This window comes from Hermetia illucens, chromosome 4 (genome assembly GCF_905115235.1).
Source record: "Hermetia illucens chromosome 4, iHerIll2.2.curated.20191125, whole genome shotgun sequence".
NCBI classification, from domain to species: Eukaryota; Metazoa; Arthropoda; class Insecta; order Diptera; family Stratiomyidae; genus Hermetia; species Hermetia illucens.
The window spans coordinates 13,707,735-13,851,913 of record NC_051852.1 but is presented as its reverse complement, the minus strand read 5'-3'; the positions used below and the strand labels follow the sequence as shown (position 1 = coordinate 13,851,913).

The 144,179-nt window shown below is 40.5% G+C and overlaps 1 protein-coding gene across 2 annotated transcripts; it reads left to right on the top strand.

The window, feature by feature from the left end:
• Positions 1-30,400: 30,400 nt before the first annotated feature.
• LOC119653921 (protein TIS11) lies at positions 30,401-139,992 on the top strand. 2 transcript variants are annotated; one of them, XM_038059080.1, is made up of 4 exons: positions 127,659-128,594; positions 128,691-128,996; positions 129,076-129,722; positions 135,772-139,992. In XM_038059080.1, exons 2-4 carry the CDS (start codon positions 128,736-128,738, stop codon positions 136,730-136,732), a joined length of 1,869 nt encoding a protein of 622 aa, XP_037915008.1. In that variant the 5' UTR covers positions 127,659-128,594; positions 128,691-128,735; the 3' UTR covers positions 136,733-139,992. The 2 variants fall into 2 exon arrangements, with proteins under 2 accessions (XP_037915009.1, XP_037915008.1); XM_038059081.1 differs by lacking the exons at positions 127,659-128,594; positions 128,691-128,996 and adding an exon at positions 30,401-31,610.
• Positions 139,993-144,179: the final 4,187 nt, after the last annotated feature.

Below are 144,179 nucleotides of genomic sequence, written 5' to 3'. Positions count from 1 at the left end.
TGAAGGGTTTGCAGAAACCGCCAATTTTCTTCTACCCACTTCTGAGACCTGTTCTGCCGGGTGGAGTACTTTCAAGAGAGTCTGTATAGACTCAACTCTGGAGTTCGTGAAAGCACCATCCGGTTTTCTAAGAGAGTCTAACTTAAACGACTCATTCTTATTAAGGACTCTGCACAACCTGGAAGTCTCACTTTTATCTTCCAGTTCCTCACAGTATCCTCTAAAAGAGTCTCGTTTCGAACGTTTTATGAGCCTCTTATATTCACGCTGTGAGTTCCGGAATTTTAGCCAGTATTCATCTTTATTGATTTTGCAATCACGATTTAGAAGTCGTCTGGTTGATTTCCTGAGTCTCTGCAGTTCTAGGTTCCACCATGGAACCGTTTTATCACTTTGGCCTCGAGAAATACGACAAACCTCTTCAAAGCACTCTTTAGAGTTATTCAATTGATCTTCTATCGCCAAAGGAGTCCTTAGTCGCTTAGGGAGCTCAACTTTGTCGCCAAGGAATTCATTGAACCTCGTCCAATCCATTTTCCTAGGATTCCGTCTTTGTATTACAGGCTCTTCGTCTGTAATAGTTAATTCTAAGTAACGGTGATCTAAGAGTGAGACTTCAACTAGTACTCGCCAGTTTCCAATCTACTCTAACAACTTTGAAGTGCAGATTGTTAGGTCGATTACTACACTTCTTCTTGGCCCCACGAACGTAGAGACGCACCCTACGTTCGCGGTCATCAGACCAGCTGAAGTAATAAAATCAAACAGCTTGTCTCCTCTAGGATTGCATTTGCTGCTGCTCCAACAAATATGGTGAGCCCTCGCATCACAACCTATTAAAAGTTTAAGGCCACTTGATTCTGCATACACTACCAGATCCCTTAGTTCTTGCGTCGGCGGAGGGCACAAAGAATCATACGGTAAGTAGGCAGAGGCAACTATAACGTTTCTCCTCTTACCATTAACCTGGTATTGTAAGTTGACCTCAACAAGGCCCTGTGAACAAAATTGTCTCAGCATGGTTGCATCTAACAATTTTGACATCAGAACGCAGGCCCTCGGTCTCGAGGACCTTTCATCGAAGAAGATTCTGGTCCCCTTGACTGATCCAATACAGAGATTCTGTTAAAACGAACTCATGGCTCTTGAACCAGAAATATATAAGGACAGTCATGCAACTTTGCCAGCTTTGCCGCCAGTAGATAGGAAAAACTTTTGGCATGCTGCTGGTTGGTTTGACTAACTCTTATATTTGTAGCCATAAGTACAGTCTAATATGAAAACCACCGCTAACTGAAATGTCTGCTGCATTCAGTATGGATCTCACCGGGATTACCAGCTTGTCCTCACCTTCCACCGAAAGTTCCGCTTTTTTACGTCCGATTTCTCTGGATATCGCCACACTTGGTGGTGTAGTAACGTCCATCCTCTTTCACAAGAAACTTCGCCTTCGCAGTGCCTTCAGTTGTCGTCCTCGACAAGCCCTCCCAGGTTCCCGTAGTCCGGGCTGCATGGATCTATTTTCACATACCGGCGTTAGACCAGTTGCATCCACATTACCAGATTCCCTTTCTTCCGTTTTTCCGGGTACAGACGGAGGAGAAGTTTCTGACAAGCAAACCTGTAGTCCCTTCTCCTTTGCGGCTGAAGTCTCCTTCTGCCGGGACTTCCTCCCCCGTATTTTAGGAAAGTTAGGTAACAGTGTCACCGACCGACCGCCCGTAGTCAGATTTCCAGTTGCTCTCATTAAGGGAGTTGCTGTATTATCCTTTTTAGCTGACCGCGTCGTAGATACCGGGTGTAGGTTTTCCACTGAAGTGAAGAGCCTGTCTTCCACAAATTTCTCCGTGGGGGAACATGAATTAGATGAGGCCTCCAGAATCCGTGCCTCGGCCACGACCTGATTTCTCAGGCTCGCGGGTGTGGGATTTCTTACCACTTGGATTGGAGGGGTATCTCACGTATTGGATTATATCCATGCTAAGTACCAGGATGATCCAGTCGGATCTGGGAGGCTACCACTTGACCAGAACTGTGAACAGAGGCACACCCCAGGATGGCGCCATCTCACCGGTGCTCCGGTTAATAGTAGTGGACAAAATTTTAGGTACATTGGACAGCAGTGGAATGAAGGTGGTGGCCTATGCCGACGACTTGGTGATATTAGTATCAGGGATGTTTCTGTTCATTATGAGCGACATTATGGAAGGAGCGTTGCGAAAGGACTCAGCATAAACCCAACCAAAACGCAACTGATGGTATTGACCACCAAAAAAAGGATACCTGAATTCCATCTACCACGGATGAATGAACAAAGATTGGTTCTTTCCTCTAATGTGTGGGTGTAATCCCGGATCCTAATCAAAAAATCTAAGGGTCTCCGGCCGAGGATGGTTCCCTGGATGTACACCGCTGTAGTGCGTCCCATCCTAATGTACGGCTCTATTGTATGGTGGCAGGCTTTGAAGAAAAAATACAATAGAACAAAGCTTAATAGGATTCAAAGAACCGCGTGTGCAGGTGCTACTGGGGCTCTGCAGTCCTGCCCGGCAGATGCTCTCAATGTACTCCTGCATCTCCTCCCCCTATAGCTCCACATTAAATATGTTGCAGCGTGCAGTGCCGTCAGACTACGTGAGTCCGGATGCTGGGAACAACATCCTAGATGAAGTACCTCGGGAAATATGGGCATTCTCCAGGGAATATACCACACGCAAGCTGAACTTCACGAGAAACTTTGCTGTGGACTTTCCAGCCAGGGCAAAGTGGAAGACCGGTGGCGTGTTGTAAGGTTATGACTCAGTATTCTTTACCGACGGATCAAAGATGGCCTGGGGAGTCGGCGCGGAGTGTTTTCTCGAATATACACGGTGTGTCTAAGTCGTATGGTCTCCCAGGTTTCGCCAGTGTATTCCAGGCGGAAGTACTGACGATATTGGAAGTCTGTCGATGGCTGGAGGGTGATTTGAGCCCCAAGCGTAACATAGCCATTCTGACCGACAGCCAAGCGGCCATCAAGGCCTTGTACTGAGCGACGACATCTTCCCGACTTGTGGGGCAGTGAAGAGACGCGCTGAATCGTCTGGGCGTCACGCTCAAGCACACTCTCCTCTGGGTTCGCGGGCATAGGAACATAGAGGGAATGAGCGGGCTGACGGATTGGCCAAGTGAGGTTCTAATCTTGTCAGTCCTGTGGCAAATACAGTGGGTGTTCCGCTGCGCGCCCTACAATTCGCATTGCCGAAGCTGCGGAGAAGGAAGGGAAACCTTGATGTACTTTCTCTGTGATTGCCCAGCTCTAGCTAGATTCAGGCTACGGACACTGCTGCAGGGTGGAAGAGCTGCTTTTCTTTGTGAATACTACGGGATGGCTCTGAAGACCCGAGCCGGCTAGACTCTGCCTCCCTGCTCCCATAACAGCAGTCACGGTCTTGGGAGTTTGTGGCATCAAAACGGCGCACCACAACGCTAATTGGACTCCTCGAAGCGGCCACTGGTACCTAGCTCCCTACCTACCTTTTACAGGGCAGGGAGGACCGTCACTCAACACAATTTAAGCATTATCTGGCAACAGCTCCAGCCCAACTAACTTGATATACCGTGCTGATATTGCTGGTGGACAGTTTTGCTTTATTTACCGTTCGGTCTCTGTTTGCACAGATTTGTTCGACAGATTTTCAAAACAAGACCTCAAAGTCCAAAAGTAGTGAAGAGTATCTGAAAGGATTCAATCGTGTGTTCGTAAAAAGTGACAGCCAGGCTGACATTGAATGGACTTTATTAAGGATCCGTTGATGTGTCTAACTTCAACTCCTGGATGAAGACGTTAAACACCGAAAAAACGACAGTCTCTCCTGCTGTTTGAACAACTTCGCTTTTATGGTAAATACAATACTTCTCAGCTGGAAGGCCATCAAACCAATGTTTTGTCTATCGCTAATAAGATCTCGGCGGCCGCCCATAATCCAGATTGAAGATTACACAACACAATAATACATCAAACCCCTATGACAACCTCGACATAGCTGAGTGCAGTGTTTGATCTTGACGATGAGTTACTCAGCCCAATCGATCAGGTAAAAGTGACTAAGTTATTTATTAACTAGGTGCGACTTGGTCTTTGCGCTTCGTCCGTCCCAACTTGTTGACTTACCTTTAGGGGAATAAGGCAATATTTGCATCGTGATCAGCGATCTCGTACGAACCCATACAGGTACCGCGGTACTGATGTATGCTCTATGAAGGGGGCAAGTATGTAGAACAAAAAGACCTACCAAACTTAAATTACCAACGGTGATCGTGGCAAATTATATACACTGGACGTTTCCTTGTACGAGTATAATGCCTGCACGCTTCTTTCGCGAAACAACCAAGAGGAGACTTGCATGCAATGCTGTTTCTTCTTCTGTCTCATCTGTTGATGCCGAAGAGCTCCAGTGATCCAGCTTCACCACTTCTACGTTCTTATGACTCGTTTCTTGTTTTGATTAATCTTTTTTGTTTGTCTCCCGTCTTCAGAAAACTCACCTTTGGTTTACCTTGAAATTACCGGTTACAGCAGCGGCCACGACGACTACGACGATCCTCAAGAAATGATTTTATAATTTTTCTGGGTATTTCGATGATCTTTCGCCTCCAAACTGGTTTCCCTCTGTAGAAGTAGAAGTTTTGGATCTATGGCTATGAGCATATACTCGGATTTAGATGTGCTTTTGGTGGATCGATATATCGACGACTTACGGTGTTTTGCACGGCCATACTAGTCTCAATGCAAATACTGCTTTCTTGTTACGCTTTTCAAGCATGATCCACGTACTGAGGAGGCGATCGGATGATTTCATTTTATTGGGTTAGTATGGTGCCTTCTTGCAGCCAATTCAAATTGACTCGATCGGTCGCCTACTTCAAGGGTCTAATGAGAGTATCTTTTTTGGAAAAGTATCTTTTCCATTTGGAGCTCTCTTAAGACGAGTTAGGAAGTTCATCCACTATCGGAAGTTGTAGATGGGTTAGTTCCGCTCCATGGTTCACCAGGACATATCTCCTGAAGGGAGATCACCTATTTCCGATGGAAATAGTATTACCAAATAACACTTCACTTTGGACGAAATGATATTAGAAGGCCACATCATGTCATTACAACACAACTTTGGCATAAATTAGTCTTTCGGATGAAATCTGAATCCAGCCTCCTCTCAAGATGCAACAAAACCGAAAAAACCCAAGACATACCAACATGGTCCCTGATTGACTACGTACTTAATCATTTAATGTTACTTTCTTTCCCTGTCATAACATTTAATCAATGAATGCATGGATGCAAGATCGTGTTCAATTGGACGATTATGCAACATTTTTAGTTGTAACTTTTAATGGTGGCCAACACCAAAAGCAGTCAATTTGTGGGTTTTCTTTGCCGGCCAACCAGCAGCATCCACCGTGGACCACAGTAAGTAAAAGCATCACAGCGTACAACCGGTAAGACAACGAGGTCTCTTTTCGTTGGCTTTTGTTTTAATTCCTTGGCATCATTTTATCTTGCCCAAAACGAAAAAAAAAATTAAAATCATTGAGTCAAATCATAAACATCTTTTCTGATCACCGCAGGGAGCTTAATGCTCGTGGTCATTGCATGGGTGATATTAATACCAAGGCAGTAGGTAGGCGAACTGGGCTACATGTATCTTTTCATGTTCACTAAAGGTCCTTTTAGCTTTCGAGGGAAACGAGTAATAACATAAATCTGACCAGGCACGTAAAAAAGATGTAGTTCTGACCACGATCAAGACAATCTGGAGTTTTTTTCATAGCATTATAATCTGACACCTGCCGCTTCGACTTTTCATTTTTGCTTCGCATATCAATCATGGAGATGGGATACTGGAAAAAAATAGCAAACATGTTTGTTGATCGATGTCAAGATTCAACAACATTGTAAACTTCAATGTTGGGTACTCAGATTACTCCAGGAATTCGCCAGCCTAGCTGACTCTTTTATCTTTCACCTTAGCTCCCTGACATTTCGATTTTGGATTAACTCGCAGATGAGGAACTACAGCTCTGGATTAATTGGCAGTCATTGACATCTGCAGGAAAAATACGATATTGTGGCACAAACACATGAACCTGATAGTAAACAACTATAGGTAACACCCACTGAGAACCAAATCAAGCTTAAATCAGGACCAACCAAATTAGACGAAGCTAATGATAACTATCAACAGAATACCCTAGAAAGACTAACCCCGTGGCTCTTACATGATCCACGATAGATGATAGTGATCCAAAAGTTTATTCTCAATTAGTTTCGGAGCCTGCTCCGCATATGCTGTCAAATGAATCGCATAATAAGGTGGGCTCAAGCGTTCTATGCACTTTCACGTTAAAGACGGATGAATGAATAGATCTCATACCCCTCATACTGCAGCGTGTTGAGCAGTTGGTCAAGCCATTTTCATTTCCACCCAACTTACGAGAGTCTATCTACTTGCTGATCATTTTTAGGGGCAATCGTGTCTAGCGCTGAATAGGCTGCTACTATGACCTCAAGTAAGACCATTACCACGGTGGCCAGGCCAACCAACAGTCACTTCCAGGATCGAGACGGCAGACGGACTAGCGTTTTCCAGCTCGTAAATCAATGATGTTAAACTGGGCGTAGCGAGCACTAGGTGCAGTGCTCCTAACTGGAAACCGTCGGCGTCAAGGGTCCACCAAAAACAAGGGCCAACAAAAATGACGTCCATCAAAAGCCAGCGAAGGATACCCGACATTGTCGACGAGTGGGATGAAAAGGAAGGGTAGGTTAATGCATTTATGCACAGAGTGTTGGACTCCCCCAACAGTACGCCGTCAGACTATCACATAAACACCTCCCTGTCAACAAAATACCAGCCTGGAACCACTTAATACACTATTTCCGGCTAGCCCTCCTGCTCTCCCGATTTAGGAAGCCTTCAAGTCGAGAAAATCCTTTCACAAACGGGAGGGAAAAAAAGAAAATGAGATTTTAGTTCAGGTAACCCTATCCCATCCGACTTATCTGCCGGTCGAACTCAGCTTTTTCGCAACACGAAGAGTCCGAACATAATGCGTGCCAGCCTTCCTCAGCATCTCTTTAACAATGTTCTCTGGAGAACTCCCCTGTATCTGCATGAAACTGCTGATGAAAGCCACCCCAACTTTCATATGAGAAAAAGGTATATTCGGCAGTCGCCCACCACTCTATTGCGGAATATACAATGAGGAGATGGTGCCTTGTACAAGTAAAACTGAAAACCTTCATACCCACTTAGAAGTCCTGTCCGCTGATGCTTTAATTGGCTCAAAGAAGCTCATCTTCGAGTCGAAGACTAAATCCAGCTATTTAACGACTTGTTTCGACTCTATAGTTCATTCGCCGATCGATATGGGACGCAGGATCGGGATTCCCTTTTTGGTCAAAATAACTACTTCGGTTTTTTTTTCAGTACAAACCATGGGCAGTCATACCTCCGCTTAACCGTCGCATCAATATGCCAAGTCTGTTTTGCAACTGTTCAACAATGCATCCGAGAACAAGCGCCACAACATCGTCTGCATAACCACCAAGACGCAACTCTTCTGCCATGTCGAGTCTTAGCTGATTATCGTAGGTAACGTTCCAGAAGTCCGGCCCTAGGATGGATCCCTGTGTTAATCCCGAAGTGATCTCCATCCTCCTTTAGCCCTCTAGCCCCTCATAGAGCAGCGAACGGTCTTTCAAATAAACCCTCAATATCCACAAGAGATAGTTCGACACGTGGAATGACTTTTCTAATGTGCCTAACATATCTGTCCATCTTATGGAATTGAATGCATTTCTGACCTCTAGTGTTATGAGGGGCACTATCCGTCGAGATCGACGGCTCTGTGCATGACTCGATGAACCGCATCCACGAAGCAGCATCCACCTTGAATCTCCCTGTTCTCAACCCGAACTGAATCTACTCCTGATGAGCTCTTCGGGCACTTTCCCGGCCGTGTCTTATCCTTATCCTTTTTGCTGATTAGCGGGAGACAGCTTTTAGGGATATCGAATTGGTGGACTTCGGCGCAAAACCGGGATGTCTGGAGTTCCTTATTAAGGCAGGCCTAGACCGGATACCGGTTGTTGCGCCGTTGATGATGATGATTAGCGGGAGTCTCGCCAGATTCCAGCGACAGCCTTTCAGGCAAGTGTTGAACTCCCCGAGCAGCAGATCTGGCTGTGAGCGGAACACCACTTTGTAAACTTCCACCTGGATACCATCAGGAACTGTCGCCTTCTTGTTTTTCATAGTAAGAACTCGCTCTTCGAGGTCTTTTATTGGAACAAGGGGCCAGTCCTCGACTCTTTCCACGCTGTTGACATCAACCCGTACGGGATGTCTGAGGAACAATGCCTGTACAATGTATCAAGTTCATCACTCAAATTTACAATATTGTCAGCTGTAACGCTACCACCACCAAAACGCCCTCCAGCACGGCTCTGCTTGTTCGAAGACCTTCAACAAATTTCCCGATGTTTACCAGGTTGGTGCACGCCGTCAAGTAGCGTCAACCATTTCGAACGCGATGTACTGATGATCACTTGCCGAGAAGTTTTCTAGGACTCGGCACTCGCCCACCGATGGTGCCAGGGATTCCGACGATGAGGGATGCTTGCTTCGCAGCTTGGATCCAGTGTATTAAGCTACGATCCCGCCTACCAAGATTCGCCGCTCTTCGCCCGAAACAGCGTCCTCCAGAAAATCAAGCTGATGCTGAAAGTCCGGCATCGTCCCATTCCACGCCAGGTTAACAATAAAAAAACTTGATTCATAAACACCGAATCTACATAGACAAAGCCACTCCTTCGGCCTTGCACAAGAGTACGAAGTCGAACGCCCTTCCAAAAGCAGATGGCAGCGGAAACCGATAAGTCAAGATGCCCCGAAGATAGGAACAATCTTGCTTGCTGATTAGCACTAGATCAACTTGTACCACCGCAGCGAACTGTGCTAACAACTCATGAACGGTTGCACTCTGGTGCTTGTTAATTTTTAGGATGCGGATCATGCTAATCGCGCCCTAGCCATTTCTAGTTCCGCCCTAAACTTTTACAAAAAACAACTTCCGCTTTCAATTCATTCAATTTGCGGCATGCTGCCCTCCTCTCGGATTCCTTGAAATTTGCCGTATGTCCATGGTTCAGATATCAGAAACGCTTGGTGGGGGTTATCCACATTCGTACCCTGCATACTACCCATCCAATTTTTATTTTCCCGCTGTTAATGTCCCCGGCTGTTCTACTATTGGTCCTCGGTTTGTAGCCTCCTTTTCGACTCTAGCTAGTGCGGTCGACTGCACTTCAATGCAATTCTTACCCGAATCCACCTGATTAGGACTAGGAATTTTGGCTACGTTTTCTTTCCGGAACAAAGACACTGCAGAGTATTGAAGTTGCCGTCCCGGCATCGTCAGTCGTGCCGCTTTGTGAGGCTTCATCTTTATTTGGACATCCCGGAGTCACATCGGGAGTTTCAGCTCTCGCTGCCTCTTTCTTCTTCTTCCCCGAAGCGTAACATGCGCAGGCTGACGCTCCCTTCATCCCCTCTAAAAAATCTGTGCTAAAAAGAAGACTCCGTTACGGGAAATTACCTGTGCACTGGTGGACGACTGAAATCGCAAGTTTGATAAGGAGCTGCCTCAGACTTCGGCGTATTCAATTGACTTTGGCCGGCATCACAGCGGATGCCATCCGTTTGAATTACACGTTGGTGAGGCTGGACGAGGAAGCAGTCGGGCTTGTCTCCGACGTTCTCGAAGGGTGCTCTTATAGGCTGATGAAAAAGCAGCTGGTAAACGCATGGCAATTAGTGAGACGGCTAAATTTAACCGCTTACTGACATAGCCAACGCTGGGTGACCGTACGCCAAGCCAACTGCTGCGTGAGACAAAGCAGTTGGGTGCTGCTCAGCACAGAGCTGCTACAGTCTTTGTAATTGCAAAGGCTTCCGGAGACCGCACAGGCCATCCTGAAGTGTGCGAATTCGGGGTCTCTGGATATGATAGCCATCATTGCATACAAACTGCATGAGGTCCACGTGCGAACCTTGGACAACTTAGGCCATGTGGCTCAGTAGCATCAGATGGTGACAGCATTCGTCTCTGAGTTGGCCGTTGGTGCTTTGCGCTCAGGTAGAAGGACTAAATCAAGGTCTGGATCCGCCTCCCGAAATGGGCGATCGGTTAGCAGGTCGTCGGGACCTTTGGCAAGTACCGGAGCGTGCTGGTACCATCGTAAGTTCGCTGAAAGACTAAAAAATGCATCAGCCCCTGCAATTTCTCTCGAAACAAATCAGACTTGCCGAGAGTTCTGGCGACTGTTATCCGCAATGCAGTACCACGTCGCCTCACAATCTACGACCCCTTGAGCCGGCGCAACTACCTGGTCGATATAGGCGCTGAAGTTTCAGTTCTTCCCATATCCCGGCATAATAATTGATTATCGCAATCTTCGTCGTTCCGCATGTATGGCTACAGGCAGGTAGAATTGCGTTTAAGACTTTGACGAACATCAGTATATTCATTTTAGACTCGGATTTCCTGTGCCACTATGATGTGTGATGTGACTATGATCTTCAAAAATATCGCAACATCACTATCGAGCGTAGTCTCTCTGAGTTCGTTAAGCATGATGTTCAGCACCACGTCAACACTATTGGCTCCCCATTACCACCGCAGATGCTCGCATTTGCGTGGAAAGAATTCGAAAAACTTCTTGAGCAGGGTATTTGCGGACCCTCAGACAGTTGTTGGTCTTCGTCACTTCACATAATTCCTAAATCCAATGGCAAAAGAAGACCTTGTGGCAACTACAGAAGTCTGAATGCTCAGACCCCTCCAGACCGATAGTCCACCCCCTCATCCACGATTTTGTGGACAATCTGGCTAACTGCCGTGTTTTCTCAACCTTGGACTTAGTCAAGTATACAATCAGATCCTTGTAGCTCCCGAAAACATTCCAAAAACGGCAATATGCACACCTTTCAGACCCTTCGAATTCACTGAGATGACTTTTAGACTGTACAACGCGGTGCAAACCGTTGAGAAATTCATCCACTCTGCGCTGCGAAACCTCCACTTCTGCGTCGTATATTTTTATGATGTACTGGTCGCGTCTTCCTCTGCGTCCGAGCATTTAGAGCAACTCGAGTACATTTTTCAATGTCTCCTTGAGGCCGATCTAGTCGTTAACATTGAAAAGTGAAAATTTCCAAAATCGCAGATGACATTCCTCGGCTATTCCTACCACTGAAGGCATCCAACTGGACCCAGTCAAGGTGCAAGCTATTTCGAGCTTCCCGCTTCCGAAAACTGTTAAGGATCTCAGAAGGTTCCTGGACATATTAAACTTTTATTGTCGTTTCTTGCCCAAGGGGACCCATCATCAATCGATCCTTAACGCCTTCTTGTCTGGGTCGAAAACCGAAGACTCCCGTCTAATTGTGTTGTTCCCAAAGATTGTTCAGACATGTGAGACCACCAAGCAACAGCTAGTGGATGCCATACTTCTGGCATTCCCTCAGCAAGATGCACCCCTAGCCGTATTCGTAGGTGCCTCAGACACTGCCCTCGTTGCTGCTCTACACTAAAAAGTGAATCAAATCTGGCTCCCGTTGAGCTTCTTCTCCGAACAACTCAATCCCGCTCAACGGAACTACAGTACCTACAATCGTGAGCTACTGGCGGCGCGTACCTCACAATTAAATACTTCCGGTATTCCCTGGAAGGGAGGCCGTTCACATTATTCACGGACCATAAGCCACTCACATTTGCTTTAAAACAAAAGCCCGACAAAGCGTCCCCTCGCCAACTTCAGCACTTGAGCTTTACCGGCCAGTTCACTTCCGACATTCAGCATGTATCTGGAAAGGATAACGTGGTTGCTGACGCTTTGTCACGTGTTGCAGAACTCGAGATGCCCGCCGCCACCGATTTCCCGGCAATCGTCGAGGCGCAAAAGGACGAGGAAATTTTTCAGAGCTTGAAGGCCAACTCCAAATACACTTTCAGGGAGTTTCCCATCTTGGACTCAACATCCAGTTTATACTCCGAGATCCCAAAAAAGGGACCATGGCCATATATTCCGAACGATTTCCGAAAGAAACTATTTCACGTCGTTTACGATCTGGCGCACTCAGGCATTGGGACAATGCATCGGTTGGTCACTGCAGAATATTTCTGGCCGTCCATAAACAAGGACATTAATTCATGGATAAGACAGTGCATCGCATGCCAGAAATGCAAAACTACAAACCATGTGAGAAAAGAGGTGAGAGTGTTCCCTAGATCCAGCAAACGTTTCCACTCAATCCACCTCGACATCACTAGTCCTTTGCGAAACTCGCACGGTTTCAGGTATTGCCTCACAATCATCGATAGGTTCACGTGGGGGCCTGAGGCAATACCTCTGAAAGACATTATTGCACAATCCTCTGTCGAGAATGGATTCCCCGCGTTGGTGTGCCAGCAATTATGATCACCGACCAGGGAACGCAGTTTGAATCCTCATTTTTCTCAGAATTGGATAAACTCTTCGGCTTTAACTGTGGACAACCGTGTACCACGCGCAATCCAATGAGATGCTCGAATGGTGGCACAGGACACTTAAGGTCGCTTCAATGGCCCAAGACGACCCTTCTTGGTCGCAGGTCATGCCACTCGGTCTTCTTGACCTCCGAACAGCCATTTGAGAAGAAATTATTGCTTGTTCCCCCAGACCAACCATGCGAAAACCTTGACTGACGTGCCCAAGGATCTCGAATCCTGTATGCATATCTTAACTAAGACGAACACTCCCCGGAAACCGCAGCAGCCACAGGGGGAGAGAAGACTACTGCGAAATCTTTACGCGAGGCCCACATCATTATAGCCTCAACGTCGGGGCACGGTCAAACGGGTCTCCCTGACTCGACTGAAACCTTTCGTACAGCAAGAAGACGCCACCAGGGCGAGACGCTCGCAACGCGTTCGTTTTGACTTGCGGCAGCCGAGTTGAGGGAACCGCGCGTCTGATTCCTCGTTGAAAACCCCCCTTTGGTTTCAACTGGGGGTGGAGTGTTGCGGCGATGCGAGCAACTTGCTTGTCGCATGCACTCACGTGCAAATCGCGTTAGTCATGCCATCGAAAAACAATTTTTGACAAAAATTTTTGTTGTCAAAAATTGTTTTTCGCAGTCAGTTGGCGTTCGAGAAATTAAACAGAAGAAGAGAGGTCAGGTTAAACTGAGTAATGTAAACAGTCGCACTGTCGGCAAGTGGTGCTCCTTGTGATGCTAGACCAGAGAAACCCCTGCAATTAGACAACAATAATGGTGATGGCACGAATTATTCCGATGGGTCGCTACGCTGTTGAACTGAGGTCTATATATGTACCGCAAAGGACGCGAGGAAAATAAGGAAGCTGGCGCTTGAGATGAGAGAGCCCGGACTGTCTACGCATAACAGGGAGATGGAAAGGAATGGAAGGGGCAAGAGAACCGAGTGATAGATGGACGGCGCATCTTATCAGAGACATGTTCCCATGGTTCAATTGAAGGCTGCGTGAGGTTGAGAACTACCTAACCCAGCCCAGTCTTACCTGCACACAACTGGGAAATCACGGTTGCCCTACATCATTTATTGTAAGGATGTTCTGGATGATGTCTACTATATCTTACTCATCGGCAGTAGGCGGGAACGCAATCACCATTTCCTTTCGATGGAAGGGTGTCAAGAGTCTCCAGAACCATGATGCAGAGTTAGGACACGTAGAACAGAGTGGCACGCCCCTCTCATGGCATTCTTAAGGCGAAAAAGAGAGAGAAGGATATTAGAGATACTACGGTAGCCGAGGTTCCCTGAATAAACCTGACCTGAGGTAATGCGTCAAAAAGTTCCGGGTTCTAAAGAAGGGAGCATCATCAATGGATATATGGTGGGTTTTTATTATTTGTTCTCGGGGAAAACTGTTCCATCAATCTAGTTCCTACTAGCAATCAAAGTGTTAGTACCTCGGAAAGACCTGACTTCCAGGATACGACCCGAATCAAATGTGGGGACTTTTGCTTCACTAGGAGTTTCCAGATAACTTCTTCATATTTTGTGAAGTTAATTTATCAAAAATCTAGTGGCATTCTTCAACCATGAATGTTTTCTTTCCAGTATTTACGCTGGGGCTGCAAAATAAGGAATTTCTTCGTACGTAAACAAAAACATAAATGACTCATTACTACTGCCGCTGCAAGTATCTAAGATTCTAACTCGGAAAGATAGTTTGGACTCGGGGATTTCGGGTCCCCCATCTACGTTTTCTTGGAATCAACCGATTCCATTAGTTTGTCCCCGAAACTGATGCACACGATAAAACTGATACTTGATCTCTGCTGGTCGATATCTGTTACCTGTCCCCTTGATCGTTTTTTAAATTACCTAATAAAAGGGTTCGAATCTTCCTACAATTAAAATTAAATTGAATCCTGGGTAGATGTTGGCTGAGCTTGTCAAGACCGGAGCCCCGAAAACCGGTCCCAAATGCTTCCAAAAACATTTACGTAATGTGGGGCTCATAATCGTTTTCGGGGCCGCAACAGCCACAGAAAAAAAAAGAGGCACCAACTCTCGCATTTATTACCTGTGCCTGGTTGCCTCCAGGTATCATCACGGCTCACATATGTTTGTAAGCAAGTGTAAGTGATAAACATACTCGACCATACCTTCCTTCGTACAGATATGTAAGCATAAAAACGACGTATGTTGCCTTTCGGATCGTTAAGAAAACGCCAAGAGCTGAAATCTTGAAAAATATTTTCCTGGTCCCGCCGTGAGGATTTCGACAGACGATTACCCGAAAAGTGGAAAGCAAAAACAACACACGCCACTGAAAAAAGCAGAAATGCAGGGACTTGGAGCTTCCACTGGTATACCTGGTCTACAAATACTATGTATCTGCAGTGTAAGCTGTTTTCAGATTTTTTCGCGGACTCGGGGCGTAAAGATGTTTTTCTCGAGATGACCTTCAGACGCCTTTCGAGCCATCATCTCAGAGGGGAAAACCACCTATTCCGACCAGGAAGCTGAAGAGGAGTCTCGTGGGGAGCAGGAAAAAAAGAAACTTTTCATAATAATATTAACATGTACATATTTAATATTATTCTATGTAGAATATCTTGGAGGCGATTAGTATTCATTTAATCAGGTTCTGGCTGTTTCTCTCGTTCAGGTGCTTAAGCTGGAGTGCCATTGAATAATAATAGAAGTGGACGCCATCTTCCACTTAATGAATGCTAAGATTTTCCATAATTTCGTTTTCAAAACACATTTCGTTTTTTGCTGGTCTTTCTTGAGCGTTTACTTGATCGCTGTAGACGATCTTTAAGATATAAATTAGATTTGATGTAATTTATACGCAATAAAAGCAAGATTCGATAGACCCAATAAACACAGTCGCCAGAACTGACCGGTTGTTATCGGGATGCCGAGCGCTGAGAAAGGTCTCATTATGGCCATTATCGAATGGATCTTTCCACTGTTTTGTATCTCTCATTAAAAGATAGATTTTGAACAGCCACTATTGGATTTAGTCGGAAATGATTGGAACGGGTATCCACTCGGAAAGATCTTGGACCCTTAACGTCTTTTGGATTCAGGAAAGGTTCCGGCTCGTTAGGTAAGACATTTCTATAATCCACTCTTAATTCTGTGCAAAATACGGATGTAAACTAGCTTTCAATTCTAAGAAGGTCTTTATCCGAAGATACTTTCCAATTTTAATGGTCGGGGACGGCGTAATATGAGTCCAACAATCATTGGGTTGGGACGGCGTAATAACAACCCAATGGTCATTATCGTTTGGTTGAAACAAGAATGACTCAAAAATTCAGATAGCGAATATCTGATCTGAACTTTTATCCATTCAGATTTTACATTAGAGGGCGGTAGTTCGCTCGAAGTTACAGCGAAGGTAAGAGATTGACATGGCCCTCAAGCTACGACACTACCCTCTTTCCAGGGAGCGAAAATGATAGGGATGCAAGAGTGAAAGTGACTTTTTGCTTTTTCTGGGCTCTAGGGTAACCTCGGAGGGGGTTGTCACCGTCACTCGCAATCAGAGGAGTTGATGATTAGCAGTCCTGTTGGGATCTGGCGTAGGAGCTGAGGTGAAGCATTAAAGTAGGCATGTACTAGGTGACTCAGATTCACCGACTCATCCTTCCCATTGATGTCTAGTGGATAATATAGAGGCTTTTTGTGGGGAAGGTGGAAAACTTTTCAAAAACACTGATCTAGACATGCTACTAAAACCACCTCGAACCGTCCCTGCACCGACGAACCACCGTTAGGTAATACATCCTGGAGTGGAGTTAACCAACTTTAGCTAGGTTTCCTTGCCTGGCGTTTGTAACCGCTCCTTGCTCGTGTTTCGCTGTTTATCATGGATCGATGCATGCCTTTGACTGCATTCCAAACCTCCAGGCATGCTAGCATTCTCCCGACAAAATTTTCTGCTAATACCATTTCACCTAGAATTTCCTTTAGGTTTCTTCCACGAATCTCGGGCATTCCAGGAATAGATGCTCAGTTGGGACAATTAGGTCAAGCGTGCAATTTAAAGCTATAAATGTCCTGACGGTATCCTCTTTGACCCGTGAGAAGCGTTGTTAAATTTTAGGTAATCTCCCAATGCCGCCTCTCTAGACACCCCCAATGATACGGATTAACCTGTGTATCCAACAATCCTTCTTTGATAGATTGCTCTTTGATTTGCCGCCTGTTATTTGTAGATCTCTCGCTTTCGACTTTTTGACCTGCGATAAAAGGGAGTGACGTACGTCATCTCGTCTGCCAAATTCAGTCCACGAAATTCCCAAAACCACGAATACCACATCATCTGAGATGGCCCTAAAGGCGGTAGCGTTGTTCTTCCCTTAGTGCTATACTACCGTCCTACATGTGACATCATTCTTGCTAGAGCCATACTCGTGGTAGATACTTTTTCATAAATATACTCTGCATACTGCTCAAAACTGAGTTTTACATCTGTCGACTTGGAAGTAATGACATGACTGCGAATTCTAATGCGAGCGGAATTTCACTTACGGAGCTTGGTCATGCGGAGCACTTGGATCTTTTCCTCCCCAAATTTCAGTCCAACGCTCTCTAACCGGGTCTTAACACCACTGATGGCTTCGTATTTATACTTGTGACCTGCCCAAGAACCGCAAAGTTAAGGACATGATGTTTCACCGCAGTCGACCAATACAGCGCCCTTTAGGACACCCGCGGAGACAATGTACTGCTTAAGTCACGCCAAGGTTTTTGATGCTTGCCTTTAAGACGATCAAATGACTGACCGTCTCGGTGGCGCAAACCTTCACATCCCTTGCTACGGGAAGCAAGAGCATCTCGTTATACAACACGTTCCATTGCAGAGAGGCCAATACCGAGCCTTGTGGTAACCCCGCTGTGATGATGTATTCATTGATCCCGTCGTCCGTCCCGTACCAGAGAGCTTTGTCCGACAGATAGTTCTCGATTAACTTAGCCAAGTAACCAGGTGAATTAATTCTGGCCAATGACTCCTTAATACGGCCCCAGTTGGCATGTTTGAATCCATTTTTTTAGAACCACTGTCACCACGGCACAGCACTTATCAGAAAGCATTGCCTCTCGAGCCAAGTCACCACTCTTCCCACCGCGTCAACAGTAGAACGAGCTTTGCGGAACCCATATTGTTCATCCGCAAGACCATTTCTGTCTTCCACGATTGGGAGCAATCTATTGTAGATGGGCAACAAAACCAGTTTTTGCCTTTTCCATTATGGAGGAAATACGCCTTCCGCCATGCACACCTCGAAGGTATTTATGAACCAATCAGGTCTGGTCACCACCGCTAGCTTCAGTGCTTTCTAAACCTTGTCATCGCCGATCCTTTAGCGAACCTCCCGAACGTCCTCCTCGGTGACGCGAGGTATTACATCCACCTCGATTCGAGCCTCCGTTTGATACCTGCTCCCCGAATGACGAGGAAAGGACGTGGCTACCATTACATAAAAGCCGTGGACACCGAACTACTCCCCTGCAACTTTTCCACAACCACACTATAGGCCACTCCCCACAGGTTTATTTTGGCATCCGCATACAGTCGCCTAAAGTAATCTCTTTTACTCCAACGAATAGCCTCTTTGTTCTGCCACGCAACGTCCTATAACCACATCCGTGCTCCTCGTGATAGGGTCTCCCCTCGATCGCCAGTTTGGCTGTTTGTTTGCGAAATCTCGCCTCCGAGGCATACTAGCGTCGCATGCCTCGATCACACATCGCGTAATTCTCGATGCCATTTCAGTCGCCGTACCATTCAAGACCCGTCAGAGCTCCAGAGAACGTATCCTGCCCAAACGCCCTCGTTGTCCAGCCCGATATCCCTACTCGCTTTCTGCGAGAATTCAACTCGCCACTGGGCCCACCAGCGTCTTTAATAAAGATCTCCTGGTGTTCACTGTGAGTGTAATGATATACCAGGTGGTTCCGCTCGCCGATGCGGTGCCCACGTACGTGAGGTCGACGATAGCGCCCAGGCCTCTCTTTCTGAACGTAAATGAGTTCCCAACATTGGTAAGTACAACATCCAACTCTGCAAATGCTTCGAGCAGGATACGGCTTCTCTTGTTTGTTCTTCGACTACCCCAATCACAGGCCCAGGCATTGAAGTTACCCACTATGATTTTCGGGGTATGACTCCTTGCATCCGTACTGTGCACTTTTTGAGCTAAGAGGAGCGTAACAGCTGGACGTGAATCCCGCCCTACTTTGCTCTCACGAAACCAGCTTCCGGAAATTGCATTACTTCCTGAATTGTCTGCCCGTCGCACGCCCATATCGCTGCTTTACCGGTCTGATCCCTAGGGCAGGCACCACCACCGTAGTTGCGATAGGATTCGCAAATAATGGCAACGTCAATTCCCTTTTTTCGGATGATCTGTAGGAGGAGGTCTTGCGCCGCCTCACAGTTGTTGAGATTGATTTGAATCAATCTAATTTGGGCATCTGCTACTGCCTGTAATATGACGGTTATCGATGCCCTCCTTTCCTTCGCGCAACATGGATTTCGGGTCAGCTGTAGACTCCTTGGCGCTATGTCCGTCTCCACCGCACTTTCTGCACAGCTTTGATCTATCATGAGCGCTGGTGCATGATGTGGCTATGTGCCCAAGGTCGAAGCACCTGAAGCATCTCTTCATTTCCACTCGCTCTCTGAACCGACAGTTGATCCAACCTACCTTCACCTTGCCCGCCGCTGATATTTTAAACACTGTCTTTGCTGGCAGGCTGATAACTGCAGTCTACGTCCCCCCATAAGCCTTCCGCATCGATTTGACTGCCGACTCCTGTAAACCCGGAAGGTCGAACACCTTTTCCAATGCTGCGAGGACATCCTCCTTCGTTTGTACTCGATAGTTACCTCGTGCCGTCTGGCCCTGTTTAAAAAAGGATTTTTCCACCTGACCGAGGCAGTTCTCCGCTGATTTGTCATTAGACTTCCTTAGTTCCAGCATGAGATCTCCCTTCTGTGACCGCCTCATTCGGTTAACTCTGTTCCCTAGATCCCTAAGCTCTGGGTCCGACTTAACTTGCTTAAGGATATCGGCATAAGTTTCTTTCCTCTTTTTGGAAATGACGATCACTTCCGGCCGTATCTTCCTCCTCTCCTTCCTCTTCTTGAAGACAACCTGGTTCCATGTCTACGTGCCTCGCACTTCACGCAGGCATCAGAGCTACCGCGTTTTCTTTGACAGATTTGACTGTTTTCATTGCCTGTTCTGGTTTCTTTGAAGAAGGTTTCATACTTTTGGAGATATGTTCGGGTCCAAGTATATCACCCATCACGTCGCGGCCTCTTTTTTCAACGTTCTTGCCGAGTAACCTTTGCAGAAAAAGTGTCAACTGTGTTGCTTGGGTGACTTTCTTGCCTGGTTTACTCGCTCCTTTCTCCTCCTGGGCTCTGCCATACGCCGTTCTGATACCTCTGATCATAGCTGGTGGATGTTCTTCCAATTCTTTATGAATTCGCAAAGTTCCATTATCATCTCACCCAGGGCGGCAAATGCCGCTCCGGAGTAGTCGCTCGCTCACTAACATTCGTCACACCCATCATCTGGTATCAAAACCTTCGTCATTGTCTCACAAGCACTTCGTCCCTCAAGCGATCTCGCTCGACCAGGTGACGATCTAAGAAGCACCGAATTCGTTCTAAATAGATTCGGTACCGAATTCGGTGCCCCCTCCTGGATGCCTACATCCAAGGCAGTAGGGCTGTCGGTCGGTAGCCGGTTCGCTCCTTCCTAAAAATCGTTGGCGTTGAACTTTTCAAGCCCTCTATTGTTAGTGCTGGTATTTCGTTTATAGCATCCATTTGATTATTTGGGTATTTAACCCAAATTCAGGCACGGCCTTGCATTCACGGACCGTAGCCGTGGCAATTGCCAACATTTTTCCCCCCACGAGCCCCGTGCTCCATAGGAAGTCCTATCCCTCCAGCCATCCATTCTCCTCTTTAAACTCCCTGCCTACCATCAGCAGGCAGGTGCCGAAGGTTCCTTAGACCTTTAGGAATAGTTGAATCTGCACGTCTCCTGAGTTAGCTTAAAGTAATGTCCGTCCGTATCTCTCTCTGTCCGGCCTTTTAGTTGTACTAGCTCAGGTGTTTCCAATAGTTTAAGGAGTGCGGTTCAACCTTTTCAGGAATGTAGCAAAGTGGCGTGTTGGATTCCAGATCCCGCAGAAATCGTTGACCTCAACCGACAGCTACAATCTTATTCGGGTCGCTGAATCGCCCATGCGGAGAGAAACATGGACGCCCCCTTGACATGTACGCCCGTTGTCATACCAGATGCCCTTCAGCTTCTCCCGCGGTATCCCTAGTCGCTCTCACTAATCTTCTACTGTTCTGCGCCAAGGGCCTTTGGGGCAGCCCACTCCCCATCTTGGGAGAGTGGATTCCACTGCATGGCATAGCCAACAAAGCAATTGTCGCCCCTTCTTAATGTGCATAATTACGCGAATTCAAACACAATGGGATCTACCCTCTTACCCATTGTACTGTCCATGCCAATAGGGCACATCATAATTATCGAAGTAAGTACGATCTCAAACTAAGACTCACCTCAAAATTAAAGATCAAATCCAGGGTACGTGGACCTAAAGGTCATCTAGCTCGAAAACAGTGCTTTATGTATATGTCTTCTGTTCGTTTCAATGAGAAGTATAACGCATCCACAAAGTCTCTTCTCCCTTATTGCTACTTTTTCCCCCTTTTTGGAAGTGACATTCTTTTCCAGCTTCTGCTTCATAAGAAATGAATATCCATCCGTCCATCACATAACCAGGATTTAAACACCAAGATGAGTCAAGGATTTCAAACTTCTCTCACCAGGTCGCACATACGCTCAACGTCAATCCGATTATCATATCGCAGTTTATGGCGAATATAATGCACAACTAAGGTCAGCTGTTCAGTCACTCTGACGTATGTATTTTGGATATGACACCAAGATGTATTCTTAGTAAAATAAGTTCTATTTTCATCTCCAAGGTAAGCAAGTGAAAAATTGATTTCAATATGCTCTTTTCAACTAGAACGAACTGCATAGAATCTTCCTACGCGTCAAAATCACCATAAATATCATTTTAAACCAGTAACGCTTCCCAAAAATGCAAGCTTGCCTTTCAGGTGCTGCTTCACTAAGCTTGACTGAATATTGTTTCCGGTTACTACGCGTAACCTTGAGTATATAAGGGGAACTGATAACATCTACCGATTGACATGTACAGCCGCTAGCTTATTGCTGATACTAAACTCACCGTTCTTTTGTTTTCGCTTCGTTGTAATTTACATTATTTAAAACGTACAATTTACACCAACTCTCGTTTTCTTGGGTCAGGTCGCTTGCATGGCCCCATGATGACAATGCGGATGTGCTCGATCCCATAACAATCTTGGGCTGTCAATTTTGGTTCAGTATCTGAAACGCTTCCGTAAGTATTATGGATAATACCGTGCTAATTTTATAAAACATCTTTTACCCATATTTAAACAAATGTTCTTACTAGAAACGGGGACTTCCAAAACACCGCCACGATCCAGTTGCCAAACGCTTTTCAGCGCTTGCTAGAGTTGAAAATTGGACATTTCCCTAAAAGTCCAATCTGGTTGGCATCCATTGCGAAAAAAAAAACTGCAAACATCATTGTACTCGCATAGACGCAAGTGGCTTATCATCTCGTACACAACGCCTATACCCCCTTGCATCCGTAAACAATGCGCAAGAATCGACGCAACGAAACGAAAACAAAATTGATCACCGCATTGTAAAAAACATGGCACAAAGGCAGCCATGAACAACAACAAAGAGCCTGAAAGAAGCTGTTCTGAAATCTTAAAGAACATTGCGGCTTGGTCGCCAAGCAAAAAACATGAGAATTCACCGACGAAGATTCAACAGCATAACATGACACCCATACAGTGGTGATCGGCTTGAATAGCGATAGGGAATTAGTAAACGTTGTCTCGAAACAGAGTTGCTGCCTTAGATTTAGCTGAATTCAGTTCTGATGCAACTGTGTCGTGCGTAATTCGAAATAATTGCAGAAAATCATAGTTAAAAATACCAACAAATTTTATAGTACACAATGAGAGGCTTCCGGCTATTCACTTCTTCCGGTACATACTCTGGGTTAAAGCAAGGGAAAAGGGTTACCCCGACATTATTTAACATCGCTCTGGAATACATATTCCCAAGGATGCTGATGGGTCTAAATGGTACCGATCGAAAGAAACCGTGGGAAGCCTCCTGATTTTTTTCAGATTTTTCGGTTGAATAGTGTCTGAGAATGGGTCCGTTAAAGAAGTGACTTTCGACCTCCCGCACTCCCCACCTTTCTAACAAATGTCAAAAATAAGACCAGCTTCGGAAAGTACTAATCGAGACCTTTCATTGGATACCCCACATGACTATATTTGATAAAAAAAAAAATTATACCCCCTTTTGCATGTATGGAGACCCCACCCCCCCCTTAAATTCAATGTAGAATTATGGAACTCACTGTATACGTGAGCGTTTGCAGTTCTCACCTTTTGACCAAATTTGGTGCGAATCACTACAACCGACTCCAAGGAAGATGCATGCGACGGACAGACAGATAGACAGACCTGTGCGGGTTTGCTAGATCTCCCATCAGGCACGTCCCTTTGTGTGGATAAGGGAATGCTCGGCGGATACGTAGACAGAAATGGCTATGGGAAGGACACCCAGAACAAAAAACCAATATGGAAGAAGAAAGGAGAGAGACGGTGCAGGGTCGGCGACTTTTGGGAGTGGACTAGCAGGCTCCCGGCTGTCGATATTCCTCGACTGCAGTGCCTCGGTGGTGGATTCCTTGGTCACCGTTGCCTCGAATACTACAAGTAGTCTAGAGAAAGAGGCGTTTAAAAGGAGTACCTCGCCTCCGAGAACACCTGTTCAAAAAACATGGAAAGGTTCCCCACAAACTGGTCATTCATTAGCCCATAGTGGGGCGACTATACCTGGTTGGAACATTTCGCAGGACTCAATGTTTGATCTATTTAGGAGAAGTTCGACGATCCTGCAATCTCTTCCGAAATCAACCTTGATGAAGGAAGGAAATCAGGGAAACTCCCGGAAGTATCCAGTGGGAAAACCAAGTAGAGGAGCAATGTCAGAATGCAGACGAATCATCGTGTGCCTTAGTCGGAGGAAAAGTAGTAGAGTTGCCTGAATTTATAAAGGACAAACACAATGTGCACCAGGTCTTCAAAAACTTGATTCATACCATTCATATACTGTACAATAATGCCAAGGACGAAAAAAATGCCTCAAAAAAATCAAGCAGCTCAAGTGACATCCCCTCAAAATCTAAAGGGCGATAAGCTTGAAAAGAAGAGTAGAGAGGGCGCGAACGATTCTTTCGCATCCTCGCAGGACACGAAAATGCAAAAAGGCCTCTCACCGGCAAAGGGGAAGGCAAACAAAGTTACCAAAATCGTGGAAACTGCGGCGCCGCCTCCAATTGACCCAAGGGAGGTAAAGCTCCAAAAAGGAGCCGAGGAAGCATGGACCAAGGTTGGCGGAGAAAAATGCGACCCATAAAAGAAGATTGTGGCCCGAATTAATTATCATCTTCAAAAAAAAAGGTAATATGACTTACGCCGATATCCTCAGAAAGGTCAAATCCAATCCTAAGCTGATGATCCTTGGAGAAAACGTCAGCCGAATCAGACACTCCCGAAAAGAAGATTTGATACTGGAGCTGAAGAAGTCTCCGGGCAAAACGGTTGAAAATTTTCTCGGAAAGGTGGAGAAGTCTTTAGGAGAAAAAGCACAAGTACGGGCTAGAAAGCAGGAGATTGTTATACAATGTAGGGACTTTGATGAAATCACGACCAAAGAGGATATCCGCGACGCCTTTGAAGAACAATTCGAACTACTTGGTTGGCAAGATTCGGCAATCAGAGGACTGAGGACGGCATACGGAGGCACGCAAACGACAACTATAAGCTTACCAGCTGAAGCAGCGTTCAAACTGCTGTCGGCTGGTAAAGTAAAAATAGGTTGGGTCACTTGCCGACTCAGGGAACATTTGTTCCTCAAGCGCTGCTTAAATACCTGGAATTTCGACACATAACGGCGAAATGCACCGGTGACTGTGACAGGTCAAAAAGTTGCAAAAAATGTTGGGGAGAAGGTCATATGTTCAGGGAGTGCAAGGCTGGGCCTGAATGTAGACTCTGCAAGGGGAAAAAGGACGTCGACTGTCGACACGTTGCAGGCAGATGCCCACAGTTTAGTAGAGCCTTGAATGCAGTAAGGAAATGAGGTTGATACAAATCAACCTCAACCACTGCGAAGCAGCTCAAGGCCTTCCCTCGCAGACCATCTATGAGAAGGGAATCGAAGCTGCCATAATCAGAGAGCCTTATCGCAATAATAAGAGCGGCACCTGCACTGCAGATGTAACTGACAAGGCAGAAATCAAGCCATTCAAGAAGTGATGGAGTTTCCAGAAGTTGGATTCTTCAGGGCAAAAATAGTTGGTATCTACATATATAGTTGCTAAGCTCCACCAATCGCGATGATGACACGGATTGTCAGTGAGCATTATACTCATAGCGACCACCAGGCAATTTTCCTCCAGATCGAATATGGGCTATGCGGCAATGTGCGGAGCTGGAAACCACGGTTGGTCCGTGGAAAAGTTTGTGGGGGATGCATTCATAGAGATGCTATTGGGAGGCCACAATCCCGGTGGTGCGGCTATAGAAAACGTAGAGCAAATGATGGGACGGATAAAGAGAGCATGCAACGCTGCTATGCCGAAACGGCGGGTCCTCACAAAAAAACGCTCAAACTATTGGGGAATGAAGAGATCGCGGACTTGCGGGATCCATGTTTTCGTGCAAGAAGGAGCTACCAACGATCTAAAGGAAGGCCGGAAGGCGAGAAACGGCAAGTATATGTGAACTTTCGAGGTAGGCTTAAGCAGACTATACGGAGCATCAAGCGAGAATGCTTCAAGGAACTTTGCCCAGAGACAGACCAAAGTCCTTGGGGAACATCATACAAGGTGGTATGAAGGAGATGGGAGGGCGAACACCACAACTGACCTGCCCGCATGGTCTGCTCGATATTGTAGTGGCGTTCTTTCCCCCGGATAAAGGGAGCGCAAACAACACAAGCAACCATTGGACGTCTACACCATACCTGCCGTAACAGAGGAGGAACTTGCGAAAAATTTGCGGGAGAATTGGTAATAACAGAGCACCCAGTCTGGATGCTGTTTCCAATAGAGAGTTAAGACCAGACACGACTGGTTTATCAGCGTATTTGAAACATGCATGGTAGAAGGAGTTTTCCCCGACCGGTGGAAGAGGCAAAAACTAGTTTTGCTCCCGAAGCCAAATAAGCACCCAGGATACCCATCATCATACCGACCGATTTGCCTTTTCGACACGGCAGGAAAAATGCTCGAAAGGGTCATCTACAACAGACTGCTCCCTATTATCGAATATAAGGATGGACTATCGGAGCGACAATTTGGATTCCGCCAAGCCCACGCAACGATCGACGCCATAGACGTGGTTTTGAAGCTGGCTCGAGACGCGATGTCGTCTAAAAAATGCTGTACCGTGGTGACGTTGGACATAAAAAATGCGTTCAATTCCCCTTGCTGGGAATGGGTAAAAAGCTCACTGACTAAAACGGGTGTTCCTAGTTATTTGACTAAACTCCTCCACAGTTACCTTTCGGAGAGGACACTTTGGTACGACACGGATGAGGGATCCAAGCATTACACCGTCACCGCAGGAGTATCACAGGGCTTAGTGTTGGGTCCTCTCCTGTGGAACGTCATGTACAATGGGGTCCTTGTCCTTCCCGTGCCAAAGGAGGCCACCATAATCGGTTTCGCAGATGATCTAGCTATGGTTGTCGTCGCGAAACAACCTGAAGACGTTGAAATGGACGCTAACGAAACAATTAGCGCCATAAAAGCGTGGCTGGAGATGCTTCAGCTTGACCTTGCGAAACAAAAAATGGAGGCGGTCTTGATTACCAATCGTAGGAAGAGGAATACGGTTAATATTCGTGTTGGTGGTCACGTCATTACTTCGAAGCCGGTTATCAAATACCTAGGGGTGATGATTGACGCTAAAATCAATTTCAAGGGACATGTGGACTATGCCTGGGAGAAAGCGGCAAATACCAGCGTATCATTAGCGCGGATGATGCCTAACATTGCAGGTCCAAGGTACAGTCGGAGATTACTTTGCTGCACAATATTATAGGCGGCACCAGTTTGGGAGGAAGCACTAGCGTGTGAGAGTAATCGTAGGAGCGTAAATATGACTTACCGCTTCGTGGCGCTAAGGGTGTGCAGCGCCTTCAGAACAATATCAGGCGAGGCAGCGTGTGTTATTGCGGGAATGATCTATGATATTCTGGCTAGTAAAACACGCTGCCTGTACAAGACAAGGAAAATGAATCCTCCTGAAAAGGATGCAGAATACCGAAAAGCGGGAAGGCGAGAGTCGCTGGAGAAGTGGCAGAAACCGTGGGACGACTTGCAGAGGGATCGCTGGACCCACACCTTGATTCCTCGTATTGAGGAGTGGATCCAGCGACGACACGGCGAGATTAACTACCATCTGACGCAATTCCTGTCAGGACATGGTGGTTACAGGAAGTAACTGCACCAATTCAGGCTGGATGATTCTCCCTTGTGTCCTGAATGTGGTTGCACACTTGACGACCTGGAGCATGTTATTTTCCACTATCCACGATTTTTCTCAGAAAAGAGGAGTCTGAAAGACTCCCTGAAAACCAACCTAAGCCCGCAGAACATCGTCGGGGAGATGTTGAAGTCGGAGGGAAACTGGTGTGCGGTGAAGTGCGCAATAAAAAAAAAATACAAGAGGAACTTCGAAGAGCGGAGTGCGCAAGGAAGATGCGAAGAACGGAAGGTTTGGTCACTTAAGGGGGTCATCCCGTGTGAAGGCCGTTTTTTTTGCCTTTTTTTGAAAAATTATTTTGAAGGACTGGATAAAGATAGAAACGTGATTTTTTCACCATATGTTTACTGATACCTCTAGTATATGTGATAAATTTTTCAGCTTGATATCGTAGCTAGTTTTTGGAATACGTGTCAATTTATGCACCCATCTCCAAAAAAAGTGTTTTTCTGCTGCCACGCTGGAGGGCGCTGAAAATATTAAAAGGTAAATTTTTGGTGGGCTTTTGAACTTAATTTTTTGGATTTTGGTGTTTTTTTACGGCTTTTTTTTATGAATATAAAAAACGACCCGTCCAATTGCAATTATCCTAGTTTGCGGATCGTAGATATATGTATTAAAGAAGTCGTGAACATTTCAAAGAATTTGGTTGGATAGATTTTGAGCTATGGTGGCAGCCGATTTTCAAGATGCAGCTTCTTGAAAAACGCATTTGAAAATTTAAATGTGATTATCAAGTGTAAAATTTTAACTCACCATTAATCTGCTATACCTGGTCCATAGAGAGCACCCTCCGTTTCTTTAAAAAAAGTCTTGCAAGGCCGATTGTTGCTCTCTGGTTTCAATTCTGTCTCTTTTAGCGAGGTCAGTCTATCGTCGTTCGGACCGCCAAATTCGCGCTTCATTACGGCGGTCGGCATAAACCTGACATAGATGACCAACTTGACATCCCATTGTCACTAGGATTTTGAGAATGCCATTGAATCCTTCATTGAAAATAATTACAGCCAGAAAAGTGGCTATTTCTACGACCTTGGCCCCAGAATGAAGGTGTTTTGGAGCGAAAGTCCTTATCAATGCATTTAACGACTCATTGTCATTCTGGGTCTCTGCTCCTAAATATCTGTTCAAGAGATCATCTCGTGACAAATCTTCGTAGATTGGTTTGATGACTGTTTGAACTTCTTCAGTCAAAGGCCAAAGGCGCCTTCTCGTGGTGGGAACTATCCAGTTCTCCTTTGCACCAACTGTCCTCGCCTGCTGGACAATTTTGATGCTGAGGATTTTCGTCTGCAGAATATTTATGGAAGAAAGTTGCCCAAATTTCTTGCTTTAGTCCTTCTATCGAATTAACGTGTCGACGAATAGATAGCCCAAAAAATGTAGTGAGGTCGTTAATAACTTTATCAGTAAGTTTTCCAGCCCCTTTTCCACCAATGCCTTTGTGATTCTTCTTTGCATATCTAATCCGCGTTCCCATTCTTTTCTCGCCATGTCCTACGTATTCCTTTTTTACTACTACGTATATTTTATTATTCGCAGAAATTTGCAGAAATACCGGAGAAAACTCCAGCAAAATCCAATATACAATATACAAAACTTGTCGCAATTGGAACATCCATGTTCATGCATGCTAAAAGTTTCTTTGCTGATGTTGATGCGAAGCCCTTTTTCTTCTCTGATAAGTATCGATTCCCATGAAATACTTGTTTTTTAGTGCGAGCATGACGTTGAACGTTAAGGCGATCTCCCTTCGTACGATCCATTTAAAAAAATCACTGAACACATAAACAGCACAATATTTACAACAAAATATAACTGAGTATAGCTTGAAAGCCTTTCAGTGCTCACTCTAGACTGGATTATCCTTTTTATTCCAAACAGCAAATAAGTTTAGACAATTGATTGGGTTTCCATCTTTTTATATTTATACCTGAGTTCAAATTTATAAGGCTCAGGTAAAAAACTAACAGGTAAAAAAAGATTTGATGCTCTTTCTCATCGAGTACTCTAGCCGCGGCTGCAAACTCCTTACCTGTTTAACACTATAATTTCTGAACGACTCGGAACATCGGAAAATCCATTTGCTCACATATTCTCCACTATATACCACTACACTAGATACAATTCATGCAAAACAAAATCGATTTCTCCGACCGGACACACGGGATGACCCCCTTAAGAGGATGGGGATGCGGTCAACCCCATGATCGCATCTATCCAGAACAAACTGCAAAAGGAAGAAAAAGTCAGAAAAACGCGGTTATAAACCCAGCGGGTAGACGGAGGGAGACCTAGCTAAAGTAAGCTAACCCCGCTCCGTGATATAATACCTAAAGGTGGTTCTACGGGGTAAGGAGAGGAGTCGGGGATGGTTTTCGTGGGCAAAAATCCCACGCTCTGGTGTGTTCAGGGTAGAGTCTTTTGAAGATTTCCAAATAACCAAACAAAACCTTAAAGCATTGTATCAAATAAACTGGGAGCAACTGCAACTCTATATTGACTGCAAGATTTTGGAGATTACACCACATTTTTACCGTCAGTGACGGGATTATCTAAAACCCGAAAACTATGTACTCAACAGAACTAGAAATACGGGCTCGGGGTAAAAATTATAAGGAAAACCCGGTTCCTTGGGGAAATTATAAAGATCCCCATTCTTCTTTTTCTTTGGCCTTTGTCCCCTTCACATCCCCTTATAATTTTATTCATGTTTTGTTTGGGGGAATCCCCTTTTGCTAAATCTCTCGCGATGAGATCTGTCACTAAACCGTTAATCAATCCCATCATTCCCACAAATGGTACTTTTTTGTTTGTGATAAAATCCTGATTTTGCAAGCATATCCCTCCGCAATTCACCCTCGCTGGTCCACCAGAAAACACTACCAAACTCCCGTTCGGAAAATTACGTGAATTGAGTCGCAACCCTGGCGAGCGTTTTGAGGAAAAAGCCCAGCCAACCGCAACATGGAATCAGTCGATCGTTCACGCACACACGCAAGCGGGCCAAGTTGATTTCCCGAATAGCGGCGCGGGCAGTTTCGTTTTCATTTGCAGCGCTCCAGCGGCGGCGCGGATCATTTCAGTTTCAGTAGTGAAACAGGCGGCGTACGAAGCGCACGCGGTGTGGGAAAGCGAAGAACACAGAGCGACCAGAGAAAACCGTGAATTTACGTGAATTCATTTTGTGCTGACGAAAAATAGAGAAAAAATATAATTCGCAGTTCGTTGGGTTGCATTTCGGTTTCAGATTGTTTATTGCCTGTGATTCGTGGAACATATATGTGATCCGAGGGAGGCCCATTGAAGGGGATTGCGTGCGTCCGTTTTGACTTTTCCTCTTGGATTTTCTCGTAACGGAAAGAGCTCCGCGCACGGAAGTAGGCGGAAAGTAAAAGTGCAGATTCGCGTAGTTTTCCACACTCGATAGTGTGCAGCGGGAAAAGTTGCGTCTTCGCCTGCTTACCTGAATTGGTGTTTGCGCTGTGCTGTTCCGTGCGCTCAGGACAATCCGCGCCCTCGGCTCCGTCCAGGACCAGGACAGGCACGTGCTCTCCACGGAAGCGTATCTTGAATACTTTTTTTTTTTATTTATTTATAAATAATCCAAACGTGCGTAATCAGAGTATAACGGAAGGACTCGCGAAGAACAGTTTCAGTCCCTCTAACCCCCGTGCGAACTGTGTTGCCAGCTAGTCACTGCGTCGCGCCCGCCAAGACCCGGGATTACACACTTTGTCTTAGCAATCACTGAAAATTGGTTTTTTGAACGTGTTTCGTGATGAATTCAGATTTCAAAGGAATTCCATAAAGAAGCGCCAAAAAAATTAAGAAATATTGAAACATCCTCCGAGAGTGTAACCATAACGATTGGAAAAGAGTGTTTTCATGTGATATTTATTGTAGTCAACCGAAAGCCAGAAGGTAACCACCAGGAAATTCTGAGTGTGCCTTAGAAGTCCTTGGTCGCGTGTGAAGTGGATCGTCCAAAAGATCCTTTTTGTAAGATTTCCTTACGACCGGCATGCAAAACGGAAGAATTACGAGTTCTTGTCGCTGAGACGAAGGAAGTAACGTTTCTTCATAAAATTTTTTTTTTTTTGCGAAACCTCGTGTGCTGAAGTTGACAAAAATTCGAAATATTTCGAGTGTTTTTCTTCCTTTTTCCTGTAATTAATAAAATTTTATCAAAACGTATCGAACAACATTGACAAATCGAGCCGAGAAAATGTCTACCGCTATCATGCACGCATCGCTGTATGAATTCGGTGATTGTTATTTGAAGGTGAGTCCTTTTTTTCTATTTTTTATATTTTTAACCGTATAAGGTAGTTTTCTCCGTAATTAAATACACCACAATCCTTCATAGACCCCCTCTGCCTACCCCCATAGTATCCCTTGCAACAAGTTGTCCTTCACATACTTGTCCCCTTGATCACATGCTTCCATCATGTCCTCGTAGTATCCTTGATGGAAAGCATGAATAGCAGACCATCCCTTGTTAGGTTTTTATCGCCTGGCGTGTAGGGTGATGCGCAGAACACATGGCGGATTCAAAATGCGTTCCGTTACCTCTGAAATTGTACGAAAGTACGCATATGCAGGCTATTTTCAATGAATGGCGACAGGAAACACAATACAATGAGCCCCGGACTCTGTAGGCTTGTAGCCTGTTGCCTTTATTTTGTGTTGTTTTTCGTTATTAGAGGGTCTCCGGGTCTCATTTGTATGGAATTGAACGGTGCATTGTTTGTCGTTCGGGGAAGAGCAATGGAATGAGAAATTTCGATTGAACTCTGCGGTGAAGTTAAACTGTACAAAATGCACTTATAATTGGGAGTCTTGGGTAAATTACTTCGGTTGCGAACACTTGAATGATAAATGTCATCTGGAGATCGTCTAGTGAGACCAGAGAGAGCGATGGGGGCGTCAGGGTTCAATGGGGATTCTTGAATTGCTCTAAATCAGGTATTTCGCGCGCTCTCATTTCTTCATAAATTCTGGTATCAGTGTTCGCTGTCTTCCCATTTCAAAACAGTTTGGAGACAGCTTCCAGGATTTCGGGGTCCCGAAAAAACCCATCAATTATTCCCTTTTTATGAGAGACTCGAAAAATTAGAAGCTGCATATCAGCTTTTATCTTACTACAAAGGCAATCAGTGCTCCCCAGAACACAGATTTCATCAACTTCACTGTTATCTCCTTTGGTTAGGGTCGGAAGATAATCCAGACTCGGGGTGAAAAATTAAGCAGTTTGGAGAAAGCTTCCAGAATACGAGCCCCGGCAAAAATCCATCAATTACTCTATTTTTATGAGAGACTTCGAAATATTGGAAGCTGCATAGTAGCTTTCATCTCAATTTTTGGAAAAAATGGGTCCTCAGAGATCTTGACTTCTGATGGACCTCTTATTACAAAGGCACTGAGTGTTCCATAGAACACCGATTTCATCAACCTCACTATTATCTCCTTTGATTAGGGTCGAAAGATAACCCAGGTTCGGGGTAAAAAATTAAGCAGTTTGGAGACAGCTTCCAGGATTTCTGGGTCCCGACAACAACCCATCAATTATTCTCTTTTTCCGAGACATTTCGAAATATTAGAAGCTGCATATTAGCTTTCATCTCAGTTTTTTTTCTAATTTTTTTTGGAAAAAAAGGGTCCTCAGCGATCTTCACTTTTGATGGACCTCTTACTACAAAGGCACTGAGTGTTCCACAGAACACTGATTTCATCAACCTCACTATTACCTGTTTTGATTAGGCTCGAAAGATACCTCAGACTCGTCCTCTACTTTTAGCTTGATCAGCATCTTTTATCAGAAGAAAACATGTTGTTCCAAACTATCCTGACTTTTAAAGGTGCACAAACTTCTGGCATTTACCCAAGCTAAATGACATCTTTACAAGTCTACCATAAACAATACCACTAGAAGGGGCTTTTTGAAGTTAGTTAATTGGGTCTATTTGATCAGCAAACCAAAATAAGGCAGCATTTTTGTTTTGTGCTACCGCGTGACTTCTGTGATTGTTTGAACTCGGCTAAATCCGGCTCCTTTTCAACATTGGTAAATCCAAAATTTGGTCTGTTCGCTGCCTATTATCTGCAAAGAATTTCGCCAAATTGTGATTGTGATTTTCGTTGAAAATTTAGCTCAGAAAAATATTTCAGGATTTATGAAGGTGGTCTTTAAAAGCATCTAAGAAAAGTGGTTCTACATGTTACCGTAGAATCATTACTCACAATACGTCCTATTTGAGTCCTTGTTTCCTCATCAGGGTGTTCTCCCTTCTTGGCTGCACTTCATTGGGGCACGATAGTTGACTTCTACATGTGCTGTCGGGAAGTAACCGAAGTAATCGCTTCGCCCTGGGTTGTGGGTAAAATGGTTCAGATTGATGTAGCGCTTCTTAGCACGATTAGTTTTTCATCAGTCTTCCATAGGTTAATCTAACAAAAATAGACTGATGAGAACCTGATGGACTGACTGTTTAGAGTAGTGTAGAGTAGGTGTTACAAAAAGAAAATATAATCAGGACCGTTCTATTAAGCAAATGGGTACACTCGTTCTCGGCTTATGCTGCATGGAAAACATGACTGGAATATTTTTGAAAGTTGGTTCAGAAAAGCAAGCAATAACCGTGGTCTCCTCATATATTTCAAAAATCAAGCAAAATATCCAGAAATATTGTTTGACATTTTGGTCTCTGACCCAGGCGCGCAGTTTAATAAAGACGTCAACCATGAGGGTCGAGGGTCTTCCCTATTCCATTTTGTAGAGTTTCCTCACATTCACGTTGTATTATCCTCGTATTTATCGAATTATCTAATGCACTCCCTGGTGGGGTTGAAATGATGATCATGAACCTGAATCTATTCTTGATTTTCACGCTTTCTATCGTATGACATCGAAAACAAATTAATAGTTCTGTTAGCACTTACTTAGTCGATAGTTCTGTACAATCAGCATAGAATTTAGTAGCAATTAATTTTGAATCTCAGTTATGCTTTCGCGGATTTTCGCACTGGTAATTTCAGATATTTTTCTTATAATCGACTGACTTCTCAGATTGGAACCTAATGTCAAACTGGGGAGTAATAAGGGAGAAAAAAAGAGTTAGCTTGCCGCTTACAGTAGCCGCGAATGTTCAATGGCAACTAATGAATGGTCTGCCCTTTTCCATCCCCACTAGCCCATAGGGTAGGGCTGTTTTGATTTCTCGACGAAGCATCGCAAATATCTTAAGTGCCCTGGGACGGCTTTATTTTGCAGAAAACAATTTCTTTTAGGGGCATCCTAAGTTCACCAAAATCTTATCTCCTTTATCTTGAGGAGTGTATGTCGCCATGTGTACCCAAGGAAAACTTCCTTAGGTTCGAAACTCGGCCTTCCGGATGAAGAAAGTGGAGCCTCTGATAGTTGGTCAATGCCTGCATAGGACCTAGTCGCCAAACCAGGACATTTTCAGTGTATTTGAAGAAATTCGTGTCATGTCAGTGCAAGATATAGATAAATGTTGTCACATCGACTTCCATAGCAGCTTTAGACACAATTTGCTGAGCTGATGGTTAGGAGTCACACGTTTTGCATAATATCATAAACTATTCTCTTTTTCTTTCCTTCTTTCGAAAACAATGTAGGCTCTATGAACTGTATTTATCTCTAGTTTTTATTTTTTGGTATCAAGTAGTACGAGTGCCCAAAAATACACTAAGTCTAGTGCGAATTATCCAATGCACAATGCTAGTATTGAAAGGTAGCCACAGCAATGAGCTCTAATCCCAACGAGATTCAGGAGATTGTCAGATTTTCAACATCAGGTGGCTCAACTGAAGGAGTCCACTTTCCTGCTTCGCTCATCTGATACACGATCAGCATCAAACTGTCATGATTGACCAGACTCATAAATTTTAATCGAAAATTTAGAAAATATTTGTTAGTCCTTTACGTTTACGTGATTAGTTTTTTTGTCATTTGGACATAATTGACAGATGCCAAACTAATCGTTTAGTGGCAGCAGAGAGTGCCTTTTTCTCCCACCACTGGGCTAATGAGTATGCCTAGTAGAAATTGTCATGTAGAGAATCCTCTGGGTTACTAAATAGCGCCGGGAACCTTTGACAGTAAGGTCTTTCGACGATGTGTCAGTTGGTAGGGTCTAGGTGAGGCTCCATGGCCTTAAATTGTGTTAACTCTATATTGCTTAGCAGATGAACATTAGTCCTTATTTAGAAGCTGGTGTGATTAATGTCGCCCAAAAAAACAGTACTGCACGGCGAGGTCGCCAGTTGGGGTATTTTTTAATCTTTTTTTTTTTGTTGAAAAAATATAATTTTTTGGTCCAACACCAAGTCCATAAGTCCAATGGTCGGAAATGCCTCGAGAGCCATACTCGGTTAGTGACAGCAGACTCAGAATTTCTCATTATCACTTACTATCACTTCTGGGAACGAAATTGAAGAATGGGCCCTGGTTTGATGTGGGTAACATTCTCAATATATGTCAAAACGACGCTAGCGTTTATTGATTTCTGAATGGATTCTTTGAAGTGCCGCAAATGCTGGGGACTCACTGTCTACCGCGTTAAAGATGATTCTCTTTTGTTGACTTCACTTGAAGATGATACCGAATCATGGTTGACATAACATGAAATCCTGCTTTTCTCTTTTCCTAAATGTCAGTGAAACTATTTACATTAGACCAAAAGATGCAGTCTTAGGTACCGAACTAGATAGGTTTGCATTGACTGCAGTAGTCCTTCTGTCAAAAAAGCATTTTCGGTTAGCACCTAATGAGTTTCAAAAGTTATGAATACTGCAAACATGCGTTTCCAGCTCCATAGTTGACCATCACTACGGTACAATCATCTTATTTTCCTGTTCTCCACAATTTCATTTGTTTGTTTGTGTTTAGATTTTCCAAGCAGGATATCATCAGCCCATACCAAGTACGCCTTTTTGAATTATATTCCATTGAGGCTCACTTAGAACCTTTCTGTCACCTTTTTTGGTATGAACTTTTTAACACTGGAAAAAACTTCTGTATTTTAATGTTATCCTGTTCCTTCTGTCAGTTTTTTTTTCCAAGTTTGAATAAAATTCAAGGACAACTGTCGGTTTTGGATTCAGGGAGAACTATTCCTGTAGTGGCTTTTTTCCTGAAATTCTGATTTGGGTATAACAAAACCCATCCCGAAAAGAAGAGAGGTGGAGGGAAAATTAGATAGTTTTCCATTTTCCTGGAGACTGGGGGAAGTTTGCATAATTTTTCCGCCGGTTTTTTCCTCTATCTGGCAAAAACTAGATCGTGCTACCTATTTTGAACAAAAACCCTTGTGAAGCCAACATCGCTAGAGCGAAATTGTCATTTTCCCTCAAGGAAAAGGATGTGAGATCTTCAGCTAAACCTCTAACGAATCTTTAGCTGGTCTTGACTATCATCTTCCTCAGAAATCTAGTGCTCTGTATGTAAAGATTGTTGTGCCTATTCTGCGTGTCAAGGCATTGCATGCCGCCATTTTGATTTGAAGTTCATGAGATAAGTACTTGTCAGTTTTCTAAAGATGTCACATTCACTTTGCTGAGTTCTCCAACTACTGTGCCTTTCGCTAGGCGTCCATGCGGCAGGATGGATAGCTCTCGCTTCAACTGTTAGCCATATATTTTGTATAGGCCAACTGACGTCTATGGTAGGGCTCCGATTCATCCGCGCTATGGAGCTTCTCTTGCAGAATTGTCGGGAAACAAGTACAAATAACGTACATGACCTTATCTTCTAAAGGTTTTTCATGATCGCAATGAATATCAAAGTAATGTTTCCAAGTGGTCCCTCTTTCCCTATTTCTTAGGTGAATATGACACGGAATAAACTAAAATTCTTTCAATTTTATCCTTCTTAGAACCACAAGGAAACTATCAAAAACTTCTACGGGTCGAAACTAAAAGCTCTATAAACAACTCGTTTGTATGTTACAAGTCCCTTGTTGAACCAAAAGCAGAGCTTAACAATGCTATCTTGCTGGTGATGAATTTCGGGCCTTCCACTACACAGGCCTCGCATTATCCGTGATCTAAATCTAAGTCGAAGGGATCAATGGAAAACATCGAATTATCTAAAATTCATATTACGGAAGTTGGGTGGGAGTAGGTTAGTAAAGACAACAAACATTGAACGTTGACATCAGCTTCCATAAAACGCCTAAACTCTCGTGTGCATTCTGCAACTTCTCAACCTGATGGAAATGGTCACTCTTGGCTTATGGTGATCTCGTCTGAAGACTGATTGTCATTAGTGGTCATCTGTCTTTTCATACCTTCCAAAATATCCTCAAATCTTCACAGAGCCTATTTCCCTCCTTCTATCGTGCGAATCGCATATGACTAATTTCTAAAGTTAACGTTCTCTAATTTGATTGTTTTGGCCTCTGGAAAAACGTTACCACCCACGAATTGTTGAAGATTTCGATCAGAAAATCTCTGAGGGTCCGATTGTCCGATTTTTCGAGATCCTTTCCGTACGATATCCAAAAAAATCAATTTCAAAGGTGAAATATTTTCTAAAGTACTTGGAATTATCTAAAAAGGCTTCGAACTATCCACGAGTTTTCGACATTACTATTGGAGATTCAAGGGATCAAGAGAAAAGTTTGAATTATCCAAGTTAGAATGACCAAAGTTCGACTGTACTACATACCACGGGATATTTCATATTACGTCAAATGCGTTTAATGACTCCATACATCGTCAAAATTTGCTAGGGAATACAAAACACTGTCCTAAGCGAAGTCAAAGAAAGGTATTAGCGTCCATCCGTCTTCTGTTTGACAAACTCGACCGCCTGTTGTCAAACAGTTGCTTCAGAATCTTCAGATCTCCAACATTTTTCAAAGTAATATTCGATCGATTTTAGTAGGGCTCAGTTTTAATTCCAGAAGATTCGAAAAATGTCTGGTTTCACTTTGGAAATTCCTTCGAAGAAATTTGTCTTATTTAACATTTGTTTGGGGTGTCACCTAAAAATACCATTCACTTGGGTCGTCTCGACCTGTTCGCTATAAAACTCATGCAAAAACAAGGACGACCTCTGAATTCCTAATTACCTCATATTTTAAGAAATTCATTACCAGACCAAACTAAGCTCAAATTTTAGGTACCAAACTGTCAGATCGTCTGATTGATATTTGCAATTAATATTTGGTCGTAAAAATTATTGTTTTGTGTCTACAAATTACTTATCACCCTTTTCATAGGGAGGATATACAGGATAAGAAGTTTGAGGGCTGAGAAGCTCATTTTGGAAAGTGTCATTAAGAACCTTTCAGGGTGCAGGTTTATGAATTGCCTTGTATTCAATGAAATATGAACCCAGACAGGAGGTAAAAATTATTTTATGATCGCAATTAAAATATAAAGAGGAAATAACCATTTTTGCTTGTATGTGTTTGGAATTATCTAAAGAGAGGTCTTTTTCGGCTCTTTAACCGCATGGCAGTCTTTCCTAAATTTTTGCCAATTTTAATGTTGTCAAAAACAGATGAGAACATTGTCTTATATGACATTTGAGTTCCCAAAAAAAATTGGGAATGTGGTATGGATTTCTCAAGGGTTTCTTTTAATTTCTTAATCGGAAAGACTGTGAAATCTAGGTTTTCCTAGTTTAGACCGCATTTTTCAGCATTATAGTTTGACAGGATATGGTCCTAAAGTGTATTGATTGATGTTTGCAAAAACTTAGCTTGATTTTAAGAGTCGTTCGACTATTGGAGAGATGATGGATTCTAGGCTTTGCTAGTCCCCCCTAAACTTTTAAGCAACGCAACCTTCACTAAGTGTGATCTCAAAAAAGACATTCTTGAGAAGAACTCGAACTTTGGGTGATTGTACTTTTTTGTAGACTCAAGTATGATTGACTCAATTTTGTGATAAGATTAGGATTTGGACACTGAAGTTTAGTCGACTTATTTAAGTGAGCCGATCCTAGGTTACGCTGTCAGACGTCCTCGCCGAATGCAAGGCGGTTCAAGAAAGTCTTAGATTTCTCGGAAAATCATGGCGGACTATCAGGCCCAAGAACCAATATCCAAGGAATGTGGACATAATTACTATCTTCGTATCTAGATAACCAGTAGGTCATACGGAACGAATTATTTGCGTTTTGACGTCTGAGTTTGAGAGCCTGCGTAGTATTTTCGTAGATTGCTGACCACTTTTTGTATAAATGTCTGGCCCCTACCGACTTTTTTCAACAAAAGACTGCAATCTATCCGTCTAGCCACATGGAAAACATTCTAAACAACAAAAAGATCAAAGATCTATTCTCTCTTTGTGCAACCATACTATGTACGAGTATCTTCCACAAATCATGTACGGCCGACGGAGGTACAACATGGCCACAATACCTCATAATAAAGCCGCCTTTAACCTCCGCTTTGTGAACTTTTTCGTATGGTAAACTCGGAAATAATTTCAAAACTTTACCCCGTTTACTTACACATGCATAAATGTATGTATGTCAACAAACAATATTATCATCATCAATTGCGTGTACCTAAAGCCATTGCACTATGTTGCATGCGTGTTACACGAGGTGGAGCGGAGAGCATATTCTATTATTTAGTCGGCGTGGCATTTAAATTGTGAAAATTCCTCTGGTTGGTAACATAGATGGTCGTATCTAGATAGATACGTACCAACGTATATGGCTTCAATTACACTTTTCCTTTCCGTGGGCAGCTCCAGTTAGACCAGCTAGTTAGCGAGGTAGCGAGCTCTAGCCTAGCCTAGCTAAGCTGGCAATGCAATATATATTTACAAAGTGCAACTTGAACCCTCTTTCTCTTATTGTAACGTGGACTAATTGAATGGAAAACTCCATGCAACGGACCAGTATGTGTTCCTATAATGCCTTAATTGTTGTAAAGTGGGAAGAAAGGCATGAAAGATAAAGAAGTGGTTGGCTTTGCTTTGAATTGTTACAAGTTTTGCGAGATTTCAGTGGTGAGATAAAATGGTTTGATTTCCTGCTTTTGTCGTGTACGAGGAACTTTTACATTTGGTCCTCGAAGATAGAAGAGAATGTCCAGAAGTCCGAAAGATACTCCGGTTTGACAGCAAAGTTAATAAGGGTTGGGACCACCGCCAAAAATTGTACCATGGAGGCCGGGGACCTGTTTGATGTGTCAGGTTGCTGAAGACGATTTGTTGTAGGTCAATCTTGGTGAGAAAGCTTCCTGGTGAATGCAGTTATGGCAGAGATTACTTTGGATAACTAAAAGGAAGAGAAGATTGTTCTGAGGTGAATTGATAGCGGAAATGTCTTAAAGATGAGTCGTAAGACACCTCAAAATTTGGGTATACTATACTTGGTACACCTCTCTTGGCAAAGTTTAAGGTCCAGTCTAACTCTTCAATGCGGCTTTCATTGTGAAAGGTTGTAATGTTGATAAGGGTTCTCACCTTTGCCAAACCGCTTCCTAAGTTGAGGCCTGCATTCCTTCATTCCTTATTGTAAAAATTTGGACGTGGCTTGATTGACAGTTAAAAGTGGAAGGATGGGTTTGTGGTTCGCCGAAATCCAGGAGTTCCTTCACGTCAATCTTTTTTGGATGTTGGAGCGTGCAAAATGAGGTTCGAGGGGTTCTTCCACATTTACTACAAAAAGAATAAAAAGTGTTCCCTCAGGCGGTCTTCTCATCGACTTCTTGTCTCATCACAATTCCAGCAGCCACGCTGTTTAACGATGTCAACGCTGCTGACATTTGACTCCCGATCCATCAAAAGTTCAATCTCAAATTGAAAAATCAGTTCCTCCAAAAAGGACATGCCGAGAATATGATGTATTGGATAATCCACAAAGTTATCGGATTTTGTTTCCCATGATCCTTCAACAAACTTCATAATTTTTCAGGAGTAGAACCACCTCTGTTTCGAAGGGTCGGTATTTCCCTTCGAAAGAGAGGTGCATGCAGGCCTCATTGGAATCGGTTGTTTTACTATTAATTGTTTAGTAGTGTTCGGAAGGGACAAAGTTAGTCAAGTTTGATAGACGTTGTAAAATATCCCAGCCAAGCCTCAACAGTTTCTGGTAAGTGACCAAACGATTATTTATCTGGCGTTATGGCTTTGAAAAAAGGAGTCTTCACCATTGATGAATTCTGGAGGTGGGTGACCAAAAAGGGTGTATGCTCTAGCGTTGTAGCTTTGGAAAAAAGGCCTTCATCATTGAAAAGTCCTGGACCTGGGTGATCAAGCGAGTGTTTGATCTGGCGCTGTCGCCATGGAAAACAATGCCTATGCGATTGGCTAGTTCTGGACACATTTCTTTGATTTAATTATTTGTTCAGCTGGTGACAGTACTTCTTCTTCTTCTTCAGCCTTTGATCCGTTCACAAGCGGGGTCGGCTCGTCGTAAGCGGTTCCGCCATTTGGCCCTATCAAATGCCTGATTTGGATGCAATCTCGAGGTTTTTAAATTTCAATCCAGGGTGGGTAAGAGCTCGAAATGCACAAAGCTTATTAAATCCCACTAGACTGACAGCATAATCTGCTTCTGGTGAATGTTCACTTTTGACGTTGGTTAAGATTGTCCACTGCACTTGTTGCAAGACCATTTGCGTTCAATGTAATCGAAAACAGTAAATTTTTTACCGGCAGTGATCGTACGCTTCAAAAATAAGTCCTTTTCCTCGCGTTTAAGGGGGGGTTTGGGGAGTTATGAGGGGTACCGACTTTGAAAACGTGAGTTATGGCAAGAACGCTACACTAAACGTTCATAAGCGGGTTTTATGGGCTTAGCACACACTGAAGCATCGATGCTCGGTAAAGGAAAAAAATGTTGCTATCCTCCATGACGTCTAAAGAACCTTCTTGCTCCTGTCTACCACGAATCCTGCCTTTTTTAGTGTTTTTCTGCTACCGGCTCCTGTCTTGGCTTATCGTGCCTATTCATGAGTTTAAAAACGTTACCCACTCCCTTAAATCGCCATGAACGGTTGAGTTACCAATCTTCAGTACCTCTGCAATCATGTCGTGGAGTCGACCAATGGCTTTATTTCATCATCGTCAGCCTTCAGTGGCCTCCTTGAGCGAGGAAGTGGAATATCTTTCGCATGAAAATGACCAGTAGCAATTTCGGAAATTACTGTTGGCACCAAAGTTCTGTGAGAGCATCGTCACCATAACCTTAATGCAAGTTCCCATGAGCTTGCGTCTCACTCTTGCCCTTGTGCAAATAAAAAAAGCAAAAAAGCAATCCTTACGTGAACTTTTTGTATTAGACATATCTGGGGGAATATTTTAGACGTTCTGCTATTCTCTGTGCGCTTTTGTAGACCTCCAACACTATTCTTCACCGCCGAATTAGGTCCTTCAAGTTTAGAGTCGACGCTTCCTCGCGAAATCCAGGTTACAAAATTGCCTTTAAATCTCTCCGGGTCGTCCTACCCACAGACAGGCCAAAAGTGCCTGAAAAATTAATCCAATAGCTCCAACCGCATGTGTGCATTTTGACACAGTACCTCCCATACCGCAATCGAACTGCTGATGTATTCGACTATTGTTCGCTTTTTGTTCTTTGAGGGAACGAACAACGGAAGAAGTTAAGCTTAGCTAACTCCTCCTACAGCCTTTTCTGTGTTAGCGTGTCAATAAGCACTAGTGCAGCTTCACTAGGTAACGACTTGTGCGGATTATAGCACCGGAAGTATCTCTTCTTGCACCGCAGAACGCCTTTTTGTGGGGCGAACCCACTGGCCCTCCTTTCGTGTGACTGTTTTATCATTTTTTCACTATTCGATGACTGGGAGGTCCTCGATATGATGCGGGACATCCAGCTGGCCGGTTAGAAAAGTTGCTTCGTCGCGGATTGCGAACCAACGTACAGAGGCTAGTTTTCTATTGTCCAACTAAGTGGGTATTCCGTAGTAGGTAAGTGCCTAGCTTACCCGTTAAACAAGTTAGTGTAGCAAGGATAAAAGCTGGAGGAATGTTTCTCGGTGAACTATTCTGTCGAGTCCTCCAGGTTCTCTGTTGAGTCTGCAGCGAAAAGGGGAGCATGCAGGAAGTCCTCAGTCTGAAGATCGATGCCTGATTTATTCAACTGGAATGGTTGACAGATTGGTTGTTTCTACCAAAGTTTGGTCTGGTGATCGCTACGATTGTGGACTTCCTGATGCGTACAAGTCCTTATGTCGAAAGAGTCCCGTTCTATAACTAAGATTCGGCCGCCGGAACGATCTTTCATGGGGGGATAGAAGTTGTGTTTGTTTGAATTTGGGGTGGTTTGCAGCGTCGAGAGATTACTTACTGGGAACTGTTACCACGCAGTCAAACCCTAACAGTTGAGGAGTATTGTGTCCAGTTAGAAAGCCTCGGGTCAGAAAAATAGTCAATCCCTTGTGAACAGAGGTAACGTCATATTTCACCATGACAACGCTAGGCCTTACACTGCTGTATTAGCTTACAATTGTCGGACTCACGAAAATAAGAAACAAGTACATGTGGAGTTTTTGGGCATCCATACAGTATCTTTTTTATTCTTTTCCTATTTAGTATTCACTGAAATTGCTCCAGTTTCACTACCACGTTGGTTCTGCCTAAGTGATGAACCTAGACCAGCGAAATACCGCAAAGACGAACCGAAACATCCCTGGCAGATCAAGATTTGAACCCAAGGCAACGAGGTCGAGAGGCTAACCCTCAACGAACTCCGCCATTGCACCGCCAATTAACATATGACAAAACAACTTAAATTCCAAATGGGCTTTTAGGAAATGCATTTACGAAACTTAAACTGCAATAACAAATGCCACCGCATCTACCAATCTTGCCGTCCAATTAAAATCAAAGATGACTATCTTTCAAGCATTACCACGCGCCGACAAAAGCTAAACTATCCCATTTCGGACTGACAAACTTTTATTAGACTTAACTTAATGGAACAATCTTTTTATTGCACTTGTTTGGGTATATTTTTCTTTCTTCTCCGTTGTTTTTGGAGCCTAAATGTCAAATATAAATATTTTTATTCCATCAATGTCAACAAGAAACAAAAAAAAAATGTTAGGATTATTAATAGTTGGCGCATGCAAGAATTTCGAAGAAACTATAAAAAAAATTAACTCCATTAAGGCTTGTTGTAGTCCATTGTTGTTACGTGCTGATGATGCCTTTTCTTCAGTGAATCTTTTTTTTTTTTGATGATTTGCATAACTGAAACTATAATCCATATTGTCAGCGAATCTTTTGGATTTTATTAGTTTTTTTATTGTATCTTTTTTTTTTTAATCGTATCTTTTTTGTGGGAATGAATTAATATAAAATGCTAATGTCGCATTTCTGTTATATTTGCATAAATGTAAAATGAGAATACCGTCGCCTAGCTCCATGGTCCGGCTTGAAAGACAAGGATCTAGTGAACAAAAAAAAATCTATTTTTATATCAAACCACAAAATTTGCTATATATATTCGCAAGTTATGTGAAATTTAACCTGTTAGAACGTCCTCAAGTGGCTAGAAAAACTGCTGAATCAAGAAAAAAAGCCTTCCAGAGACATTTGATTTCGAGTCTCAAGAACCGGTTGGGTATGTTTCCAAGCAGTTTTTTGTAGATCTTCTAAGAAGTATACGACAATATGCCCCCTCATCGTCTAATGTTTCCGAGGATGGCTTGGAATCCATAGTCTGCGATCGCGCATGTGTTAGCCAAGCTATTCACTGCTATCCCGGATCATCTCAACACAGAAGCACCAGGAAAAAAGGTTCTTTCTTCCAATGGCCTTATGATGATCCCTTCTTTTTTTTCTGATACCCAACAACAATCCCTGGTGCTGCTCTGTACAGTAAACAGGTAAGGGATTTTATTTATTACCTCAAGGTAGGAGGAAATAGGTAAAAGATCTCTTTGCGCTGATAACCAGGAGGCAGGCTGCATCGATCTTTGGTCGCAAACCCAAGTCGCGGGGTACAACAATGTTTATCTGAACTGAACTCTATATAAATATTGTGCCCGGGCCTCGCGATACAAATCAGATTAAAATTACCGTCTGTGTATGTAACGCGGGAGTTCAATAGGCCGTATCTAAATTACAATCCCGGACATAGAATTTTCATTTCATTTGAACTGGATTGGTTGGTTATTTTCAAATGTTTAACGGTTTGGAGTTGCCGTTGTGATGAGATTTTTGGTTGGGAGAGCTTCGATTGCTGGAATTTTTTTGATTATTCCTCTAATCTAAGGGAGGCAGCGACAGCAGAGATGGTCGAGACGCCCTGGGTTCAAATCTCAGGGACAGTCATGACAGTCGGTCGTTCCTGGTAAGACAACATCTGCAAACGTTAAGCTTCCTTTTCATTCCTAAACTTAGGTCTACTAAGTAACTGGCATTACCCTTTCCACGTAGATTTACTGATCTTAATTGCCAATTCATGAATTAGGTCCTTTGTGCAACCAATGCGGCCGCTACTTGTAAAGCGCCAAGGGCTCTTGACAGCAGTTCTGCCCAGGTCGTTAGAGCTGCCATGAAAACTTTACGAAGAGGAGACTAGTCCTAGGGCATAACATCTGGTCACGCTTCCTTGCAACTCCTTTATCGATCCAAGGTAGGTTTGAACTATGATTGTCAACAGCTTCTGTCAATATCGGTTCAAGGTACGTTTGAAATAACATCTGGTCACATACCGAAAAATTCGCGTCCTTGCAACTCTTGTGAGTAGTCCAAGGTAGATTTGAAGGCTGATTGCCTACAGCATCTGTCAACATCAGTATGATATTCGTACATGATTCGAAGTTCATAATACTCCGGTTCCTTGGTGACAAAAAGCTGATTTAAGTGCTTTTCGGTGTCTTCATTTGAAGTAAAGGTTCTTCCGTCTAAACGAATAATAATCCAAAGATGGCTGATCTGAACAATATGGTAGCTTCAGCAGTACACCTGAGACACACAGTTATGAAAGTTTTTGGGTGCTACTAAACTCATATGAGATTTTGCATTTTCCTGACTCTGTAGTTTTCTGGTGGAATAGGTCATTCGATTCGTCCAGTAGATTGCAGTACACATCAGAAGTGATGCTTTGCTTCAAAAAGGGAACGTTTTCGTGACGTCGAGAAAGCAAACCGCCAACTTCTACCGCCGAGGTATTACTGTAAGGACTTGGGGAACCAAAATGTCAAGTTTTCAAATTAAACCAAAGCGTTTTATTTATCCATCATGAACAGTGGAATTTTGATAAATTTATTTTCGCAGTGTTTTCACGAGCTGTCAATCAGTGGTTTGCGTCAACCAACAACCGGACATCCAAAAATTTAAGATGAAGTTGTATTGATTAGATTTTTCCGCAAAGAGAATCATTCATAAGTACTTCGTCCCTGCTGACCAAACAATGAATGCCATGCGCTGCTTGACAGTTCTCAAATTCCGGCACCTTTGGTCACACGTGATCCATGCCGGAAAGTGGATGAAATGACACGTCAATATACTATAATATAAAGGCATCATTGTAAGCCAATTTTTTAGTTTTTGCAGCATCCCCTCTACTCTCTAGATCATCAGCTTCTGGTCAGGACTATTGAAGTGGTTTATTTATTTGGTTGCATATAAGCAACAGTAGCCCTTGCCATTCGGGCTTCAGTTACATTTTTGACAAGAGACAAGTGTTTGAAAGCAAATGTCCACTGTGTGCTTTCATATTCCTGAAGATATGGCTACCAACCTTGAGATATTCAGAAAGTTCATTTGTGAAAAAGATGCTACTTTTTTGGATACAAGTTTGCCAAAGAACTCTAGTAAAATAATGAGCTTGTGGTTTTTCTTTGCCGCTGCTTTAGAAGACTGACTTGGAGGGGGGAGTCCCTAGTGAAAATTATCCGAGGAACACAAATCCTAGGTCCGTGAACGGGCCAAAAATTGGGAGAGACGAGACTTCTAGGATTGTCTTCTCACTTAAGGGGGAAATACATAGTACATCTGCGTATTTGCCATTTAGTCGAGTTTATCCCTGCAACCCTTACCAAAGAAACTAGAGAAACGAAAGATACCTTAGTGTTTTTAGGGTGGCCAAGTAGAATGAAAGGTCCCTCAATTTTTTTGGGAGATTGGCGTTGAGGTAGCCTCAGATTTTTCGGGACATTTGTGTATTGCGTTTGATTCCAATGAGTTTAAGTGTTAAGCTTCCCATATACGATCCGGCCTGCCTGTCAGTTATCCCTGGACAGTCCGCAATAAACCGGGGTGGGCGAAACATGTGTGGAATCCGGCTGACTTGCCAGTTTATACTCTATAGGCGCTTCTAGAAAAAAGCCTTGCATTGATGGCTCAGATGCCCTAACCTACCACTTTGATAGGTGTGAACTAAGAACCCGGGATTTTATAGGGTGACAACCTAGTTTTAAAAAAGCGGACCCTATTAGCATTAGCATCAAAGCAACGTATTCCTATGTATTTCTATTCTGCTAATCCGTGCAGCCAGAAGAAGAAGGAAATAAAAATTGCGATGAACTCCTTAACTGGGACCTTCTGCTCGTTATCCGGCGAGGCGAAATTTGATTTGGTTTTTGGTCCTTATGTGCTCAAAGATGCCGACGAAGCAGAGCGGGCAACAGCTTTGTCTGTTGGGTCAACACCAAAATGGCCAAAGGGAAATCTCAATGGGGTGGCACCGGGGAACCCTGTAACTCATATCCAGTTATTTATTGTGGGTGTGGTAGGCGGATGTCTTGAGGCTCATACATCGGTTAACAGTAGTTCGGCACAAGGCTGTTGGAACTGTCTGCGAATTAGATAAGAAGACTTTTAGGCTATATGAATTGCTTTCATGTAGTCTATGAATAAGTTGCTCTTGTGCATGCAATACACCTATTGTTCCTTGGAGGACTTGTTTCGTCGGTTGAACGTAGACGGTGGGACTTCGACAAGCCTTGGATATTGCAACTGTGTAACCACCAATTCATGAACCGGTATCCAAGCCTTCCACAAGGACCTCTGGCCTTTTTTCTAGAAGAGAGTCCATCAGTTTACCATTGCGGCTAGGGAGTGCGCTTCGAATCCAACAACGTCCCTAGAGGAATTGAAAGGACGATTGCACCGGCTTAACAGCAGTGTAAAGTGAACACATACCTTAGGGTTAAGCAATGGTGCAGGCATGTTTTGATGTGTGCTCATTGGTGGTGTTGTGTGGTGTTAAATAAGTCAACCTGCTTGAGTAGCATCTCCGATGAGGGTCGCGTAAGGGCACAGTCTTCCATCGGGTTCGCCAAAAAAATTCCATCTTGTCGGAGACGGAAGTATCGCCGAAAGGCGAGAATACCTCAGACAAGTGCAGTAGACACAGGCTTACTGCGCATCCAATACTTGGCTCACGTCTTTCCTGCCTGTAAATTTTCTGTCAAAAGCCTCATATCTTTGTCGATTTGCAGTCAAATCTTTGCGTTTTGTACGTTTTTGTGACTTTGTGTTCGTTGCTGGACGCTTCGAGTATACTTCGTCGTCTAATTCGACCAAATCGGCCAGAAATCGTAAATTTATGTGTGGTTTTTCGGGTTGCACTTTTTGGTTGTCCTCAGTGTTTGAATGAAACTCTGTATGTTCTCCTATCCTGGTAGCCATCAGTCTTTTTGTTTGTCCCACGTAGACCTTGTCGTATTCTGCACAATCGGTTTTGTAGATCCCACTTTTCTCATACTTTTGCAGGCAATCTTTTTGGTGAACCCAGTTTTTGTCTTAGCTGTTGTTTCCTACTTGTGGGTATCGACACCAGATTGATTTTCTCCATTAATTTTTTTTTTGTGTTACGCGTTGCCTTTGAGTAGATGCAGGAAAATCTATTCCTGTCCTCTGGGTTTTCCTGCTGTAAGTTTAGATGCGTTAGTTCCCGCCCCTTAAGGTGCCTTTCTTTAGATGCTCCACTGTTTTTTTTATCCTAGCGGTACTGTGGATGTATAGCGAGACCGTGTACATTGGATGGATCATGGAGTTGAAGGGGGCTATTTTTTAACTACAAGAATGGCTAGAGGTTATTGGGATGGTTGCTCTGGTGTGAATGGTTTTTCTGTGGATGTCAAATTCCACCTTTCCGTCCCTGTTTATTATTTCGACACCCAAAAAAAGGCAGGTGTCTTTCTCGTATCCATTCTGAAGGTGAAGGTCTTTTTGTGGATGTTTCTGAGATTCACCAATACGGAGGTTGCAACTTGACCACGGAAAGGACATTGTCCACATATCTTACCCATAATAGAGAGATTATTTCCTCATTTTCCATCCTAGTTCATCTCTTCCTTCTCTTTTCCATTGTCTTCCATTTTTTTCATGAAGATGAGTAGTGCAGACAGGGGAGGGAGGGAAGGTGAACCTTCTTTCTCCAGGAGGTCCTCCTCCAGGTAGCAGAGTACTAGCGTCGTTTGCTATTTCCTTCAGTTTTTCTCGGATCCGTACAATGAGCTTTTCCTTGTCTTTCACCACGTATTTGCTTTTGAACTCCAAACTGCTTAGTTTCGAAACCAACCATTTCGCTAATTTCTGGATTTGACGAGTTTATTGCGGCAATTACCTTACTCATTTCATTTCCAAGTTTGTGCGTTTTACGCAGGCACCTGATCCTTAGAAGACAAGTGCTGTTGATAGGTTTCCAATGTCACCATTGACAAAACTAACCAGATGGTACAGAAACAACCAATTTTGTCTTATGTAAAGGTTTCAATGAGACTTCAAAATGTGACAATATATCCGGAAACAGGAATGAACCCCAAGCTTCTTGCAGCAACAGTTTCAGGATTAGATGAATTGGGCAGCTTGAGACTTTCCTAGGATTGTTTCTTTCTTTTGCGTCGCCTGGTGTTTCCAGCAGTTTGAAGCACGCATGTCTGAGCTTTTGGATGATATTCCAGGTCGGCGGCATTAGGCACACGATTTGGTGAAGTATATATAGGAAATGACAGTCCAAAACGTGGTGTTCGGAAAAGTTTGTGAACAGAAAAGCAGTAGAGGGTGGAGTTCTAGTTAGGCGATCGCTGTCTTAAGACGATGATTTGGGAGGAGGATTTGAAGGGGCATCAGTCTAATTTTTTTTTGGTCTTCAACAACAATTGTTTCTTCGATTCTTAGTCAGAAGATGGTCCTAATTGGTTTATTCTAGGAACTGTCAATATTCTCTCATACTTTACTGGCGATATTGTTTTCAGTTGTTTTATTGAAAGACAGAACATAATTTGTTAAAATCAAACAAAAAAGGACACACTTCAGCTGTATTCATTTTGAAATAAAAGTCCTACGAATCTTGTGATCGTTGAGGAAATTCGAAAACAGCTCCCATTCCTATCTCTTTCAAACAAGTTTAAGGTACATGCTCAGCTCAAAAAGGCTCAGGATGAACTCACCCCGACCTTGCGATGACTAAGTTAGGTGAACGTCAATCTTTGAATCTCGAACCCCAGTTGCGTCATGAGTGTTCATATTGTCATTGGGCATCTTCAGTTACTACAGCATTAAGTGTGGTGATAGGACTGAAGCGTAGTCTCATTTCAAATGGTCTTATGGGAAGAAGAAGCTGTGGTGATGCTCTACGCTCCACTAAGAAGTGAATAACAAAAGATATATCTTTATATTACCGCCCTTACTATGAAAACATTTTGCTGCTTAGCTCGTTAGTTGTCTTCAACATCAAAACTTAAATTTACGGCAACACCTCAAGACCACCTTCCATATATTACTCATCTACTTCATCCTTCATCCAATTCAGGCTTATACTATGAAATGTCACTCAATCCCCAAGATCATCAATTAACCACACACTCGCTCCATCCACAACTTGTACTTAAAAACTTACAATCTTCAACCATTCCATGTATCTATCTGAGTATCTTCCATTCCATTCTACCAATAAAAAAAAAATAAGATACTTCTTAAAACCTGAACCTTGTTACTACCATCCGCATCGATACTATCGTGACCGTCCATGGAAGCGGCCCCGCATTAAATTATTATTATTAATGAATTCAAAAGGAGATATGGCTTTTTGATTATACAACCAAAGACTCTTGAAATCTCAGAATAAAATCTTTTTCGGATGGAAAAGTGTATGGTGCTTGTGGCGACTAAATTTCAAGTCATTTTGGATTTGCTTCGTTGTTTTTTTGTATCTTTGTTTTTTTTGCGAGATAAATTTACATAAAATTCTATCCACGTAAAAGTGGTTTGGTAAGATTGTTAATGTCGTTGGATTTTTTATGCGATTATTATTTTTATTTTTTATATCTTCTCCTTCGTTACACTGAACCTCTCGGAATGATTTGTACATTTATTCTGTCTTTTTTTTAAATCCCAGTCCAAATGTCAATGGCGAATTGTGCTCGGCTTGAAAGATACTTTTTTTACTTTTAGTTTTTCTACAACTCCTTGAAGTATCTTATGGTATAGAATTTTTCCAATATGAATTTCAGTTACACTTTTTGAATGCTTGAAACATAAAAGGTGAATGCTTTTCAAAAGTTGTTTTCGAGAGCTTGGGCGAGACTGGTCCAGTCAAGATAATTCTAGTAGAAAAAGATAATTCAGTAGAATGAGATATTTATATTTATTTTTGTACAGAAAGAAAAATATCTTTCTCGAAAGGCATGAAAAGTTGCAATAAAAACAAGCTTGTTTTAAAATTCTAATGAATTTAAAGGAAAAATTAATGAATTCATAACGTCAAATTATTGGCTACTTGTCGAACCACGTTACGAGCCTTTTGTAGAAAAAAAACTCCAATAGAATCATGGACAAACTATAATGCATAATATTTATAGTACGATATTAATAAGATATCGTAAGATTCGACTGCATAACGATTAGCTTACTACGAATATCTTGGAATACTAATCAGAGTAAATTACTTGGCGCAATTAAAATCCAGGCGCTATATTGCGATCACGTAAACACGCTGAAATCAATTACAAAGTGAATTGGAAAAATAGAAAAATAACAAAAATAATATAAAAAAAAAAACGAAGAAAAAAAAATTAGAAATGAAAAAAGTTGCAGTTCCAGAAAGCAATGCGATTATTTTTAAACTTGTTTTTCTACCAAGAATAAATCGAAGGCATGCATTATTCAGTCATTTTGAATTTAAATATAAATTGATATAACATTCGATTCGATTTTCAAGTTATTGGTAATTAGGTGCGGATTTAAAGTTATGGTGAACGATTTAGTTGTTCTATTCAAAGAAGTTTTACTTGATTTCCATGAAAAGAGCTGGAGGCTACTATCAATCATGGACCATAAACTAGAGATTAAAATGTCTGCCAAAAGGATATAAGCAGCTTTCTTAATTAGACTATTTGGCTTGGAATGTTTAGTACTAATTCTACTCAGGCTACTTTCCTGAAAATTGTCCAGGCCCAGCTTCCTTTCCCTGCCCGTCCAGCCCTTAGCCAGACGGGCTGCCTAATTTTGATGTAGAAATCTTTCATAAAATAATTTGGCCTGACAACCGCTTAGGTTTTCTACCTTAGTTCATTCGATATTTAGGCCCTCTCATCCCAGAGATTAAGGAAAAATATTAAGAATATAGTCTGGCCTAAAAACCTTTGGATTTGGCAGATATTCTAAAAAAACTTTTAGGTTAATGAAGTTCCTTTACCTGAAATACTTAGTTTTTGCTTAAATTCCTTTCCAGCCATGCTAATCAGTTCTAAATTTTCAAAAATCATAAAATAATGACAAGGACTAGCCCTTGTTGTTAGGGATTCTTTTATAATTGGTATTTACATTATTATTTAGTGAAATTCATATAATGCAAAACAGGTAACGGCCGACTTGGTTAAACGTCACTCCCAGGTACCGAATCCTGGTTTCAGTCATGGATGTTTGTAGACTGATTTTGCCCACACTCTTTTTCTCGTTTTCTTCTGTTTAGAAACTCATTTCCTTCTTCACTATTTCTCTTCTCCCCTCTTGTAGGGTTAGTTCTCTTTGTTCCTTGGTCTCTTTTTGACACCCCTTAGGTGTTCCTAAGTTCCAAAAAGGACGTCCTCTAAAGGCTATCTTGCAGCTCAGCTTTTGAGGTCATTATCGTTGGCAAACTTTTCGCTCCATATTTAATTTGAAAAAAAAGAGGAGGGGGTTGGGGAGATGAAAAGCCATTGGCGCTTAATCTTTTATTTTTCTATACACTCACCTGCCAGGAAAAAGCGCTTTTTTTACCGAATTGGGGGTTTCTGAATTCCATCGTCACCAAATTTCTTTGGACGTCCTTAAAATCATTGGTGGCACGGACGCTTCCACTGTGGTGTCTTTATCAAATCGTGTTCCTCCAAGCATTTCTTTTAGTGGTCCAAAGAGATGGAAATCCCAAGCAGAAAAGTGCGGACCGTAGGAAGTTCCAACGTTCCCTAGCCAAAGGGGTCCAATTTTTGTTTCATTGCGGTGCCTACCTGAGACCTCTAGCTCTAGCCTAGTTTAAGCTCAAATTATTGGCAGTTTAATCCTGGATATAATTCGCACCCTTGTCGTGTTTGCGATTATATATTGTATAAAGGAGCGTGCTTCACCTGTTTCTACTCTCGGTCATGCTACTTCCAGGTCAGGTTTGGGATATGAGGGATCCTAAGCCTCTCTCGCATCTACTTGACGTTGAACCGGACCAATTGGAGAGCAACTTACTCTCACTTTTTATAGTCCATGGAGCTTTCCAATTTTCTACTAGATTGGACCACTTGGGAACATGTTATAGTAGCTCATTAAGTAGTGACTCATTTTGAAGGTATGTTGATTTGACAGCTTCCAAACACAGTTTGAAATACAGAACAATACGAACGCGTATCAAGAAAATCGACGATGGAAAATGTAGAAAATTTGAGGGAAAAAAAACAGCATTGAAGGGAAGTTCTGTTGTATTAGTATTCTTGGAAAAGTTAGCGTCAAAAAGCCATCAATTGCTTAGATATACATACGAACAGCACGCTCTTTCGAAACAACACAAAATTTAGGAATGGTTCCAATGTTTCAAAAGAATTGATTTTGGCATTAGTGACAAACGGGCGCCCTGGACAATTAAAAAAAATGATTTTGACATCAGTAACAAAGGGGCGCCTCGAACAGTTTCAAAATTGGTGATTTTGACATCAGTCACAAAGGGTGCCCCGGACAGCCAAAAAAGTTTTAAAAAGCCAAATTAGACGAAACACTAAAAGAAAATTTGTGTCAAACTCAAGAAAGGCGCCCCTGCCAGTTTCAAAGCTGGTGATTTTGACATCAGTGACAAAGAGCGCCCCGGGCACTCAAAAAGTTTGAAGATCCCAAATTAGACGAAACCCTTAAATGAAAACTTGTGTCAAATTAAAAAAGAGCTCACAAAATCACTCCGGGTTGCTCAAACAACGATTTCCAAGCGTTTATATGCACTTGGAATGATCCAGAACGAAGGACATTGGGTGTCGTATTTGCTGAAACCGAACGAGACGTGGAAAGACGATTTTCCTTTCATGTGAGAACAGCCGCTTGTCGGGCAGCCTGGAAAAGGCTTTTCTTGTATTGTATCGTGACTGGTGACGAAAAATAGGTTCTTGTACAATAACCCTAAGCGTAGAAAGTCGTATGTAAAGCCGGTCGAACCATCAACTTCCACCCCAAGGCTGAATATTCACGCATCCAAAGGCATGCTCTGCATAGAGTGGAAATCAGCTGGATGGAGTTTACTATGAACTACTAAAACTACAAAAGAAGATCTCAGCCCATCGCCACAAACTTCAAATAATGTGTTTGAACCAAGCATATGTCGAAACAGTTCAAAACATACTTGGGAACGCTCAAATCGAAAGTTCCACCCCACCCACCCTGCTGCTTGCCTAACATCTCTCCATCCGACCACGTTGTTGTCGTTGTTGTAGACTTTAGTTGTCCTGCGACGTCCCTGCAAGGTAAGAGAGAGTGCTAAGTTCTCTAGTCCGGCGCACGAAGATCGTACGTGGAGACGAAAATTGACCAGGCCGTCGGCCTATGAATATCATCTGTCACTCGGTTTTTGGACACCGAAATGCCGAATAAACAATAGTAGCAACTTTTAGAACAACGTTTTAGATCAATGCATTTCTAACTACATAAAATAATAATAAAAATAAATAAAATAATCAAAAATACCCTTCAATTGCTAATTTTAAAATAAAAATAAACATTTAAATCTAATAAATTCCCCCAAACTCTATAACAAACTACATTATTCACATTTTCAATTGACCTCAATAAACAACAAGTAATAGATTTTTACGTAACATCACAAATCACTACATGAATTTCAAATTGATTATAAAATATCGAAACATTGTATGAAACAATAAATTATTCAATCATCATGACTATTGCGGTTTTTCTTTTTTGTCTTGATTATTCATTTGTCTCAATTCCACCGTTAAACTTTCAAACAACCAACCCAACACAACTCCATCAAGCCATCACAGATACGAAATCTGGGGAAAATCCAATAACATAACATAATTTTTAGTTTGAATAAAACTTGGCACTAAAAATCAATGAAATTCATATGTACAATTGGGGGTTTATGCATAATTATTGCGTATATTTATTATAAAATCAATAGAGTGACAATGGAGGAAAAAAAGAGAGTTTTGATGGGGGATAGAGGGTAGGTAAGCTGTATCTTTTCCAATTTTTATGTAACTATTATATTATGAAATGGATTGGAGGTAATATTATAGTACGAAATTTTCTCCTAACAAATAGCTACCTGGATACTTAGGTGACATTATATTTTGGTGTGCAATGATAAATATGAATTAGTACTATATAAAATCGATGAAATAAAACTAGACAACTATCCATACTGCGATGCAACATGATATCCATACAACAAAATCTATTGAAATCCATGTCAAAGTCATGCTGTAAAACAAGTTTGCGATGTGATTTTTTTCTTCTTCTGCTTTTCTTAGAGCTGAAGACACAAACAAACCAACTTTGTAATAAACATGTAATACGTATCACGGACAGACGTTCATACGTACAAAAAGATTTTGAGGTTGAATTTAGTGTATGGGGAACGACCGAAATGTGCATGGATTTTTGGTTTATCTCAAAAACAAATTCTTTCTTCAGAGCTTGTAATTTTTGTGTATTTTCAACTCTGGAGAATTTTAACTTGAGATATCACAAGCATTTCTTCTTTTTTTTTTCCTCTTAAAATAGCTTCTAAGAAAGTGTTTTAAAATTTAAGATAGCATTCATACTCTGTCTGTGAGTGCTACTGAAAATATGTTTGCATAACAATCTGTTGTGGAGAAAATATTTTTCTTTTATTGGAATTTATTTTTTTTTTATTTAATTTTTATTTTCAAATATAGAGAAATAGCAATTTACGAGTGAGATAGCGTCTATATATGTCAATAAATTGATTAATATTGCTATTTTATAAGCTCACAATCTGAAAAAGATTGAATTTACTGATTAAAATTGTGAAATATCATCAGAGTTGGGATATCACCTCAAATGTTTTGACGTTGACAATTGTTGCCCTTCATTTACTAATGGAAACATTCAACGTAATCACTGTTGTGAATTCAAATCAAGATTGTGCATTTCAAAATAAGGAGTTTTAATAGTTTTTATTATAATTAGAAAAGTCTTATCTGTGATAATCACAAACAAGATTGCTTTTACTTAAATAGTAAAGATTATGCCCTTATTTGTATTTAACCTTTCATTTCCTTTGTTAAATGCGTTTTTATTAGATATCAATACATTTCTACTTTAGATAAATATATATTTGCTCTCTATATCTATTAGACATAATTATAGTCGATAAATTACTATTTATTTATATTTTTTAGATATGATTGGTTAATTTTATGTATTATTTTTTATATAAATGCTAAATTCAGCCTATGGCCAAAAGTTATTTATCTAAGATAAAAAAAAAGATATCTATCAATCGGAATTATATTTATATGACATAAAATATTTTCTGTTATTATTTTCAATAAATAGCAATTCATGATTATAAATAAATAGCAATTTATGATATTTTTTGCTATTTAATTATAATTTCCTCCTCCTTCTTCACTTCCTGATATCTACTTGGATTTTTTCCTTCTTCCAAGAATTAATTTAATCAAGAACAAATCTTTTTACATATAAAACCAACCACCTCAAAATCCATTTAGTTATAAAATCAACCATCATGCTTAGTCTCACGAAAAACTTGCAAATTCATAAATATACAATAATATGTACATAAAAATGGTTTGCGTGTTCGTTGCGCATGAGCTACTTGAAAAAAAACCTAACAAAATATATGTACGAAGTGCAGAGAGCAAAGAAATGTGCGTATGTTTTCAAGATATCTTTTTTTTCTTCTTCTTCTTAAATTCATAAAGGAAATTTATAATATATTCAAAACAGATATCCACTTATTTCATAAAACAATGGTGGAGAGAAAAAAAAACGAATGTTGAAAATACTTCAAAGCTATGAATTAGTCATTGTTTGCAATGAAATACTTAGCTATGATGGAATATTTAGCAATTGTTCAAATATTTATTTTTAATTAAATGTTTTTAATATAAAAATTATCAGAGTGACGATTATGGGATTTCCCATATTGTTTGTAATATTTTTCAAGACTTTGTTTAGTTGTTAATTTATTTTTTTCAATTTTAAGCAAAGTTTGATAACATTTATTAAAATTCCAGACTTTTTCTTGTCTAAACAATTTATATTAAGATTGGAGTAAAAATCAATAACCAACTTTGAGTAGGACTGTCAGTTAAGTCTTTTTGGTTCAATTGTTTGCAATGGACAAAAGCGACATTGTCGATATTAAAATTGCTGAAATCGATGTATACATATATGTGCACATATTTTAGTTTGTATAATACCATTCAGTTTGAGAGTTTAGGACAACCTAAGACATTCAATAAGACCAAAAACTTCTTGAAGAGCAACATAGCATTGAAAAAATCCAGCTTCATCAGGGAGCAATCTCGATGGCAGGCTAAAAATAATTAATAAAAATTATGTTGTTGTGGGATTACCACCTGTAGCCACGTTCGGTCACGTAGAGGTAAAGCAGTTTCTGATTAATCGACGAAATAGCACAGGCAATCTAATCTAACGCTGATTAGTATCCCCTCTCTCCCTCCGACAGTGCGATCTCGGTGTCGTGCTTCGGGTTCGAATCCCGGCTGTAGCCATGGATGTTTGTGGTTGTCTAAAAAGGTTACTACAATGGACCTACAAAAAGTCTGAGAGCTGGAAATATAGTTCTCCTTTGAGAAAAAAAAAAACCCTCGGTCTGTAGCGGATCCTTTGGTTCTTCAAGTCCTGTGTGGTTGCATTTGGCAGTCGACCGGGGACAGATATTGTGTATATTCCTTTGCAGGAACGATTTATCCTCTGCCATTTGGGTCATCCAACTATCCTCGGAGCTAATAACAGCAATGAGGCTTATGGAAGTTGCTTCTTGTGCAGTCGTAAACTTGATCCTTATTGTTCTTTATCTGCAGAAACTCCCTAACAATTGTCCCAGTCATCATATTAGAATTGCTTGAATGTTTTGGACAGCGAGCATACCAGGCAAGAAGGAAGTCTTCGCAAATAATTAGGAATCGTATCGAACGACATGTTCTTTTCAGTTGAAAGTCAGAAAAGGTAGCAACTGATGGAAAACCTCTGTCTTAAGTACGGTCGAATTTAAATCTGCAATTTCATTATCTGACATTTTTTAAGGGACGGTTAATGTAGCTCCTAAAAAGCTGTCAATTCGAACCCTTTCAAAGATATTTCCCATCGGTTAGAGGGCTGGATTGTCAGCAGCTTGTTTCTCCGCCTATACCGTATTAAGGTTAATGAATATAGCCAACCAGAAGTCTGAATTCAACAAATTGAACACATCCGAATATACCTTGCATATAATCCTTCCTCCGCAGATAAAAGAGAGAAGGGATCAGAATGTAGCCGCCAAACTTCAGCAAAATGAAGACGTGGGATTGGATGGTGAGTATCATGGCTTCTCATGTTGATCATAAACGGAAACCAGTTGTCAACAAAGCAACACAAGCTACCTCAAGGGTGGGAGGTTACCATTAATGAAAAGAGGCCAATTCTATCGATAAATTGTTAAATACAGTTCAGTGTTGTCGCCTTTCAACGATGGAAATAAGCGAGGAAAAGGGGGATATATTCTACTATTTTGTTCTGATAAAGTCAAAAACGCAAATCAAGAGGTTGAAACTGTTAATGCTATCTGCGGTCATGATACGTTTCGTCGATTCGTTCCAGTAATTTCGATGTTAGAAATGCACATCGCACTGGTAGGCCAATCGCCGAAAATGCTGATAAAACCGTAAAAACAATCGAAATAAGACGTCATAGGATCTGTTGTAACAATATCCAGGAGCTGCAAAATAACACAGTTGTGAACCATAAAGTAGCATGTTTGGGTATCGCATCAGTTCTCCCAAAAAAAAACTTTACGGACTGTCTTTTCATCTCCGGATTCTTGGCCAAAAGGACTGACATTCAACCATTTTTGAAGCGGATGGTGGTTGGCCATGAGAGCATGAGGATCACACATGAGAATTTTACGCGGAAAAGGTTTTGGTTGTTGACAGTAGTAAGGGATGTACCCTCAGCATAGGCTCTGTGTGTTAGAGGGAGATAGCATGAAAGCTTAAAAGCTCTATCATGCTATCTCCCTCTAACACACAGAGCCTATGCTGAGGATACATCCCTTACTACTGTTGACCGACCAAAGTTCTCAAATGGTAACAAAGCCACGATTAACAGCCAGAAACGTTTTGCTTTGTGTTTGATGAGATTCTAAGGGCGTTATCTGGTATGGTCAAACGGTTAATTTGGGCCACTTTTATCGGTAGTTGGAAGCACCGAGAAGAGAGGAAAGGAGAGAAAGCCAGAACTCCGGTCATTAGAAGCAGAACAACACCAGAATTCGAAATTCTATCAAAGTTTGGTGGAAATCGTGAGACCTTGTTCGGGAGGTTCTTGTGCATCCACCTGCCCAGCCCCTAACTGGCTTCGAATGATTATGATTGCTTTTTTTTTTGCCTATGTCAAACGCTCCCCATATTTTGTATCGGATTTAAAATTGAAGCTATGGCAACTGTCCTTTTCCGGGTTTTTGCCGATAAGGACAAGGCTTTTTGGGAAGAAATCAGGTATGAGAAATGAGGTAGCCTTCTAAGTGTTGCCAAATGAAGCGACGATTTCTTGTGTCTGTTGCATTCATTTTCTTCAGTGATCTGGTGAATAGGAGCAACAGGGGTTTCGTTAATCTAGATTTGTTCACAAAACTTTTCGTCCTGATCATCTCATCTAGTGTTGCATGAATTTGGGCTCATGATTTTTCCACTTTGCAGCCAATGTTATTCTGCATGCAAAAGCCAGCTGTGACAGTGATCCAAGTGGTTTCAACTTTTCCAGGAAAATTCAAGAACCACAAATGAAAAAATAGAAACAACGCTTTACAGAAAATGTCTTCATAGAACCCATAAAAACACTGCCATAAACTTCTGAGGACTTGTAAATTTCGAAATGATAAAAACTCGACTGTGTGGAAGTAATATGACTTTCTAATGTCATTTGAAAGAATAATTTAAAATTAAATAAAGATTTTGCAAAATTATTGAGCTACAGTCGCTTCAAGTCGGCCGAGCCTACCTCGGTTGCGAATGGGACAAGGGTTAAAGAAAAAGAAGAAAAATCGACCAATGATCTCCTTCTGATACTCAGGGTTCATGAAAATAACATGGTTTCAATAAAACAAGTCGTCAAGAGATCTTCTTATGCCTTCTCCATGAAAATGGAGGTTTTTAATACTTGTCTCTTCATTATTCCTTTTTTTTGTTAAATTTTGCAAGATATCTTTTGAGCTTTTCAAAACAAGGAATGTCACATTAGAGACAGTCAGTTCTTCACCATTTCTTCCTCTTCAGCCTTTGTCACGTTCACAAACGGGGTCAGCTCGTCGTGGTTAGTTGCGTCATTTTTCCTGTGAAGGTTTCATATTCTGTGTATTTGAGATAAATCAAAAAAATCGATTTGGGAGAAGAAAGAGGCGTCAGTTTTGAAGGCAATGAGCTTCGGTTAGCACCAGGTTATTCCAAATTATTAATGATGGTGAGTGATATATGCAATATCACAAAAGTGATATTACCTTAGAGTATAATGTCACATTCCTTTCACCGAGTGCGATGCAAACATCACCGAATATCACAACTTAACATCACCTTATCATTATCCAGTAGAGAAGTGATGGTGTTGACGGTGTTGTGATAACCAATGTTTTGTAATTCCAGTGATGATGCAATGCTACCTCCGAGTTAAATACTTAGAAGTTTTTGTCCTTGCGTGATACTTAGGAATGACTATCTTATGTTAAATATTCTGCATAGGCACAATTTTTTCATATTCCTAGAATTCTATTCAGGAATGCGTTGATAATATGTAATTTTTTTCCGATATTGATGGGCACCTAGTTTACGATGCTACTATATTTTTTATTGGTTATCTTGCCCGAGTGTGGGTCATCCAATTGTTGAATTTATGCGGTATTACTATTCTCATTAATTCGGGAGGAAGCCCTTGATAAGTCTCTGACGCGATATCAATCAATCGTGATTGTATTGACAATTTAATGATTTAATTTTAAATCTGTATATTATTAAATAATTATTTAAAAAATTGATAAAACCACTCTTCACGATTGCCAGTTTACTATTCCACTATTTCCATTAAATCAAACAGAAAAACCCACCTTTCATGGATTGTATAATTACAATAGGTGACCTGCTAAGTTAAATTCCTGTTATTACAATTAAAAAAGTTACATAACTATAAAACAAAGTGGAAAAATCTAACACACCTCTGTCATATACTGTGATTATTCAATAGCTATGTACTCTGATTATTCAATATGTAATTGTAACTTATTTCCTGACAATTGGCTTAAATAGAATTGAAGTTTTGTGAAAAGCTATGCATGACTAAAATATTCAATGAGCAATTATGTACATTTTCCAGTATGCTGAAGTCAACGCAACTTTTTTTTATTCTGCCACTTTCCATGGAAAACAAAACATGTGAATCATACGATGTAATTGTTTGGGTTCCTGCTAGGGAATAATTAGAATTATCGGTGAATTAATTTAATTATTTTTTTTTTTGTTTTAAGAGAGAGAAAAAGTTTGAAGTGTGTGGTTTTTTACAATTAATGTTTTTAGAGTATTTTTTTAAGTCATTCATTGTGTTATACAATTGAGGTTTTCACTCCGCGTAATGGGTTTGCTGGAATTCATTTATTTTTAAAATATGTCAATTTATTTGCGTTATTTATAGTCAAGGGTACTTAAATGATTTGTTTTATTTATCATTAATTGAGTGAAGTGTTATTTATTTTTTATTGTGATATTTTAGGTAATTCGAATTTTTTTAGTAAAATATGAAAATTTTATTCGAATTATGAATTCCTCATTCTATTTTTTAATATAATTTATTTTAGTTTGATCCTTGCCTTAAATTTGGTGTAAGGGATATTTTCCATTTATTTTATTTATTTAATGAATACTTCAATTTTATTATATTTATTTAAAATAATAATTTTATTTTATTTATTCAATATTATCATTTTCCTTTATGAATTTTTTTATTCTATTTTATTTAATTAGTACTTTTATTTTGTGTAGTTTTTCTGCGTGCGCTTGCCTTCTTTTCAAATTTCAAACCACTTCACTTTTCAATCCATCCCAGCCACTTATCAAAATAAAGTAATCCCAAAAATATATTAAAAAATCATACACCATGACGTTTACTAATTAAATTTTGTCGAAATACTTTCCCAATTCTCAAAAAAATAATAATTCTTCCCCAACCCCTTCCTTTCCCACCTTTCTAGCTTCCATAATATCTAATCTCATAGATTCTACGATACTGTCAGCCTGCCATGGAAACAAAATGAATCAGTCGAAATTTAATAGGAAAATAGAAGATGAGATATCAAAATATCTGATAATGAAAGTATTGAAATTTCGCCTTAATACACGCTACTCATACATATACCCTGAAATATAATTTGCTATTCATTTGCTATCAAAAGTCGAAGTAATACAATACTCACCTGCGGTCAGGTATAGTCTAGATTCTATTTTGAGTGTATGGACTTTGTGGGGATTAGAATTTTTGCGTCTGATATTGGGTAATGAATGGGATAAGATAAGGTAAAATTATCTACGGGGATGACTAAGGTTTCTAATTATTGGTATAATGTATTGGGGAAATATTTATATCGATCTGCTGATGGTTGATTCAATATGATGCAATGGGGGCAAAATTATCTTTTGTTTTTTGGGTATAACTTGAAGGATAAAGTATGAATCATTAATGGAATTAGTTGAGGAGCTAAGTTCCGTTTTTTCACACTCAACACAAATATAATAAACATAAAATGGATTTTTCATATTTTCCACCTCTAATTTCCTGGAAATTTTACTAAATCTATATTTTTTTCTCTTCCAGGTATGTACAATTTGAACCCTTGGGATCTTCCCGTAGTATAGTAATTTTGTAAGTATTTGTTTGAAAATATATCATGCGGTGAACTAATTTATGAATTTACTATTATATTTAAATAATGTGTTTATCTGACGCTGCATGCTTCGAAAAACGTGAAACTACCAAACGTTTTGCCTTCATAAATTTCGATTAGATAAACAAAATATTTTTCAAACCATAAAGTTTAAGACTAATTCTGCTCATTAAATATTGAATTATCAACAATAGTTTGTCGATTAGTTAAAGGTTATTCATGAAAGTAAGGGGGGGGGGGTTTGCTTTTTAGTTTTTAACGATTTTGTTTGTGTGTATTTAGTTGTAAACTTCATAGGTGTATTTAGCTATTTACGAAAAGGTAAACTGCGGGAATTAGAATTTGGGAGGGGGGAGGATACAAAATATGACGGAAAGAAGTTGATAAATGGCTTATCTAACTCAAATCTTATCATTGTCATCAATGTCATGTCATGCTGTATCCAGCCACGTCACCTCCAGGGTAGTGTTTTTTTTTTATTTAAATCATTCCGGAATGCCCTACAACTCTCATTGCCGGAGCTGCGGAGAAGGAAAGGAAACCTTCATGCACTTTCTCTGCGATTGCCCAGCTCTGGCTAGAGTCAGGCTGCGGACACTGGGCAAACCATTTTTCTGGGACCTCAGAGAGATTTCTAGCTGCAGTGTGGGAGAGCTGCTTTCCTTCGTGAATGCTACGGGCTGGCTCTGAAGATTCGAGCCGGCTGGACTGTGCTTCCCTGCTTTCATAACAACAGTCACCGTCTTAGGAGTTTGTGGCATCAAAACCGGGGAACCAAAGCGCTAATTGGGCTCCTCGGAGCGGCCACTGATACCTACCCACCTACCATTCCGGAATGTCAGTTTTTTGTTTTCAGTAAACAAGCACTTCGGGGTACAAAACGTGAATCAACTTTTTTATGTAAGGCTGGTCATGGTCCTGTCTTGCCGGGATATTAGGTCTGAACATCTTTGGAGGGTGTCCTTATTTATTTACTTGGGTATAGAAATGAACGCCTCCACAGTCCTGTTAGTTTAACGTTGTAAATTTAACCCCACTGTCTTAAGACACGGACTGATTTTGTGACCACAATCAGAGCCCCACTGTAACAAAGGCAACGGTACTCGTCCATAGTGATTGCATTGCTCAGCATTCATACTGGTGTGTTTAAGACGTACCTAAATTTCCATCCAACTACGGCACCCTGCAACTCCACGTTTGAGATTCGAAAATCTCTTATCCGCTTGGACGTCAAACAGAGCCCCCATGGAACTCCCACTTGGAGGCCAACCGATGCAACTGAGTTAAAAATATATGAACTTGCAATTCCCTTGAGGTATGTAAATTCAGAGGGCTATTCCAGTTCCAATGGTACTAGTATATCCCTGGTAAGGTTTCTTGACCGAAGCCACTTCAGATGAGTTCTCGTGCAGATTCACGTCTGATCGCTTATTGCATCACGACCCAGCAAGCTAAAGTGAGTAAAGCGTTTCTGATGCCATCACGAGTAAATTTTCCTTGACCACTTGATGTTGGTTTGGCCGATAGGGTTGCTGCTCCGTCTTCCTCGTTGCTACTTCAGAGCATCTGGATGCCTGCACAATAGGATGTTATGTCCTTATTGCTGGAAGCCTTTTCTAATACACCAACTTAAACCGTTCGTGTTACAAACCTTTTCTGGTATTCTGCCATTTGTTATAGAAACACAGTGGCTTCTACGCTACTTATTCGTTTGAAAGTGCTGCCATTTGGCTTTCTCTTGTGGTTTAGACAGTCTCGATTAAGACGTTCAATTCAGTTCTCTCACGAATCCAACGTTATTCTTCACGGCAACTGTGTACCCTTTGCGAGCTTAGTTGAGTCATTGCTCTCATACCGAAAAACAGTTGAAAATCGACCTACATACATTTTATGGGAAACCATGCCTTAATTAGGCCCATTGTACTATCTTTTCCCAATGTAGATCATACCTGACAGCCATGACCGTGCCGAGGATTTGATCCCGGGGTACTAGACTGAGATTGCGAAGCAGACGTTTGAATCACCTCAACTGATCCAGAACATCATTTGTGCGAGAAGGCTAGGCGATAGGGTCTTCAAAAACAAAAATTGCCCATGGCGACTTTAAGTCTATGTGCTTGTCGAAGAGCCAAATGGGCGGAGCTAAATTATAATACCTCCGATAGCTGACAAATACTGACCGAACAGGACTTAGCAAATTTGGCTGCTGAATTCCATACCTCAATGCCAGCCAGCGGGGAGGTTCGCTGGATATTTCAGCCTCTCGCGGGAATACCAAAGAAAGTCCGGTGTGTTAGTCACAGGCAGAACAGGGAATTTACACTACACGGAAACCTTGTCCTCGGCCGCGTAGGAGTTCGTGGGAACTTGAAACGGAATGGGAAGACTAATGGAAAATGAGTGATTGAGGATCCACTAGTTATCATATCCTCATCCAACTAGCGTCTGCTGGCATTGAGGCACGGTCTTTCAAGAATCCACATCCTACTTCGGTATTGAGGGTATAGAAATGAGTCCTTAGAGCCCATAGACTGCTTCATCCACGTTTCTTCGTTACTATGCGCTGTCAATTTCGTAAGAAACAAATGACAAGATGGAATGAAAATTGATGACTTACTTTCTGTTTTCTGCTATAAATGATGCTCAAAGATGGATCCTGATCTGCAATCAGAAATTTGGTTGACTTCCAGGATGGTTTGGTGGTCTGAACACCGGGGAAGCCTCATGAGTTCTAACAAATGTTTATAATGCTGACCTAATCGCATCTCTGTTCGTTTCCTTAAAAAAAAAAGGTTAATGGTAATATCGGATGAAATTGAATGAGCTAAACTGTCTTATCCTACAATAATAGAACAAAGATGGAACTTGAGGAGGAGTTGACTATCCTAGATGGCATCGATCTTCTTGGTAAAGGTTGAATATCGTTTTTGCTGGCAAGATGATTGAATGATGCTGCCTTAGCTGGACGACGCATAGAGGCTCTCTCACCAAATACCTCGACTATGCTGGTGACATCTGTCAACTCTCTCACTGGGGCATGGGGGTTGGTCAACTGACCAAACAAATACTAAAAATGTACTGCACATCTCGGAAATTGGCGTTACATTTGGTCTTACAGTCACTGAATTACTATTTTTGGCATTATTCACTAACATGGGTTGTTCAAGGTGGAGTACATAGTCTCAGATACTTTTCCACAATACTGGGCGCAGTACAACCACGGAAGATAACCGCGAAGGTATTATATCACACCAGAGTCGTTTTTCTTTCAGAGACTTGTCGACAAAAACCACGAGATAGCTAGAAACGTCAGCTGCCGCTGAGAACCTCCAAACGCGGTTCTTACTGCCGATATTTGATGCATTTCGAACATCCACATAGTGAGATCGTTTTAAAGGAATCAGAATGCTAATCTGAATGACTTTACGAACTGTTCGGAACAGTCATTAGCCAAGTCAGGACTTCCCCCAAATGGACGAAAGCTGAATCGTTTTTCTCGGTCAGCTTGCCGGGCCCCACAGTTTCAGCCTACCATGTTTACTGTATACTCTACCCATCTAAAATTTGTCTGACATCTACATATGTCAGTGTCGAGTCCCTTTTAATCCTTTGATTTGATAGTATGGGAACCGGGGAAGCCGCATGAGTTCTAACGAAATCTCCTTTTTAGTTCGGATGTTGGGTAAGGGCATTATTTGGCATCATTTTGATTGGGTCCCAGTTGTCTTTGATGTTTCCGCTTTGATAAATGTGAAGCATAAAATTGATATTGTTTATGTTTCCTTCCAAGATATGTTCTCCGAAACCGACACAAGATTGGAGTTTATTCCAACTGACTGCCAGAGATGCATCTGCCAAAGTCGGCATAGGTCCACTGGTCCCACCGCTAATCATCCAAAGTAAAAGTGGCACGGATTGTATCTATCTGAGGATGGTGGGGGGGTGCAAGTCACAGTGTCTCTTTTTTATTTAGTCTTTCTACTCAGTGGAATTAGGTTCCTTGATTGGTACACACAGGTGATTATCGCAACCTTACTAGAAATTTGATATCTCACGACCCCTCTATTGCATGATTTGAGAACGTTTTAAGTCCATACGGACCAAGCTTACGATTGAGGAAAATGGTGAACCCTATCTAGACGAGTCCACCTACGCTACCGGACGGGACCAATCCCAAAGAAAGGATGACTTCTCTATTTTAGAGAAATTAGAGGAAGACCAGTTACTAAACAAGCAAAAGACGCCTGAAATACAGTGTACCCTTCTGGTACCATCAAGCGAACATTTTTCTTTGGGTGGAGATCCTGCTTGACTCTCGGAGTTGAGGTTTCTCTTGGAGCCACCCATTCTCTCCTTTGCTTACATCACGATTCGGTACAAGAAACTTTGCTTGTGTCCATGTCTTGCTTGGTGGAGTGCAAGATGTTGAGAGGCAATTTTAAAGTGTCTTCCTTTTTTTTGTTGAGTTCGTGGGGCGGCACTCATGTTCCCAATTTTTTAGGCAAATCTCATCGAATGAAGACTGTTGAGCTCTGCACCTGACTGGAGCTCATTTTTTCCGGGGAGTTCATCAGCAATTTGATGACCATCCTGCTTTGAGACGACTTTCGTCGACATTTGAAAATGAACACCAATTTTGCTACCTGCCACTAGCCTGTCAGCCCGTTCCGAAGATTAAATTGGACCAGACTAAGTGTGGAAAATCTTTTTTCTTCTTCAAACGAAGTCATCACTATGAGTAACTGCAAAAGATCATACAAGTGACATAGTATTCACCGAATGATCATTCGGGGCGGGACGGAAAAAATGTCACGCAGAATCTTTAATAAAGCCAGACCCTCATTGGTAGTTTGCAAGAGTGGTTCTGAAAATGCCCGCTCGCAAATGACATAATCCTTCTTAGTGATTTTATTTCACATTCCGCGCGACTTTTCCGCTCTGCTGCGAAGGCCTGCTTATGCGTCACCACTGTCAGTTTCTAGTAATGTGTGTCAAATTTTCTAGAATTTCTGGATAAGTCTTTATTTTTCGCCTTTTCCTTCGCCTTGTATAAGTAGGACAATCCACTCGTCAGCTTTCCCCGGGTTCCTCTGTATGATATACTTGACAATAGAACTGTCTCCCATTTATTAATGTGTGACCTGTCTACTGCCATTTCCGCCGTCTAATCACTTACTAGACTTAACATGTTGAACTCGATTTTAAGCTAATCTTTTACCTGTTCTTGTTTAAAATCAACACTCGATCATCAATTTAGAGTAAGGAAAACATTTACGACGTCTCTTCACTGATAAATTATTTGAAATTTTCTAGTCATTTCTAGAGTTTTGTGATAGTGTCAATCATATTGAGTTTATCTTTTTGCTTTGTTGATATGTTTGCTAGATAAGATTCAATTTTAATTATGGGAGTTGTGATAATTTATGAGTTGTTTTTTTTTTGTCGTGATAAACTGAGCAAGGGTGGTATTTTTTAAATTGATTTTTTTTTCTTGGTTATAGATTGGGAGAAATTAATTTGATTATGATGGAGGGTTCGTTAGTATATGGAGTGAAATTTAAATGAGATTGTATCTTTTTAGTTTGTGTAGTAAAAACGTAGTCATAAAGTAGTTAACTAAGCAGGAAATTTTGATAGATTCTGTTTGCTGGAAGTGTTTATATTTACCATCAAATTGATCACCTTTTTTCCGAGAGAAACTACAAATGTATCTTTCCCAAGAAATAAATCACCATTTTCCAAAAAACTCCATTTTTAGAAGTGGATTTTTCTAAATTAGACCGAATTAGAGCTTCAGTGTGAGGCTAAACATGATTGGCCACATTTTTCGATGAATTTCGGGTTATTTCCAAATTTATGAAAACTTTTATTCATTCATGAAAAATATGGTAGAAAATGGAACACTTTTGTTAAAAATACTTGAAAATAGCCAAGAATTGCAAGAACTGTACGTTGGGATCCTCTTTAGTAAGTTCTCCCTTCAAGCGTTACGCGGTACTGGTTCATCTTAGGCCATGCAAGCTAACCTTCAAAAAGAATCGTACCTAATGTTTTGTCCTATAGAGTCATCCCCACATACTCGAAGAGGGTGATCAGACTCGAGTCTGCAAAAGGGTCATCTGGTGGTGATTATCTGGTACCATGGGAGCCGAAGAACATATGTTCCAGGAGAATTCTTGGAGGATGTGTTCTCGGCTCGGTTATTTACGGTTGGCCCCTTTGTGGGAGTTTCGTGACGGTTGTGTCCATATCGCGGGCAGTGCTTCTCATCTCAAGCATGGAGTTGTGCTGTGCAACTCGGGCGTCGTTACCCCTTCGTTGCGGCAGAGATGTTAGATAGACCTCGCGTCCACTGGTGTGAATGCTGAGCTTGTACCCAGTATAAACTAGTTCTGCTGTGCCAATCATGGCAGGACTATGACGGTGGTCTCCAAATCAATCCGTGTCCCAAGAAAGCCATGGGATTATGCCTACACGGTAGCTTCGTCGATTAACCTCTTACAAAACCTTCTCTTGCCGTCAATCTTCTTTTCAGTTAGAAACGGTTTCGTTGGTCTCACATATGCATATTTTCCCCACTGACGGCTCCTGATCTAATCTTTGACAGTAGTTCTGGAGTCTCTTTTCCTTGACGCTGGAATTCAAATGGGTGGTTGAGGATTTTTGTTCCGATTCCCAACTTGACCAGCAATCTTATATTTTCTTGTCGCCCCGTTGAAGCACTTGTGGTAATCCCCACTTTCTTTTTGTTCTTCAATTTGTCGTGGGTTTCGCTGGGACCACAGAAAGACAGCTTTCCTTGAAACACTAAGTTGTCGGTTAATGAGGAGCGTGGTGTGACAAGGCGCATTGTCGTGATGGAAAAACCGTCCGCCTATTGCCCACAATTCTGGCCCCTTCCGACGAATCTTTTGGCGTAAAGTTGTCAGAATTTGAAGGTATCGATAATGATTGATCGGCTTACCTTGTGGTAGGAATTGGTGATGGATGACACCCTTCGAATCGAAGAAAACAGTGACATAGATGGTTGATCTCACCTGGCGAGTTTTATTTCGATCTTGGTGAATTTTTTGATTTTCATTGGGGCGACTGCACCGTGTTTTCCACGTCGTCGTAGCCATAAACCTAAGACTCGTCACATGTAATGATGGTTTCCAAGAAGTTTCCATTAGCATTGGCCATTTCCAAAGCCTGCTGATAAACCTCCAGGCGATGCGGTTTTTGATCCTCGGTCATCAGTCGTGGAGTAAACTTGGCTGCAACTCTTATAATCTCCAATTTTTGGATCAAAATCTTCCGATATGACCCAAATGCAATCCTCTGCAATCGTTAAATGATGATTGGAACGCACAAGGGCATTCCCTGGCTACAAGAAAGTCGTAAATTGAGGTGGAAAGTCCCTGAACGGAGGAAAGAGTCATTTTCCATTGATGTTCTAGCTTTCTTGAATCCTTTAAACCGCCCGTGACACCGTGAGCGACTCGTCACTTCATCACCAACATTTGAAAAGTTTCCGTGAACGATTTGCCCAATTTAACGCAAAATTTCACGCAAACACGTTGCTCCTCTTCCACATTCATGACAATAACCGCGGAATACGGAAAATAGATTTCACTAAAATCGCTGAACAATCTGTTTGGAGAAGGTTGGATCAACAAAACAAAATGAAGATTGCTCAGGAAAGCTTCCGCTAGAAAATGAGCGCCAAACCAGTCGTCAACTTTAGCGTAAAGGCGCGCAATTTGAAAAGTCCTGGAACTGTTTGATCCGGCCTCGTATCTGGTGCCTGGGAAAGGATCATATTCCTCATTTTAGATTCGTTCGTGGCCTTGGTTCAATTCTGACGCCAGGCAAACAAACGATCCCGTAATTTTGTTAGATCTTCGAACTGAGAGAGAGAGAGTAGAGTTTTATAAAACTTCAGCTGGTCTTTATCAAGGGCATTTGGCGCAGAGTAGTAAAAAAGGAGTGCAGGTGTCTCGGGAAGTCGTGGGGAGAGCTGAAGCGCGGTTTAGATAATCGCGAGCGATGGCGTGTACTGGAAGTGCTGCTCAGCGAGGGAGTGGCCTATCGATGAAAACAGATGATAGTCGGATGAGGCCAGGTCTGGTGAATAAGCGGGTTGGAGTAGAATCTCCCGCTTGAGCGTTTCTAAGTAGTTTTGAACTTTTTTCGATTTTTCATGTCTTTGCTGACCTTCCGGGCCTTTTTCATTCAGAGCACGATGCAATTTTATGAGTTGTTGGTGATAACGGTGGGCATCAGCCGTTTCACCAGGTTTCAACAGTTCATATCAGAGAATACCCCGCTGATCCCACCACACGCACAGCATCGTCCTCCGTCCATAGCGATTTGGTCTTGCAAAAGATGTCGCTGGTTGGACGGCATCGTTTAGGATTCTCGAAATAAGTAAACTTTTCGTCGCCAGTCACAATCCAATGCATAAACATCTTTCTTTTGTGTCTGGCAAGCAAGCTTTCGCATGTGTTTTGGTGCCGCTCCATCTGCCTATCGTTCTATTCATGGGGCACCCATTTTTCGATCTTTTGAACCTTACCCATCGCACGTAGACCCATGGAAACTGCTTGTTGAGAAACATCTAATTGCTTGACAAACCTTTTCTGCATTTGAGTATCGTCCTCGTCCAAAAGCGCCTCCAATTCGTGGTCCTTAACTTTCCTGGGCTGATTTTCAAGCTCCTTGTCGCTCAGATTGAAATTGTCATCTTTGAACCGACCATTTTGAGGTAATCCTAAGGTTTTTATTTGGCCGCTTTGGGTTGACGTCCCATGTAACGTGTTCGCGGTGGAATAGAACAATTATTGGAGATCCTTGAGAATAGTTCGGAAAGTACTCGTTGATGTCGAAAATGAGATACTCCCTATTGGTGTTTTTTGTTGAGGATGCTGGGAGTTCTGAGTCCGCACCCACTTGATGACGGGCCGGACTACTTGGGAAGCAAATCTTGTGGTCTACAGATTCCTCTTTTTTGGATTAAACTCTCAATTTTTCCAAAAAAGTTGACTGACGGTTTGGTCCAGGGTAGAGGCAACTCGTCAGACGCTGCCTCATATCTACCCTGGGAGCAGCGTGACTGGTGGTTTTATTCAGAATTTTCTCTGACAGCTTTGCGGCCCTGTTGGATAGAATGTCGACCTGACTGTTGCTAGTGTAAAAATAGAAGCTTTCTTAAAGAGTCACTGTCTAGTTAGCAGTTAGTAAAGTCGAAATCTGCCATTTGTAGTTTAATTAGGACAAATTTATAATTAATACAAATAAATCGAAAAAATCGTAATTTAGTTGATTTTTGATCAAATCAAAAATATCATTTGATTTTTTAAAAAATCCAAAAAAAATCATTTGATTTAAAAAAAATCAAAAAAATCCTTTAATTGATTTAAAAAATATCAAAAAAATCATGATTTGATTTTTAAAAAAATCGTGATTTAATCGATTAAAAAAATCAAAAAAAATCATAATTTGATTTTTTAAAAAATCAAAAAAAATCATGATTTTATTAAAAAAAATCCAAAAAATCATAATTTGATTTTTAAAAAAATCCAGAAAATCATGATTTATTTGAGTTAAAAAAGCTCGATTTTTGTTTAAAATACGGGAGGGAACCATTGATTCTGCCAATATAATACGAATGACCACATTCCTTAGGACTGACACACTAGGAAATAAGTCTAGAACTATCTTTAATTCACAACTTTTTCGGCCTTCTCGGTCACTATTAATCCAGTATGAGTGTGTAAATAATAGATATCTTTTTAGTGTTTATAAGTTAGGCCACCTACGATTTGTGCATACCAGCTTTCACCATGAGATTTCCTAACACCTGAATGGGAGAATTAACCTCTCTAACCTATTTTCGGCGAAAAATAACCAAAAACAAAGCTAAATATTGTCATAAATTTATCTGTCAAGCGCATGAATATGATAATTTAAATGCAATATTTCTGCAATCTCTGAATTGCAAAAGCAGTTGCCAATGCCTGGTCTAATACCTCCATCAATGATGATCTCCTCCGCTATTCAAGGAAGCCACTTTGATCGAAAGCAATCAAAGTGCATTGTACGGCGCCACGCACCATAAATGCAACTCCTTCAAACTTCACCAAACCTCACCAACTACGAAACCATATTTTGTTTATAATTTCTCAGGTGTGAATATGGCAATTGAGAGTAACTTGAGATTAGACCCACACTATCCAGAGCTATAAATGCAGCATCTATGGAAGCCAAGTTGTGTATCTAAAAATGTGTATCTTTTCCTTCCTTTTTTAATATCTTTCTGGCATATACATATTAATATCTTTCTTGGAGCGAAGCCGACAAGTTGGATATTGTATAAGAGTTTCGATTTTTTGAAACAAGTTTTCTGGGTGCAACGAAACGCCAGGCTAGGTAGACACAGCATCAGCATGCGCGCATCAGACCAATGTACCACGCAACAACTGTCACGGCGGTGAAAGTTATCTTCGACGGTTGTGTTGTGTTCAATGGCGGCGACAGTGTCGAGACGCGTTATTACGATGCAATCAAGATGGCGCAGTCTAGCAGAGTGTAGTGTTGCTCTTGCTTTGCTTGTTTTTTCAGCCCCGGATTAATGAATGACGACAGACAGAGCGATGTCTAAGTACTTTTCTACGCTCTGTGGAGCATTTAATAATCATAATTGTTTCCTTCAAGCTGAGAAGTGCATTGCAATTGAAATCGGTTAAGAGTATCTGGGTAAAAAGGAAAACTGTATCTGTTCAGATATTGCACGAAAATTGTCGTTGGATTTTTGAGGTGAAGAGAGAAAATGGAAATCAGCTAGCAATGAATCTGAAGATTGTCTTTGGATCACCGCCTACATGATTTTGAGGTTGTTTCGCTTTCGATTTTTATCTGAGACATCTGCCAATTTTTAGCAATTTGGGAGAAGATATTCAAAAAAGATAAGACTAATTGGGAAATAGAGAGTCTAGATGAAGACAGCCGTGGATTATCCCCACATGTTTCAGATTCAGACTCAGCTGTGAAAGCTAATGTTGTAAGACCTCTAGACATACTAATGATCACTGAGTCAATAGCCAAAACGACTGCAACGATGCTTCTCTGCATCACCTTTTGTGCAACTTTCAAGGACCCTCGAAAATTCCGAAAACCATGCATTAATTATAAACTCAAATATTGGATACCCCCCCTTTCACCACAGACCATACAGTAGCACACCACAATGCAAAAGATACCACTTAATCCACTTTCAAAGTTAAACACTTGAAGAAAAATGCAATATTTAAACTAATCTCAATCCGGACAGATATTTCAGACCAGCCAGACGAAATAACATGCGAAATCACTGTTAAAAGATACTCCACAAAAAAAAAGATAAACCTCTTCAAACAAAGACCATACACGCATAATATATTGCCGAAATCATCTTTCAGTTGCACTCCATAATCGAAAACCGTACAAGAAAAATTAATTTCAATTTAAATCATCTGAAAATCTGCGTTCATGGATAAAATGTTGAAATAGATACAAAAAAAAAATTTTTTTTTTATTCGAAATTTATTTACTCTTTTAATTATCAACATTTTCTCGATGAATAAATTTATGAATGTTTTAGGCTCAGATTTGAACTATTTTTAGATTGAATAATCTTTTTGGGAAAAAATTCATTGCGTAATACTAATTCACTACGCATCCAATCATCTACTATTTACTTTAAATCTTAGTAAAATGTTACTAAAATCATTTGTAACTTCAGTAACAGATACTTGCGAGTACAAGAGAAATTTACTATGATTTGTCATTTCTGTGAAAATATCTAAAAAAACCCGTGATAAACAAGTTAAGATACTTTTACAGATACGGAGTGCATAGTTTGCAAATATTATGGTTACCAATAATAATGGTTTCGATAATTGCTCGAAGGATTATCGCAATAAACTGTTGGGAATATGTGCAACTTGCGTCAATTCCAGTGTATGAGGATCATGTGCAATGTAAATTAGAGATTGGTGAATTGTTAGGGAAAATATTGAATGATCAAATTATGTAAGGGAATATAATTTGAATCCGGATGATGTGGGAAATCCAGATGGTTTAGGTTTTTAATAGCCATATGTGGTGTTATAAGTGGTTTTGATAGATAGTTTTGCATCTGGGTTTTTTTTTTAAATATTAGAAAGAAATTTAGCGCCGAAAGCCATTACAATGACTAAATTAGCCATTTTCCGAGTCAGTTTGGAAGCCAGTCTTTTATGTGAAAAGAAAAAGAAGGGTCTACCGTTGTTGCCTAAAAAGTGTTCCTTATTAAAACAAACACCGTGTTTCGGGAACCAGTTGTTTTCTTCTTCAGTGGTTTGTGCCTTCTGAAGGATCAAAAGAAAAAACCGCATTCCAGAAATCAGTTGTTCCCTTTTCAAACGATCCTCAAAATATGATATTGGTTTAGCCGAAACACTGGGGAAAGGAAGAACTGATTCCCGAAGTACGACGCTCGCCTTAATAAAGAAAAATTATGAACAATTACAATGATTGTGTAACTCCTGAATTGTATATTTTCTTCCATTTTACCTGCAATTTAGCATTGCGAAGTAAAATCATCGAAGCTGTAGAAGCAGGGGTTCCACAGAAGCATAAAGGCAGCAAAAAAGACATTGCAGAGATTTGGTTTAATACTAACGAAAATCAACAAACTTCTAACGTGGTTTTCAACTGTTAACTTACCGAATATTGATGATCTCGAGAACATTAAACACTTCTGACTTAAGATTTCGTTGTCCATCAGGTCCTCCAATAGAGCTCCTCTCTACAAAATCATCAATTGGTAGTTCTTCTGCTTCGAGAATTCTTTCTAGCTGCGAGTGTTATGTTAACTACTCTTCGTAGGCCCACAGATATTTAGACATAGATTTTACTGAAAGAACTGCGTGGAGTACCATTGGTTGCAGCAAGTGTTAATATAATTACGAATCCACCGCGTGCAGGATCTTAAAACTCGGCAATCCGTCGGTCTCAAATATCCTTAGAGAACACCCCATTGAGGTATGTCTACCCTTAGCATCTCAGGTTCAAAATTGATGGTCACATTTGGGAGTGTTGCTGGCTGTTAGGAGGAAGATGAGAGGAGCATCTGTTCAAATGAAAAAATATGTTAGCGATAGGAACTTATGTCGTTTACGTTAATTTTTTTTTCATTATTCCTAGAAATTAGCTGTAGAAGAGGAGCTGCATTAACCATCGGGAAGACATGCACATATTCAACTATAACATATCTTACTAGATTCCATGTTATCATTTGTATTACTAATTTAAACCCAAGAACACTTACGCCGCTCAGTTGTAATGAACATAGATGTTAGAGATGGCAGAGGATCCATAGCTGAGACCTGAAGGGGAAGGATACAATCCGTCCTTAGAAAGCGGCTCAGGGCTCCCGAAACGTCAGTTACACGTGCGCGCGGTCCATCAATTATTTCTTTTCTGGTGTTTCCCCTCTTGGACCTTTTCACAACTTTCCCTAGATTTGCGTTAGTATTTCAGATTTGGGTGTGATTCCAACGCACAATGTATAAAAGGCGTGAAGTGTCAGAGACTTCTTCCTCTTTAGTCTTTGTTCCGTTTGGTCGGCTCGTCTGGCTCATATTCGTAATTCTTCTCGGACAAAGGCATGCTCTGGATGTAGTTGAGTCGAATAGTTTAACATATCAAACCGCCGCTGTTTCGACCGGTCTTTTGGTTATTTCTCATCGATTATGATGTTGACGTCAATCTTGGGTAGTGAATTCTTGTCATCCAGAACCTGGATTGTACAGGGGCATGTAAACAAGAATCGTCCTTGAGTAGAGGTGCACTTCAATGCAGACAGATCTGAACGGCCGACTTTCCTCATTTTTGTTTCAGCTTTGAGAGAACTCTGCCTTGTGGTTGGCTTCTGTCAATCTGGATGGTTAATTTGGTCATCCCCGTTGGCTATGGCACCCAGCGTGAGGACAAACATTTATTAGGTCCCATGATAATGAATCTGTGGAAGATAGCCTATTTCGGCTCTAAACTTCGTTTTTGAATAAAGAAGACATAAGTTTCTCAGCTGTGTCCTAGGCTAGATTCCACACTTTATTTCCTTTCCTAAATCTTGGGTTACTATATCATTTCCTTTTGGAACAGGCATTTCGTAAGTCAGCCATAGACGCTCTGTTGACCGGAACGTGTGTGGGGTCCGGTTGGGTTGTCAGTTCCGGCTATACGACCACCCGCTGTGTTGGTGGGAGGTCAGACAAGCCGGTATGTCAGAGGAATGATGTATGATGTAATTTCGCTGTTGGAAGGTTTCCAATCTATTGAGAAGTTCCATCACCTGCGCCTCCACTCAATTAGAAGATCTGTAGATTCTGCAATGCGGCCTTCCCAACGTAGTTATGGAAAGGGTGCGCCGATCGAAAGCTTCCGAGACATTGTGTAGTTAAATCTCCTGCGCCCTCTCAATTACCAAACATGTAATTCCTGTTCAACTAGCCCCAATGTTTTCCAGCCTACTGGAAAAGGTGTTCTGATCGAAGGCCCCAAGCGATTGAGTAATGCGATTCCTTGCGGCCTCTCCACCTTTGAGAGACTCAAGAGTGATTGAGTACTCCCATCGCCTGTGCCCTCTCAACCACCAAGCATGCAATTCTTGCAGTGCAGTTTTCCTCAGTGTATTCGAGTCTTGTGCAAAAGGTGCTCCTAGGTGTAGGAGGCAATGTGGTCAGCATTGCGCAATGTTTTCAAGTCTAGTGCAAAATGTTCTCCAATCGGGGACCTAGGAGCGGATGAGTAGTTCCATCTTCTGCGTCTTCTCTCAATCACCGAATACATAGCTCCTGCGATGTAGTTTTCCCCAATGTTGCCAAGTGCAAATGGTGCTCCTATCCCAAAAAAAAATTCTTCGAGCCGAAAACTCCTGAGCGATTGGGTAGTTCCACCTCCTGGGCCCTCTTAATCGCCAAGCATCAAATTTTTGCGCTATAGTTTTTGAACTAAACTTAACGCCATCACCTAGTTTCAGTGAAATCGATGCTCAAGAAATCCGCAACCTAAGCTCTCTACATTCACTTAAATCAACATTAATGCGCAACCGTACTGCCTTATCCACATCAGTCGGACCAGAATCTACGTTCATTACATAGTCCTTACAATTGACAATTCGTCTCTTTCAACTCACTAATTTTTTTCGGTCTTCTAACCAACGGGCTAACAATCCATCCTAGCTAGAGGGGTTTGCCCTCATTTTTACTGCTAACGAAAAACATGTTTCCAGTAGCCCAAGAAGCCAGGAAAGAGGAGAAAATCGAGTTTCTAGATGGCACGGAATATCATTGCAAATACGCAAGTTAGGTAAGGAGTTCGCAACTGGTCGCGATAGTTTTCTTCCTCGTCGCATGCATCACATACATGGGGCACTAACCCCAAAGTCAATGGATGAAATTTTTCTCCCTCAAGTGATTGAATGACGTCGAACTTGTGCAATGTTTTTGTTCTATCATGTAATTCAAACAATGCGCCGGGGGATGAACTTATTGTGCGTAGTCTTCTTCTTGTGGCCACAGCTTTCAATAAACCAGGTGTGATACAAAAATAAAGTGACGTTTTTAATTTTATCAAAAAATATCTAGGTCTTCATCAATATTTATGTTGTCCCCTTCGAAGTAAACCTTCTCAGATATAATACACTTTTGCCAGCGCTTCTTCCAGTCCTTGAAGCATTTATTGTAATGATTCGGGAGACAGTGAGATTGGATCGCTGGAAGAGTTCAAAACTGTACAGCTCTTCCAACGATGCACTCTCATTGCCTCACCAATCGTTCCAAATTTCCGCCTGTCCTTTCATGAGCTTCTTCAAATGCGGGAAAACGAAAAGGTCGCAGAGGACCAAACCTGAAGTTATGACCATTTTGAGCAAATCGGGATCATCATCGACGTCATTCAACAGCTCCTGATCAATGTTCACGCAGTAGTTCTTCTAGTCAAAATTAAGGAGGTTCGGTGTAAACTTCGCTGAAATATTGATTGCGCTTGACGCGAACTAAAAAAGATGCTGATCAAAAATTGTAGTTTCGGGGAAGTTATCCCTTCTCTATTATTTTAAGATGCTGACGTTATCAACAACTTCTCTGATGGTCATTTGTTTCTCCACTTTTTCAACTCCTAATCAAAGAGTTGACGTACTGGGACGTTCAGAGCGAGCTTTATGATTAACCAAGCAGGGCAAGAAGATGCCCTGCTTGGAGGAGCTTGCATTACTTATAAACATCTTTTTTACCCAGAGTACGCTCACAGTATGCCATATCAACATTTCAAGTATTTTGGAGGGTTTAATTTTACTTATTCAAAAATTCTGCTGAAAGTTTTTGATCCACTTTTTTTGACAGCAGAAAAGTGCGAAACACGCAAAATTCTTCTAACCTTTAATGGCGCTCGCTCACAAAAACTCTACATAGTCGAAGTTGTGAGCACATTTTTGGGGCGAGGGTAGAAGCGTCAGAAATAAAAAAAAGATTAAAATCGACTCTAAGTCCCCACGAAATTCAAAAAGTCGAAAGTCGAGGCAGACCTTGCTTTAGATGAAGCGATGACGTAGGCCAGACAGCTTTTAAGGATATAGAGTTGGTGGATTTCGGGCACAGAATGGGGATGCCTGGATTTCCTTATTAAGACAGGCCTAGACCGGATACCGGTTATTGCGCCGGTGATGATGAGGATGATCTTACTTTTTGATCACAGCTCCTGTGTGTTCATCACGCACTTTGGTATCATCTTTGCAAATACTTCCTCACAAAACGGGAAGGGGTTTTTCGTTAAATCAATGGGACAACAACTAGAGTAGTTCGTCCAAGTTCCTGCTAGCGCATGGGTATCTGCTTATCGGGTCTCCCAGCCATGTAATGGCAATTGGGTTGCGAGTAATCTCGAATGTAAGGCCCTGTATGAGACAAGATTTCTCCAGTATAGTTTTGTAATCCGTCTTAAGTTAGTGTGGTATTAAAGGTCCTTTATTATTGCCTCGGAAGAAATCGACAAAGAGTTTTGTCCAACGTTTCACACATTTAAGTGACCGAAAATACCTCGAAACTTCAAATACCAAAACTTTCGCTTGACAAAATCAAACATTTTAACAATCAGGTTTGCCATTTTCGGAGTGGTTTGGCTGCCAGTATTTGAGGGTTTGAAATTGTTTAGTTCCTTTTTTGGATTCAATTTGATTTATTAAAATGAAAACTGGATTTCGGGAATCAGTTGTTCCCTTCTTCAATGTTTATTTCCGTCACTGAACACATGAAGAAAAGATCAACTGATTACTGAAACACTAGAAGAAAAGAGCAACTGATTCCTGAAAATCGGCATTTGTTCAAATAAATTAAATTGTAACCAAAAAAGGAAGAGTTGCCTTTAACTTCCAACACACTTTCCGCTGATTTTCATACAGTTCCGCTTAGCTTGTCTTTGTTGGTCAATCTTTCAATGCAAATTTATAAGAGCTTCCTACTTTCGGCAAGACATTTTTATTCAACAATTGCATTGTGGTATTTCGGGAACCAGTTCTTCTCTAAATCTGTGGAAGATGTCGGACATATCTACAGTGTTTCGAGAAAACTTTCGTCTGTGATGTTACATATACCGTATTTCAGGAACCATTTCTTCCTTCCAATATCTGCTACAAGAAAAAGGAACAAACGGTGCCCGAAATACTGTATTGTGAAGGAATTCAGTAGGTTACATCTTAGTCAGTGTGGATGGGAATATTTTTGAAACTATACCATGGACCTTGGAATGATTTCAGATATTTACCAGTTGAACGGGAAATGCTAAAATCGAGGAAGTAAGCTGTTGGTTACGATAGATACTTTTCAATCTTTTTGTCAATGAGAAAGTGTTACTATTTCGAGCTTGTTTTTATATAAATTCAATCCCGCATGTTCAAATTTATAGCAATTTCTCCAAAAACACTTTGAGATCCCATAAATATCTGAACTGCGCCATGAAATTTATCTCAGTTGACCATAACTGGATAAAACCAACAAAAGATACGAAAATATTATAGAAAATGTCCGGCGCTACGAAAAAAAAAATAATATGCGACTTTTTTCTAGGTAAAAGTGTTGCGCAATCCGATAAATATTCCACAGCTCTTAACGTGCATAATAAGGCAGTTATATCAACGATTTTTTTTTATCTAATTTTTTAATTTCAAATTGGATCAAACTATTAGCGTTATAATCTGAACAAATTGAATGAATATATAATTATCCATATTTCCATCTAAGTAGCATTGGCTATTACAAAATTTAACTAATATTTCATGTCCCCGAAAGCCCCAAAAAAAGATTCGATTATACTCGTGTAAGTATCTAATGAAATAGTGTCAACAATGGCGGGGTCTTTTCAGATATTATGGCGGTACCTTATTATGTAACCTCATCGCACTATGCCTGACCGGTTTTTTTTTCTGTTTTTTTATCTTTTTTTTTGTTGTTGTATCTGTTGTTCGGTAAAGTTGGGTTTTTATTGTTGTGTTATGTAGCCGAGTTGTCGTGGTTTGGAGGTTGCTTTCGCTCCATCGTTGTCTCGTAATCATCAAACTAAACTTAACTGCCATCGTCGTTGTTGGCATCATCATCATCCACAAACTCCCTTTCACTTGAACCATCGAATAGATAGTAGATACTTGGTTGTTGGTAAGTAGATGGATGGTGGATGATGAGTCATGGATGGAGCTCAAATAGAGTAGCGAAAAGTAGGAAGTTGTGGTACAAAGTGGGGCCCAAAAGCGTAAAATAAGTGGTTTGAATTAAAATTGTTAATCTGCTTCTGTTTTAATTATTTGATCCAACAATGTTATCTAATTTGAATCGAGAGAGTTGGTAATTTGAGGAGTTGATTGTTTGCTTGGTTTGTTTCGTTTTTTTGGGCGTCAGAGTTGTTCGGTTGATGGATTTGAATGGGTTTTGGTGTCGCATGTTTGCTCGGATTTGGAGCTGTTTTCACAGGATAATATCAGGAGCCCAAAGCTTCTTTGGCTCAAATCCCTTCGTTATATAAGTCCCCAACCAGTCATCGAACGGCAACCGCAAAACATGTTTGCAACAGGTCAATTGATATTCATGCACCATACAAAGTTGTTTCATAATCTTAAAAGCATAATCACTCTCCAAGTCCGTCCGGATAGTACCCACTTATATACGTACCTTCGATGCGAACCCATAATTAATCCATACTAAGTTTTCACTATTACTGCGATGACCTTACACCGTCATCGTTTATACTTGCTTAGTTGGATAATTAGATACCAAGATAGATACGCGCGGCTCGTATCTTTCGAGTCTTCCGTTTCGTACATGTCCCACCTTCCTATATGGATTCAATGACAATCTCACTGTCTACAGTATAATTATCAGAAGTCAAGCGATGTAGAGAAAAAAATCGATAAGTGATATTGCTATACCAAATACGAGAACGTACTTGACAACTTGGGGCGAAACTGAGCGGGGTTCGCGGGGTCAGCCCCCAGTTGATCATTCATTATTATTGCACTATCATTTCCACCTATCATCCATCTTCCAACCCCACAATCATTCGATGTCGTAAATAAACTTCTTACCTATGACTGTATCTAAGCGTATCTACTAAACAGGAAAACATATAAGATACATCAGGCATGCAAAACGGAAGAAGCAAACCACCAAGCTCCGTAGAAAAGATCCATTCGTATGGGAAGTAAATATGATATTTGCAGCTAATGGACTCTCCCGAGGACGCGAGAAACAGGGGAGAAAAATGAAATTGTATAATTAAATAGTTAATAGACCTGTTGTGGTGCAGAGAAGGTAAAATCGATCGTATCATATTCACAAATGGCGGTTGTGGCGCTCCGGTCGCGGAAAAATGTGCTATGGTTGTTACGGGTAGAGGCGCGATCATATAAACAGACAATTATCGTCATGAAATGCAATTTCATGCCTGAAGCAATACGTAAAGCCCACCTAGCCCTGCTTCATGAGTACGCAATATATATATCTTTAATATGCGCACTAAAAGTGCTCAGTGAATGTTGAAAATATCAACAATTCAGGTTGTAAAGAGCCCAACCAAGTACTCAGGCGAGAGTCGTCTTACCTAATCAAATGTGTTGAAAAACTAGCCCATACTCGAGTGTGCTCAAAACATGGGCATTTTCTTGGCATGAATAAAATCAATAAAAACCTAAAAATATCCATATGAAATCTAACATTTCAGGCAATAATCAATACTTCATCAGATTTTAGATATTTTGTTTAGGAAGATCTACCAGAGGTAGTGAATCTCCAGCCGTTTTCTCACTTATTTTGGTGGTATTTTGTTGATTGATTCATTTTATTTTTGGATTATGAATTTACTTGTACACCTTGATTCAGGAGATATAAACAATCTTTTTTTTTTCGTCCGCCAGAAACCTGTAAGACAGGAGCAGATCGCGTTCGCTTATGGAAATAAATTTTGAGTTAATATGGAAAATTTGGTTCATTTAGTAACAGAAACAACATTTAATTTTAAATGTGCCAAAAATATTCGTTCGCACCGGATTTGCTTCATGTATTGGGTTGGCAGAAAAACTCAGTGCGGATGTTCTAAATAGAGTAGAATGTGAGCTATAGGGAGCGACTGTATGTCTCGATACCTCTCCTTGTCGATGCTGCTATCTCTCGTGGCTCTCATTCGAAGCCAACTGAGTTTGTTCAGCCGAGTACTAGTACTCCACCCTAAGTCACGAAGTCCACGCAGTTTTTTATCTGCTTCCGCGGCTAATGGATAAGTTAGGACGGTATGTTTTGGAGGTGTGTTGATTGGAGTCCATCGAAACGCCCTGCCACTTGGAATCCTCTGAGTTGGTGCGATTGTCGATTTGCTTGCTGATGTCGAGAAATGCAGGCTTCAGGCGTTCCGCAGAAACATTGGATCCTCCGATGTCGTCGTTGTAACTATTCCGTAATCTTGGTAGAGCAATTCTTGTCCCGTAGAACATCACCGCGCTGGACCTTCCGATGTGTCCTTGTAACTATTCAGTAAGCCAAATAAAATCGATGGGAATACATTCGTCCATACTGGGTTCTGCTCGTGACACATTATGAAGGCCTTAAAAGACTGATGCAACCGTTCCAACATTCCATTCGCTGCGGGGTGATACGGAGTTCTACGACTTCTTTCACAACCCATTCGCTTTGGTAGGACTTGGGGAAAAAGTGGACTCAAATTGTGTCCCTTGACCCGTAATCACTGTACGTGGGATGCTGAATCAGGAAGTCCAATTCGAATAAAAACTGCTCCAACGGATACAACTTCGGATCATTTTGAGTACCTGCCCATCATGGTCAGTCAATATCTGAGACCATTAGATGATATCACCAAGTCGACTATGTCCAAATGAACATGTTGAAATTTGACGTCTGGCACTGCGAACGGTTGGATCGGGTCAACTGTCTTCTGATTTTGAAGCTACTGAACAACGAACTCAACTATCTATGTCCTTGCGAGCAGCCTAACCCAAACGAACTTCTTTGCTCGTTGTGCGTCCACTAGAATGTTACGGCTCGTGGAAAGTATTGAAGATGTGTTTGCGCAAGGCTCTCGGAACAAAAGGTCGACCTAGTCCCAGGAAAGTGTCGCACACTATCTTTCTCCGATTACCCCATGGAAGGCTTTCGAGGTTCCGCGACGTTCAATTTGGCTTTAAAGCATCTGGAGTTCAGTATCCTCTTGTTGTTCTTTGGCAAATTCCTCAAAATTGATTGCGGCAGGCAAGTTGATTGTTTCTATCCTCAGCCACCTTGTTTTTGTAAGTTTAGTTGCCGGTTTTTTCGCGGTGTTGTCTGTTCTGCTGTCTTCTGGAGTACGTACGTAAGGGGCTTGTGATCCATCTGGACTGAGAAACTTCTGAAGTGTTTGATGCTGTCATAAATGGCGAGGAGCTCCCTATCATAAACGCTGTAACGTTTTTCCGTACCTGAAAGTTTGCGTTGAAAGAACTCTAGTGGTGGCCAACGGTTGTCTTGCAGCTGTTTAAGGACTGAGCCAACTGCGGCGTAAGATGCATCCGCTACTAACGAGAGAGGCTGATTTTTCTTGTAGTTGGAGAGGAGAATTCCTTTGGCCAGCGATTCTTTGCAGTCTAACATGGCTTTCTTTGACTTAGGCGTCCATTTTATCTTATCTTATCGCCTTTCTCCACGTTAGCTAGGTATTCCTTCAACGACGCTTGAAAGTGTGCTGTATTTTGTAAAAAACGTCTGTGGAAGTTCAGTGTTCGGAGAAATCTTTGAAGTTCTTTGACAATCTCCGGTCTGTTGAAATTTCATACCAACGTAAAAGTCCAAACGTAAGAATCCAAGGGATTTAAATCAGGACTATTGGGAGGCTAGAATTCCTTGGAAAAATACATCATTCACGTCATTTGAAAGCCAATTCTGGACCAAATGGCTCGTGTGGGTCGGACCACCACCTCCTTGGAAAGCATATGGCCTTCCGAATGCAATGTCTTCCATCCACCGTTTGACAACATTTTCTAGAACTATCAAATCAGCTTCTTTGATTACAGTTTCTCGGTTTTGAAAAAAATGCATTGTCATGACATCATCTTCACTGGACACAACGTTTTGTAAGTGGACACTGGCCAGAAGGGACATCCTCGGGGTCGTAAGCAAGCCAACGATCATTTCTGCGCCACTCGCTTCATTCTGGTATCCACAGACAGCTTCTGACTTATCTTCGTCATGTAGGAATGGTATTGGAGGTCTTCTTTTACAATTCTATGCATTGTCGTATCACTCATATCCAGAATTGTCGCTAATATTAAATTTACAACTAAAATCTAGGATAGGAAGTCGTCTACCCCATTCGTTGTCATGATGCTCGAACTCAGGGACTATTACCTTTTGCCCAATATTGGGAGCAGACCTATATTAGTCGATGCCTTAGCCTCGCTATCCGAAGCCATTGGTGAGAAAGATTACCTTTTGAAATTGGTTAAATCGGGAAAATCCTTCAGAACAAGGGCTTCCAGGGTAATCGGGAGGTCATTGTAAACTTTGGATTTGAGATATCGTAGAAAAAATCGCAAGGGGGTAAAATGAAGAGAGCACGCCCGTTCAAAGCTCCTGCTAAGAAGATCAGGCATCAGGGGAACGTCGCTCTTAAACAGACATGACAAACCTTGCTGTGTGGGCCGTAGCCCCATCCTGCTGAAACCTTCCAGGCCAAACTTATCCAATTCTGGCAAGAAAAAAATCCTGGATCATGTTCATGTAATGGGTTGAATTGACCGGAACGGCTCGGTTGTCTTCTTCACAAAAATAAGGGCTGATGATTCTATTTCTTGAATGGGCACATCCTGCCGTAATCTTGTCGTAATTCAGAGCCATTTGGTGGAGCTCTTTGGGGTTTGTTATACTCCAATAGCGCATGTTTTGTCTACTGACAGATCCACTGAGGTGTGGAAATGCGTCTCCCCCGAAAAGAAAATTACGGCGTCCCGCGGAAGCGCAGCAAGCATGTTTTCACAAGCAAGTTGTCTGGCTTCATAATCGATTGGTAGCAATTCGTGGAGGGCTACCACTTTGTAAGGATGCATATGAAGGTGCTCTTTTTGTAATCTTGCAAGTTCCTACCAAGTGAGGGTAAAAAAACAATGCCTACTGTGAAGGGGACATGTGCCAATTAATATCTGCCTAACATTTGCCATTACACCGCTTCCAGGGCAGCGTGGAACTGTCTCATAGGTTACTTCTGTCTGGAATAAAAATGTCAATCAAGGTGCATTTCACCCAAAAAAAAATGAGGTCTATGTACTAAAAACTGTTCGCGGGGATTGTCAGGCGAGGGGTTCGACTTCTCTTGACGCGTCCTTTCTTTCTCTTAGAGGACATGCCCCAACGAATACATTTATGACTGACATTTACCGTTACACTGCTCCCACTGCAAAGTAGAACTGTCTGATAGGTTGTCTCCTATATTGGGTAAAACTGTCAGTTAAAAATTTGGAAAAACTGGTGCATTTTGCCCTAAAAAAACGAGGTCCATGCACCAAAAACTTTGGAGATATTTTCTCTACAATTGGGGCGGTCTTTAACTGGATGTGGACTTGAGACTGCCTGAATCAGGAAAGCAAAATTGTCTTGAATTGTCTGATTACAGTTGAATTTGTCAAAAAGTTCGATAAGTGACTGCCACTTGAGCTCAGTCATATTTGGCTGTTTTCAGTTGAATTTGTCAAATAGTTTGATAAGTGACTGCCACTTGAGCTTAGTCATACTCAGGCCCAATTTGTGCAGTCAAAATCAACTCCTGGAGCGACGATGTAGTGTCGGAAAAGGTATCTTTGTCTGAACTCGATCAATCAACTCTTTCGAGACATTTTCGATTAACTGGCTGTTATCAACTAGTAGAGGACTCAGGCTTTTATCAATCAATGAAAACAAGTAGTTTTGGATCGTTTGTTTTTACGACTTGACTCATCAAAAACATCGGCAAATGGCCCGCTTTTGACATGAGTGAAATTCACTTGATTGAATTTTTGCATGCAATCAGCTTCGGAATTGGTTCAAAAACGCGCAACTGCTGAAAGGGGAGGTGTCATTGAAAATGAGAAGTCAGTTCTTCAAAATGACGTCTGGCCAAAAACATTGGTGGATGAAAAGTTGCTGGTGGAACTGGAGTGAAATCCGTTTAGTCAGACCGCTGTTACCTCTACTACTAACAATCAATAAAATTAAGCAAAGCAGTTCAGAAAAAGCATCCAGAATGGATGGGAGCTTTTCCAGCATGACAGTGGGAATCCACAGGCTTTTTTGATGACTTTGTTAAACTAGTCCAGCTTTTGACATTGAAATTTTGATCTACTCATGTCTCTTCAAAATTTCCAATTCTCCCAATGTGTACTCCAAAATCAGGCAGTGCTTCATAGCCAGATTAGTAAGAAATCGTTAGAGAAGGCTGTAGTCCACCATTTTTTAAGACCATCCATAACTACAATAGTTTTCCCGGGTAATTTCGTATTGTCCTCTTTTTGTTATCTACATTAGTAGTTCCAGGAAAATCAAATCTATTTCACCAGATTCTTGTCCATTGTCTAAAATTGTTGGTGTCCCTGTTCAAAGGAACAAGTCCCACCATGAAAAGGGGTTGACAAGTTGACCATTTGTCATTAAGGTTCTCAGGAACTGTCACAACATCAAGTCTACTATAAAATAGCCCCGCAAACTTTAAAGTGCCTTTAAAGTGCCTTTTTCGAGCGTTCGAAATAGACGAGAGTGAACTCTCACCATAAATTGTCCTACGAGAGTACTCGGTTTGTCGTTTTATTTCGACTAATTTCCACTTCCAATGATAGTGGTTGAACCTGAAAAGCTTCTGGACTTTTTCTTTTATTTCTGGTGATTGACTGGTATTAATGGGCTCGTGCTCAATGAGGTTGATGAAGTCTAATTTTGTAAGGGTTGTATTCAAATAGTCTAGGCTAGGAAGACTAGGTGATACTGCTGAAATCGCGTGAAAGTCCTTTGGATGGCCCGTTTACTTACCGTAAAGAGAGCTTCATGGTAGTTAGAAAGTTGGCAGGCGACCAAGTAACCCCCGAATCAGAGTGAGCGCAATTATCGCCGTGGAGAAAACAGTCTCGTGTGCTGGCACCCCAAAAGTTTGCGTTGATCTTGTCTTCTTTATGGGTGTAAGGTGGTATTACCCTTTACAGCGGAGTTGAGGAATGTGGCCTCAACTTCGAAAGAACTGTCAGAGAAGATTTGCGTCTATTCGTCCTGTGTTTGTGCTCAATATTTGCCTTTTGGATGGTTCAATAGTCTCGATGGTTGGGAATCAGTCCCTGGATACCAATGGCCTGGTTGTGTTAAGGATGCTTTTTTGACGTGCAGGCTTAAGTGTAGCGATGATAAAACTGAAGTACACTGTCAATTAAAAATGAGAGAAGAAAAAAAGTGAGGCAGGGATTTCGAAGATGACCTATGCTTCACAAAGAAAAAAGCAGGGAGCATATTTCCTTATCGAACGACGAACTTGGAATCAATTGGTAACCTTGCTGGACAGTAGGAAACAGCGAATAACTTGGTGATCACATCACCACTTCAGGCTTTTCTTAAACCTTTTTTTCACGAGAGTAAAACCTCGTCCAACCATCGCGATAAAAATAATCAGAAAACTATGGCGACTTCGTCACTGCATTCTTGGAATCTATCTTGGTCAGCCAACATAGACCTCCCTAAATAATCTCTTTGCATGTGTTTCTGCTGAACTAGAGCAAAAACTGCATTTTCCGGGCCAAGATATGATATCGCAATTTCCTCGAACCATACCAAAAGTCAGTGTATCCACAAAACACGGTCGCCCATGTTGCCAATGTTTTTGTTTAGACGCCGTAGGAAGTTTGTGCCGTATCGGTCAAAATGACCATCCACGCCTAATGCTGATATACTCGAACCTATTTCCAGTAACATGCATGAATGTGTTCTACATTTTATTTATATTTACGAATACACAAATGTTTATTAAATATTTTATTTGTCTGGCTTAAACTCACGAACTGGGTAATGTAGCTTTAACCGCCCAAGTCCAAGCAAAGCAAGCAACAAGACCCCATATTAATGCCGATAAAACGGAAATACGATTCCGCATCTACAAATGTCGCGTCCAAGGCCCTCCTCTTGTATAAATATGGCCTTTTTCTTATCTTATTTACGAGGAACCATTTACGCTTTTCTGTTTTTCTACTCGTCATATTTAGGTTTTTTTTTTTTTTCTCTCTCCCAAAGATACAACAATCTCTTATCTTCAGAACATTGCACTGCAGGGACCACCACTACCGCCTACAAATCTCCGGTTTTGAATTACAGAAAAAAATTATATATATTTAGTGTCATATCTGGGTTTGTATGCAGTTCGGCCGTTATTGTTGTTTGTCCCATGATTTGTGCCGGGGTCTCATGCACTGCACTTGGAAATTCTGAGTCCAGTGAATAGAACCGAAGAAGAGGTACCTGTTACGGAATGTTGCACAGAGGATGCAATTAGACATGACCTGACACACATTGAATTCGCTTGGGTACCATGCCTGCGTTTTTTTGTCCATTGCAAAGGGTAGTGACGGCGACTGAACGCAGCAAGGGACCTTAAGAAACTCAGATGGCCTTAGAAAATCCCTTTGGGAAAAGCGTATTTGAAATTTAGATAAAGAAAATTCAGACCCCTGCTTGGAAAGTATGCTGTGTGCTGGGTCGGAAAAAATATGGAAAAAAATCCCCTGCAGTGATTTGTTTGAAATATTTTCCCATGTTAAGGTTTGGATGAGAAAATGAGGGTGGACCGGGTAGTAGGGTACGCACTGAGGCTTGACACATGTTGCATGTCGGGGATATGAGAAGAGTTTTGAAACGTCGAGTGATTGCAGGGCGTAGTTTTGACGGTTCAACCTTGAATTTTTTTATGGTTTGTTTCAGATAAATTTACCCTTTTTCCTTTAGGTTTTAAATTGATCAACTTGCTCAGTTGATCTGTCTTAAAATTTTTGACAGATTCAGTTTTAGTTCTTCGTTCTTCTTTAGTTCGCAGTTCGTCGCATGTTTTTGCTTCAAATCCCTCAATTTTGAATATTCAGATCCTTGATTCCTAATTTATATTCGGAAAACCTGAAGATTCACTGGACCACTTCCCTGGACGGTTTTTTGAACTCCTTGAGATAGGTTTCACCTTAAGTCAAAAACTGAAAATTCTTTAATTTTATCTAAGCTTTCATCTTTCCTAGCTTTTGGGCCTTGGTCATACCCCCCAGTTTGAGTTCAGCCCTATCTGCCTTCAAAAACGAATTTCACCCCCAAATTTCTCTTCAAAAACCCAATGCCTGGAACTCACGTACAAAATCCACATTACATACCTGTATCTTTCCGGTGAAATCAATTTATAGATACACTTCAAACATGTCCCAATGAAGGTCGGGTCAGCCGTGCTGTTACCTTTATTGTTATATTATTGTTGTTGCTAAAATGTGTTGCGTTGCTTAATCGCCAACCATATTATCTATACATTGTGTAGGCTCTCATTCGGTTGACTGATTTCTTACAGCTGGTATACAAGTATCTTTTATATAAAAGTATTTCCATCTTTTCTTTCTCATTGTTGTTTTGCATGGATGGATTTTTTTTCTAGTTTTTTTGTTTCTACCTGTTTGCGTTGTTGTGGAGTTATGTGGGAGGAAAGTGTCAGTATCAAGTTTCTCGTGAATATTGAGAGAGACTGCATTGCATTCTGTCGATTTGTCATTACCAACAGGCCAGAGAAATTGTAGAATTTTTGCGAGTATTGCGTTTGGTAAAGATGAAGGCTGGCTTTGTGAGGGATGTTGTGGTGTAGGCGCTTTGGTAAGCTCGAAAATAATGGGTGTCATAATGATATGACTCCTCGGAATCTTCTGCTGAATATGGTCCCAATCCGCTTGCTTTTGCATTTTAAGGTCATACCATCAAAAATATGAATTAAGAGAAGATTCCTTCGAAGAAAACGTCCTCCCTCTTTCGGTACAAAATTATTCCAATTCCCTCCACTTTTGGAATAAGCAAGCTTCAATAATGCGTCAAATGCAGCCTAATGTCAAATTGGTTTCCTCCAATAACTGTGTCAGCATAATTAAAGCTGCATACGTCGTAGCATTTCTAAAAATTTTAGCATTTGTTTCGCGAGAGTACTCCCAATCGACTTGTTGCAAGAAAACTAAATATGAAATGGTTTTGAACTGACAGTTAGATGGTTTTGAACTGACAGTTAGGACCAGTATCACAGGAATGTTTCCCAAATTCAGAGGCTAAGGTCCTGTCTTGTGTACAGAGTTAATTTCTCCCGATCTGTGATGGGTAAGACTAGAAAGTCTGTCTCTAGTTGGCTTAGTGAGACCAAACCATTTTGGAGCAGAAGCCAAGGGTCTGTCAGGAGCCATTGAAATCACCTAAAAGGATCAATCTCCAAAGGGGCAACATCTGGGGCGAACCAGGTGAGAGACTAGTTCGTCGGTTGCCCCATAAGATCAAGTCCTATGCCATCGTTGACCACGTACCAAAAGTATGCCTGGCTCATATTCAACACTGAAGTATATGTTTACCTCGGACTCCTTACAAGCGGGGTGAAATAGTTTGTTGAATCCCTTTAGGAAATTTGTTGAACTAGAAAGCCCACTTCACGCCCGAATGAAAAAAAAATCATGTATTTGCCTTTGACGGTTTCGATCGCAGAGCAGAGGTGATCTCATCAGACATTGCCTCAGCGCCTCTACTCAGCGGAGCAGCATGACCGAAATTGGCAACAGGTGGTATTTAGCTATTTTTTTTTTTTATTAAATTCAAAATCCGACAAGGGTGTGAATTATATCGATCGAAACCACCTGGTTTGCATCTAGATTGGTTTTAGCTAATGAAGTAAAAATTTTGTTTGGTAATGAGTTATCCTGATACCGCTATCCGCATAAAACAAATTTCCAAGAACTGCTGACCTTTGAAGGGCGAATAGGTCATTGTAGCATTCTTGGTGGATTTGTTGTTCAAGCCCTGTCCAAACCTTCTATTTGAAGAAAGTTTGACTGACGGTTTGGTCCAGAGCAGAGGCAATTCATCAGACGCTGCCTAACCTCTGCCCTGGGAGCACCGTGACCGAAAGTGGTGACAGGTAGTAATCGTCGTATATTCAAACTTAAACTAGGCCCGAAGGGAATTTTTTTGCTGAGCATGCAGGGAGTCCTGAGTCCGCATCCACTTGATGACGGACCGGACCACTTGGGAAGCAATTAACTTCCTGTCTTGTGGTCCACGGACCCCTTGTTTTGACTTTAACACTCAAGTTTTTAGAAAAAGTTTGACTGGCGGTTTCGTCCAGGGCAAATGCAGCTCATCAGACGCTGCCTCACCTCTGCCCTCGGAGTAGCGTTGCCGAAATTGACGATAGATAGCAATTGCTTGATTTACGATTGACGGTTTCGTCAGTCAACCTTTTTTTTGTTTCTGAAAAAAACTTTATCCACTGATCAAGTGTTTAATCCAAAACGAGCCCGTGGACCACAAGAGAGAGGAAGTAAGTTGCTTCCCAAGTCTGTCATGCGGACTCAGGACTCCCTGCAACCTTCTATTTGGCTGGTGAAAAATAAAGTCGTATTTTCTTATTTGTTCAAATAAACGGAATCAATCGAAATATTGTCCATTATTATCGATGGTCTGTTGGCATTTTTCTAGGAAAACCATGATCCCCCCAATTCTGTCAAGTTATTTTCAAAGTCACTTTTTGAATTGAATTTCTTTCGCTATAGAGAGTTTTGAAGAGGCCGGAATGAATGACAGCCTGAAAGGGCAAAGTCAAGGCTATACCATAAGTGGATCAAAAATTCCCAGCCAAGTTTCTTCCAGGTTCTGTCGGATGACCTCGCCGCTTTCCTGCTGAAAGGAGACGTCACGGGATTTCTTCAACTCTGATCGCTTTTTGTTGATTGTTTCGCTTAGACTGGTTAGTTATTGACAGTAGGGATCCAGGTTGGCCAAGCTGGAGCAGCTCATTGAAGAGGATTCGAAGATTCCCTTGTAGTCCCACTCCAAACGGAGCATCATCTTTTCACTCGTCAATCCTGACTTTGTGACTTTTTCTCAAGCTGTCGACCACATCTTCCACAACAGTTTTTCTTGCGCATTATCGTACCAGTGACCACCTGTTTCAACAGTTCCTTCTTTCTGTATTTTTTCAGGAGCTCATTTAAATCGTCAATTCGTCCAATTAAATGTTTTTCTCTCAGCTCATGCGACCTTCCCTGTCAAGCTTCTTGACCAATCTCACAAGTGACCGCATGTGGATTTTCAGGGACTTTTCCCACATAATTTTGTCGACTTTTTCCGTAATTGGTCGTCCAGAGCGAGGTGCATATTTGACATTGAAATTTTATGAACGAAGCTGTTCGAACCATCGTAGTGCTCCACGTGTTTCTACAACCTCGTCACGTTACACTGCACAAGGTTTTTTCACGGGTCTGTGACGCATTATTGTCTTTCAGGAAGTGAAACTTCAAGATATCACGAATTTCCTCGCTCGGCAGATTCACTTTTTGTAAACAGTTGATCAGCTTAGATTGCACGTTGCCCGTGTCGTGGTTCAATCTGTTCCCTTCTGGTTCTTTTAGGATCTCCAAGCTCTCTTGCGAGTCCAATTTCCAAATGCTTCCGCACACCTTGACGACCTCTACCTTGTCACATGTCCCTCCTTCAAGATGTGCCGCACTATCATTGATTTCATCGTTCTGCTCTTATGTTTTCTCCTAGCCGCTTTCGGCTTTTTTCATGCTCTCCCCAGTCTACCGAAATCCATCTTTTCGTTTGTCCTATGTAACACTGGACATGTCACTTTCTATATCCCGCTGGATTCGTCTTTTGATTTGCGGTCCTCGGTGGATCCTTGCCTGCTTTTGAGCTGGTGAATCCAACTCGATGACACTATGTCGATGCTCAACCCTTTCATCGTTTTTATCGGTTTCGACAAAGCCACAGAGTGAGTGCGATTCCTATTCTTCTTTTCCCTTCTAAGTTATTAACGGGGGGGTCAGTCCCCCTATTTACCGCCTTTCACCTTTTTCCACGTTAGTCCTTCAATAACCGAGGGTTGAAAACTGCTCTTTACTTCGGTGTCGACGATATACTGCTTTTTTTTCCTAAATCTAAGAGGGGCACGCTGAACCATCGGTGGACCATGATAAATAAAAAAAAGGCCATTTTATGTGAATGGGTGTGGTTCAAATTTCCTGGTATCGTTCGCTGCATGTGTGTCAACTTTCTATAGATATATAGAGATAGATAGATATATTCTATAGATATCAAAAAAGAGCCCTTTTTCCTCGCTAATGATCCTTAAATCAAGAAACGGGATTCTCCATTGTCCTTTGTATCCATTGTGAATCTTAGGTTCCGATGTACCTTATTCAGGACTTCCAGCATCTCCTCCAATTTGTCTTCATAGACATTGGTGACAGTGTCATCTACATACATTGACCAGTTCTTTGAAAACAGGCATTTGGAACGTAGATCATTCTCATTATCTTCTCTCTCCATGAATATGTCATTCAACAAGGATGATAGGGGTACACGGGTAGGGTACACTCGTTGTCCTTTGAGCGCAGTGGAGGGAACAAAAAGAAGCCGTTTGGGGCTAGATCTGCTGAATAAGGAGGGTGGTCCACCAGTTCAAACCGTAATTCGAAGATTTTCGCATTGGCAACCAGAGAGGTGTCAGACGGCGCATTGTCTTGGTGAAGCATTTTTTTTCCTTTGAAATGTGACCTTTTTTTCGTAATTTTTGCCTTTAGCTTGTGGAGCAATGATACGTACTATGCTCTTGTAATGGTTTTTCCTGTTTGAAGATAATCGATTAAGATTACTCCATGACTATTCCAAAGAATAGTCGCTATCACTTCCCCAGCCGATTAAACAGTTTTTGCTTTTTTGGAGCCGTTTTCCCTCACGGCCCACGGTTTTGACTGTTTTTTTCGGGCGTATATAAGAGTGTAATCCAGGGGTCATCTCCAGCAAATAATCTTCGCCAAAATTCTGATTTATTGCGCCTAAACTTCGCCAACAGTACGTTGGAAATGTTCATTCGAACGCTTTTTTGGTCTAACCTGCCATGCCTAAATCTTCATTATATATGTGAGAAGCACGTTTTTTCTTTGACATATTCATAGCCTCTGCTATCTGTCTCACTTTATTTCGACGGACGTTTGGCACCATTTGGTGAACTTTAGCGATGTTGTTGGTCGCAGTTTTTGGACGTCGCGACCGTTCATCGTCTTCCAAGCTTGTATGGCCACATTTGAATTCAGCTGCCCAAAATTTCACGATGGTAAATATTGGTGCAGAGTCTTCGGACGCAGCGCCCAACTCACCATCATATTTATTGCCTTTAAAAAACAAATATTTAATGACAGTTCCATACTCCATTTTTTCCACTTTCACAAAAACACTCACAACAAAAACAATTGGGCGTCAAAAATGGCTGAAATTTTGGTAGTATCTGTCAAAAGATACGCAACCATATTCCCAAGCTTTTATTAACGTGCCATCTTCACGTTGAAGTCGGAAAGTTTTCAGACCACTCTCGTATCTGCCTTTGATTAAGAAACTGTCAACTCAGAAAAAGGTAAACTTCTTTGCTAAGAATTAGAATTGGTAATTCTCCAGCGTTTTCAGCGAAACTAAGATTAGTCAAATTTTTAATCATGAGGATTGTCAAATGCTATCCTTTGGCTGGATTTGGAGGTGTTTTTTTTTTTTTAATTTGAAAGATTGTGTTTTGGGGACTTCCACAGATTTGGAAGATTTTCTTTTATACAAGGATGATTACTACTGCAATGTCAATTTTTTTTTGAAGGACCACAAAAATGGAGGGAACTGACCACGAATGTAAACGCCTCTCCTGCAATTTATTTCTTTAAAAATTGGATATATTCCGATATATTTTATCTGAATTAGTTCCAGCTTTGACCTTTGTAATATAGTCTCCCCTGAGGCATAGTCAATTTAAAATATTAAGTAAAATTACAAATTTTATGTTTCTACCATTGTTGATTATTGCTGGTGGTAATGTATGAATGATGATTGAGTCTCTATCCATCTTATTCATCTGAAATTAACATTGAAGATTACTTTTTTTCTCTTGATAGCATTGAATTATAATTTGTACACAGAATGTAACAACAAACCTCTCAAAAATAAATAAAAAAAACCCAAAAACGTTTGATCCACATCAATCAATAAGTAAAAGACTTCAGAAACCATCAAAAACCTTCAAAATCAAGCTCACCATGCCCTTAATCACCTACACTACAAAAATAAATACCACAATAATTACCTCGATTTGCACGTGTATAACTAAAGATACTTATATAAAAGTGAAACCTTTAGTCATAGCTTTTCTATCCATAATCTTCCTTGATATTGTATAAATTAAATTTATGAATAATGCAATTTTACTTCCAAATGATGGCATGGATTGTGACGAATTAGAAATATATTTACTAGTGCTGATTGGAACTATAATGCGTGGTACTAATTTATGGAGAGTGCGTGACATTACTAATATGGGTAGATCAACTTTAAAGTGTGTTCGTTGTTTTTAAAACTTTTATGTAGCACAGTTGCCGGATGAAAATGAGAGTCTGGATTTGATGGGGGTGAGGTGGAAATGTATGTTTGGTGTGGTTTGTAGGTGAGGAAGTTACTTTTATGGAACTTTTTGAACTTTGGTAGTTCTATATATTTTGTAATTTGATATTTTGAGTTGTCAAATTTTGTGAAAAATTAGGAAATTTTATGATAGGATCATGAAAAATTAGTTTTTCATTTATTATTTATTTTTCATTTATATCTTTGATTTATTTCCCTTTAAAATTATATTTTTTAAAATATTTTATTTTATATTTTAGACAATTTTTTTTTTTATTTATTTTATTTTATATTTTAGATAATTTTATCTTTTTATTTAATTTTTTTTTTCTAATTATGTTTATTATTTTGTATTTGGTAAATTATTTTACTGTATTTTTTTCATTACTATTTTTTTCATTACTATTTTTTAAATTAAAAATAAATTAACATTTGTGTAAGTAATATAATTTCCTTAATTTTCCTTTCTCTGTAGTCACATTCATAAGATGAATCTCCATCTTCTACTCTTTCAAATAATATCTAAAATTGTGAATATTAAAACTAGCGGCACAAAATGTGAATGAGAAAATAATAAAAATTCATTTATCTTCTTCTTCTTTTTATGAATTTAAATGATAAAAATAAATTGCGCATCATTTTATGAACTGAAAAAAATGATAAAAAATTCATTTCCAAATTTCTTTTATGTTTGGTTTCTAGTGTTTCATATGACCGTCTTTTGCTTTAATCACCTCTGCAACTCATGCGGGTTTCGATTGGTATAAATGTTCCTGTGGATGTTATGCATCCCCCAATAGTGACATGCAGTTCGTATAACACATTGGTCGTCAAATTTCTCTCCTTTTCTTTTTCGCACTGGAGACAGACTGACAAATCCTAGCAAATTGAATTTCGACTCATAAAAAATACAACTCGCCTTCAATAGTTCACAGTCCAGTCACGTCGTTCTAATGACCAATTCAGCCCTTTTTTCGAGCATAGCCTTCATTAAAATCGACTTTTTTGCTGGCCTTCGAGCTTTGAGCCCTAATTCATTCAACCGTCGCTGGACCATTCTAACACTAACTGGCATATTCCTCATTTTCAGTAATTGGCGAGCGGTTGCAAATCGGGCAGGGATGCTCGTTGCAAAGACCATCTGGCCTGGGGATTAACCACTTGCTTCCTCTCGCTCTCTTCTTTTCGTCCTTAACTCTCATCTTTGGTATACTTTTGAATGCTTGCCTCAGAACAATTGGTTTTTCTCCCTATTTCTCCATTACTATCATTCTATTCCCGCAAAACAAGAATACGGACATTTTCCTCAACATTTAACTTTTTCCTTCCTGACTTTTTTTGTTCTACATAAAATTCCAAAATTCGCTACAAAAAAAATGCCTTGATCCGGCGAAGCTTTTATCCGGACTCTGGGCATATTTTCTCTGGATATAATTCTCACCCTTGTGTTTTGCGAGTTGTAAAAGCGAGCGTTTAACACCAGCGAGCGGCTTCGATCACGCTGCTCCCAGGAGAGTGGTAAGACAGCGTCTGATGAGTCGCCTCTGTCCTGGTACGAAACCGTTCCCGTTTTCCTCTCCCTTTTAATTTTTTATCTTTGTGTGTTAAATCAAAAAGAGGAGGAGTCCGTGGGCCATAAAGAGTGGGAGCGAGTTGTTCTCCATTTAGTCCGGTCCCCGATATTAAGTGGCACATTCATTTTTTTCTCTCCGGGTAGTAATAATTAGATCAAAAAATTCCTTGCCCTATTCGGCTTCGAAAGTTCATAAATCGCTTCAACGTTGCCGATTTTGGTCCTTGGTGAGTATTTTAGGAACTTTCCTTGGACATACCTTGCGATAATGCCAATTTTCTGCCAAAATGGTATCACTAACGGTCTTACTGACATTAAGGATCCATTCTGACAACTTGTGAATCGGAGCATCTGTTTCGTCCGGAACTGAATTCCTACTGGAACGCCTGTATGTCCATTCTTGAACTCCCCTCGTTCGTACACTTTTGACAGCAGTACCTAGTGCTCCCATAAATGCTGTTAGAAACATAGATTGATATAGAAACAAAGCGACATAATGTTTTAAAACTATAATAAATAGTAGTACAATGAAGAAGGGGCCACCTTTAGATTTGATAAAGCTTTGAAGCGATTGTACCTACCATCTATCGCGATACACACCATATCCCTAGGAAAATTTCCCACTGCACGTTGTAACTCTTTCTTAAGGGAGCCGATATTTGGGTGCCTATTTCAGCACACCATGCCTTCCAGAACTCGACCTCATTTGTAGTCCAATAGATTAAAAGATCTGGACTACCCGAAAGTCAATTGTCTGCAGAAATAAAACTGGGGTATGTTGTTTTTGGGCCAGGGTTGAGTTAGGCTACGGTTATGTGATAATGATGATTTTTGAAAAGGAAATGACTGGGAGGTTTTCAATGGCTCCCAAAATATCTGCTTGAGACACTGCTGTCGATGTTTTCAGCCTTTCTTCGCAGAAATGAATGCTGGTGACGATCATAGCTAATATGTGAGCAAACCATCGCTGAAGAAGGTTGGTGACTTCGTACTAATTTTAAAGCTTCCTTTGACAATCGCACATAAAGTTTGTCATTCTGCTTAGTAAATGACTCTATGGTGAGAATTTATTCGTCAGAAAAAGGTGATCGTTTGATCCAGCGTACTTATGCAAAAGCCTTTTGCGTTTTACCACCTTATTTTTTATGAAGCCCTCTGTCAACAAATGTGTTATGTAAGCTGTTAGCCTTAGGTCTTCGATGATCATGTGATATATTGTATTTTTCGATGTGTCCATTATACGGCATATGATTTTTTGTTTACGCCTCGGTTTCGTCGGATTCGAGCGCTGATCGCTTTTGGCCTGTCGGGTCCTTACCGTATGAGGTCTTTCTAATCTTTGACGGTGTTTCAAATATAACGTTATAGTACGAGATACAAACATACGGCTCGTGTATACAAGCTACAATCCATCCAATGCTGATGAATCTAGCATTCTTCGCTGCTTCGCACCTTGAAGGCCCTGTTTTGTTACGGATAGACCTCGTATCATTCTCTTCAATAAATGTTAGACTAATTGTGTGGATTTTTTTCTATTGTAAATTTTGAACAGTGGAGGAGGAGTACAAGCTTCTCGGAAAGTCCTGCAGGGAGCTAAAACACATTTCCGCAAAATGTCAAAGATCATGATAGCGCGCTATGAGAGGTCATTATTTTCATCATTATTTCATCGTCATTCAGGACCTTCACGGAGAAATAATAAATCATGCAACAGAAGTAGACAGTTTTCACCCCTCTGATTACATATACTGTTGGCAATTGGCATTGCTTTCTCTACAAGTATTTTTAAAATTAATATCGGTATCTTCGCTGAAAGTCCTCTAACAAGCTGTTACTGCTATAAAAACTACCAATATGGAGCCTCCTGGCAAATTCCTGAATCGCTATTCAATTGGCCGCTGATTGAAATGCTTTCCTTCCATATCTGTTTTCTCAATTATAAAACAAAAAACTTTTTTAATAAATTTTGCCATTTTTGGGACTCAAAAAAAAAAAGATTCTTCTTGGCTAGGAGTTAGTTTAATCAAACATAACGACCTTTGTTAGATCACAGCCCGTTAGTTGGATATTTTCGCCATAATTTGTATATATAATTGTAAATATCAATAAAATAATGTAAAAATATTAATAAAATAATGTCAAAATATCAATAAAATAGTATTAAAATGTCAATAAAATAACAATACAAAAATTGATTAAAATTTAAAAATATTTTCCCCCACAAATTCTTAAAAATCACCTGAAAATCAGTATCCAAACGTAGTTTCCCCTTGAATATTTCCCGCCATTTCCGCATTTATAATATAATTTTCAGAAATTTTAACATTAATTTTTATAAAATTAAAATGTTTCAATCAAAAATCCCCAAAAAAAACTATCAACCGTTGACTTCCTTCTTTATGGAAAAATTATAAAAAAAACATCTCAATTCCCCGAAATTAAATGGTTTTCTATTTCCATCCATTTATTACTGCAAACAATTTCTTGGAAATCATTTAAAATAGAAATACGATCTTTTATCCATTTATTACACAAACATTGCTTAAGTTTATGCACAAGTTAATTTCCAAAAAAAAAATCTAAAATTTTATTAGAACAAATTAACATTTCCTAATTAGAAAAATATCTTGAAATTATTCTAACTATGCTTTTTGTTTACCAAACACTTTTACTATTAACAATTTCATGCATTTATGTATAATTTTACTCTGGCGAAATGTGTATCTTTTTATTGCACAGTTGGATATGTGATAAATCTACCAAGTCTGCTTGATATTTGTTGATTTCTATGAGAACATTCACACCGCAATGTGAGTAATACTCACTACCATTTATAGATTGATAGGTATATGGTGTTGTAACCTTGAAGCAAAGTAAAAGAAAAATCTTTTTTTTCTTTTTCTTGAGTTCCTATCATCATTGATGGCGATGACGCTATAGATTGATAGAAATATTTCCGTTTTTCTGTGGTTTTTTTTCTCTCATTGCCTTTGTATGTTTGTTAATAATTCCAAATTTGTAAATATTACACTCAATGAAAATTCATATTATATTAGCCGTTCTGTAATTGCTCAGCAAATATAATATTTATCTGTTCGATAAATATCAAAAAAGGCATCTTGTGAAGGTTGAAGATGTTGTTTCCGCGTTATGCATATGTATACATGGTTGGGTCGCTTAGTAACAATCAATATTGTTTGTAATGTTGAAGTGTATTCTGTTTATCTACGCTTGAATGCTGTTAACTCAGTTGGAAGATAGATACTAATGCAGTTGTATTTTGTTATTTGATTAGATAGTCACGGAAGCTAAGTGGGTATATACTGTTATGTTCTTTATTACATTTTTCAAATTATGCTGAGAAATTATTCAACTATTCTTGGGTGGCTCCATATTTCGATATTACCGTATGGTTTCCGGAATTTATTCCGCCCCTTTGTAAAATTCCGTCAATTGTTGTCGGCATGAAGATGATGTCAAAATATTCTCGTTGTTTTGGAAGTCTACCGGGAAATTTATAACTTATTTAGTTTCTAGAGAAAAGATTGAAGCGTATTGATTGGGTTAAAAGTCTATTTGAAATAATTAAGGCTTGCTTTTTTCTATTCAAATTCAAATACCGACATTTCGGGAACCACTTGTTCTCTTCATCAGTGCTAACAAGTCTTGTTATGTATATTTCGGGAACCACTTGCTCGATTGGACCTAAGACCTTCGTAGCAAAATTAGTTATATTTCTCTGAGACAGAGCATCCAATCGTTAGAGTAACATAAAAGGGCTGGTTCTGCGCTAGATAAGAACAAAACCAGCTGTTTACATTGTCTTCATCCTAGATTACATGGAAACCAGCTTTTTGTGTAAACTATCCAAAGATTATGGAAATTTTGTGCTTCACTGGCAATGCTGGAATTACCTATTACGGTCTCTGCCCTGGATAAAACTCCAATTCGTGTATTTTAAACAAGAAAGCCAGCCAGTTTAAAAACTACATGCTAGCCTAGAAACAGAAGCTCGTGGACAAAAGAAACTTGTTAGCACTGATGAAGGGAACAAGTGGTTCCCGAAATATCGGTATTTGCAAGATCAATAAACTAACACTAGCGAATAGGAAAAATAAGTTTTATTATTTCAAAAAACAATAGGATCTCCGTCTTTGTGGCTTTGTCTTTCTTGATGGTGTCACACTTTCCTTTCTGTGTTAAATTCAGGTCTTTTCCCGGTCAAATCCTCGAATAAAAACGTTACCGACTGTGTAGTAGTGAAAATCGACAGGGTACCATTGGCGTCGACCTGACGTTACTTGTGACATTTTTTTTTGTCGGGGGGAGGGCGCTTTGAATGGTGGGGATTTTCATGTTATGGTAAACGGTGGTCCTTGGAAATGCCCGGTCCGGTGTATTTGATGTATCTACCGCCGGTATGTTAGCAAATTTCGTCCTGTTAAAATGATCTCGGCCAAGTATTCCTGGCGAATATTCCCCTTAAGGACTTTAAGAATATGAGGCTTGTTGACGTAAATTCACGACTTCGCAAAATCCCATGAAAAGAAGTCTGGAACGGCTAAATCGGGTGATCTGACCGGTCAGCGCAAATCACCAAAAGGAGAGATTAAGCGACCGGGAAATGCTTCCTTCAGAATATCGGTTTAAGTAGTCGAGCAGTGTACCCCGTTGCACCGTCATGTTGGAACCACATGTTCTCCAGTCCCATTTTTTCCAATTGAGGAAGAAAAAATTCAGTAATCACGGCTCTGTAGCACATTATCAAAAAAAAAAACCAGTGGCCCAGAAACGATTATTTTGTTTATTCAGGTAATTCCTAAGATGGAAATGAGCCCCATTGCTCATGATAATTTTCGATGAAAAATCGTGCTTCTCTTCGTTGAAATTCAGCATGCCTTGAGCGTAGGTTAGGCGCGTTTCGCAGTCAACAGGTAGTAGCTGATGCATTGTCTGCATTTTGTAAGGGAACATCCTCAAATCTTCCGCCAAAATTCTGCTTAAGGACCGCCGGCTAATTCCCAATTGCGTGGCACGTCGTCTGGTCGATGTTCAGGGCTACTCTTCGACATCTTGGGCAACGGCTGCTCCGGGACCAACCAGCCTGGGGAGCATAGTCTCCTCAAGGCGAGTGACCAAACGGCACAGTGTTTGTCCAGTTGGTGTCTAACTTTCAATCATGCAAGGATTCCTACTCAACAGGATTTGTTGAAGGTTAAGATATTTGTTACATTTACACTTTACCCGAAACCCTGTATACTCCTTACACCAGCAGATTATGTGTTCATTAGTTTCCCTAACTTTACAGGCGTTACATATGTCCGAAGCTATGGAGAGAATCTGTAATGATCGCAACCTTCTCCTCACCTATCCTGAAAGCTACCTTGATGGCCGGAAGTACAGGAAAAAGCTCAGCCGACAAAAGCGAGGAAAAGCGTGAGGTCTGTGCCCTGTCGGGACCAACCACCGCACAGGTCGAACCATCACACCTGAAGGCAGTATTCGAAGCCAGGATCAGAAAACCTCTAGATTTAAGATCATCGGCCAACCTAACGTAAGCAGCCGCCAGGTGGGCTCTGCCACAAGTTCCTCCTAAATCATAAGACAAAATGACCTGAACCTTATATGAAATCACGTGAACTTCATTGGGAACTACATTATCAAACGGCTCCGAGATGAGCTGTAGATCGAGGGCAGACCCTTGTCAGCATTTGGGTTTCATACTACCAAATTAAAGGTTATAGGATGCCTTCCCTTTACTGTAAGAAGCTTTTTGGCCGCCAAGGGGGGTCTTCTGAAATGGACCGGCGGGCTCCTTAGCCAAAGCAAAAATCTTGTGGAAGGGGGTGGTTCTGGTCAGCCCCAGGTATCTCGTGTGGGATATCAAATGAAAGGGATCGATTAGTACTTTTCGAAACTGATAGCTGAAATAAAGAAATTTATAGAAGGTGTGTGCATTTTACGTGAATTTATCGGACTTTAAAACGGCTATGACGCCATCATCAACTACTATAAAGTGACCTCAAATAAAGCACGGAATTGGAATTTGGAGACCTATCAAGGAATATTTAGAATTTTTAGGTGTGTTCAAATGGGAAAACGTTCATAGGAAATTTCCTGAAGCATCCAGGTTTCGGCATTCCAACTTGTTTTTTCATTTTGTCTGTCGGATTGTCCAAAATACCACCCGCTAATTGTTGTTCTGCCTTTCTACAGATAAGCAAGGCAGATTATCCATGCGCGTCCTGAAAAATCGAACTCAAAACCATCCTTGTCAAGCGTTGATTTTTCATCTCTTTGGTATGTTTTCAGGGCTTTTCAGCCAGTTTACCTGCACTGCCTATTTGACCCTAGCGTATGAGAATAGATCCACGTTTCATCCATGGTTACAAAACACCCGCTCAATTACGTTGTAACAACGCTAAATAGGTTCGTTCTTTTGAGATTTCAACAGCATCACCTAACTCATGATTGCTCTTGCTTTAGGATTTTTCCATTCATAGCCTTTTTTGGCATTTCAGAACGAACTGCGTCTTCCGTGTTGGTAGGACTTATTTTAAATTCACGAGGACGTCGAGAAACTGTTGCTCTCGAAGCAACGAATGTTGGATAGCATTTCTTCAACTATCTCAAATGAAATGAAGCTCCTGCTCCTTTTCTAATACGGTAATTTGTTGGGAAAACCCGGAAACTTTGTTAATAATGGTACGACTCCCTTCAAACTTTCCAACATTGTGCTTTACATTTTTGGAAAAAAAAAATTGTAGTTTTGAGATGAGTTCAAGTACTTTTTCAGTAAAATTTGGAAATATGGTATTATACTAATATTACTTTTATTTGAACAGCATATAAGATGTATTTTGGGGACGGGATTTTATATGGAAGTAGCATTACGATTTTTTTTTAGATTTTTGGGTGAGAATGTGTCTTATCTCACTGCAAGCTTGTAATTTTTGACATTTCATTCCTCAACTTCTCTACTTTGCAAACCATGTCAAATCTGAGACCTTTTTTTGTAAAGATCTTTGGTTTGATATCTTACATGGCTCTTTTTGGTGGAGAAAATGTGCACCCCCCTTCTTTCCCGTTTCCTCCACCCTCTATACAAAATCACATCTTTCACTATGAATATGCATGGAATTTCATAATTTGCATATATTCAGCAAATTTCATCGTAACAATTGTAGCCGTTTCCAAGCAAAAGTCTGTGAAAAACACTGATGCACGGATAGACAGACAGATAGACTGTGAACCATTTTTAATGAGGTTTTTACGTCTACAAAAAACCTTAAAAATTAACTCTGATTCTTTTGGAGGAATTTACCAATGGGGGAGATCCAGCTTTGAAAAATTTGACTGTCTTTTCTTACTGGACTTGTTTCATATGCTGAAGGAGCAGTTTTTTTGTAACTCTTTTAATTATATCACTGGTAGCTATCAATTTGATTCGATTGCATTTCACTATATATCGAAATAATAAATAGTTAAATTTGAAAGTGCCTTGTTTTTGTCATGGACCTTTCTATCCCAGAGCGTACGTTTCCTCTCTATTTTTGCGGTGTCTGCATTCATGGAATATTTCCTCAGTAAACAAGAAAATTCTACTATATCTTTTTCTTTTTCATCTAATTTTAAATGGTACTTTTAGTTTACAAATAATTATAATCAATTTTTGATTATTTTATTTTATTTATTAATTTTATTTTAAATTTTCTAAAAACAATTGTAAGTCATACGATTTTTTGACTTCCAACTTTTTCAATTTAACATTTAAATTTTTGAAAACAACCACTAGATCATAGTTTCAAAATCCATTTACATCAAATCCAAGACAACATCGACTAATTTCAATTTTTTTCTTCTCTTCCATTTCAGGTAAGCCGCAACAACATTACCAAACAACCTTGACAAAAACAATTACAGACTGACTGACTTGTTTGCCTAATTTGGGTCGATTACAAACAAGAATTCTACACCAAAAAATATGGTGGACGTATACAACTAGTTTCTTACAATTGGTAATAATACATTTCTATGTTAATTGACTGCCAGCATAAAATTATAAATTGAGTGTTAATAATTGAAGTATATTTTTAGTTAATCAATGGTAAAAATAAATCGAGAATTATCAATGCATTTTTATCTGAAATGCAGTTGATTTCTTTAAGTCAAGGCTATTCTTGGTGTATATTTTCATTTATATTTCATCTCGTTGAAAGTATATTATTTATCTCATCCTGTCTTATGAGCACTAAATTATAATTTTATTGTTTGAAGCAATAAAACTATTAGAAAATTTCCATGGAATCTCATTAAATTCGATTGTAGTTTTATTGTTGATAAATTCAAGTTCTTTATATTCATGTCACATATGTAGACAGTGTATCTCTCCAAATAGCCACATAATTGGCAATGTAATAACTAAATTGAAGATACTATTCTTTATTTCACTTGAAGTTGTTGGCCCCTCTGAGTTTACTGAGTATTGAGCAGGCTTAAATTGAGATCGAAATAGGGGCAAACCTCTCTAATAGTTTTTAATTGAATGGAATCGATTCAAATTGAAGAATATTACAAAATATTGTATGCATATTTTTGTTGTATAGTAATCTTCTGTGTTGTAAAGAGATAAATTACTATTTTTCGGGTTCGGTTTTGGTTGAAGTAAAATTCAGCGTCTAACCTGCGAATAGTACAAAAATATATCTTTTTTATGTTAGACTTCTACCTATAGTTTACAAAATCCATAAATTTTCCGAGTTTATCTCAGTGAAAATACGTTCCCTGTGACACCCTCGTGTTACTTCATAGAAATTAGAATATTTTCTCATCGAAAATGTGTTCCACGTGATACACTTCTGCACCGTAGTCACTATGTGGATCTTTCAGATTAATTTTTATGATTTTTATAATTTTAACACCAACGAACCTAGGCCCTTCAAATCGAGTTCATTCCCATAGGGCTGATTGATGATATGTCACTTTTTACCAAACTTCCTTAGTTCAAAGACTCTTCAAAATCATCTAAATAAACATTTGCTGGGGTCATTCTCTTAAGAACGCAAATACACACGTGTTTATTTCAAGGGTATCTATTTTCTGCAAGACGCCTGTCTTTGTTTTCTTAGCAAAGGAAATTTTAAATAGCTATTAAGATACAAATAACATGGAAAGATAAATATTCTAGATAACTACCGGTGCGGGAAGTAATAATTGTCGGAAGACTACAAATCTGAATCACCAAAACCGCAAAAAAGTTTGCAGTTTGCGATTAGATTGTTTATATATGTGTTGCGTATTATGCTTCCGTAAAATATATATATTACTTCCATGAATTCGATGTGATTCAAAACCAAACCAGCAACTCGTGTTACATTTAAAAAAAACATTTCTTGAAATTTTTATATTTATTCTGCTTGGGTTTTTCTTGTATACATGAAAACGAGTTTGTTGAAAAATTAAATATTTGAATGAATGTTTGCTATAAAGACGGCTAGCATGGATGCCGCACATGTAATATATATATATATATTCACATATGATAACCACATTTCGAAACTACCACCAACGACATTTCTAAGTTTATCATTATCTTAAATATTTTCTAATGAAAAATCAACAAGATTCGCTACACTAAATGCAAGACAAACTCATCAAAGAATGAGCATCACACTGTGCTTCTTTTATAGGAAAATCTTAAATGAATATTGAATTAATCTTTATAAACAAATACTTACCACACAATGAGTTCATCTTGATGGTATGATATTTGATATAGCGCGCAAAACATTTACAAAAAAGACCAAGTCATTTTAAATATTATATTACATATAAATTATCTTTGTACTTTTTCTTTTCTATATAATGATAATAATCATCATTCAACACATGTATCTTATCTTATCTTTGAAATGTACTTTAATACCGACAACAGACAGTACAAATTAGCACCAAAAGTCATGTAATTGTTCGGGATTTCATACTAGACAAGTTAAGAAATTTGTTTTTATTCTTTTCTACAATATTTTGTTCTAATTTGACAAGAAAAGATTAATTAATATCTTTTATTACATTTGTAAAATATATAATTGTCACAAAGTCACTCATATTCATCTGAGTAATAAATTATTTCGCATGCTTAGGGAAATAAAGATAATAATCATATTTAAATCTAGAACGGAAATTCAAAGCTACTTACGATGTATTCCAGACAAGAGTATGATTCAGTGTTGGTTGGAATTATAGCATTTCTGTTCATTTTGTATTCTATGGACTCCATGTCTTATTAGTTAAAATTTATGTGCAAGGAAATGAGAGAAATGTATTTCTGAAAATGAAATCATGCTTTTTCCTCTACTGAGAAGTTGTTAGATGGAACGATAGAGATAATGGAGAAAAATCTGATTCATAGGCAGAAGAAATGAAATAATATTCACTAAAAAATAATATCAAAAATGGTAATAATACTTCAGACTATAATTTAAATTCAAAAAAATACGAAACTTTCAAGAATTACTCATTTTATTACTAAATTGAAGATAATATATAGGAATCAATCATCAGTTAGATCAGGGGCAGGTGAAAAGTGTCCTCACTTTATCCATTTTTTAAATGGTTGGTGAAAAACTATTTCTTTGTCATAATCTGAGACAAAAAGCTGTCGAAAAATGAGGTACTTAGATCAAGGATCCATTCACAGAAACCACCCACACACAACCATCACAACAACATTTTGCAAGAATTTACACCATAATATGAGGCGCGATATTGAGAAGTTTGGTGTAAATCTTACCAGTTATAGTAGGCCAAAGCAACCTCTTCCATGTTAATTTACTGCAGCTAAAAATATTATATGTAGAATATCAGGCCCTTAAAAAACTTTTGGAACCGCCGTGCACATTAATAGGCTAACATAAAAAAATCCACAACCCCTTTAATACTTTAAATGCTGCGCGTTTTCAGCTTATTTGCGTGAGAAGAGGGTTAGCGGTCATTGACATGTTCCACACTGCAGCAGAGATTGTCGTGGCGAAGTCTAAAGCATAACAACCGCTTTAAAATGTTCAATCATATTAATTGTTTTATCCTGGAACCATAAGCAGGCTGAACCTAGAAAGGAAACTGTCAAACGAAGACCCGACTAGCCAGACTAAACCAGCTCTGGCCCATGACGTATGGTCAAAATGGTTATAGGATCAAAATAGTTCCTGAAAATATCAACTCAGCAAATTTTGCAATGGCATTTTCGTCTGGTGATAATGACAAACCTTCTGGTGATTTTCTTCATAGTACCTCGTACAAATGGAAATAGTTTCCTCATTTCAAGAGGAAATTTACATACATAGGTCCATCGGTTAGTAATTCCGTATCTTTCCACCATCAATTACACAAGTTCCACATGCTTTCCTAGAAAAAAAGTTTCTTGTTTGGAGCTGACCTGCCCTCGAATCGATTGTTCTACTTTCTTGTGCGTCGTGGTAAAGTGCCGCTTTGAAAATGCGGCCGCGGTGCACGGGAAAAAGTGGAAGGGGGTAGAGGTGTTGGGAGAGTAGGTGATGGAGTAACAGCTGCCAGCCAAGAACGCAAATCCCTTCAGGTCGTTGAGTGGGCTGGGTAGTTGCTTTCCTGCAAAGCGATTTTCGCCTGTCTCTGCGTCCAGTTTGGCTTTTTTTGAATCAGCGCATGGTTCAAGTGGAGGTATTGTCATCGGCAATAGTTAACCATGATCGTCAAACCTCATCTCAACTTTTGGCAAACCATTCTCTTCTGGTCCCACCAGATGTGCAGTTTCGTTTTCTGGCCAAAATCAATTGAGACTCTGTGCTAACATTTAAGGCTCGCTGGGCGAAACTCATCATTTCTTTTATTTCGAGTTCTTGAAGTGGATCTCTGGTCACAATCCGATGCACGAATAACTTTCGAAGCAAAAAAAGCAAGAACTCATACACCGGTTTCTGCTTCTCCACCTAACTTTCGCTTAGTTGATTTGGCACCCACTTTTCTACCTTCCGGACCTTGCCCATTGGTGGTGGTCGACACCAACCTTATTCGGTAGTTTTAGCTTCTTTGCATGGAGTCCTCGTTCAATAATGCTTGCAAAACAGTGTCTGAAAAACTTTTTCAGTGGGTTTGGGCACCCTTCCCGAAATTACCCTCCTGCAAACTTTGCAATCAGTGCACACAGCTGTATTGCGTTGGAACAGCACCATCGCAGAATGCCATGATCATTCCAAGGCTCGCGTTCTTTCTCAAACAGGAACAATACATGCCGCGGATGAAACGGGTCGAAAGCCAAATGGACATTGCGTTCGGAAGGTTACTTTCACTTCTGCCGATTGACAAATTAACTACTGCTGTCAGCTACTTTGATCTTGCACCGCCATCTCTAAAACCTCGATTATTAACCGTTACACCTGGTAAAACTCATACGGTAGGTTGGCCAAGAGTTTTTGGGAATAAATTAGATATCAGAGATATCATATATTGAAAATTATAAGAGCGAGGACGTCTCCTTGCTTCCAACCCGAGCTTGTGCTGAAGATCTGTGTCGACTTTCCTTCCATCTTGGCCTGGGATTGTTCATCGTCGTCAAAACAGTTGATCAGATCTTCCAGTTTTGAATCTACCTTGGCATTCACCCATAGTCTTTCCCCTATATAGTCTTAGGGTTTTCTTCAATGATCTTCGCCTAAGACAAGCATGACAGTGTAGCCCCTTTGTGGTTGTCACAGCGGAGTTTATATAAAGGACGCAAAGGCGTTATTAGCGTCAGACTTCAGGGGATTCCTTCATGAGTCCATAACATGACATGTAAATTTTCTTTGTTTAACAAGAGTGCCTGCCGTGTAGGCATAATTCCACGGTCCTCTTCGGAGGTGGATTGATTTGGAGACCAGGATCAGATTCCCGTCGTGACTAGCACCGCGGTACTGGTTCCTATTCCCGGTTCCCATGGTACCAGATAACCCCTTGTGAGGCTTTATAACAAGAGCCACTTCAGATAAGCTCCATTGCAGACTGTGATTTGACTGCCCTCTTCAACTACATTGGACGGTAATCCCAAACGGCCCCATATCATGACAAACAGTTTGCGTATGAAAGTTGTCAGATATGCCCCACCGGCATACCATCAACATCAGGAACGGGAAGTGTTAATGACGAGTCCCTTGTCAAAATGGACCACTGACGGTCTCATCCAGAACAGAGGCAATTCAACAGATGCTGCCTCACTTCTGCCCTGGAATGGTTATCAAGTGGATGGAGATTCTGAACCCCCTCAATTTTCTAACAAAAAATTTATATTTACAAGTACAACGCAACATATAGTTCAGCATCATTATCAGGTGGGTGTAACTGGGATCAATGTTTGTCGATAGCAAATAAAATTGTGAAGGGGAGAGGGGCGCATATGGTGTTGGATCGGACACACTCTGTGAAGGCCGGCAACCAGGCTCAGAAGAAAAATCTTAAACTGACAAACAGGTGAGGGGATACATAACTTGAACATAACATAATCGTGGTATCACTGGTAACAGAAAGGTGCTCGTTCCTTGGTGGTTTAACGTGAGTACCTGTCGAATCGACTCAATCCCACCACGGTCTCGTTTAGACACGGATTGATTTTTTGATCATAATCAGATCCCCGCTGAGATAAGCACAACGGCATCAGTCTCTACTAGGTTCATGGCTCAGTAATGACACTGGTTGATACAAGACCTACCTAATTCTCAACCGAACTTTGAAGTGCGGCAACCGTGTTGAAACACGACACCACGTTTGAGGTTCGAAGGTTTCTGTCCGCTTGGACGTAACCATAACCCCCCCATGAAACGTGGAAAGCCGAGCTGAACGCACATGAACAAGAAATTCTCCTGAGACATGTAAATTCAGGGGCTATCTCGGTTCCCATTGTACCAATATACCCCTGGTAAGGTTTCGCGACCTAAAGCCATTTCAGCTGAGTCCCCGTGCACACTTGGGTCTGATCGCCCTGATTAAACCTTGGAGCATTCTCCTACTGCATCGCGGTCACCCATAGTGAGTACAGCGTTTTTTGGCGCCATCACGTGAAGGCTCTCGGCCACTCGGTTTAGTTGTTTCGTTGTCTTGCTCATTGCCACCTCTTGTTTTCGATATCGGCCTCCCTTGTTATTCGTGAAGCTGTGTGGTATGTAGTGCTCTCTTTTTGAAGCTAGTTTTCATCCATGTCATTGTTACCAACAATGGGCATCAAAAAATGCATTATTGTAGTTCGATTGGCATTTACGGTACGCCGGGTCATCCATCTTCTTGGAAATATGGTCCGATCCTCATATCCGTGCAAACACTGTACCAAACTGAATAATATTCAAAACGGTCAAGGCATACATCGAAGAACCCCTCCAGAGGTTGATCAGCCGAGAGCATATTGTTTTACGGTCTGAATTCTCCTATACCAACCATAATAACATCCTCCAGCTCACTGTGGAACAGCGTATGGAATTTATATCACCGCTTACTTTCTCTTTATCGTTAACAGTCCCGACTTTCGACAGGGTGAACACTGAGGGTTTCTGGATTGCTCCTGTACATTCGGGAGAAAACCAAAGCCACATGTCACCTGCTACACTGAGTTAAAATCTTGGTATCAATTAGAAGGCGGAAGTGGTAGTGGATAGGTCACACATTAAGAAAGGGTTTTGCCATGCAGTGAATGCTTCTATTTCAGGATGAATGAGCTGGCAAGTGGGTCGCTCTAGGAGCACGTGGTGCAGAACAGTGGAGGTAGAGTGCAAGTTTCCTGGAAAATTTTGAGGGGTAGCTGAAGCACATGGCAACAAAAAATAAACTAAGTTTCCAGCGAAAAACAGAACCTAAGGTTACCTCGGAAAATGGCTCAGGTGGAGTCAGGACTGTGCTGCCAATAAGAAAATGGCTGGGTAACAGTGAAGTGTAATCTCTTGAATTTGCACTGAGCGAATTGAGTCGTGACTTTGTTTCTCGGAAGATACAATTTGTAACTCTAAGGCAGCCGTCTGAAACATGGTCCTTTGGTCAGTGACAATGGGGCGACACAGTCCTCGACGTGCATAAAATCGACGCAATGCTAGTTAATGTGTTGTAATCCAGCACAACTTCGTAGTGAACGGCCCGATTCATATCAGGGACGCAAATAGGCAATCCTTATATGAGAGCTGTAATTGTCCTTGGCATGTACGAAGGGGAAATGGCGATGGGGCCATTAGCAGTGTCTGCTTTTGTCCCTAGTTTCTAGTTCAAACAATGCATGAGAGAATTGAATTCAATGATCCCATTCTTGGGTAGGAAATGGGGAGTTTGTATAAGGCAATGCTGGAGACTGCAGGTCCGGGAGTTGGGCCTGTATTTCTAAGCAAGCGGTAGGTATCAGCAGGAGAATTACAATCGTATCCTAAGCGCGAAAATGCCTCATGGATGGTCCTTTCATGAAGACGGACAATTTTCTTTACATTCCTTTTTCTACGGATTGTTCATTGGAGACTGATCCAAGGGCTTAATTTCTAAGAGTGACGCAAGCATTACGTTATTGTGGACTTTGCATCACTGGCTCAGACAGCTTCAATATTTTTCTATCGGAACATCTTATTCGTTGTCTGGATGCATGGCTGGTATTACTAAGGCTTCCAGAACGCCCAAATTTTACCTGGAGCACTTGATCCTTGTCGAAACTGAGAAGTAATTTTCACTTTGTATTTGAGTGTATTGCTCCATGTCCCACGATTTCAACATCGTTTGACACTAGTCCCTGACAGCGCTGTCAAAAGAAGATAATATAACAAGTCTTAATGAGTACTTTTTACTGCCAGCCTTATTTTTGAAATAGGTTGGAATTCAGGAAAGTGTGCGGTGCAGAATGTAAGGTATGGACATGAACACGAAACGAGGAAAAAGACCTCTGTGAAAAGAGGGTCCTCGGCGGTCAAATTAGTCTAGTGTTCGTCAAAGAACCCATTTTCTGAAATCGACTCAGAAACTTCTTCACTAGACCAGATCACCCCTCCATTCGTTGAAAAACATCATACACTGGAGACTGTTATGATTAACACCAAAAATAATCCTCATTTCCATAAACTACAACTTCTGAAACATGAAGATTAACCCAAGCAAATTCATCATGATAACCACCTAATTATCCACTATTATCATCATCTCCTCCTCTCCAATACATCACTAAACACATCCCCTCAGTTACATAGCCTATTATGTCGTTTACAAGTTGCATTATGTTGTAATCAAGTCAAGGCCCTTTCACTTTCTTGTAGAAAAGAAAATGAGGAGAGAGAGCAAAAAAAAAACCCCAGCAAAACTATAGTATTATCTGATGTAAGAAAAAAAACGAGAAGAAATGTTTTTAATATTGTATAAAGTAGACAAGATGAGGCAAAAAAAAAAGATGCCATGGATGAGGTAATGTGTAACCAATGTAACCGGTTGGCTGGCTGATTGCTAGTTATTGCTGCTGGTGATGTTGTTGGTCATTTTGTGTAATAACAAAAAAGTGGCTCAGCAAATTTCCTATGTTGACTGACTACTTTGATTTGACACGAATAGTAGCACGTAGGAAGTTCCAAGCGGTGCTTAGGGGGAGATGGTAGGGTCACGGGGAAATAATACTTTGAGCGGTATTTTTAAGGCTTTGGAAGAACCCCCCGAACTCGGATATCAGTGGCAAGTTGGAATTTTAAGGGGCTTCGAAGGGTATTATAAACTTTTTTTTTTGGTCGCGCATGGCCATTAATTGGATTTTAATTAATATTTCGTAAATATTTTAAAATTAAAAATGAAATGCAAATACCATAATCTGCTGGTCAAAAGGTTTGGAGAAAAAAAAAACCCAAAAAAAAACAGAAGATCAGTCATGTTTTGACCATGTCTCTGCAAAAAAAAAATTTAGCACTCAAAACGAAAAGTCGATTAGTTTTTGGTACACCGGACCGGATACCCATACCATTGACCTGTGGAAGTAAATCAAATGTTCATCCGTTTTTCTACCTCTCATAGGTCACCTATTCAGGTCTAGGGGCTTAGTAGGTAATACCGATGTTTCGGTTTGTTTCGATCTCGTGCCCTGGGTTTAATTTTCAATTGCGTCATGGATGTTTATATTTCGCTTTGTGCTCGTCCTTCTGTTCTATGATTGCTCCTCGTATGACATTAATTGTAAAATGTGACAAAATGACAATAATGTAGGTCTAACTAAATTATATTTCGCGTTTTTCTGGTCCCCTTTGGAAGCGGTCCTTTTTCGAAAAAACAGACCAAATATTACAAAATTTTCCCAAAAATAACCAATTTTCAATCTCCTTGACAGTTCCAAATAGTAATTTTATGCATCTTTGACATCATTTTTTAGATAGTTTAAATTTCATTTTATTATATTTTATGGTTTTGTTGTTTATCATGATTTTTCAATCCCCATTTTTTTTGTTTTCACAATTATTTTCAAACACCACATCCATAAACAATTTTATTGATATCGTTTTTAAATCGTAAATATTCATGCATAGATGCATATCCAAAGTAAGAAAAACATGAAATTATGAAATTTTTTACGCTGATAATATATGAATCGATGACGAGGTGATTTTGTAGTGAGTCATGGGTGGACAAAGTTAAGACCTAATTTTACTGGGACGTAATGAACATTTTTAAAAGGATACAAAGGTTTAAACTTGCTATGTCACAAAGCTGGTGATTGAAGGGCAAATTAGTAGTTATAATTCTCGTAATTATCACTGATAATTGTTTGGTTTACCTAACTTCGTTGCACAATGTCAACTAGTTCCCGCTAAACCAGTTAACCAATCATAGTCCCAATTAAGCGTGAATACTAGTCTAAAACTAGTATATATATAAACAGAATAATTCTCCAAGGGCAATTGAACTATAATTTCAAAATTATATACCCATCTAAATACGTTTTTCTTCTTCTTTTTTGGTTTGTCTTTTACAATCCATGTGTATGTGTAATGTATATTAATGACGACGATAAGGTTGACATGGGGCAATTTGTAGTGTTGTTTTTTTCTTTTTTTCTTTATTCATCATTCATGTTATTTGTGTGGGTTCGTTTGCTGATTGAAACTCATCAGTGTATAGTTCAATGTAACATTTTACGCAATAGAAATAGCAAAAACCAACAACAAATTGTGTAATGACAATATTATTATATGATGATATGACGATATGTCACCATAAAAAAAAAGTAAATAATGGTTTTACCTAGTTATCATTGAAAGACTAGTTTCGTTTTCTTTTTCATGTTCTTTGATATCATCGTAATCATCATTGTCGTCATCAAAATTTAATGACATTGATGAAAGTGAAAGAGTGATAATAATTGTCAGATGAAAAAAAAGAGAGCATGTAAAAGTTAATGAAGTGAAAAATGGAAATTTTTATTAGTTCCCATTTTGGAGGGAAAAATAAGATTAGAAAAATAATATTATGAGTTTCCTGTTGTCTAGGGGCCAAGGAGATCATGTTTTCTAATAAATTGTATTATAGTTTGGTCTATTTTATTTAACTTGATAATCGTTTCAATAATCATATGATTTAATCAAATAAAATAATAAAATATGAATATGGGGCGACTGGTTGTTACTCTAATTGGTGCGGTCGTAGCTCAAACTTTTCGAGCCTTTGATAATCTCTAATAAACCCTACGATGTCATAAAATACAATCACTTCCTCATTCTTTGGTTTACTATATTATCATGAAAAATGCCAAACGGAAAAGCCTTATTTTTCCCGGGACCTCAAAAAACGTAATCAAACCAGACTAGCAAATAGCAGTGATGATCAATCATAAAATTTCCACTGAAATGTGCATGGTTTTTAAATATAGTCTGACATTGTACACTAATGTCTATGACAATAAATTATTAATACTAGAAATGCGATTTTTGATACGAGTATATCATTGTAATCTCAAAAAAAAGTACTGTCATTTCTAGCTAAAATCAAGCGACCGCAACGTACTAAGCTGAGTCGCATGATCTCATTATAGGCGATGATAAATGCAAACCGCTTTTTAATGTGCTATTTGTTTGTTTTGAACATGTTTTCGGTGTGAATTCCAAAATCTTCTTGGTCTGGTCGGCCTATTACTGAAAAGGTCCATAAAGTCATGATGAATCCTGAACCAGACTAGATTGAAAGCAGTCATGACATTGCTAAGAGACTTTAAGTTGATCGACCAAAAATGGTTGGTGGTTTAAATTTAGGACCAGACAGTTACCAAAAAGTTCACTCTTGAGAAGCCTCAGGAACAAAATCGAAAAAGAAAATTCATAAACGGCGGAAGAACCGATGCTCGGTCTAGGCCTCCTTTATTAGGGAACCCCGAACCTCTGGGTTTTCTACCAGGGTCGACCAAATGATATTCCTACCAGCTTCATGACATCCTGGTCAGAACCAAGTTTCCATATGCTGATCCCTGTAGAAACGGGGTGAAATCGAGCCACTTTCGAAGCAAACGGTAACCACCAAAAAAATGGTCCTCAAACGACAGTATTATGCGGAAATGGTCTTGGCCGAAAAAGGCTCTACGAAAGCATTTACGACCAGGGTTGACAACAAGGAAAGGTGATGCCGTTTATTGGCTGAACTGGAAAAGCATCATCTGTCATAACTCTTCGCATTGAATGCCTGTCTTGAGGCGATCACAAACTCAGGGACTGGCCCATTTGTAGATGGCGCTGGTTTTAACCTTTGAAGTTTTTTAATTACAATTGAGGAACCAATCTTACCATGGAGAGGAGAATTATGAAATCCTACACCTTCATTGGTTCGTTTTAAAGTGTTCGATATAAGTTGAGACATCGATCAGTCAAGGTTGAAGTTTCTGTTGTCTATCACGGGTCGCAAGATGATAACCTGTTTGATATGATTCCTATACTTTTTGTTAGCAATTACGGGGACAAATCCCTTTTGTAGTACAAAAAAGTAGTGCTTTTTGAGGTTTTATGCTGTTGTTAAAACCAGTTTACAGTCCTATCTGCCACATGCATTTTTCTCGGAAAAGACTATACCTATTGACACCATGCAGTGATTTACATCATTCTATCTATTCTAAGGGGTGGTCTCCATACATGCAAGAGAGGGGTGTGTAACATTTTTTCCATCGTATATAGCCTTGTTGGGTATCAAATGAAAGGCCTTGATTAGTATTTCTCAAAGCTGGTTTCAGTTTTGATATTTAATTCACAAGGGGGGAGGAAGGTGCCTGGAGAAGGATCATTCATTTCACGAGGTCATTCTCAGCATCTACCCAACCAAAAAATCTGAGAAATAATCAGGAAGTTCTCAGTTTATGGTGCCTAGGCTCCGGAGTACCCTTCATACTGATATGAAGCGCCCAGAGTCTGGTTTCCAGACTTGTTTGACATTAATTTTTAGGAAAATGAAATAAGAACAAAAAATCACTTCAAATGACTTAGGGTGATGTTTAAAAGATCAGAAAAAAATTTACAACATTGAAAATTGAAAGCTAAAAAAGTTATTTAGGGTGATTTACGTGTTTCGAGAAAACGTCATTTAAGTTTGATTGTCAAGGAAAAAGGAACTTATTGAAATGTGATGTTAATCAACACCATTAGCTTCGTAGAGCAAATCTTTAGCTTCCTGAAAATGCTCATTTGGTATGAGTTGTGCCACTCTATGAGCTTCCTTGGTGCTATCACTGTGACGTCACCAGTTCCAGCTTCGTAGGGCGAATTCTCAGCTTTCTCAAAATACGATTTTTTTTAGTTGTGTCGCCCTACGAGCACTACGAGCCTCCATCGTGCTATCACTGTGACGTAATGATGCTAATCAGCATCAGCTCTACGAACCTAGAGCTTCGTCAAAATACTAATTTTGTATGAGTTGTATCGCCCTACGAGCCTCCTTGGGTGCTATGACTGTGACATTGGTCCCAGGTTCGTAGAGTCAAACCATCAGCTTCCTCAAAATATTCATTTTGTATGAGTTGTGTCGCCCTACGAGCCTCCTTCGTGCTATCACTGTGATGTCGTGGTGCTAATCAGCACCACTAGGTTCGTAGAGCGAACCTTGAGCTTCGTCAAAATACTCATTTTGTATGAGTTGTATCGCCCTACGACCCTCTTTGGTGCTATCACTGTGACGTCGGTCCCAGGTTCGTAGAGCGAACCCTCAGCTTCCTCAAAATAGTCATTCTGTATGAGTTGTGTCGCCCTAGGAGCCTCGTTTATTGCTATCACTGTGACGTCAGTCCCAAGTTCGTAGAGTCGAATCATCAGCTTCCTCAAAATACTCATTTTGTATGTGTGCAATCACTGTGTCAGTCCCCGCACGTAGGAAGTACTTTGAGGAAATTGAGGGTTCACTTTACAAACCTGGTGATGTTCTTTCTTTTTCTTTTTTTTAACAACAAACTTTAAACGGCGTTTTGTGACGTCGGATGCCGTCCATGTATGATAATTGGTAAACGCCTTGCATTGATGTCCAATGGTTAAGTTCAGCGTCCACATCAGCATCAATATTTCTCCGTAGCGTCCATTGAATACCGGCAGCAATGTAGGTGGTTATATCAACGATTTTCTTCACAGAATTCAAGTCTTCTGGGGCTATGCGCCACACCGTGATCTTAAAGGATTCAGTAGCGTTTTGGCTATTTCCGCCCAAACACTTGGTCAGGAGATCGTCTCCAGAAAGATCTTTGTACATGCGAAGAATGCTAGACTCGATATCGGATGAAATGAGACGTGGTGGGTAATCGAAAGATTTTAAGGTATTACTGGCCTCGGCCATACCCCGCTCGCACCAGGAGTCGGCGTCAGCAGGGATCGCCTTCAATATTCCCCAAATGCCGGTTGTCGTGAATGGCTTCATGGCTTTTGTGGCTTCTTCTATTGGATTGATCAAGCCTAGGCTTCAACGTCGAAAGTGAGCGTAATGGGACTCGATCGTTTTGCCGTACATGTCGACCAGAAGAACTGAAGGCCTTAAATTATGACTACCGAATTTGTGAGAAAAAAAATCAAGAATACGGTTCCTGACAACCGCAGATTGACGTTTAACAAACTTTCTACGATGTTTCCGCAGATCTGCAGATCTTTGCTGTACGAAGCAACCGTAGGAATCATCTAGGAGAGTTTGGAAACTGGGCAAAGAAGCTAGCTGAGCAAGCCCAACATGTAATGACATCGTTGAGAGACTTTAAATCGACCATAAATGTCTGGTTGGTGGCTTAGATTTGGAACTAGCTGATCACAAAAAAGCCTAGTTGTTCTGGATGCTTCACGAAGTAATCGAAAAGAACAATTAACGAACCAATTTTCTATCTACTTTTGAAGCCAATGATCGAGACAATATTCGAGAGCCTAAAAGAAGCTTGGACAGAAGCAAGTTGGCGATCATAAAAAATTAGTTTAACGAGTTGCAACGTGGTCGGACGCTGGTTTTTGATGAGCACGACCTAAGTGTCCCGAAAACTGCTACCACGGAGGATAACGTGACAAAAATCCAGGATCTCGTATTGACAGACCGGCGATTCAAGGTGCGCGAGATACCTGAGACCGTAGGCATTTCAAAAGGCCGCATGAAACCGCGTTTGCTCACTCTGAACAACAAGCCCAACCGTAAAACCACTTCAGAGCAGCGTTTGACGCTGTTAAAGCGCAATCCGAAGGAGTTTCTGCCCCGTTTCATATGACCGTCGATGGAATATTAGTTAGTTCACTACTACACCAGAGTCTAAGGAACAGTGGACTCCACCCGGCGAATGTGCTCCGAAGAAGGCAAAGGCTGCCCTATCGGGCGGAAAAATGATGGCTACAATTTTTTGGGATTCACGAGATGTGATGTGAACCAGCAGCCTGTAGAAGGGCAAAAGGGTTACAGAGCTCTACTACAGCGAATTGCAGGAAAAAGGCCCAATTTGGCGAAGCAAAAAGTGCTTTTCTTGACGTGATTTTCGTTTTCATGGTTGTTTCTAGTAGGACGAAACAGCAAAAATGATACTGAATATCTCGGTAATGGATAACCATTCAATAAATGAAATTTGTCAAGCCAATCCTCTCACGACGTCTCAAGCATTTCGCTAAAGCTATATGATTTTAGGGATAGGGATTTTAGGGATTAGTAAACATTTTTCTATACTAAGGTTAGGGACAACAAAGTCTCTTCTTATGTAAGTCGAAACTTCAAAATCGAATCCTCACTATAAACTCAACTACGCAAAAAAACCCTATTCACATTTTCCAATCAGCTGATTACGCTTGTTATAACTTCTTGTCTTCAATGTAACAATTGCAACAAAAGCAACAATTTACGATAGGAACCCTGCGTACAATCAATTGCTTCGAGAAAGGCCTTATTTGCGCACGTATTCTCACTTACTCATCACATAATTAACATTATTGCCTTTGATTGAAACATTGAAACATGGACGGAGACAAAAAAAAATATAGACTTACTATCAAAAGTTCAAATACATTAACATTGTTTATTTCGTGCAGTCATCAATAGACAACAGACATAATATCAAATCAATGTTTTATGTATTCATTTTCATGTTTTCTTGTTGTTTTATCTGCTCTCATTGTTACTGGCGGTGATAGTATTGATGGGGTCTTAATAGATGAGTAAATTAATTTCCTATAAAAGTTGGATTGATTGTAAAGAGAGCGATAGTGTTGATAGAACTATTTTGATTGTCATGGTTGAGTTTGGAGTGAGATTGTTTAACAATCTAACAGATTTAATCAGATTTTTGCAGAAGATCTCGCATTGAAGAGGGAACAAATGGTTCCCGAAATACGGTGTATGCGGTGATTCAAAAAATGTTGACCAAAGAACTTGAGCTAACTGGGACACTTTGAACTTGGGTTGGGTGTGGTGGGCCCTTTTCATTGCATTAAAGTCTTGTGTAGCCTCAGCTCAAGAATGACGATCCGAAATTCCATCTCCAGGAAAAATCTGGTCCAAAATATGGTCTCTGTTTCCGCTGCACAGGTTCAAACATCCGCCGCTGTTTTTGATGCGGACTGATCATTTTTGGTTCCTATCTTGGGCAGATCTCAGACATGCCAGGAGGGCCATGCAAGATTGTTAAAGTGGTTGTAAGTGATCTTCCTAATCATTCCTGCAAACTAGTCCTTCTGGTGTTTTGACAGCTTCCGATATTCCGATAAGTTTTGCGGCTTTTTCAATATTTTCTGTAGCGGAAGCCTCCACGGGACGTTCCGGCCTGATGCCAAACGAAGATTCGTGGAGTTGGATTAAATCTTCCAAATTGCACAAGGTCTTTTTGACTGGGACACTGAGGGGGTTTAAAAGAGACCAGCACCTCACTTTCTGAGCTAGTCTTCTTAGTTCTTTTCTCTTCTTTCGGCAATAGAATTTTCTCGTAGTTTCCTCATTTTCTCAGCGTTCAGGTTGCCCGTCGTATTCTCAAAACCGTTATCTGAGATACATCCCCAAACGTGGGCCTCCGCAGGATGTTTTAAGATCCTTTGGAGCAATTCGTTCGAGAACGTGGTTCAGAGATGCTTGACGATTGGACAGCACTTAAAAAACGATTCTTTGATATTGACAAGGTTGCCTCAGTAATGGGGGTCCAAACGATCTCTCCACCCAGCATCGGCTTTTGCAAAATATTTCGATATTTCAGATTATAATCGACCGAATGTCTACGATTAGTTTTGTGTGATATCTTCAGTGCGTAGACGACTCGTTTTTCAATATTTCGAAAATCAACGAAACTTTCAGCTGATTTTTTTTGCAAAACAGAGATTTGCTCTTCAGTTCTCTGAATGTTTTTAGGTCTTTTTCGACCTTAACGTAAATTCGAAAATCGCTGTCAGGCTCTTCCACTCCGAAGGGGGTTGGGACATTGTCAAGGAGAAATGGGGAGTCTCCCTTCTTCAAACCCCGGTTAGTGACAAAAGTTTGAGGACGACCCATTGGAAGCATTGGAAAAAGGAAGATTTTTTTTATGGCGAATCGTGACTGGCGTCGAAAAGTCCAGAAGAGTTTACTACCACAATCCTAAACGTAAAAATCGTGGGCAAACCCCAGACAACCGTCAATAATGACACCGAAACACAACATTCATGGACACAAGGTGCTGCTCAGTATTTGGCGGGACAAGGGAGGGGTCATGTACTATGAGCTTTTGAAATCGAATGAAACAGTCACTGCCGATCGTTTAAACAAAAATTGGAGGATTTGAACCAGAATCTGACGCAAAAATGCCCAGCAATTGTAAACCAGTCGCCCGAAAACGTCCAGCAATTGCAATCAATCGGCCAAAAGTGTTGCAAAAGCGGTCAAGGAAATCCTGTTACTCTCCAGACATGACCCTTTCCGACTGTCACCTATTCCAGCCGATGCACCATGAATTCCGTAAATTTGAAAAAGTGCAAAAATGGGTCGATGGCTTGATCGCTGTGAAATCCTCTTCCTCAAAATTCAGACAAAAATCGTTTAAAATTAAGGTCCTAATATATCACTACAGTGAAGTTTGTCTCTTCAATCTTACCTTCTACGGGGGACGATGGGATGAGGAGAATATGCAGGAAGAAGGGGGAAATCCTTAGTTGCTAATCCAGTTGAACGGTTGCGGTTTTCAATTCCCTCCTTCCTCAAGAAGCTACGGCTTTTCAAAATGGGGCTACTTTGATGTCGAAAAAATATGATTGAATTTTGCATCCCACCTGTCAAGGAGGTAAAAAGGGAATGAATGGAGAAGTAGGAAATACTTTTTATGTAGCCTCGTTAAAAACTCGGGACTGCCATTTCCTCCTCAGGCAAAATTATAGTCCTTGAAGGTAATGCGGAAAGCAGGAGTGGGATATTTTGAAATTTTCATGGTAAGTTCGAATTTTCGGACCTCACTCTTGGGAAGAGAGAGACGTGTTAAGGAAGGAAGGAAATTGCTGAAAGTTCATGGCGGTCACCTCTTCTCGAAAAGTTAGGGTGCCCCAAAAGGCGACAATAAGTTAAGGGGGTTGAAGAGGGGAGTTTCCTCTTCATTCATTCCGCATCCACACAGCTGTCCAATGCAGGTTTTCTGCGGGTGAGAGAGAGAGTCTTCCTTTTCGGTCCTTATGCATGCCTTAATTATCTTTATTCATGCCTTCCTTTTCCTTATGCAAGTCTTCCTTTTTCTTATGCATGTTTCCTTTCCCTTATGCATGTCTTGCTTTTCCTTATGCGTATCTATCGTTTCCTTATGAATGCCTTCATTTTCCTTAGGCATGCCTTCCTTTCCTTATGAATGCCTTCATTTTCCTTATGCGTGCCTTCTTTTTCCTTATGCGTACTTTCCTTTCCCTTATTTCTGTCACATTTGTCCTTATGCATGCCTTTATTATTTCCACTCACTCCCGAGTGGGGCTGGTGATTCAGAATTTCCCCCGATGGTATCCAAAAATTCCCCTTTGAGGCATCATAACTTCTTAAGGAGACAGGGAAGTGACCGCCGCAATTTTTTAACGACGTTAGAGAGACAAACATACGCTTTCTGCCACCTAAAAATGGTAGGGGCGGTTATGTGGACTACCAAATTTTGGCATTACCATGAGTAAGAGTCTGTGCAGGTTGGTCTATCTTTTTCCTAGTTTAGAAAACAAGCAAAGTTCTTGTCGCTTTTGATCACGATTATTCCAAATAGCAAATCTGAACTGTAGTCAAGAATGGGGAAAACCGTGTTTAATTTTGACACCTGATTTCAGAAAAAGCCAAATTTGATGTATTTCCTTGTCTAGCCCTAATTTTTTTTCACGTGTCTCGTCAGGTAAACTAGGCTCGGGAATTTCAGTTAGTGGTGCAACGAAGAACGTAACAAGGGTCCAAAAGTTCTATAAACTTCTTTATCACCAGTGCCAGGCACTTCAATTTGGAGTAATGTGTCATAAAGGGACGTGATTGACAAGTGCTTTGTAGACTTTCTGAAGTGACCAGCAGAAAGAAAGGTTTCGACACTAAAATGCTGGCCAGTCTGTATGTTTTCATTTTTACTGTAGTAGCCATATGGACAATAGCCTCAGAGCGAAGGTGAGGCGGCATCTGATGAGTTCCCTCTGCCCTGACAACGAAACCGCCAGTAAATTTTTTTGGAAAAGTGAAGTATTCGCTGAAAAACGAGTGGTCTCTCTGCACAAGGAGGAAACAATTGGTTACTCCTCAAAATAAGTGCGGTCTACCACCAAATAGGTGGAGGATTGAGGATCACTCTAGCTTCAAACAAAGTTTCTGAATTGCCTTAATTTGGTTTGCACTCCAGTCGTATGTGTGCTCTATACCCAGTCTTGAGGTTGTACAATCTGTAACTTTTTAGGGCGCAATCTTTTACCTCTGAAGATTCTTACAGAGCATCAGAAAAGAGGAGCCAATGAGGCTGCTTTATCTGCAGAAAAAGGGGTTCAGTTTTGTTGGGACGAATTCTGCGATTCCTTTAAATAACCGCTCTGATGGCCCTATTGACAGTTCGATATATTTCATGAATGTTTTCCGCTAACCTCTTTGGGGGCTGAAAATCTTTTCAAATTTGACTCAAAACTAGAAACATATTCCACTCTCATCAATAATCAGAATAGATTAAGCCGCTTTCAGGGCAGTCTACTGATAGCGTTCCTACTTCAAACACGATCTAGATTAATTTGTAAAAATTTCCACTTGTTGGTCATTCAATGGCCAGTTTTTCTTCCAATACTAAAACTAATAACTTGCGGCGATAACTTTTGAACTGACCTAAGCTTTCCTAACAAATTACTGATTGCGCCACAACATCAACTGGATTATATTCGAAAAACTAGCCGAGAATTATTGCCAGCATTAAATCAATAACACTTCAAAGTACTTTAATTGAAAATCTACAACAAAATTTCCAGCGGAAAATGCCACGAGATTTTGACGATGCTTAGACGCCATTGAATTTTTTTACAAAACTTAGCAGTTCATCGTCATGTCTCAGCTCGGTATCATTTGTTTTTAATAATTTTTAGCTTTTGTGCGTTTCTCCTTTTTTTTTAACTTTTCCGGAACAAAACCCTTTTTTTAAAATTTAAACATAATAATTGCTAAAACGTCTCATTTCTGTCCGTAATTTCATTTCTTTTACATTTCATTAACGAAACATTTTAAGCACGGCGTACATCAGCAGTTGATTCTTTTTGACCTTCGGTGTCATCTAATCCCCTCCTCTAGTCAATTTTTGTGGAATTCACCTTTTCGGATCCAAAACGACAAAAGGATACCTTAACCATTATCAAGAAACCCAATCTCCAAAGAACCTTGTGGAATTCTCACGACAATCGGAATTTTTTGGAAAAGCCATTCAGATTTCGGAAACTTATGGATTTGGCAGAACCTGTCATAACAGCTCTTTAGAAGATAAGGCCCGACATCCAGGTTTCATGTTCAAAAATATTTGCCAAACCGTTTTGTGCAAAATACGAAGCTGGTACTGTCGGAGACGTCTTAGATAGGCTTTTATTTTTGAATTTAGTTTTACTACGTGTTCGCCAGATTAGGCGCTTTTATTTAAACTTGATAAAACCCTTAAGAGGTTTCCAAAAAATAAACATATCGCTGTGCTAATTTTTTTCCTGTGCCTTGTGTCCTGTTGATAATTTTTGGAGAAAACCCTACTCAACGGCACATTATCGCTCAGAAAGGGAGGAGAGCTTAATACTCAAACATTTTGGAAAACTGAAGGAGTGCAGACATTGGGCCATTAGCGAATGCGCAAAGAACAAATTTCAGCCCTTAAATTTGCTTTTTAGACCAGAATCTCCTTAGAATCTGCTGACATCGTAAGTCTTGCAGCAGAGCCTTCAACACAAGGGTTTCGCACTTGACAGCTTCCTAATAATAGCCAAGGTATGCTTTAGTCAAAACGAGTTTTTTAGTTTGCTTATTGCTGAAGTCTTCCCAATGCCCGTTCCTGACGGTCAACCTCAAACTTGACTCTTCCAGATAGGAGAGTACAGCATTGAATATCGAAACGAATCCGGCCAAGATATGGCAGCCAATACCTATTGTGATCACAATAGGCTCTGTGATATGTTCCTGCGGGTTGGCAATCAGCCAGGTCCGGCTGCTACGAATCCAATCCTGACTGTGAATTCTAAAGACAATTCGGCCGCTGCTGCGGCAGCAGCTATCCTTGCGGCAAACGATTACAATAATAGCAACTGGTTGAACAATGGATCTTTGTGTGATGCAACCTTGAATAGTGCAAGAAACAGGACCGGATATCTGAACAAGACTAAACGAAGACGGGTAATCCTGTCTAAACCTATACCTCTGATTTCAAAAAGTCCTTTTTATACTAACTTTTTTCTCTTTTCCTCTATTTCAGAATCAAACCTCATCCCGGGCAATAGTTCATCTACAGCAACAACAACAACAACAGACTGGCAATACCACCGGTGCAACGACAAATGCAAATACCTCACACGTTAATTTATTGAATAATACACTTAACAACAATCTGAATAGCATCAGTCAAAATGCTGCTATCAACAATACAACGACAAATTCTCAACTTCTATCAAATGTGATCGGTTCATCAATGCAAAACCTGCTAACCAATGGCTCAGCTACCGCAAATCCTACCGCTATCAATGGGGCGTCAACTAATCATCACATTCATCAACAACAGTCACATCGTCAACAACAGATAAATGGTCTTATCAATGGTACCAGTAACCTCAATGCTAATGTTAATGCCAATTTGTTGAACAACAACTATCAATCGGCTGTTGCTGCCGCTGTTGCATCAACAACACCAGCTTTGTTGCAACAACATATCAATGCTGTTGTAGTTGCACAACAGGAACAGCAGAAAATGTTGCATAATGCATTGTCACGGGCTGTATCACATCCCCAGGGTGCTGTTAATACGAATATGATGAATACGTTGATGAACACTCTTATGGATTTGGGACATCGTAAATTGGAACGGACACAGTCTGAACCGTTGGCTGCCCAGGTTAATACTTCGAGGTAAGTTGATTTTGTCTAACTTCTAGTTTTAAGCATTGGGCGGGACTCCTTCTACCTGGTATTCCCTTTTGACGAGTTCTTCAAATCTCAGTCCCAGCTCTTAGTTTTTTTTTAAGTAGGGACAGTTTCACAGCGGATCCTTTCTCGATCCTGAAGCGGTGAGGGCCACTTTTGTGGTTATCTCCTTTCGTGTGGCTCAGGCAGTTTCTATGGGATTGACACCTGGGATATTTTCAGACCAAGAGAGCATCGAAACCTTTTCAACAGGAAAACCTGATTTTCTTTCATCCTTCGGGCTCAGTTTTTTCCTGATCCCCCCATCCAACATCATTTGCCACATCCCTGCGTGACTTATCTCATTCCTATGACTGAAGCTGGCGAGACTTCCATATTTTTATGAATATCATTTCCCAAAATTGTTCTGCCTTCCAAGTGTTGGGTCCTACATTAGACCCGTTTCATTGATCGGAGGTCATTTTCTGCGGGAAAAAGACACTAAAATAAATGTAAAAACTTGAGTGCCGAAAAATTTTGAATACGTCAGACAACCTGTCACCAACATTTCCGCGCGTCAAAAATGAAAGTGTGACATATATCGACCGAGTCAAGAAACTGGTGCTCCAAAATTGCCACTCTGGTTCCTCAAAAACCATCCTTCTCTCATGAGTCAGCTCTTCATATTTTGGTTTATCCTTTGTACATAAGGACATCCCAGCATGGCTTGTGCCAAAAGCAATTGCATCACAAAGAATTACTGAAAACAGGTTGGAAGAAGCGACCAGCGTGGTACCTTGCGGTTTTCCAAGGTTGGGAGCTCAAATTCCCACTTCATGAGACTGACAGTTCACTGATCTATGAAGGGAAGGCCTTAGAATTATTTGCAAAGTTAAAGAGTAGTTTTCTGTCTGATATTTGTGGCAGCTGTTCATGATTAAAAAACAAAATCCGATTGGAGTGACACTATCTGGAGCCGCCATTCAACCACCAAACCATCAATGCGGAAACTTGTTTGTTTTTGTGAACGGGAGACACGCCGACAAATATCTGGAAATTATGATACCATAATATCAATATCAAGCCAGGGTCGTTCAGCACGAATAGTACCCACGATTGTTACTAGAAAGCTCGGAGCCTTGGTTAATACCAGTCTCGGTTACCGGGCTGTTCTGGCTGACACAACCTTAAACGAAGATTTATTTCAACGTGCGGTCTGGGTGGGTGTCCGTGGACGTTTTGGTTAGAAGGTAACCATAACACTGAGTAGGTCACATTTTAATAAAGGACAATCTCACTATCCCAAAGTGGCCGGCGAGTGGGTTGTCTTAGAAAGGTGTGAGGAAGCACAATAGAGGTGGAGTGTAGGCTGGCGAGAAGACCTGGAGGGAGCTGAAGCACACCTCCGGAAACCGAAAACTACAAAGAAAACGGACAAGTAATCTGCGGATTTTCAACAACCTCAAAGAGAGCGGGAATGCGCTCAAACTTAGCACGACTTCTATCGAGTGGAAAGGCGATTTCACCGACGTAGACAGGAAGCTTGAGGTCTGGGTACTCGGGAAGTACAGAGATTACTCTCTGTCAACTCTATCAATTGCGGAAGTCAGTAGGATGAAATTCGATGCTAACCCTGCCGCGAGACTGAAGAAAATCAGACTTTCGGCACATTGTGTAATTTCCTATTTAATTTCTACGCCGTCTAGTCTAAGCTCTCTAAGTAATCAAAGCTACGCTTTCTAGTGGATGGCAATATGGTGGTCTATGGGTCTCAATTCTCCATACGCCAAGGCTAGGACGGCTTGTAGTTCATTCTTCCGACCTTCTTTTTTTGGGTTTTGGGTTATGATATTACTTCAGGCATTTGACGAATGTATAACACGTTGGCAGACACGGCCTTTCTTTCAAAAGATTCACCACAATATATCGAGTTGATCCATAAAAGATGCTGAGAGCAGTTCAAGCATCGACATTGTTACCACCCAAAGGCATCTTTTTCAATAGCGCTCTGATCCAAATCGGGGTCTTGGCCTCCAGAATATATTCTCATTTACTTCCCTGTCTGCGTTAATTGAACCTCCCCAAGGTTTCCAAAGTTTTTCAGTGGTCACCTTTTTTGAATTTTTATCTCCAGTCTACGCTTGAGTCTCGTCATCCACGCTATCTATGCACTTGACGTGTCCAGTCCATTACATTTGAACAATTTTTTATAATGCATGGAGGTATGGGTCGTCATAAATGGTATGCACGTCTTCACGACTATACCCGACTCTCTCCAGTCTGATCCATCTCGCGCTGGTCCGAGTTTAAGGCGTCGTATTCGAATCCGAAAGTGTTGATTTTGTTGTCTAATATCTCCGTAAGAGTCAATGCTTCGTATCCTTACGTACGAGTAACACAGACCACGTCAAGACGACTAATTTTCCGTTGTTCCTGAAAGTATATTTTTTATCTATCAAATTTCGATATTTCGGGAACCAGTTGCCCTTTTCAGTAGGTTTGTTATCGTTTTGCCTTTTTGTGCACTTTCTTCGATTTCATCCTCGAACCTTATTTATTGCTTCCTTTTTAAGGATCGATTGGTTTCGGTGATTTTTTTGGCCTTAATGAAGTTTACATTTGTTTTTGCGAAACACCTAGGAACCACTTCTAGTCACTCTTCTCCCGGGGCGGATATGTGAAGTAGCGTTGGCTTGTTTCTCCCCTGGACGAAACAGTCTTTTTATATGGTTTATAGTTATTCGAAAGTGGTCTCTCTGGGTCTGCCAAAGAATTGTCAATAGGAGGGAGTGTCATTAGGGGTGCTGGGGGTCGTAGAAAGAAAATCCAGGCCCGGGGTAAAAAAATCCCCGGGTCTGGGGTGGAAATTGTGCGAATCCCCGCTGTTCGGGCAGAGTGAAAACTAGGTCCGTGTGCAGTGTATCCGTCGAACAACCGGAAAAGACACAGGAACGGGCATGAGGCGGGTGAGAAAGAATATTTGGCCAAAGCTGGTATACCTGTCATTTCAATCTGCATGGTTGAGGTGACGCTGGACATCAAATTAAACGAGTCTGGTGAAAGTTCTTCCCCAAAAAAAAAAATATTCTATTCATGAAAAAAGGGTTCTGCTTCTAAGTTTCATTATTCACTTTCTGCAAAGTTTCTTCAAGTTCGAGCAAAGAAAATGAAGTGTTTTCCACACCTACGCGACAGATACTCAGTTCTTGCTCTGTGTACCGCAAATCAGAAGCATATCGAGCTGACAATGATATTTTTTTTATTAGCGACAAAGCTGATCTGTCGTTAGCCGTTAAATCATCACTCTGTTTTGTGAAGGCTGTGCCCCTTCAAATTTTTCTGTGGATTTTTCTTGTCAATCAAACTTACCGAGCTATCGCTGTCGGTCCCTGGCAAAGTGCTTCAACTCAGGCTACAATTTTTCGAGAAGCTTGCACTCTTCCTCTTCCCTACGCCACCAATTCTAGGGCGAACCATTCGCCAGCTGTCTTAGGATAGTGGGTTCTATTGCATGGCATAGCTCGGCATAGTGTTATCACCTTTTCCGAATGTGTGACCTATCCACTGTTGTTTTCGTCTTCGACTCACGGGTGCCTGGCCTGTGCGCTAGACATGTCATTCCTAAACAAAATTTTACTGTATTAGCTGAAATTAGTGTAGGTTTCGATCAAAATATAATTCACCCCTTGTCGGGTTTTGAATTAAACAAAAAGAGCTAAGTGTCACCTGTAGCCGCGTTCGGCCACTCTGCTCCACTGGGTAGTGGCATTGAGGCTGCGTCTGATGAGATCCCCTCGACCCTGCGATCGGAACCGACCACGCAAAAACAAACAATTTTTTTAAAAGTATTGGGAACATGCCCTAGAAAAGAGTAGTCCTTGCGCTAAGCAGAAGAAGCGAGTTGCTTCTCAAATTAGTACGGTCCGCCATTAAGTAGATGGCGGGCTCATGACAACTCATTCCTTAGCAAAATTTTACTCTTTCTTTGTTCGACGCCACGCATTTCTCGGACGACCAATTCACCAGCCATCTTGAAATAGTGGAATTGTCCCCGGTATAGAGTTGTCGCTTTTTCCGAATGTGCGACCTTTCCACTGCCATTTCCGCCTTCTGCTCACGTGCATCTGGACTGGGCTGTACGCCGATGAAGGTCATTTATAATTGTGGCATTCTTAGGGTTGTCGAGTGCTGGTGGAGAGGGCGGATTTCCTAGGGCACGGAATAAAAAATTTCTATGCAAAAAGGGGATAATTGGAGAGGAGCCTGCTAAATTTTCATACTAGACCCGTATGATTTTCACCCCGGGCTCAGTTTTTTTTTGGGCTACTCGGGAGGACATTGGCGCTGAGCAATCTCAACTTAATGGTGGTGTCGAGATATCCAGATTTTTGATAAAACGACGAAAACTGGTTTAACGCTGTTAATGTATTGAACGATATTAAGATTCGTTGCCGCCATCGTCAGAGACAATGCTATCTAGGTGTACATATTGTTCGACGTTTTCGAGGTTGTGCTCCTTAATGCTGTCTTGCTTGTCGTAATGGCATTTGGCAGTAGTTGTTCGTATGTCCTTTTTAGGGTATTAGTTTTTCGTCTCTCTTTTGTAGCGTCACAATTTATTGGCCAGACCTTGAGAAGTTTGGACTTAATGAAACTCACACCTTCGTTCGTCTGTAAGTTTTGGAGTCTGTGATAAGGAGCTTGGATGTGTTCACAATGAGCAAGGACTCTATATTCCTTGCTTCCAGGGCTTTTTTCTTTGATAAGAACGGAATGTGATCATAGATCTGTAACATCATAGTTAACCCATGTCTTTCCTTAGATCTATTCAAGAAGTAATAGACAAATTTCTCAAGTTGCTCTCCTGTTCGGCTTAGTTTTGTTGTGAATGATATGCAACAGTCCTTGATTTTACTAAGTAGCAATGTGAACGCAGCAACTCCTAGTGGAGCTGGAAGAAGGTGCCCCTTCTGCGAATTTGTGCAACCCAGTGCCTCTGTGAATTTTTCTGGGCTACACCGATAAAATTGCAAGGACCTTTCCAGAGTCTTTCGGGCGTTTTGTGTAAAACAAAACAAAAATCGGTTTACTGTCTGTTCGTCTCTCTGCCTGTCACACGCATTTTTCTCGGAGACTAGCAACGATTGACATCAAATTTGGTGGAAAGGTGGGAACTACAGTGAGTCACATCCGCATACAGCGAGTTATATCCGTTACGTCAAATTTAAGGAGAGGTCCCTATATATGCAGGGGGGGGGGGGTGTGTCATGTGGGGTATCAAATGAAAGGTCTCGGTTAGAACTTTCTGAAGTTGGTCTTAGCTTGGTCTTGGAAAGGCGGGGGAATTCTGGGGGTCGAAATTGATCATTTATTCAACGAAGCCATTCTCAGAAACTGCCTAGCCGAAAAATCAAGAGGCTACCACTATATGGTGGCTAGGCTTCGATGGGACAAATTCACACTCAAACGTCCTTATAAAAGAAATACACAAAACCTCCAGCTTCCGGTTTGATGACTTGTTGTTTACTTAGCATATATTCATCGAAGATATTGTCAGGCCTTTTATAATCCTCTAGAGTCGTTCGACGATTAGTTAACGAGCGGCGACTATTATCGTTCCATTGACCTTGCGGTGTTTTCTTTTGATTCCTTTGTGGGCTTCTGTGAACTGAAAAAATCAGTTTTAACTCCGCTTTTTGGTTCATTGAGGGTCGGTAAGTCTTCCCTGAAAATACACTTCAGCTGCAGATGCCCTTGCTTAAGTTTTTTTTGTGAAATCTTCCCTTAGTCATCGTCGTGAAAAGATCTTTGGTATTTTTTGCTTGTATTTCTACAGGGTTTCCTTTGGACAGTTCGCACGGGTCGTCTACTGTCTTAGAGTCCTTTTCAGGGCTCTATTTGCAGGGACTTAGCCATCTGAGCCATTTGCTACTTTGCTTTCTCTCGTCTTTTTCTGATTGATTAGTGAATACACCCAAAATTATTTTATTTTTTTTTCTACCAGCTCAAAATCTGATGTCATCTAATTCCCAACTCTTTTCTTTAACTTTTTCAGATACAAGACCGAATTGTGCCGTCCATTTGAGGAAGCTGGAGAATGCAAATACGGCGAAAAATGTCAATTTGCTCATGGTGCTCATGAATTACGCAATCTACAACGTCATCCAAAATATAAAACCGAATACTGCCGAACATTCCATAGTGTTGGATTTTGCCCATACGGACCACGCTGTCATTTCGTCCACAATGCCGATGAAGCGCGCAATGTTACCCGTAACAATATGAATACAGCTGCCTATACACGTCTAACAGCAGCAGCAGTTGCAGCTGCAACTGCAGCCGCTCAAGCTCAACAGAATGGCGTAACAAACGGAACTGGGTTGATGCAACATCAGCTACCCTTGAGTCCACCATTGAGCATGTCAACAGGATCAGATCGTGCTTCACCAACCGGTTCGCTATCATTAAGCCCAACCAATTCAATGGCGAATTTTGCATTTGTAGATCAGATTAGCCCGGCTAATTCAGTTTTGACACAGGGTGCGTTCAATTTCAATAGTCCACCAACTAGTCCACATGGCAATTCGCCAGTTACCACACCATCTCCACCACCACATGGTCTTTTAAGTGGCGGAGTATCTCCTTCAATGATGTCGACTTCATCAGTCGCATCGTCTTCATCTTCTTGCTCCATGGGGGGCGGTGCATCCAATCTGACAACGCAATCTGCACAACAGCAGACTTCCAGTCAAGCTCAGAGCTCTGTTCAGCTCCATAATAAACTATCACAGAACCAGTTGCAACAGCAACAATCACAAAATCAACAGAGCGCCACACTCGCTCAGCAAAGTAGCGTAGGCAATCTTGTTAATAATAATCCTAATAATAGTGTAACCTCAGTAAGCAGCAGTGTCAGCGTCTCAGGCGCAGCTAGTGTTACCGATGCAGATGCACGTCTTCCAGTTTTCAATCGTTTGAGTTCAACTGTTGATGCTTTCACAAACTTGAGCATCTAAAAAAGTAGAGAGAGAGTCGTCCTATCCCTAAACTCTCCCAGTTGAACTCCTCTCCTTTATTACTCTTATATAAACCTTAAAAATTCACAAAAAACACTATCAATCATTCTTATGTAATTATTTTAACGAAGAAACAGCAAAAATCTTGTATCTATTGAACTCGCATCGTATTATATGCGTTCCCCGCTTTTCGAGGGAGAGAGGAGAAAGCTATACATTATTATATTTAGTTTAGTAAAGTATATATTAAACTTCGCCGTTGATACAGTAAAATTTCAATAGCACTTTACTAGGTGATGGTAAGAAAAGTAGGGACGAGTATTTACCGTCCTGGCGGCATTGCTGCCTATTCTGGCGTGCGGCTGCCTTAATTTTTTTTATAGCTCCACGAAAAACGCATCCTTGGTACGATGCTTCGCTATTGTGCGTAAATTCAAAACATGTCATTGAACGACCTGTATTTTTTTTTTTGGATAAAAACGAAGGGATGTGGTGCAAATCAAATCATATTAACTAAAAAATACTATTATTTAACTCTGCTGTGTGATTACTAGATATATGTATCTTGGCGCAAAAGGCCGTAGTGTGCTTCCGACCCCCGGGACAATATATAGACAATGAATGTATATATTTTCTTAAATTTCACAAAAACGCGGTTCAGAAACATGAATAAGGTTCTAAGGTTTAGTGATGAAGCAGATATTGGGGGTCGTGAGAGGAAAAAATCGCTCAAAATTACAGATGAGTTGTAGGACCGCCCACAAGTTTCGTGGGTTTTCCGTGTGACACGAAATCTTGGCGTGTGATGTAGTTGTCTCTTCTTCAATTTTAATTTATCCAAACTACGAAAATTTATTATTTTTCTCCCTAGATTGTAGGCATACGCACATATACGTCCAATGAAATTCTGTTTTAATACCATCCCAGCCTTATTCACTTGCAAGTTTTTATATACGTACCTTAATGATTCCTTTATAAACATCAGATTTCATTTTTCGTATGTTTTGAAGTGAAGCGATATGCACAGATCTCAAAAGCTGAGCAAGCTAAATCAATTCAGGCGACATTGCCCGGAAACGATCCGGTATCAGATGTATTGAATTTTGTGTGTAAGTTAATTAGATTTAGAGGAAAATTTGGTACAATTTGTCTGATACGCATCGGTCTCCGAAAGAATCGAATAGAATGTGACATGCTCGATGGGAGTCAGAAGCGTTTTTGAATAAGTCCCGTCCCTTGACACCTCGCTGTTCGGGCCTTGTATCCCATTGTATCGCGAGAGTCCTTCATAGCGGACTCAAGGGAGCCGGAATCTACTCAGTTCCGTTTTTATCTGACCAAAAGACCATTGTCATAGCCCTGATGAGTTTGAATTGAATGACGCGCACGTAGCAGTTTTTTTTGCTGTCGTTTTCAACACTTTTTAATTACAAACTAATTATTTAATATATTTTTGAGTCGATTTTTTACACATTTTCATAAAAATCTTTCTTATAAATTTTTACGCATAATTTTTTTTTTAATAGTGTATTTTCCATTTATTCTTCTTCCCCTACATTTTTTCTACTTGTAATTATATTTGTAGTGATATATCATGTGTGGTAATAAATTTAGGTAGATGCGAAGAAAGAAAGAAAACTAGAAGAAAAAACCGAACGCACAAAATCATGTTGTCGTTGAAGTAATCTAGATATTTTGATATAACCCTTTTATAACTTAAAAAAAATATAAGTAATTATTTGAAACGTTCTATATAAATATATATATATATATAAATATTTACAAGCAAAGGAAACATTTTTCTCAAGTGCCTTATTATTTTTAATTTATTATTTCTTAGATACTGTGTGGATTATTCGTGCTTTTCTTGAGTTCTAATTCTTTAACTGAACATTTAATTTTCATTAAAACGAGAACACATACGACTTCTTTGATTCCATTTATATCCCTAAACAAAGCTGCGTTTCAAAACACAAAAAAATAAGGATTAAGAAAAGAAATATCTTTAGCTTTCTGAAAAAACCCTAGTTTTTAAGTTATTTGTCTTCCGAAAAACAAAAACAAAAAACAAAACGAAAACTCTTGCTTTCATTTTATTTTTGATAATAATTTGCAATTCTTTATTTGATATTGATATATTTTTATTTTACACATTCTAAATATAATTTCATATATTTTGGTTTTCTCGATATTTACGATTGGTAAAAGCTTTTTTTGTAGATTGCTCCTGCTATTAAAACTATGGTTTCATATTTATTAAATTAAATATTTAAAAACGAAAATGAGAATGAAAAAAATATCAAAGCAATGAAGTTCATAATTAACTATATATTTTTATACCTCTTGTAACACAATGCACACAATTGTGAAATCAAATCTAAAAAATAAAAATAATTTAATGGAATATTTATTGATACATTATTTTGGTTTCTTTACCTACAATTAAGATTTTTACATAAACATATATATATTATGTTACGGAATATAAATACCATTCAAACAAAATACAATCAAAAATACTTTATGCTTCTTAAATAGTACATAAGACAATAAAAACAATTTTACACGTAAATTATAATTGATTTAATTATTTCGAGCTACAAAGAATAAATGAGACCTTATATAAAAGACAAAACTATTGTGTGAGCCTGTATTATGTAATATGTAATATTTAATTTTTTTTATATTCAATACTTTATTATATATATTTTTGCTAATTTATTACATACTCTATCTTTTTTTTTGTATCTTTCACATTGCTACTTGAATCAGTCGTGAAAAAACACTGAATTGCATTGAAAATTACGAAACTGAACTCTAAACAAGTGTAAATTCCAGACAAGGTTTCTTTTGTGCTTTTGCCCGGATTATTTTTCTTCAAAAGAAGGAATTTGCAATTTAATTTTTATCCGAATAAATATTGTGAAGTTGTTCCTTTTTCAAAAATTAAACATTTCCTGTTTTTGGTTTACATTGAATAGCAAATGTATATAATTTTGATTTTCGGTTTCCTTGTACACCAACTTATCCTTTACAATATTTGTCTTGAATTCACGATTTAGATTAACTCTGCCCCCCACTCCCCCCGTTTTGAATTCGTTTTTGGGAAAAATATCCAAGAGAAAGTGAAGAGAACACTGAGAACGAAAAACAAATTGTGTTAATTTTTTAGATTTGTAATGCATTAAGAAGTGAAATAATTTATATATTTATACTATTTTTTTGTAAATTATTTAAAAATAAAAACTTGATCATGAATACATGCGATTATTTAAATGGAAAATCCAAGTGTTTTTTCTTAGATTTTGTTTTTCAGATATGTGAAGTTTGTAGTAGAAAGACTCGACTCCTGATGATCATCTTTTTCTTCAGCCTTTGTCCCGTTCACAAGCGGGGTAGGCTCGTCGTGATCGGTTTCGCTATTGGTTCAATCAAATGCGTTCAATCTGAATGCAATCGCGAGGTTTTTGAATCTCTATCCAGCGTATCAAGCCAACGTTGTTTTGACCGGCTTTTTGGTCGCTTACCATCGACTTCGCTGTTCAGACCAATTTTGGCAAATGAATTCTCGTTGGCGCGAATTGCGTGACCATACAATTGGATGTGATCAAAACGTGTCACGCTGCTAGTCTAAAACCCGAATAAATCATGTATGTTGGCTGCCAACCCTCTAAAAAAACTATTGTTTACCTTATAAATAATATTCAATAGTGGGTGTTATATGCGATGGGTGTGCAGCGAAGTGCGGATTTTGTCGCGCGGAATGATGGATATAATCATCAATAAGGATTGTCATTAGCGAGAGAGCATTTTCAGAACCACTCTCGCGGACTACCAATAAGAGTCTGGCCAGAACAGTATACACAGGAGGGGAAACTTGTCAAAAAAGCAGAACAAAAAATCATCCAGTTTGGGACCGAGTCAAGATCGCAGTGCGTCCTCTTAATATATTGTATTTCTATAGGACTTCTGTATTGGCGAATCCATGTAACTAAGCAACCAGCTATAAACAACCACTGCAAACATACATAAATACAATCGGAAACTGATTAAGTATCATTGCAATATTATTCGGATCGTCGCCGCCTACGATCGGTTTTGGCCCCAATCAAAGATGCACTAATGGCATCAGACAAATGGGAACCAATACCAGTGATGCGCAGAACGCAACTGCGATTCTGACTGAAAAGCCCCGGGCACTATATTTTTTGTCTGGCAAAATTTCAATGCTCTCCTAGGTAATTGGAGTTTGGCTTTATTTTGCGTGACAATTTTGCTGTTCGGTCTCGAATTCGTTACATGGAATGGTGGCCTCACACGACAAACAAAGCAGCTTGCACAATCTAATGGAATTCCTAACAAGCCCCTTTAGGACAATGGAAGGTTTGAACATACACCAAAAGTTACAGAAAGTAGACACACTCACTGTTCAAGACACTACAGTATACATCTTCTGCGGGACGTGGTCCTGTACTTACAGTTGTCGTACCTGCAGTTATTACTGACGGCTGCATATATTACTCCACAATAACAAAGTTACAACCCAGGCCAACAAGCTATCGATCGATGTATTACCCTTTCTACCTACGACCAATTCGTTCCGGGTAATGGAAATGCTCGCCCACGCTCGATGCTATTCACCACGGCTCAATTAAGGGTGAGAAATGCTTCGCAAGAAATGATAATGCTAAGAGCACTGAGCGGCTCGGGCTTACAACGAAGTTTGATTACTGAATCAGCCATCCAATTACTTGGGATACACCGCAAGTATGCTCGAATCGAAATTTGCGATCTTTGAACAGCATCGGAAATTCAAACTATTTCAGGATCAACTACGATGAACAGCTGTATTTTGAGCTTAATCCTGGACAATTTGACCAATTCAATAGACTGTCAATCACAGAACATCATTGTTCGGTGAACATATTATAAAATATTAGTGCTCATCCTAACTGCATCTCGAATGAGATTCACGAGCGCGCAAGTAACTTGCAACTGGCTATTTTTAATGTCCTTACTATTCTGTATTATCCCAAGTCCATCCGCTATTACAAGAGCACCTCCACAAACTTCAAGGAGCATCGACATATAGTCGACACACAAAAAGCCTAAGCAGTTGGTACAAATCAACACCACTAACTTGAACCAACCATTCGTACACATCGCAACGGAAGCATTTTTTTAACAGGAAGATAGCTTACTTTCGGAACCCCTGACGCAAGAAGGCGAGTTACAATCCAAAATATCGGCTTCAACATGGCATCAAATACATCATACCATCATCTTGGTTTGTGCTTATAAGTGACCCTGAGAAGGTCCAGGTAACAATCAGGGAGTAGGCGCTTGATGTTTTTATATATTGTCTTTGCAATGTCTTCTTTCTTATTCCATTGGTAAATTTGTTTCTAAAACCGAATTGATGGACTGATATACTCCATCTACTAACGCTCCTTAGCATCTCTCTGACAATGTTGTCCGGCGAGAGCTCCCCTGTGTCTGCATAAAGCTGATGACCTTTCACAAGAGAATAAAATGTGTTCGGCGTCGTCCACCAGTCCATTGCTGAACACAGCAGGAGACCGTGCCTTCTCAATCTTGTGCAGGTAAGACTGAAAACCTCCAAACCCACTTAGAAATTCGGTAAGAAAGTAATCAATCTTACCATGCGTACGGTGTAACTACGGATCTAGCACTAAGTCGAACGCCGCCCCGAACCCAAATGGCAGCGGTACCCGATAAGTTGAGATGCGATGAAGCCAGTTTTCTTTTCTGGTATTGGTCGCTGATTACACTAGATCAGCTTTTACCAGACTGACGAGAAATACCCTTTGGTCCACATTACTAAAAGAAGCCATCAACAGCACCAAGCATTACAAACCATCCTTAATATCATCTCCTAAAACTAGTCTCAGATGGAAATCAAACAAATATACACTTTATTAAACAACAAGATCAGGCAGTTGCATTTGAAAATGCAGGATTATGATTACTTGATTATGATTACGTGATTACATGATGATGATTGCATGATTACAATCATAATTACGAGAGCTAGATTATGATTACAATCACGTAATCATGAAATTCATAATCATGATTACGATGTTGCCCAACTCCGTCCTCGAGTTAAGCGACAGCGTATTCAGCAAACAACTGCCTTAAGTGGTAGTTCAATTCTCCATGTTTTCGCTCTACCTTTTCTCTTTTGAGTTTAAGTCCTTGTGCAGGATACTTTGCAAACTGGTACTCATAAAACCCAATTCAAGTAGTGGACGCGTTGTTGACTGTTTCAGATCATCTTTTACACTTCGCTTCACAACAACGTCATTTTCCAATGTACTTTTGAATTTTGAAAACTCTATGCACCTACCAGCAAGCCGGATGGCTTTACCAGTTGAATCCTGGCGTTGGACATAAAATACATATGGGGAATAGAACGCTCATTACCTCGACCGTATCAGCCTGGTGTCTCATCTTACTCACCCACCGGCTTGCCTGAACCTCGTTTAAGTAAGCCAGCTAAACGAATGGCTTTTGAATTGTTCACCAACCGCCTGTACAGTCGGAATTGACAGGCCAGCTGGACGCCACATACTTCCCGGCCGCGGCTGACGGGTTTACCGGAGCATGTATGACTGGTTTTAATAGAACTCTTTCCTTCAAATTCACACACCAAAAAGTATGAACGGCAGAAAAAAAAGGTCAACCTATCCGGAAGGAAAATTCGATTACACAATAAGGGTGATAGTGAGAGTAATTGGCAGACCTGATAGAGCTGTGCCCAGCTTCTTTAAATTAAAAAGAGTATGAAGTACCGAAAAGCATTCACATGCGAATAAAACAAGTAGAAAATTAGAAACTGGGTCGATTTTTCAGAAGCCAAAGGTTTTATAAATTCTAAGAATATTTGGGGGAGGGGGACTTGAGGGATGTTGAAGGGGTTGGAGGGCAGTAATTTTTCCGGACGAGAAGAAATTTAATCAGGATGACCCAGATTTAACGGTTTTTGCGCCATTTACCTACCTACCTCTCAATATATGGGGTTGGTGTATGTGTTCAGCGGACTCTCTTGGAATTATTCCACCGTTGCTACCATCTACTGTGTAAGTATTCATAACGTATTCGAAAAACTTCTACCTTAGGAATAATTGCCAATCTTAGTAGACAACAGATGATACCAGATCATCAATTCGTTTAATTAATAAAATGAAGCGTCTGCTCCTCCTCACTCGATTTCTATTTTTTGTCAATGTTGAGGTCGCAATCTGAAAACAACCAACTTTCCCTTACTTTTCTCTGATATGTCAAGAGGCCTTTTTCCTCTTGTGTTCACTAATATCTTCTTTTCCCCGCTTGTTCGTATTCTCACCCATCTTATGTTTAGGAGGTGTCACCCGCTCTACGAGGCTGACTTTACTACATGCCACTATTTTTTCTCTGGTTCCGT

Bases quoted from the DNA above. Each gene is read 5' to 3' on its own strand.
- LOC119653921 (XM_038059080.1), top strand. From the start codon at position 128,736: ATGGCAGCCAATACCTATTGTGATCACAATAGGCTCTGTGATATGTTC. The intron at 128,997-129,075 runs GTAATCCTGTCT...CCTCTATTTCAG, and splicing joins ACAAGACTAAACGAAGACGG to AATCAAACCTCATCCCGGGC. The intron at 129,723-135,771 runs GTAAGTTGATTT...TAACTTTTTCAG, and splicing joins GCCCAGGTTAATACTTCGAG to ATACAAGACCGAATTGTGCC.